General features: G+C 42.3%; 6 protein-coding genes and 1 long non-coding RNA gene across 16 annotated transcripts in view; 2 read left to right on the top strand and 5 right to left on the bottom strand.

Annotated features, from left to right (window-relative positions):
• The window catches only part of LOC118380884 (5-hydroxytryptamine receptor 4-like), a 53,542-nt gene extending 13,830 nt beyond the window's left edge, over positions 1 to 39,712 (top strand). The window contains exons 5-7 of the mRNA XM_052458174.1: positions 1,136 to 1,289; positions 1,997 to 2,574; positions 38,227 to 39,712. Coding sequence (XP_052314134.1) covers positions 1,136 to 1,289; positions 1,997 to 2,574; positions 38,227 to 38,335 — 841 coding nt within the window. The 3' untranslated portion in view covers positions 38,336 to 39,712. The remainder of the gene's footprint in view (positions 1 to 1,135; positions 1,290 to 1,996; positions 2,575 to 38,226) is intronic.
• Positions 39,713 to 39,998: 286 nt separating this feature from the next.
• LOC118382659 (protein regulator of cytokinesis 1-like) lies at positions 39,999 to 55,559 on the bottom strand. 4 transcript variants are annotated; one of them, XM_052458170.1, is made up of 14 exons: positions 55,393 to 55,559; positions 48,135 to 48,267; positions 47,917 to 48,039; positions 47,540 to 47,773; positions 47,188 to 47,358; positions 46,937 to 47,086; positions 45,979 to 46,129; positions 45,757 to 45,893; positions 45,445 to 45,540; positions 43,565 to 43,717; positions 43,136 to 43,231; positions 42,831 to 42,988; positions 42,326 to 42,439; positions 39,999 to 40,709 (listed from the first exon to the last, which is right to left on the bottom strand). In XM_052458170.1, exons 1-14 carry the CDS (start codon positions 55,407 to 55,409, stop codon positions 40,619 to 40,621), a joined length of 1,824 nt encoding a protein of 607 aa, XP_052314130.1. In that variant the 5' UTR covers positions 55,410 to 55,559; the 3' UTR covers positions 39,999 to 40,618. The 4 variants fall into 4 exon arrangements, with proteins under 4 accessions (XP_052314130.1, XP_052314132.1, XP_052314133.1 ...); XM_052458172.1 differs by having other exon boundaries at positions 42,831 to 42,932; XM_052458173.1 differs by having other exon boundaries at positions 42,831 to 42,929; positions 55,393 to 55,558.
• Positions 55,560 to 56,228: 669 nt separating this feature from the next.
• LOC118391452 (sulfate anion transporter 1-like) lies at positions 56,229 to 68,807 on the bottom strand. 2 transcript variants are annotated; one of them, XM_035782870.1, is made up of 3 exons: positions 68,711 to 68,807; positions 58,973 to 59,614; positions 56,229 to 58,482 (listed from the first exon to the last, which is right to left on the bottom strand). In XM_035782870.1, exons 2-3 carry the CDS (start codon positions 59,555 to 59,557, stop codon positions 56,920 to 56,922), a joined length of 2,148 nt encoding a protein of 715 aa, XP_035638763.1. In that variant the 5' UTR covers positions 59,558 to 59,614; positions 68,711 to 68,807; the 3' UTR covers positions 56,229 to 56,919. The 2 variants fall into 2 exon arrangements, with proteins under 2 accessions (XP_035638763.1, XP_035638762.1); XM_035782869.2 differs by lacking the exon at positions 68,711 to 68,807 and adding an exon at positions 61,235 to 61,463.
• A 15,644-nt stretch (positions 68,808 to 84,451) lies between these two features.
• Positions 84,452 to 86,839, bottom strand: LOC118391724 (purpurin). The gene is made up of 5 exons (XM_035783225.2): positions 86,745 to 86,839; positions 86,190 to 86,307; positions 85,776 to 85,912; positions 85,155 to 85,480; positions 84,452 to 84,948 (listed from the first exon to the last, which is right to left on the bottom strand). The coding sequence occupies exons 2-5, from the start codon at positions 86,304 to 86,306 to the stop codon at positions 84,938 to 84,940; spliced, it is 591 nt and encodes a 196-aa protein (XP_035639118.1). The 5' UTR covers position 86,307; positions 86,745 to 86,839; the 3' UTR covers positions 84,452 to 84,937.
• Positions 86,840 to 94,740: 7,901 nt separating this feature from the next.
• LOC118391449 (rod cGMP-specific 3',5'-cyclic phosphodiesterase subunit beta-like) lies at positions 94,741 to 119,652 on the top strand. Of its 2 annotated transcripts, XM_035782859.2 has the most exons (22): positions 94,745 to 95,445; positions 98,020 to 98,172; positions 99,304 to 99,393; positions 99,559 to 99,699; positions 105,272 to 105,346; positions 105,460 to 105,524; positions 105,642 to 105,708; positions 105,850 to 105,897; positions 106,011 to 106,160; positions 109,501 to 109,644; positions 109,753 to 109,818; positions 109,975 to 110,121; positions 110,341 to 110,448; positions 110,804 to 110,913; positions 111,108 to 111,195; positions 111,324 to 111,424; positions 115,979 to 116,086; positions 116,224 to 116,287; positions 116,417 to 116,491; positions 116,566 to 116,649; positions 116,862 to 116,985; positions 117,105 to 119,652. In XM_035782859.2, the coding sequence occupies exons 1-22, from the start codon at positions 94,975 to 94,977 to the stop codon at positions 117,128 to 117,130; spliced, it is 2,505 nt and encodes an 834-aa protein (XP_035638752.1). In that variant the 5' UTR covers positions 94,745 to 94,974; the 3' UTR covers positions 117,131 to 119,652. The 2 variants fall into 2 exon arrangements, with proteins under 2 accessions (XP_052314128.1, XP_035638752.1); XM_052458168.1 differs by lacking the exons at positions 115,979 to 116,086; positions 116,224 to 116,287; positions 116,417 to 116,491; ... (1 more) ...; positions 116,862 to 116,985; positions 117,105 to 119,652 and adding an exon at positions 111,791 to 111,901 and having other exon boundaries at positions 94,741 to 95,445.
• A 1,038-nt stretch (positions 119,653 to 120,690) lies between these two features.
• On the bottom strand, positions 120,691 to 122,898 carry LOC127906353 (uncharacterized). 2 transcript variants are annotated; one of them, XR_008060956.1, is made up of 4 exons: positions 122,546 to 122,898; positions 121,516 to 121,705; positions 121,068 to 121,122; positions 120,691 to 120,785 (listed from the first exon to the last, which is right to left on the bottom strand). It is a non-coding gene; the product is annotated as an uncharacterized LOC127906353 (long non-coding RNA). The 2 variants fall into 2 exon arrangements; XR_008060957.1 differs by lacking the exon at positions 122,546 to 122,898 and adding an exon at positions 121,982 to 122,523.
• A 3,254-nt stretch (positions 122,899 to 126,152) lies between these two features.
• Positions 126,153 to 139,839, bottom strand: LOC118391450 (FYN-binding protein 1-like). 4 transcript variants are annotated; one of them, XM_035782860.2, is made up of 17 exons: positions 139,623 to 139,829; positions 132,739 to 133,732; positions 130,604 to 130,730; positions 129,893 to 129,989; positions 129,741 to 129,784; positions 129,421 to 129,544; positions 129,118 to 129,280; positions 128,860 to 128,992; positions 128,676 to 128,695; positions 128,489 to 128,561; positions 127,603 to 127,643; positions 127,366 to 127,432; positions 127,145 to 127,232; positions 126,895 to 127,057; positions 126,756 to 126,789; positions 126,566 to 126,597; positions 126,153 to 126,386 (listed from the first exon to the last, which is right to left on the bottom strand). In XM_035782860.2, exons 1-17 carry the CDS (start codon positions 139,623 to 139,625, stop codon positions 126,364 to 126,366), a joined length of 2,226 nt encoding a protein of 741 aa, XP_035638753.1. In that variant the 5' UTR covers positions 139,626 to 139,829; the 3' UTR covers positions 126,153 to 126,363. The 4 variants fall into 4 exon arrangements, 3 of the variants coding, with proteins under 3 accessions (XP_035638753.1, XP_035638754.1, XP_035638756.1); XM_035782861.2 differs by having other exon boundaries at positions 132,739 to 133,729; positions 139,623 to 139,827; XM_035782863.2 differs by lacking the exon at positions 139,623 to 139,829 and adding an exon at positions 139,165 to 139,284 and having other exon boundaries at positions 132,739 to 133,729.
• Positions 139,840 to 144,179: the final 4,340 nt, after the last annotated feature.

Genomic DNA, 144,179 nt, shown 5'->3' with positions numbered 1-144,179 from the left:
GCTGTATTAGAATTAGCATGTGCCTTGGATGGCCCTCGAGCACCTCTTTGTCCTTTGTCCATAGCATATGGCAGCCTGTCATGGCTGACAGATGAGCAGCTATGTTGTCTTGTCCTGCACCATACAGTGAAAAGCCACTGCAGTGAGTCACCTGCTAGCTCAGCCCCTCACTCCAAACACAAATATGATTTCTGCTTCTCCACAGGACCAATCATTCTTTTAGCTTCCCTGGGTGGAAATATGAGACATGAGTCGTGACAAGAGGCCTGATTGGTCATTAGAATTATACTTATATTTTTTAAAGTAGCGTATGAAGTGATGAGTCACTGCTTGTGAATCCAGGTGAAAGCTATGATCCCTTATTGATGTCACTTATTAAATCCACTTCAATCAGCGTAGATGAAGGGGAGGAAACAGGTAAAAAATATATATTCATAAGCCTTGAGACAATTGAGACATGGATTGTGTATGTGTGCCATTCAGAGGGTGAATTGGCAAGACAAAAGATTTAAGTACCTTTGAACAGGATATGGTAGTAGGTGCAAGCCGCACCAGATTGAGTGTGTCAAGAACCGCAATGCTTTTCACACTCAACAGTTTCTCGTGTGTATCAAAAATGGTCCACCACCCAAAGGACATCCAGCAAACTTGACACAACTGTGGAAGTGTTGGAGTCAACATGGGCCAGCATCCCTGTGTAACACTTTCGACACCTTGTAGAGTCCATGCCCTGACGAATTGAGGCTGTTCTGAGGACAAAAGTGGGTGCAACTCAATATTTGGAAGGTGTTGCTAATATTTTGGACACTATTGTCCACAAATATCTACCTAATATGTACATACCAAAATATGTACTAAGGGCTAAAGCCACCATACATGGTGAATTCAATAGGATGTGATTGTTGTTTATTATTTGGTTATGCAAGTCATGAGATTATTTTAAAGAATACGGAATTAGGAATGAGTCATCACTGGCAATATTTTGAAATGTACATATTAGGTAGATATTTGTGGCCTGTAGATAGAATTCAGAAAAACACCATCAATAGATTATGTTTTTTTTACCTCAGTTGAATCTATGATGTTATGGATGTTGTTATAATGTTGTTATAATGTTGTTATATTCTATTGATAGGTACTACGCAATCTGCTGCCAACCGCTGGTGTACCGGAATAAAATGACGCCCTTGAGAGTGGCCCTGATGCTGGGAGGATGCTGGGTCATCCCCTCCTTCATCTCCTTCCTTCCCATCATGCAAAGTTGGCACACCATCGGCATAGAGGACATTGTAAGTCTATAAGCAGCTATGGTCTTCCTGTCTGTCTGATGGTTTTACTACAGGCAGTGGCTTGCTCTTTAGTCTTATTCATTACATCTAAATCCTTTTTATACTAAATACTAAATTTTGTTGATCCTTGAAAATGTGAACAGGACACATGTTAAGTGAAGGACACATGGTTAAACCAACAAGCATAACATATTTCAAATTCATGGGATGGGGATGTAGTAGTCAGTTCAAGCATCATGTTCTTTGGGGAGAGCAAACTTACGCAAGCCCTTTTCTAGTTCTAAAAACAGCACTATGACTCATTGTTTCACCTTTAACACCTGAAAAAACTTCCCTCTGTCAAATGGAGGCCTTCTCCATGCACTCAATACTCATAAGACTAAAGCTACTAATACCATTTACATAGACAGACATAAACACCAGGCATACAGCCTCGTGCTCTGAGACCTACTGTAAGTCAGTGCTGAGCACAATCCACAGCTACCAGTTTATGAACACAAATAATACCTGTTCGAAGTTTGTTATAAGAGAGTCAGGAAATGGGCATTAGGTAGTTAGTCGTTGCACTCTCTCTATTTATATACTTTTGGTTGAATGAGAAACATGTGTGTAACTATTGCAAATGTGGATACTACAGAATGTGCATGTCTCTTCCTGTATGTGGATCGGCTTGTTAATGGATTGTTCTCTCTGCACGCTGCCTTCAGATAGAGCAGAGGAAGTTTAGCGGCAACAGCAACGAGACCAACTGTGTATTCGTGGTGAACCGTCCGTATGCTCTCATCTGCTCCGCCGTGGCCTTCTACGTACCCCTGAGCCTCATGGTCCTGGCCTACCAGCGCATCTACGTCACTGCCATGGGCCACGTGCGGCAGATTGGCACGCTGCAGCGGGCAGGCTCCACCCCCTACTCGGCGCCCCCCCAGCACTACCTCAGCTCTGAGCAGCAGGGCTCTAGTCGCATGCGCATAGAGACCAAGGCTGCCAAGACCCTGGCTGTCATCATGGGCTGCTTCTGTCTCTGCTGGGCCCCCTTCTTCATCACCAACGTGGTGGACCCCTTCATCCACTACAGTGTGCCCTGGCAGATGTGGACCGCCTGGCTGTGGCTTGGCTATATTAACTCTGGCCTTAACCCCTTTCTCTACGCCTTCCTGAACCGGGCCTTCAGACGGGCCTTCCTCATGATACTGTGTTGTGGTGATGAGAGATACGTACGCCAGGGGAGCTTTGGCCCCACCAGACACTACTCTGGATCTGTCAACGGGACCTCCATCGCACTCAGGTAAGGAACTGATACTGGACCACCCACCCATGTCCTCCCTTTTATCAACTAGCCCTGAATTAAGATAATTCTCTCTCAGGTACAGGTGCATCATCTTCTCTCAGGTAGGTGGGTTATGCGGAGTCTCTGTTGTCTAATCTTACTTAAAATACATGTTTAAACATCTAAGATGAGTCATCGCCAAAAACGTTTGGAAAAATCTGGTTATTCTCCAACTCCCATCAGAGTAATCAAATAATTCATATTTAGATCAGATTTCAAGATGTTGAATATTAAATGTGTTGAATGTCTGTGTTATTTAAAAAAAAATCTTAGTTATCCATGGTTCAGCGCTGTTATTGTTGTTTTTATTGTCAGAAGCGGAGTGTAGCTGGTGTATGAAGTCAGGCGCAGGAGAGCAAAATGAGTGAGCAACGTACTTTACTCAAACAATAAAAGCACAAGGTAAACAAATCCACTTGACCAAAAACCAAAGGTAATAATTACGCACCGGTGAACACAGCAACCGTCAAAAACCAGCCATCATGAACCGAACTGAACATAGAAATAATCAGGCACAACAAACATGGGGGAAACAGAGGGTTAAGTACAAGAACATGTAATTGGATAATGAAAACCAGGTGTGTAGAAAATCAAGACAAAACCAATGGAAAATGAAAGATGGATCAGCGAAGGCAAGAAGACCGGTGACGTCGACCACCGAATGCCGCCCGTACAAGGAGAGGGACCGACCTCGGCGGAAGTCGTGACATTTATAGACAAACAGCCTCATCTTTTCCCCTCTTATTTCAGTACACATAACACATTTAGCTCTGCTCTGAATGAGGGAAGGAAGAAAACATTAGGAAAGCCTTGAAGCAGGTACATACAGTACCAGTCAAAAGTTTGGACACACCTACTCATTCAAGGGTTTTTCTTTATTTTTACTATTTCTACATTGTAGGAGAATAGTGAAGACATCAAAACTATGAAATAACACATGAAATCATGTAGTAACCCAAAAAGCGTTAAACAAATCGAAATAGATTTTAGTAGCCACCCTTTGCCTTGATGACATCTTTGCATACTCTTGGCATTCTCTCAACCAGCTTCACCTGGAATACTTTTCCAACAGGAGTTCCCACATATGCTGAGCACTTGTTGGCTGCTCATCCCAAACCATCTCAATTGGGTTGAGGTTGATTTTAAAAAAAGAAATTTGAACCTGTATTTTTATTTATTTATTTATTTAATTTATTATTTTTTATCTTTATTTAACTAGGCAAGTCGGTTAAGAACAAATTCTTATTTACTTATTTACTTTACTGTGCCTTGTTCAGGGGCAGAAAGACAGATTTATTTTACCTTGTTAGCTCAGGGATTCGATCCAGCAACCTTTCGGTTACTAGCCCAACGCTCTAACCACTAGGAGGTCAGGTCATCTGATGCAGCACTCCATCACTCCCCTTCTTGGTCAAAGAGCCCTTACACAGCCTGGAGGTGTGTTGGGTCATTGTCCGGTTGAAAAACAAATGACAGTCCCACTATACGTAAACCAGATGGGATGGCGTATTGTTGCAGAATGCAGTGGTAGCCATGCTGGTTGGGTGTGCCTTGAATTCTAAATAAATCACTGACAGTGTCACCAGCAAAGCACTCCCATACCATCACACCTCCCCCTCCATGCTTAACGGTGGGAACCACACATGTGGATATCATCCGTTTACCTACTCTGCGTCTCACAAAGACTCGTCAGTTAGAACCAAACATTTCAAATTTGGACTCATCAAACCAAAGGACAGATTTCCACCAGTCTAATGTTCATTGCTCGTGTTTCTTGGCCAAAGCAAGTCTCTTCTTATTATTGGTGTCCTTTAGTAGCGGCTTCTTTGCAGCAATTCAACCATGAAGTCCTGATTCACACAGTCTCCTTTGAACAGTTGATGTTGAGATGCGTCTGTTACTTGAACTCTGTGAAGCATTTATTTGGGCTGCAATTTCTGAGGCTGGTAACTCTAATGAACTTATCCTCTTCAGCAAAGGGTAACTCTGGGTCTTCCTTTCCTGTGGCGGTCCTCATGAGAGCCAGTTTCAGTGCTTGATGGTTTTTGCGACTGCAGTTGAAGAAACGTTCAAAGTTCTTGAAATTCTCCGGATTGACTGACCTTCATGTCTTTAAGTAATGATGGACTGTCGTTTCTTTTTGCTTTTTTGAGTTGCTCTTGACGTAATGTGGACTTGGTCTTTTTTAAATAGGGATATCTTCTGTATACCACCCCTGCCATGTCACAACACAACTGGCTTAAATGCATTAAGAAGGAAAGAAATTCCACAAATTAACTTTTAACAAGGCACACCTGATAATTGAAATGCATTCCAGGTGACTACCTCATGAATCTGGTTGAGAGAATACCAAGAGTGTGCAAAGCTGTCATCAAGGCAAAGGGTGGGTACTTTGAAGAATGTCAAATATAAAATATATTTTGATTTGTTTAATGCTTTTTTTTGCTAATACATGATTCCATATGTGTTATTTCATAGTTTTGATATATTCACTATTATTATACAATGTAGAAAATAGTAAAAATGAATACAAACCCTTTAATTAGTAGGTATGTCCAAACTTTTGACTGGTACTGTATACAATATGGTAAAGAATACACATGTTCATGTGGAAAAGCAGAGGACGTTATCTTCAAGTGAAGATAAGTGAAGGATGGGGCATCATTAGGGAGATTTAGATCTGCTCCTATACCCTGATTTTTCCATACTCAATTTGGTTGGGCTCATTGAACAGTGCTGTACTCTTCTGACAGAGTCAGAGGCTCATGGGTAAGGAAGGCACTTTACGCCCCTCAGCCCGGCGCCACAAGCAGCACGCATCTACATGAATTCAACAGTACTAGTTACACAGAGGGGGAAAAAGAAAATGGACCTGACTCTATCGTGGAATGTCAGAGATAGAGAGACAGAGAGTCAGAGACATAGGCAGAAACAGAGAGAGAGAGAGAGAGAGAGAGAGAGAGAGAGAGAGAGAGGGAGAGACAGCCAGAGAGACAGAGAGAGGGAGAGAGGGAGAGAGAGAGAGACAGAGAGAGAGAGAGAGAGAGAGAGAGAGAGAGAGGGAGAGACAGCCAGAGAGACAGAGAGAGGGAGAGGGAGAGAGAGAGAGACAGCCAGAGAGACAGAGAGAGGGAGAGGGAGAGAGAGAGAGACAGAGACAGAGAGCAGTTGCTGGTTTTACTTACAGGGTGTGATTTAGCCTCTTGTTATTGTTCCATTTTTTCGTGGGTTTTTCACATATAATGATTATGACTTTGTTTCCATGCAAAGTGTTACAAGTCTACCATCCATGTGTTTCTATTTTATTCAGTTGTGGAAAATAACATTTCATGTTTAGCTGGTAACTCTGCGGCTGTATTCACAGATGTAGAGGTTACTCCTCAGATTCATTTAGTAGGCAGAAAAACAAACAGTATTAATGTCTGTCTATTAAAAAGTGTCTGAGACACAAAGCAGATGTCTCTTTTTTCCGCTCAGAATCAAATTACTGCAACGAGAATAGAAGCTGTTGGAAAGTAATTCCGGATTTTGAGTAAGATACTTTTTCTTCCAGTATTAAAGTGGTCAGCGCTGTTAATTTGGATACAGTTCCACGTGCACTAGTGCAGCCATGTGATTTTTGTGACGTTTCTATATTCATTACACATCAATAATATAAATTTATTAGTCAAATGTTTTCAATCACAAGAGCTATTTCTGCTTGCAACTGTTTTGCTCCCTAGCAGTCATACAACGCATCAATGCTGACTATAGCCCTTACATTGGCTGCTAATCCTATGATTATTCAGGGCAGTGGGTTAGAGAGAGTACTATAGCCCTTACATTGGCTGCTAATCCTATGATTATTCAGGGCAGTGGGTTGGAGAGAGTACTATAGCCTTTACATTGGCTGCTAATCCCATGATTATTCAGGGCAGTGGGTTAGAGAGAGTACTATAGCCCTTACATTGGCTGCTAATCCTATGATTATTCAGGGCAGTGGGTTAGAGAGAGTACTATAGCCCTTACATTGGCTGCTAATCCCATGATTATTCAGGGCAGTGGGTTAGAGAGAGACTACTATAGCCCTTACATTGGCTGCTAATCCCATGATTATTCAGGGCAGCCCATGATTATTCAGGGCAGTGGGTTGGGTTCCCATGAGAGAGTACTATAGCCCTTACATTGGCTGCTAATCCCATGATTATTCAGGGCAGTGGGTTAGAGAGAGTACTATAGCCCTTACATTGGCTGCTAATCCCATGATTATTCAGGGCAGTGGGTTAGAGAGAGTACTATAGCCCTTACATTGGCTGCTAATCCCATGATTATTCAGGGCAGTGGGTTAGAGAGAGTACTATAGCCTTTACATTGGCTGCTAATCCCATGATTATTCAGGGCAGTGGGTTAGAGAGAGTACTACAGCCCTTACATTGGCTGCTAATCCCATGATTATTCAGGGCAGTGGGTTAGAGAGAGTACTATAGCCCTTACATTGGCTGCTAATCCCATGATTATTCAGGGAAGTGGGTTAGAGAGAGTACTATAGCCCTTACATTGGCTGCTAATCCCATGATTATTCAGGGAAGTGGGTTAGAGAGAGTACTATAGCCCTTACATTGGCTGCTAATCCCATGATTATTCAGGGAAGTGGGTTAGAGAGAGTACTATAGCCCTTACATTGGCTGCTAATCCCATGATTATTCAGGGAAGTGGGTTAGAGAGAGTACTATAGCCCTTACATTGGTTGCTAATCCCATGATTATTCAGGGCAGTGAGTTGGAGAGAGTACTATAGCCCTTACATTGGCTGCTAATCCCATGATTATTCAGGGCAGTGGGTTAGAGAGAGTACTATAGCCTTTACATTGGCTGCTAATCCCATGATTATTCAGGGCAGTGGGTTAGAGAGAGTACTACAGCCCTTACATTGGCTGCTAATCCCATGATTATTCAGGGAAGTGGGTTAGAGAGAGTACTACAGCCCTTACATTGGCTGCTAATCCCATGATTATTCAGGGCAGTGGGTTAGAGAGAGTACTATAGCCCTTACATTGGCTGCTAATCCCATGATTATTCAGGGAGGTGGGTTAGAGAGAGTACTATAGCCCTTACATTGGCTGCTAATCCCATGATTATTCAGGGCAGTGGGTTAGAGAGAGTACTATAGCCCTTACATTGGCTGCTAATCCCATGATTATTCAGGGCAGTGGGTTGGAGAGAGTACTATAGCCCTTACATTGGCTGCTAATCCCATGATTATTCAGGGCAGTGGGTTAGAGAGAGTACTATAGCCCTTACATTGGCTGCTAATCCCATGATTATTCAGGGCAGTGGGTTAGAGAGAGTACTATAGCCCTTACATTGGCTGCTAATCCCATGATTATTCAGGGAAGTGGGTTAGAGAGAGTACTATAGCCCTTACATTGGCTGCTAATCCCATGATTATTCAGGGAAGTGGGTTAGAGAGAGTACTATAGCCCTTACATTGGCTGCTAATCCCATGATTATTCAGGGCAGTGGGTTAGAGAGAGTACTATAGCCCTTACATTGGCTGCTAATCCCATGATTATTCAGGGCAGTGGGTTAGAGAGAGTACTATAGCCCTTACATTGGCTGCTAATCCCATGATTATTCAGGGCAGTGGGTTAGAGAGAGTACTATAGCCCTTACATTGGCTGCTAATCCCATGATTATTCAGGGCAGTGGGTTGGAGAGAGTACTATAGCCCTTACATTGGCTGCTAATCCCATGATTATTCAGGGCAGTGGGTTAGAGAGAGTACTATAGCCCTTACATTGGCTGCTAATCCCATGATTATTCAGGGAAGTGGGTTAGAGAGAGTACTATAGCCCTTACATTGGCTGCTAATCCCATGATTATTCAGGGCAGTGGGTTAGAGAGAGTACTATAGCCCTTACATTGGCTGCTAATCCCATGATTATTCAGGGCAGTGGGTTAGAGAGAGTACTATAGCCCTTACATTGGCTGCTAATCCCATGATTATTCAGGGAAGTGGGTTGGAGAGAGTACTATAGCCCTTACATTGGCTGCTAATCCTATGATTATTCAGGGCAGTGGGTTAGAGAGAGTACTATAGCCCTTACATTGGCTGCTAATCCCATGATTATTCAGGGAAATTGGTTAGAGAGAGTACTATAGCCCTTACATTGGCTGCTAATCCCATGATTATTCAGGGCAGTGGGTTAGAGAGAGTACTATAGCCCTTACATTGGCTGCTAATCCCATGATTATTCAGGGCAGTGGGTTAGAGAGAGTACTATAGCCCTTACATTGGCTGCTAATCCCATGATTATTCAGGGAAGTGGGTTATAGAGTACTATAGCCCATGATTATTCAGTGGGTTGGCTGCTAATCCCATGATTATTCAGGGCAGTGGGTTGGAGAGAGTACTATAGCCCTTACATTGGCTGCTAATCCCATGATTATTCAGGGAAGTGGGTTAGAGAGAGTACTATAGCCCTTACATTGGCTGCTAATCCCATGATTATTCAGGGCAGTGGGTTAGAGAGAGTACTATAGCCCTTACATTGGCTGCTAATCCCATGATTATTCAGGGAAGTGGGTTGGAGAGAGTACTATAGCCCTTACATTGGCTGCTAATCCCATGATTATTCAGGGCAGTGGGTTAGAGAGAGTACTATAGCCCTTACATTGGCTGCTAATCCCATGATTATTCAGGGCAGTGGGTTGGAGAGAGTACTATAGCCCTTACATTGGCTGCTAATCCCATGATTATTCAGGGCAGTGGGTTAGAGAGAGTACTATAGCCCTTACATTGGCTGCTAATCCCATGATTATTCAGGGCAGTGGGTTGGAGAGAGTACCATAGCCCTTACATTGGCTGCTAATCCCATGATTATTCAGGGCAGTGGGTTAGAGAGAGTACTATAGCCCTTACATTGGCTGCTAATCCCATGATTATTCAGGGCAGTGGGTTAGAGAGAGTACTATAGCCCTTACATTGGCTGCTAATCCCATGATTATTCAGGGAAGTGGGTTATAGAGAGTACTATAGCCCTTACATTGGCTGCTAATCCCATGATTATTCAGGGCAGTGGGTTGGAGAGTACTATACTATAGCCCATGATTATTAGATTGGCTGCTAATCCCATGATTATTCAGGGAAGTGGGTTAGAGAGAGTACTATAGCCCTTACATTGGCTGCTAATCCCATGATTATTCAGGGCAGTGGGTTAGAGAGAGTACTATAGCCCTTACATTGGCTGCTAATCCCATGATTATTCAGGGCAGTGGGTTAGAGAGAGTACTATAGCCCTTACATTGGCTGCTAATCCCATGATTATTCAGGGCAGTGGGTTAGAGAGAGTACTATAGCCCTTACATTGGCTGCTAATCCCATGATTATTCAGGGAAGTGGGTTAGAGAGAGTACTATAGCCCTTACATTGGCTGCTAATCCCATGATTATTCAGGGCAGTGGGTTAGAGAGAGTACTATAGCCCTTACATTGGCTGCTAATCCCATGATTATTCAGGGCAGTGGGTTAGAGAGAGTACTATAGCCCTTACATTGGCTGCTAATCCCATGATTATTCAGGGCAGTGGGTTGGAGAGAGTACTATAGCCCTTAGATTGGTTGCTAATCCCATGATTATTCAGGGAAGTGGGTTAGAGAGAGTACTATAGCCCTTACATTGGCTGCTAATCCCATGATTATTCAGGGCAGTGGGTTAGAGAGAGTACTATAGCCGTGCTGTTAGGTTATTGGTTCAAATGTTCACTCTTCACCATGTGACTGACTATAGTAAATCATAGATTTACTATACAAATCATAGATTTACTATACAGAGAAATTCACTGTCAGCTCTGTGTCTTTATCTAGCCTATCTGTATTATACTGTGGCAGGTCAAATGAGCACCTGGCTTGACTGGGGTTCGGGGGTTGAACTCAACGTCCCAGTCGTCCTTCCATGAGGTTGTAGGATGTTGAATAACACTTTGATAGTTAGGTTATAATGCTTACATAGGATGGTCAAATCCATTGTTTTCAGTGTTTTTTATGGATATCATTATAGACAAACATTTCCTTTTTTCAGCGACTTTAGCAGCTTTAGTCTGTGTTTTCATTATAAAGCTGCTTTCAGCATCAGAACAAAGTGTGGATTCATAGTGTGTGTTTAGTAATCTGAAGGAAAAAGGCATAAGCACATTACACGTCAAAAACCAAGCCTTGTGTAACAAGTGTAGTCATAATGCAGAGAGAGAATGGAGTTCCTGTGGCTGAAAAGCAGGTTTAGCCTTGGTTCACACAGACCATGCTCTCTGCTGCACTCAGCTCTCACCTTGCTTCACACATGAATAATCCTTGGTTCATTCAATGGTTTTATTCACATAGCAAGTAGTGAAGGACTCAAAAGTAGACGCCGATGCACAGAATCCTGGTTATTCATTTTCCCCCCTTCTAACCATGTCTCTGGTGTTCTATTCAGGTGAAGTGTGTCATCAGTCTTGTTCGAGCTGTTAGGTAAAATTGGTAAGAATGTTAATTATATTAACAGATATTGCATGTGCCTAGAAAGAGCTGGAATATCTTCCCTTCCAAGTACTTTGGACTTCTTATTTTTGCATGTTGTGAATGTTCTTAACTTTCACATAAACCCTAAGATTGTAATCCAGGAATGCCAAATGCAGAAACATGTCCCAATGGTGCTGATCTGCTGGCAGGGATGTACTGAGTTGTTGTTTTTTTCAGGGATATTTTAGAGGATTGTGTCAGGCTCTAGCAGCCACACACCCCTTCAGCCTCTCTTGCTGTGTTTACAGAGGCAGACCAATGCTAAACTTTGTACCACTAATTGGCATTTTGACCAATCACATTAGATCTTCTCACATCAGATCTTTTTCAGAGCTGACCTAATTGGTCTAAAGAACCATTAGTGAAAAAAAAAGTCTGAGAATGAGTGCATTTACTTTCCAAATGAGAGTTCAGGTAGGCCTCCGCGCTACTGCAAACAATGAAAAGTGGGAGGGGTGCTCGACAACAATGACCAAAATCCATCTAAGGGGCTTACCAAGAAAAACTTCCAAAAGGACTAATTTGAGGCAAAATGTTGTGTTAAATTGGAGCACTCATTTGCTCCATTTAATCCTTTGTTCAGGATGACTACAGGTGAATTACTCAACCTGACCAATGGATTAAAGTGAGAAAATAATTTTGAGCCTTTTTTGTTGAGTGCTCCAACTCTTTTCTGCCTTGAATGAATCATTTTGGGAAGTTTTTCTTGTTACGCCCCTTTCAATAATTTACAAATGTTTTGCTCTCAACCTTTATGGTCAATATGTATATACTATATATATCCTATACTATTCTACTGTATCTTATTCTGTGCCTTCTCGGACTTTGCTCGTCCATACATTTTCATATTCTTAATTCCATTCCTTTACTAGATTTATGTGTATTGGGTTTATGTTGTGTAATTGTTAGATATTACTGCACTGCCGGAGCTAGAAGCACAAGCATTTCGCTACACCCGCAATAACACCTGCTAAACAGATGTATGTGGCCAATAAAATTTGATTTGAAGATTCAGAGAGTACACATTTGTATACTGACCCTGATTTCCTCGTGGAATTCCCAGTCTAGCCATGTTCCATTGGTTGTATTGACTCGTCATCTTGCCACCAAAATAGTTCATACATAGGATGATGGGTGTCCTGGTGAAAAATGGCTACTGTACATCACTTAGATATAGACATTTCAGGTCAAACATACAGTTGAAGTCAGAAGTTTACATACACCTTAGCCAAATACATTTAAACTCAGTTTTTAACAATTCCTGACATTTAATCAGAGTAAAAATTCACTGTCTTAGGTCAGTTAGGATCACCACTTTATTTTAAGAATGTGAAATATCAGAATAATAGTAGAGAGAATTATTTATTTATTTCAGCTTTTATTTCTTTCATCACATTCCCAGTGGGTCAGAAGTTTACATACACTCAATTAGTATTTGGTAGCATTGCCTTTAAATTGTTTAACTTGGGTCAAACATTTCGGGTAGCCTTCCACAAGCTTCCCACAATAAGTTGGGTGAATTTTGGCCCATTTCTCCTGATAGAGCTGGTGTAACTGAGTCAGGTTTGTAGGCCTCCTTGAGCGCACATGCTTTTTCAGTTCTGCCCACAAAATTTCTATAGGATTGAGGTCAGGGCTTTGTGATGGCCACTCCAATTCCTTGACTTTGTTGTCCTTAAGCAATTTTGCCACAACTTTGCTTGCAAGTATGCTTGGGGTCATTGTCCACTTGGAAGACCAATTTGCGACCAAGCTTTAACTTCCTGACTGATGTCTTGAGATGTTCCTTCAATATATCCACATAATTTTCTTACCTCATGATGCCATCAATTTTGTGAAGTGCACTAGTCCCTCCTGCAGCAAAGCACCCCCACAACATAATGCTGCCACACCCATGCTTCACGGTTGGGATGGTGTTCTTTGACTTGCAAGCCTCCCCCTTTTCCTCCAAACATAACGATGGCCATTATGGCTAAACAGTTCTATTTTTGTTTCATCAGACCATAGGACGTTTCTCCAAAAAGTATGATTTTTGTCCCCATGTGCAGTTGCAAACCGTAGTCAGGCTTTTTTTAATGGTGGTTTCGGAGCAGTGGCTTCTTCCTTGCTGAGCGGCCTTTCAGGTTATATCGATATAGGACTCGTTTTACTGAGGTTGTAGATACTTTTGTACCTGTTTCCTCCAGCATCTTCACAAGGTCCTTTGCTGTTGTTCTGGGATTGATTTGCACTTTTCGCACCAAAGTACGTTCATCTCTAGGAGACAGAACGCATCTCCTTCCGGAGCGGTATGACGGCTGCGTGGTCCCATGGTGTTTATACTTGCGTACTATTGTTTGTACAGATGAACGTGGTACCTTCAGGCATTTGGATACTGCTCCCAAGGATGAACCAGACTTGTGTTGGTCTACAAATTGTTTTCTGAGATCTTGGCTGATTTCTTTTGATTTTCAAGCATGATGTCAAGCAAAGAGGCACTGAGTTTGAAGGTAGGCCTTGAAATACATCCACAGGTACACCTCCAATTGACTCAAATTATGTCAATTAGCCTATCGGAAGCTTCTAAAGCCATGACATCATCTTCTGGAATTTACAGAAATACACATCACAAATGTTGATGAAAATACAACTGTTATACATGGAATTAGAGATATACTTCTCCTTAATGCAACCGCTGTGTCAGATTTTTTTTTAAACGTTACGGAAAAAGCAAACCATGCAATAATCTGAGTACAGCGTTCGGACAACAAAGCAGCCAAAAAGATATCCGCCATATTGTGTAGTCAACATTAGTCAGAAATAGCATTATAAATATTCACTTACCTTTGATGATCTTCATCAGAATGCACTCCCAGGAATCGTAGTTCCACAATAAATTTTTTATTTGTTTGATAAAGTTCATCATTTATGTTCAAATAGCTTCTTTTGTTAGGGCGTTTGGTAAACAAATCCAAACGCGCGTTCAGGTCCAGCTGAACGTCGGACGAAAAGTTCAAAAAGTTATATTACAGGTCGTAGAAACTTGTCAAACTAAGGATAGAATCAATCTTTAGGATGTTTTTATCATAAATCTTCAATAATGTTCCAACCGGAGATTTCCATTGTCTGTAGAAAAGCAATGGAACGAGACCGCGCCTCACGAGCCTGTGGCACTCTGCCAGACACCTGGCTTTATCCCCTCTCATTCGCCCACACTTCACAGTAGAATCCTCAAACCAAGTTCTAAAGACTGTTGACATCTAGTGTAAGCCGTAGGAAGTGCAATATGACCCAATTTAAACTGGATATTGGAATGGCAAAGAGTTGAAAAACTACAAACCTCAGATTTCCCACTTCCTGGTTGGATTTTCTCAGGTTTTCACCTGCCATATGAGTTCTGTTATACTCACAGACATCATTCAAACAGTTTTAGAAACTTCAGAGTGTTTTCTATCCAATATGACTAATGATATGCATATATTAGCATCTGGGACAGAGTAGAAGGCAGTTTACTCTGGGCACCTTATCCAAGCTACTCAATACTGCCCCCTCTGTCACCAAGAAGTTAATGACTCCAACCTAAGTGTATATATACTTCCGACTTCAACTGTATTGCATCCATGCATTTATCTTGGATGCAGCATTGATGGCTCTAGTACGCTACTTCTGGCAAGAAGATGGAATCCTTTTACGGTAGTAGAGCATTGTGTTGGCTGTTAGTTATCTCAAGGCAGACTTGAATGAAATTAAATAAAATCCAATTTTATTAATCACGGACATAGTTTACAGCAGGTCCAAGGTGCAGTGAAATGCTTGCATGCTAGCTCCCTGAACATTGCGATACAATATTGATATCAATAATAATCCAAATGGAAAATAAAAGTAATAAGGAAGGAAGGTAGTATGCATAGTAATAAAACTATATGTACATAATAGGTTATACGATATAAATCATGAATGTGCTATGATCAAGTATAACTCTGTTACAAATGTAAAGTGGATTGTGTCTTGGTCGCACAGTTTAATAAAAATATATAATAGAACAGTAGCGTTGACTATGTGGGTGTGTGTGTGTTTTCCTACATTATCAGGAACCCAATGTCCTGACATTTCACGCAAATGTCCTGAAAAGGTAGGAAATTTGATAAAATGCTATTTTAAGCTTAAGGGTTAGGTTTAGGGTTTTGGGGTTAAGGTAAGGGTTAGGTTTAGGGATTTGGGTGTAAGGTTAGGGTTTAGGGAAAATAGGATTTTTAATGGTCAAACATATTTACATTCCAAAAAGTCCTGACATTTCACCAAAACAAAGCTGTTTGTGGTTGTATGTGTCTGTGCTTGTGTGTAAGGGTTGGATGTGTGGAGAGTCGGTGTAAACAGTCTCGGTGGTGCAGATAGTCTCGGTGGTGCAGATAGTCTTGGTGGTGCAGATAGTCTTGGTGGTGCAGGGCTGAGCAGTTATACAGCTAGGGTCTAGCTGTTCAACAGTCTGATAGCCTGATGTTAGACACTGTCTCAGTGCCTGTTGGTCCGAGACACGATCCTCCGATACCATTTGCCAGATGGTAACAGATTGAATATTCCATGGCTCGGGTGACTGAAGTCCTTGACGATCTCCCTGGGCTTCCTCAGACAAGAGAGCTCGCCCCCAGTAATGTATTGGGATGTCCGCACCACCATCTGTAGAACTTTGTGGTTGAGGCCAGTGCAGTTGCCATTCCAGGCGGTGATGCAGCCGGTCAAGCTCCTTCTCGATGGTGCACCTGTATAACTTCTTGAGGATCTGAGGGCACATGCCACATTTCTTCAGTCTGCTGAGGTTGAAGAGGCGCTATGGTGCCTTCTTCACCACAGTGTCGGTGTGATTGGTTCATGTCAGTTCCTCTGTGATGTCCACTGCAGCCCCGTCGATGCAGATGGGGGTGTGCTCCTCCCCCATTTCCTGGATTTCATGATCAGCTCCTTGGTTTTATTGAAGCTGAGGGAGGTGCTGTTCCCCAGGCACCCCTTTGCCAAGGCTCTAACCTCCTCCCTGTAGGCTGTCTTGTCACCGTCAGCAATAAGGCCCACCCCCGTCTTGTCGCTGGCAAACTTAATGATGGCGTTAGAGTCGTGCATGGCCACACAGTCGTGAGTGTACATGGAGTACAGGAGGGGGTTGAGCACACATCTCGTTGAGCACCGGGGGCCCTCATAGGAGGATCGCTGTTGTTTACCTCGAAGAAAGCGTAAAAGGCGTTTAGCTCGTCTGGAAGAGAGGCATCTGTATTTGCCACAGCTGGTTTTCCCTTTATAAAGGCGGTGATATTGCTTTATTGGTCTGTATGCAATGATGGGGAAGTGTGGTTATTGCATGTTGTAAAAGCCCAGGTAGCTACAGTATAGTTCTGGTAAAATGTTCAACTACATAGTGAGAGTTTAATGACCTTCAGCTCAAACAGCCCTGGGCCCGTATCCAAAAGCTTCTCAGAGTAGGAGTGCTGATCTAGGAGTCTAAGTCTAATAAATACTTGTAATATAGCCTACACCATCACAATAAATCCATTCTTTATTTTAGACAGGTCTTAAAGAAACATTATATGAAGAAAATGTGGTTTATTTCAGAAGAACAGAATTGCATACTCTGAGTTGTCCTTGTGTTTGGCAGTATGTCTGTTTGACAGTATGAATAATACAATTGAACATACCTGAATAAAATAGAAGGGGTATTTTCTCCAAATGTTTTGATGGAGTGCACACATGCGTCTATTCTGTGTTGGGAGGGTAACAAAGGAACAGGTACTTCTAAATGCTAAATTTAGAGTTATTTATGAAACTTTAGTTGTGATACAAATGTTGAGCTATATGTTTTAGATTTTTTTATATATTCTAAGGCTGCATGAAACTACTCTAACAATGATTTGAAAAAAGTTGCATGAAAGACATGAGATCTGCTTTTTTTGCGAAGGCTGTACACACTTCATCAGTCTCTCATTAATAATTTGACAAGGACTGGATAATGCCTACATTTTCCCGGCTGCATATTGGAACAACTGTCCACATTTACTTTTCGTCAGTGACCGGGAGGTCCGTGGGGCGACTGACAATTGGCCTAGCGTCGTCCGGGTGAGGGAGGGCTTGACCGGTAGGGATATCCTTGTCTCATCGCACACTAGTGACTCCTGTGGCGGGCCGGGCGCAGTGCACGCTAACCAAGGTTGCCAGGTGCAGGGTGTTTCCTCCGACACATTGGTGCAGCTGGCTTCCGGGTTGGATGCAGCGCTGTGTTAAGAAGCAGTACGGCTGGTTGGGTTGTGTATCGGAGGATGCATGACTTTCAACCTTCGTCTATCCCGAGCCCGTACGGGAGTTGTAGCGATGAGACAAGATTGTAGCTACTAAAACAATTGGATACCACGAAATTGGAGAAAAAAATTAAATATTTTTTTTCAAGAAAACCATTTTGCAAGTATGTTAGCACAACTGAAAACTATTGTGCTGTTTAAAGAAGCAATACAACTGGCCTTCTTTAGAATAGTTGAGAATCTGGAGCATCAACATTTGTGGGTTTGATTACAAGCTCAAAAATGTATTCTGAAATTCGTCAGTCTATTCTTGTTCTAAGAAATTAAGGCTATTCCATGTGTGAAATTGCCAAGAAACTGAAGATCTGGTACAACGCTGTGTGCTACACCCTTCACAGAACAGCGCAAACTGGCTCTAACCTGAATAGAAAGAGGAGTGGGAGGCCCTGGTGCACAACTGAGCAAGAGGACAAGTACATTAAAGTGTCTATTTTGAGAAACAGACGCCTCACAAGTCCTCAACTGGCAGCTTCGTTAAATAGTACCCGCAAAACACCAGTCTCAACGTCAACAGTGAAGAGGCGACAGACTCCGGGATTACTGGCCTACTAGGCAGAGTTCCTCTGTCCGGTGTCTTTGTTCTTTAGCCCATCTTAATATTTTATTTTTATTGGCCAGTCTGAGATATGGCTTTTTCTTTGCAACTCAGCCTTAAAGGCCAGCATCCCGGAGTCGCCTCTTCACTGTTGACTTTGAGACTGGTGTTTTGCAGATACTATTTTATAAAGCTGCATTTCGCTACACCCGCAATAACATCTGCTAAATGTAACCTTTATTTAACTAGGCAAGTTAGTTAAAAACAAATTCTTATTTACAATGACAACCTACCGGGGAAGAGTGGGTTAACTGCCTTGTTCAGGGGCAGAATGACAGATGTTTACCTTGTTAGCTGAGGGATTTGATCCAGCAACCTTTCGGTTACTGGCCCAGCGCTCTAACCAATAGGCTACCTGCCACATAAACATGTGTATATGTTCAATAACATTTTATTTTATTTGCTTTTGATATGGAATCAACTAAAAAAGTGTTAAACAAATCAAAATATATTTTATATTTGAGATTCTTCACTCTGCGGTCCAACTCATCCCAGTTCATCTCAATTGAGTTGAGGTCAGGTGATTATGGAGGCCAAGTCATCTGATGCAGCTCTCCATCACTCTCCTTCTTGGTCAAATAGCCCTTACACAGCCTTGAGGTGTATTGTGTCATTGTCCTGTTGAAAAACAAATGATAGTCCCACTAAGACCAAACCAGATGGGATGGCGTATTGCTGCAGAATGCTGTGGTAGCCATGCTGGTTAAGTGTGCCTTGAATTCTAAATAAATCACAGACATTGTCACCAGCAAAGCACCGTTACACTATCACACCTCCTCTTCCAAGATTCATTGTGGGATCCACACATGCAGACATCATCCATTCACCTACTCTGTGTCTCACAAAGACACGGCAGTTGGAACTAAAAACCTCAAATTTGGACTCATTAGACCAAAGAACAGTCTAATGTTCATTGCTTGTGTGTCTTGGCCCAATCAAGTATCCTCTTATTTTTGTTGTACTTTAGTAGTGGTTTCTTTGCAGCAATTAGACCATGAAGGCCTGATTCATGCAATCTCCTCTGATCAGTTGGTGTTGAGATGTGTCTGTTACTTGAACTCTGTGAAGCATTTATTTGGACAATTTCTGAGGCTGGTAACTCAAATGAACTTGTCCTCTCCAGCAGAGGTAAGTCTGGGTATTACTTTCCTATGGCGGGACACATTAGAGCCAGTTTCATCATAGCACTTGATGGTTTTGCGACTGCATTTGAAGAAACATTCAAAATTCATGAAATGTTCTGTATTGACTGACCTTGGCTACCACAGCATTCTGCAGCAATACGCCATCCCATCTGGTTTGTGTTTAGTGGGACTATCATTTGTTTTTCAACCGGAAAATGACCCAACACACCTCCAGGTTGTGTAAGGGCTATTTGACCAAGAAGGGGAGTGATGGAGTGCTGCATCAGACCTGGCCTCCTAGTAATTAGAGCGTTGGGCCAATGACTGAAAGGTTGCTGGATCCCTAACCTGATAAGGTAAAATAAATCTGTCGTTCTGCCCCTGAACAAGGCAGTTAACCCACTGTTCCCCGGTAAGCCGTCATTGCAAATATGAATTTGTTATTAACTGACTTGCCTAGTTAAATCACCCAACCTCAACCCAATTGAGATGGTTTGGGATGAGGTGGACCACAGACTGAAGGAAAAGTAGCAAACAAGTGCACAGCATATATGGGAACTCCTTCATGACTGTTGGAAAATCATTCCAGGTGAAGCTGGTTGAGAGAATGCCAAGCGTGCGCAAAGCTGTCATCAAGGCAAAGGGTGGCTACTTTGAAGAATCTCAAAGCTCAAATATATTTCGATTTGAACACTTTTTTGGTTACTACATGATTCCATGTGTTATTTCATAGTTTTGATGTCTTCACTATTATTCTGCAATGTAGAAAATAATCCAAATAAAGACAAACCCTTGAATGAAGAGGAAGAGGACTGGCCACCCCACATAGCCTGGTTCCTCTCTAGGTTTCTTCCTAGGATTTGGCTTTTCTAGGGAGTTTTTCCTAGCCACTGTGCTTCTACACCTGCATTGCTTGCTGTTTGGGGTCTTAGGCTGGGTTTCTGTACAGCACTTTGAGATATCAGCTGATGTACGAAGGGCTATATAAATACATTTGATTTGATTTTTATTTGATTTGATTTGATTTGAATGAGTAGGTGTGTCCAAACTTTTGACTGGTACTGTATACCAAATAATACATGTGTGAAATTTGTTTTATTTAGAATGGACCATTTTCATGATGTCTGAAACAGGTGAAAAAAATACATGTCATCTATGTACTTAAATAGAGAATGGGGTGTGCTTTTCCCGTGGTTCATTTTCATGCCAGCTAGGTGGCCTATACTCCTGTTGTAATGATAAGCAATGTGCTTAATATTAGGAAAGTTTAGAAATAAATATAAGTCCTTGCCTATAGAAAGCTAATGGGATCCTCCTATTTTTAATAGAGGCCATCACTCTGTTTTCTCACACATTTGCAATCTATAGAAATGTTGTGCAACATGAGCTCATGGGCTCTCATGAAGTGTTTGATTTGATTTTCGATTACATTTGCATTGATGTCAGAGTGATTAGATGGACAATAGAGTGCTGAGTACCAGGCAGTTTGCAAGTTTGGTAGGCTACTAATGACCATCAGCAACATCAGAGCTTGGAGAAGCCTTATTACCGTGACTAAATGGTCACGTGGAATTTGACTGCCGTCATGACTCGTGACCTCCGGTGTGGCAGTAATACGGCCACTGTAACAGTCCTAGTGGTCACCCTTTGGTTTTCTGTTTACTGTGTAGAAAGTCTGTGCTCTGTAGAAACTGATGTGTTGTAGTCTCTATTCATTCTGCCAATGTGAATCACCAACAGCTGTACTTTGTAGACCTGAACAGCTAAATATATTTTATTTTTATGGAAGTGGAATTAAGCTGCATGAAGAGAGTAGGTTGCCTCCTTGAACATTGTCCTGTTTTATTCCTATAGTGACTTGACATACAGTGTCTTCAGAAAGTATTCATATCCCTTGACTTATTCAACAAAATGTATTAAATATATTTTTTTCTTACCCAACTACACACAATAACCCCACAATGACACATGAAAATGAAAAACGATGAGACACCACAACACTACATAAAGATAGACCTAAGACAACAACACAGCATGGCATCAACACATGAAAACACAACATGGTAGCAACACAACATGGCAGCAGCACAACATGGTAGCAGCACAATGGTACAGCACATGGTACAAACATTATTGGGCACAGACAACAGCACAGAGGGCAAGAAGGTAGAGACAACAATACATTAAGTGAAGCAGCCACAATTGTCAGTAAGAGTGTCCATGATGTAGTCTTTGAATGAAGAGATTGAGATAAAACGGTCCAGTTTCAGTGTTTTTTGCAGCTTGTTCCAGTCACTAGCGAACTGAAAAGAGGAGTGACCCAGGGATGTGTGTGCTTTGGAGATCTTTAACATATTGTGACTGGCAGAATAGGTGGAGGATGAGGGCTGCAGTAGGTATCTCAGATAGGGGGAAGTGAGGCCTAAGAGGGTTTTATAAATAAGCATCAACCAGTGTGTCTTGTGACGGGTATACAGAGATGACCAGTTTACAAAGGAGTATAGAGTGCAATGATGTGTCCTATAAGGAGCATTGGTGGCAAATCTGATGGCCGAATGGTAAAGAACATCTAGCCGCTCGAGAGCACCCTTACCTGCCGATCTATAAATTACGTCTCCGTAGTCTAGTATGGGTAGGATGGTCATTTGAATAGTATTTGTATGAGGTAACTACCTCAAGCTCTAAGGATAGACAGGTTAAAACGTTCAGAGATAGGCTTTGCGATGATAGGGGCAGCAACCTTAAAAAAGAAAGGATCTAAACCATCTGACCCAGATGTTTTTTGGGGGTCAAGTTTAAGGAGTTCCTTTAGCACCTCAAACTCATTGACCGCCTGCAGTGGGAAACTTCCATTTCCATTTATTTTTAACACCCATAACATGATGCAGCCAACACTATGCTTGAAAATATGAAGAGTGATACTCCCTGGTCTTTATGGTTTATGGAATCTGTGTTTGAAATTCACTGCTCGACTGAGGGACCATACAGATAATTGTATGTGTGGGGTACAGAGATGAGGGAGTCATTCAAAAATAATGTTAAACACTATTATTGCACATGTAATTTATTATGTGACTTGTTAAGCCCATTTTACTCCTGAATTTAGTTTTGCCCTAACAAAGGGGTTGAATACTTATTGACTCAAGACATTTCAGTGACACAAAATCTCAATTTAATCCTGTGAGTCAACTGTCAACTGCACTGTTGGTAGTGAGATCAATGTTTTTGATTTACTGCTAGAATGAATCAAATCCTCTTTTTACTGAAATCACAGAAAATAATTGATGTGGATAATAATAGTGGATTGAGTGAGGCTGTGCTGTAGATTTGTCTCACAATTATTAGGCTTTCTATAAGTGTTTATCACCATGGTGACTATTTCCAAGAGAATAACCCTTGTGTGCCAATTTCTCCAGCTGCAGTAAGCATTTAGTAAAACCTAATTTCTAAGTAATTACCTAGAAGTATATCTCCATATTTGGTCAAACCAAGGAAAATGTTTTTCTCTAAAGCACCAAATCAAATCTCAGGTTGATGGCCAGCCCTGTCATTCTTTGGGCTACAGCGTCAGTCAATCATATTGATTAGCCATTGAAAACAATGCTTTCTTTATCAGGTTAGCCTCTTATGTCTGTCAAATACAGCATCCTGAAATATCTTGCTAATGTAGTTGTTTTAACATCCAGAAGAGCAGCTTTCCTAATTGTGGTAGATTTGTATTTCACGATCTCAGTAATCATCATCGTAACCTGTGTAACCTGGAAACGGTTGCGGAATGATTTCTGTTGTAAACTGTTATACTGTTTCCAGTGTAGATTTCAGGGAGTCTCTTCTTCAGATTGCATGACTAATTTGACAATAAATGACAATTTTACAATAAATAAATAATATCAGGTATTTTCAGAATGATACTAACAACCAAAGAGGTTGTTTCCCATCCTGATTGATTGTATAGTAACAGCAAAACATCTAACACATCATCTCAGGTGTATCGTCTGATGTCCGTGTACAAATCCAGCCGAGGTGTTGATTCTGCCAGATCTGTCCAAAACTATCATTTTGATGAGTCATTCCGGACCCAATTCAAGACAGTCATTTGGCAGGATCTGCGTTTGGAGGATTTTGCTTTTAAGCAATTGCCAGTATAAATATGCACTGTTCTATTCACACTGAGCTTTTCAGTGGTTTCTGTTAGCAGTGTACTTGGATTAGTGGCGTAGATGAAGCCTGGATTTGATCAGTCCGCAGTAACCTCTGGAGATTCAGCGGGGTTCAGTACAAATGCTGGAATTGGTTACATACTGTATCACCGCTTGGCTTTGATTCAATTGGATTAAGAGATTATTAAAGGTTTATTTACATTGGTTAGCCTTGATATGACAATTCCAAATCAACGTGTTGGCTTTGACAGTTGTTGATACAGCATTGCTAATTGGTTTTGTGATTTTTTTTAAGGCAAGCTCTCCTCCACATTATGCAGCAAAACAATTAAATTAACTTTGGACAAACATTCCATATAACAACGATGAAATGCATTCTATAAATTATACACCTTCACACTCACATGCCTAAAGAATTCTCAATGAACTTGCAAACAATAAAATGTATTATGCAAAGAGTGCCATTTTGTGTTTGTTCAATAACAACCACCCTAAGCACTGGTTGTATAAGCAAGCATATTCATGATGTTACATGACAGGCCTGAGTGATCACCTGTAGAAGACAGTAATGGATAAGAAAGACAGAGAGAAGTCACTAGTCATTCACTGTGTCTTACACGAAACATTGTCTTACTCTATAGGCTAGCAGTAATGTGCTTATTAATACATGGGCTGAGATGGCCCAATGACACTGGTGGTAAATCATGTTTTACTATGATGCTTGCGGCTAGATATATAGTCAGGGGAAAAGTTCTTCATAAAGGAAAACCACAATAAATCAGCCTAGACAAATCTTTATGTCTCTGAAACTGATAATAAAAAGCCACAGATTCTGATATCAGAAAATACATTTAAGAAAAAGTAGAATTTCAGGAATGATTGTTTTTAACTTTGATGAAATGAGAGATCAAAGATACAGTGCATTCGGCAAGTATTCAGACCCCTTCACTTTTTCCACATTTTGTTACGTTACTGTAACGATCTGAGTGTAGTGGGTGAGGAGTCAGGCGCAGGAAGCAGAGAGTTCAGGTGAGTGCTATTTTAATGTACAGAGAAACGGCGAACATAAGCCAACCCTCACGAAAACACAGTGCGTAAAGAACAAACAAATGCCCCAAACAGGGGGACTTAAACTGTCCAGGGAAAACCCACAAAATGGGAAAACACAAAACCCATAGACGTGTACACCAAACAGACGGTCACAATAATTAATCCCGCACAAGGATCCAGGCGGGCCGGCTGACTAATAAAGCCTTACTACTAACTACCTAACTCAAAACAGGTGCATTCAATAAACACATAAGGAGGGGGAGGAAATAATCAGTGGCAGCTAGTAGGCCGGCGACGACGAGCGCCTTTAAACAGGTCAACATACACAAGGCTGTGGGGCCAGACGGATTACCAGGACGTGTGCTCCGGGCATGTGCTGACCAACTGTGCCCAAGAACACAAAGGCAACCTGCCTAAATGACTACAGACCCGTAGCATGCACATCCGTAGTTATGAAGTGCTTTGAAAGGTTGGTAATGTCTCACATCAACACCATTATCCCAGAAACCCTAGACCTACTCAAATTTTCATACCGCCCAAACAGATCCACAGACCATGCAATCTCTATTGCACTCCACACTGCCCTTTCCCACCTGGACAAAAGGAACACTTATGTGAAATGCTATTCATTGACTACAGCTCAGCGTTCAACACCATAGTACCCTCAAAGCTCATCACTAAGCTAAGGATCCTGGGACTGAACACCTCCCTCTGCAACTGGATCCTGGAATTCCTGACAGGCTGTCCCCAGGGGGTGAGTGAAGGTAGCAACACATCTGCCACACTGATCCTCAACACTGGACCTCCACAGGGGTGCGTGTTCAGCTGCATGGCCAGGCACGACTCCAACACCATTATTACGTTTGCAGACAACACAACAGGAGTGCCAAGTCTAGGACAAAAAGGCTTCTCAACAGTTTTTACCCCCAAGCCATAAGACTCCTGAACAGGTAATCAAATGGCTACTCAGACTATTTGCATGTGCCCCCCTCCCCAACCCACCTTTTTACGCTGCTGCTGCTCTCTGTTTATCATGTATGCATAGTCACTTTAACTATACATTCATGTACATACTACCTCAATTGGGCCGACCAACCAGTGCTCCCGCACATTGGCTAATCTGCATTGTGGCCCGCCACCAACCACCTGCCACCCCCTCTTTTACGCTACTGCTACTATCTGTTCATCATACACTGCTCAAAAAAATTAAGGGAACACTTAAACAACACAATGTAACTCCAAGTCAATCACACATCTGTGAAATCAAACTGTCCACTTAGGAAGCAACACTGATTGACAATACATTTCACATGTTGTTGTGCAAATGGAATAGACAACAGGTGGAAATTATAGGCAATTAGCAAGACACCCCCATTAAAGGAGTGGTTCTGCAGATGGTGACCACAGACCACTTCTCAGTTCCTATGCTTCCTGGCTGATGTTTTGGTCACTTTTGAATGCTGGCGGTGCTTTCACTCTAGTGGTAACATGAGACGGAGTCTACAACCCACACAAGTGGCTCAGGTAGTGCAGCTCATCCAGGATGGCACATCAATGCGAACTGTGGCAAGAAGGTTTGCTGTGTCTGTCAGCGTAGTGTCCAGAGCATGGAGGTGCTACCAGGAGACAGGCCAGTACATCAGGAGACGTGGAGGAGGCCGTAGGAGGGCAACAACCCAGCAGCAGGACCGCTACCTCTGCCTTTGTGCAAGGAGGAGCAGGAGGAGCACTGCCAGAGCCCAGCAAAAGGACCTCCAGCAGGCCACAAATGTGCATGTGTCTGCTCAAACGGTCAGAAACAGACTCCATGAGGGTGGTATGAGGGCCCGACGTCCACAGGTGGGGGTTGTGCAGGACGTTTTTCATTTGCCAGAGAACACCAAGATTGGCAAATTCGCCACTGGCGCGCTGTGCTCTTCACAGATGAAAGCAGGTTCACACTGAGCACATGTGACAGACGTGACAGTCTGGAGACGCTGTGGAGAACGTTCTGCTGCCTGCAACATCCTCCAGCATGACCGGTTTGGCGGTGGGTCAGTCATGGTGTGGGGTGGCATTTCTTTGGGGGGCTGCACAGCCCTCCATGTGTTCGCCAGAGGTAGCCTGACTGCCATTAGGTACCGAGATGAGATCCTCAGACCCCTTGTGAGACCATATGCTGGTGCGGTTGGCCCTGGGTTCCTCCTAATGCAAGACAATGCTAGACCTCATGTGGCTGGAGTGTGTCAGCAGTTCCCGCAAGAGGAAGGCATTGATGCTATGGACTGGCCCGCCCGTTCCCCAGACCTGAATCCAATTGAGCACATCTGGGACATCATGGCTCCATCCACCACAGACTGTCCAGGAGTTGGCGGATGCTTTAGTCCAGGTATGGGAGGAGATCCCTCAGGAGACCATCCACCACCTCATCAGGAGCATGCCCAGGTGTTGTAGGGAGGTCATACAGGCACGTGGAGGCCACACACACTACTGAGCCTCATTTTGACTTGCTTTAAGGACATTACATCAAAGTTGGATCCGCCTGTAGTGTGGTTTTCCACTTTAATTTTAAGTGTCACTCCAAATCCAGACCTCCATGGGTTGATAAATTTGATTTCCATTGATAATTTTTGTGTGATTTTGTCAGCACAGTCAACTATGTAAATAAAAAAGTATTTAATAAGAATATTTAATTCATTCAGATCTAGGATGTGTTATTTTAGTGTTCCCTTTATTTTTTTTAGCAGTGTATATGCATAGTCACTTTAACCATATCTACATGTACATACTACCTCAATCAGCCTGACCAACCGGCGTCTGTATGTAGCCTCGCTACTGTTATAGCCTCGCTACTGTATATAGCCTCACTTTTACTATTGTTTTATTTCTTTACTTACCTATTGTTCACCTAACACCTTTTTTGCACTATTGGTTAAAAGCCTGTAAGTAAGCATTTCACTGTAAGGTCTACCTACACCTGTTGTATTCGGCGCACGTGACAAATAAACTTTTATTTTATTTTATTTTATTTGAAGTCCGTTCTCTGGCTCGGCCACTTAAGGGAATTCAGAGACTTGTCTCGAAGCCACTCCTATGTCATCTTGGCTGTGTGCTTTGGGTCATTGTCCTGATGGAAGGTGAACCTTCACCCCAGTCTGAGGTCCTGAGCACTCTGGAGCAGGTTTTTATCAAGGATCTCTCTATACTTTGTTCTGTTCATCTTCCCCTCAATCCTGACTTGTCTCCCAGTCCCTGCAGCTGAAAAACATGGATGGTCCCAGGTTTCCTCCAGATGTGACGTTCTGTCAGAGTGACCATCGGGTTCTTGATCACCTCCCTGACCAAAGCCCTTCTCCCCCCGATTGCTTAGTTTGGCTGGCAGTCAGCTTTAGGAAGAATCTTGGTAGTTCCAAACTTCTTCCATTTAAGAATGATGATGTTCTTTGGGACCTTCAATGCTGCAGAAATGTTTTGGTCCCCTTCCCCAGATCTGTGCCTTGACACAATTCTGTCTCGGAGCACTACAGACAGTTCCTTCATCCTCATGGTTTGGTTTTTGTTCTAACATGCACTGTCAACTATGAGGTCTTATATAGACAGGTGTGTGCCTTTCCAAATCATGTCCAATCAATTGAATTTACTACAGGTGGACTCCAATCAAGTTGTAGAAACATCTCAAGGATGATCAATGGAAACAGGATGCACCTGTGCTCAATTTGGAGTCTCATAGCAAAGGGTCTGAATACTTATGTAAATAAGATATTTTCAAAAATGTCTAAAAAACTGTTTTCGCTTTGTCCTCATGGGGTACTCTGTGTAGTTTGCTGAGGATTTTTTTATTGCATCCATTTTAGAATAAGGCTGTAACGTAACAAAATGTGGAAAAAGTCAAGGGGTCTGAATACTTTCCTAAGGCACAGGATGATCAAAAGAAGGCAAGTTTTTATGAAATCGTTTTCATTTTCTTCAAAGAAAACAAACTTACAGAGCAAGACAGTTTTTTAAAACTTGGAAAAACAAGCTAGGTCCAGGCTGTTTCAATTGTGGGAATCTACTCTCAGTTGACAGTTTATTAGGCACACCCATATGGTACAGAGTCGGACCCCTTTGTATCCAGAACAGACTGAATTTTTTGGGGAATGTAAGCATTGCTCAATTGTTATCAAGGGACCTTACATGTGCCAGGAAAACATTCTCCACACCATTACACCACCCCCACCAGCCTGTACCATTGACACCAGGCAAATCCTGATTCTGCCATCAGCATGACGCAACAGGAACCGGGATTCGTCGGACCAGGCAATGTATTTCCATTTCCATATTATCCAGTGTTGGTTATCGCGTGCCCATTGGAGACGCTTCTTCTTGTTTTTAGCTGATAGGAGTGGGACCCAGTGCGGTCATCTGCTGCAATAACCTATTCGTGAAAGGGACCAACGAGGTGTGGGTTCTGAGGTGCCGTTCTGCACACCACTATTGTACTGTGCCATTATTTGCCTGCTTGTGGCATGCCTGTTAGCCTATACGATTCTTGCCATTCTCCTTTGACCTCTCATCAACTAGCTGTTTTCACCCTCAGGACTGCTGCTGACTGGATGGTTTTTGTTTTGTCACACCACTCTTAATAAACTCTAGACGTGTGAAAAGATCAGGAGGCCAGCTGTTTCTGAGATACCGACGATCATATCACCCTCAAAGTCACTTAGGTCACTAGTTTTTCCCATTATAACGTTCAATCGAACAGTAACTGAATGTCTCAATGCTTGTCTACCTGCTGTAGGGCGGCAGGTAGCCTAGTGGCCAAAAGGTTGCTGGATTGAATCCCCGAGCTGACAAGGTCAAATCTGTCGTTCTGCCACTGAACAAGGCAGTTAACCCACTGTTCCCCGGTAGGTCGTCATTGTAAATAAGAATTTGTTCGTAACCGACTTGCCCAGTTAAATAAATAAAAATATATAGCAAGCCATGGCCACGTGACTCACTAGTAGCGAACCATTTTCGTGAACAGGGTTGTGTACCTAGTAAACTGGCCGCAGAGTGTATTTTGGTACAGTGTACTGAGTGTATTATTGGAGACTGGATTTTAATATAGCTCATAAATAAAGCAGGACCTCAACTGATGCGGATGTCTGATTCTATCTCTTCCTGCCTCGTCTTGTGGTCCTTGCACTGCCAGGGTTGTGGGTTTGATTCCCGGGACCATCCATATGTAAAATGCATGCACACATGATTGTAAGTCACGTCTGCTAAATGGCACATATTATTACTATTATTATTATGTCTTGATGTAATAGTGAAAGACTGTGGAAAAATGGGGGGGAAATGACTTCATGACCTGGGGGCAACTGATCTGTTCCAGTTTAATAACAAAGCTTCCAGTACTTTCTTTGACGTCAACAAGTTGTAATACACATAGTTCACCATGTTATATTGTATTACAAATGTACTGTGAATTTCACGATTATATTATGTTATATAAATTGTTTACTACTTCTCACAATATCATGCAAATATGGTTGATTCAAACCAAATAAACATGGTTGAGTCAAACCATATAATTTAATATAATTTTAACTGTACTAAACTCACAACTCAGCCCCTCTAGGTTCTGCAGACTTTAGTCAAACCAGGTGTTTGTTTACTGCACAGAATAGATTTATGATGGACTCAACGGAAGATTTTATGAGCACTACATGTTCATGTGTAATTAATATGCATGTTTTGAAACTTGAACAGTAATGTTCATTTGACTTTTTCAGATAAAACAGTTAAAACAGGTTTGATGGTTGTTTATTTTACCAGAGCTTGTTTGATGCTTGACAGATCCCTTCAGTGATCTAAGATGTGGAGATTTGGCTACCTGCTGAGATAGCAGGGCTCAGATAGCAGGGCTGAGATAGCAGGGTTGAGATAGCAGGGCTCAGATAGCAGGGCTGAGATAGCAGGGTTGAGATAGCAGGGCTGAGATAGCAGGGCTGAGATAGCAGGGTTGAGATAGCAGGGCTCAGATAGCAGGGTTGAGATAGCAGGGCTGAGATAGCAGGGCTCAGATAGCAGGGCTGAGATAGCAGGGCTCAGATAGCAGGGCTGAGATAGCAGGGCTGAGATAGCAGGGTTGAGATAGCAGGGCTCAGATAGCAGGGCTCAGATAGCAGGGCTCAGATAGCAGGGTTGAGATAGCAGGGCTGAGATAGCAGGGCTCAGATAGCAGGGCTCAGATAGCAGGGCTCAGATAGCAGGGCTCAGATAGCAGGGTTGAGATAGCAGGGCTGAGATAGCAGGGCTCAGATAGCAGGGCTGAGATAGCAGGGCTGAGATAGCAGGGTTGAGATAGCAGGGCTCAGATAGCAGGGCTCAGATAGCAGGGTTGAGATAGCAGGGCTCAGATAGCAGGGCTCAGATAGCAAGGCTCAGATAGCAGGGCTCAGATAGCAGGGTTGAGATAGCAGGGCTGAGATAGCAGGGCTCAGATAGCAGGGCTGAGATAGCAGGGCTGAGATAGCAGGGTTGAGATAGCAGGGCTCAGATAGCAGGGCTGAGATAGCAGGGTTGAGATAGCAGGGCTCAGATAGCAGGGCTCAGATAGCAGGGCTCAGATAGCAGGGCTCAGATAGCAGGGCTGAGATAGCAGGGCTCAGATAGCAGGGCTCAGATAGCAGGACTCAGATAGCAGGGCTCAGATAGCAGGGTTGAGATAACAGGGTTGAGATAGCAGGGCTGAGATAGCAGGGCTGAGATAGCAGGGTTGAGATAGCAGGGCTCAGATAGCAGGGTTGAGATAGCAAGGCTCAGATAGCAGGGCTCAGATAGCAGGGTTGAGATAGCAGGGTTGAGATAGCAGGGCTCAGATAGCAGGGCTCAGATAGCAGGGCTCAGATAGCAGGACTCAGATAGCAGGGCTCAGATAGCAGGGTTGAGATAACAGGGTTGAGATAACAGGACTCAGATAGCAGGGCTCATATAGCAGGGTTCAGATAGCAGGGTTGAGATAACAGGACTCAGATAGCAGGGCTCAGATAGCAGGGCTCAGATAGCAGGGCTGAGATAGCAAGGCTCAGATAGCAGGGCTCAGATAGAAGGGCTCAGATAGCAGGGTCTCTCACACACAGCCCCTTTCACTCCTGTCCTACCCTGACCATACTGGTGGTCATCTGGTTATGATCAAAGGTTTGAGTTTAGGACCACAGGATTTGATAATTTAACAGTGTGTCTCAGCCTCAATCCAATAAACCCCATACAAACTGAAACTAGTAACGTCCACATACCAGGATTGGGGAATTTAACAGTGTGTCTCAGCCTCAATCCAATAAACCCCATACAAACTGAAACTAGTAACGTCCACATACCAGGGATCAGAGGAGCTGATCCGGATGGCAATTTCAGTTGTCGTCAGTGACTGCAAATGGATTTACGCAGTGCAAGATGAATGGATGAATAGGTATAAAAAATATAAGATGTTTTCATCTATTATATAGATGTTTTCAAATATCAGAATAGTATATTATAGACCCACTATACCGGTGGCATAATACCTTGGATAATGGTCAAGTGATCTGAAAGTCAGTGTTTTAATTTCCTTTGGGGAATGTACTGCTGTTCTGCCCTCTTCAATAGAAATACATGTTATTTTTAGTCTGGGAATAAACAGTTGTAAAATGTACCATGACTACATTTGAACAAATACTGCACCATAGATGGGATTTGGTTGTAATTCATTTGAGACTGACTGGGACTTAGGGATTTGATAGAGCTGCAAAAATGCAATTTATTTGTTTTCAGGGGCAGAACAAATTCTTCGTAACATGTTTTGGCAGTAAGAAATTCAGGGTAGTCAGGTACCCAAGGGACTCAAGCCATTTTCTGTTTTCTGACCCTGTGAAATAAGGTTGAAGTGTCTGAGAGATATACTGTCGATCAGGAGGTGGGATTTAAAAATTCAGCGGAGGGATTCACAGATTTCTTTTGTTGGAACGATTTGTTTGTCAAAAGACATTTCAGAAAAAGGGCAGGTATTTGAAAATATATAGGTCCATTCTAATTTCTACATACTTTCTATCTAGTTGAAGACATTCAAGAGTGGCCTGGAGTGATTTTTATTTTATTCTTACTCAAACCTCCAGCGGGCCAGATTGAATGGGCTCACGGGCCGGAACTGGCCCACCCCTGTTGTAGCTCTATTTCTACATTCCTTGATGTCATGTCAGAAGAAAATCACATCATTATTAAGCTAATCAACATGCAATCCCCATGGCTCCTGGTGTCTGCCAGGGCAAGGTCTGAGGTCCTGTATTTTGGTTTCATTTCCACCCAGAGTCCTCCAGGATTCAGAGTTTATAGTTTAAGACGAATCACATATGTTGATAAAAAAGAACCATGTGTACCAGCGCCCGAGGAATTAAGACTAAATTAAACAGAAACAACCTTCCCCTGGAGACGTTCAACTGGTCTCCCTTCGTCTCTGTTGATGACAGTGCATTCAGAAAGTATTCAGACCCCTTCCCTTTTCCACATTTTGTTATGTTAAAGCCTTATTCTAAAATGTATTAAATTACCTTTTTCTTTAATCAACAGACAATACCCCATAACGACAAAGCGAAAACAGGTTTTTCAAAACTTTATAAATGTATTTCCGTAATTATTCAGACCCTTTGCTAAGAGACTCAAAATTGAGCTCAGGTGCATACTGTTTCCATTGATCATCCTTGAGATGTTTCTACAACTTGATTGGAGCCTAGCTGTGGTACATTCAATTGATTGGACATGATTTGGAAAGGCACACACCTGTCTATATCAGGTCCCACAGTTGACAGTGCATGTCAGAGTAAAAGACAGGATTGTGTCGAGGCTCTGATCTGTAGAAGGATACCAACAAATGTCATCAGCACTGAAGCTACCCAGGAACACAGTTTAGAACCACCAAGACTCATCCTAGAGCTGGCTGCTCAGACAAACTGAGCAATCGGGGAAGAAGGGCCTTGGTCAGGGAGGTGGCCAAGAACCTGATGGTCACTCTGACAGAGCTCCAGAGATCCTCTGTGGAGATTGGAGAAGGACAACCTTCCAGAAGGACAACCATCTCTGCAGCACTACACCAATCAGGCCTTTATGGTCATGGCCTGATGGAAGCCATTCCTCAGTAAAAGGCACATGACAGCCTGCTCGGAGTTTGCCAAAATGCACCTAAAGACACTCAGACCATGAGAAACAAGATTCTCTGGTTTGATGAAACCAAGATTGAACTCTTTGGCCTGAATGCCAAGCATCAAGTCTGGAAGAAAACTGACACCATACCTACAGTGAAGGATGGTGGTGGCAGCACCATGCTGTGGGGATGTTATTCAGCGGCAGGGACTGGGAGACTAGTCGGGATCGAGGGAAAGATGAACGGATCAATGTAGAGGGAGATCCTTGATGAAAACCTGCTCCAGAGATCTCAGGACCTCAGACTGGGGCGAAGGTTCACCTTCCAACAGGACAACGACCCAAAGCACACAGCCAAGACAACATGGGAGTGGCTTCGGGACAAGTCTCTGAATGTTCTTGAGGTGCCCAGCCAGAGTACGGACTTGAACCCGATCAAACATGTCTGGAGAGACCTAAAAATTGTGCAGCGACGCTCCCCATCCAAACTGACAGAGCTGGAGAGGATCTGCAGAAAATGTGATTTACTCCCCAAATACAGGTGTACCAAGCTTGTAGTGTCATACCCAAGAAGACTCAAAGCTATAATTGCTGCCAAAAGTGCTTCAACAAAGTACTGAGCAAAGGGTCAGAAAACTTATGTAAATGTGATATTTCCATTTTCTTTTGCTTTTTCATTATGGGGTATTGTGTGTAGATTGATGAGAGAAAAAAAACTCTTTCATTCATTTTAGAATAAGGCTGTAACGTAACAAAATGTGAAAAAAGTCAAGGGGTCTGAATGCTTTCCGAATGCACTGTATACAGTTGAAGTCAGAGGTTTACATACACCTTGGCCAAATACATTTAAACTCAGTTTTTCACAATTCCTGACATTTAATCCTAGTAAAAATTCCATGTTTTAGGTCAGTTAGGATCACCACTTTATTTTAAGAATGTGAAATGTCAGAACAACAGTAGAGAGAATGATTTATTTATTTCAGCTTTTATTTGTTTCATCACATTCCCAGTGGGTCAGAAGTTTACATACACTCAATTAGTATTTGGTAGCATTGCCTTTAAATTGTTTAACTTAGGTCAAATGTTTCGGGTAGCCTTCCACAAGCTTCCCACAATAAGTTGGGTGAATTTTGGCCCATTCCTCCTGACAGAGCTGGTGTAACTGAGTCAGGTTTGTAGGCCTCCTTGAGCGGACATGCTTTTTCAGTTCTGCCCACACATTTTCTATAGGATTGAGGTCAGGGCTTTGGACAGAGGAACTCTGCCTAGAAGGTCACCATCCCAGAGTCGACTCTCCACTGTTGACGTTGAGACTGGTGTTTTGCCAGTTGAGGACTTGGGAGACGTCTGTTTCTCAAACTAGACACTCTAATGTACTTGTCCTCTTGCTCAGTTGTGCGACAGATTTTTTATGGAATATCTACATAGGCCAGAGGCCCATTAGAGGCCCATTATCAGCAACCATCACTCCTGTATTCCAATGGCACGTTGTTAGCTAATCCAAGTTTATCATTTTAAAAGGCACTCTAATGTGCTTGTCCTCCCACTCCTCTTTCTATTCTGGTTAGAGCCCGTTTGCGCTGTTCTGTGAAGGGAGTAGTACACAGCGTTGTGAGATCTTCAGTTTCTTGGCAATTTCTCGCATGGAATAGCCTTAATTTCTCAGAACAAGAATAGACTGACGAGTTTCAGAAGAAAGCTCTTTGTTCCTGGCCATTTTGAGCCTGTAATCGAACCCACAAATGCTGATTCTCCAGACACTCAGCTAGTCTAAAGAAGGCCAGTTTTATTGCTTCTTTAATCAGCACAACCGTTTTCAGCTGTGCTAACATAATTGCAAAAGGGTTTGCTAATGATCAATTAGCCTTTTAAAATGATACAGTTGGATTAGCTAAACACAAAGTGCCATTGGAACACAGGTGTGATGGTTGCTGATAATGGACCTCTGTACACCCATGTACAGTAGATACTCCATAAAAGAAATCTGCCGTTTCTACAATAGTCATTGACAACATTAACAATGTTGACACCGTATTTCTGATCAATTTTTACTTTAATGGACAAAACAATGTGCACGGATATTTCTAAGTGACCCCAAGATTTTGAACGGTAGTTTACATAGACTTGAAATCACTAGCCACTTTAATAATGGAACGCTAATCACATTAATAATGTTACATATTTTTGCTTTACTCATCTCATATGTATATACTGTATTCTATTCTACTGTATTTAGTTTATGCCACTCCGACATTGCTCATCCTAATATTTATATGTTCTTTATAATTCCATTCTTTTACGTTTAGGTTGTGTGTATTGTTGTGAATTGTTACATATTACTGCATTGTTGGAGCTAGAAAAACAAGCATTTCACCACACCTGCAATAACATCTGCTAAACATGTGTATGTGACAAATAAAATTTGTTTTAATTTTTATTTGATGAGGGTTTGATTATTTGATATACAAAAAAAAATATTGCCATGAAATGGAGCATAAAAAACGGCAGAAGGGGTTGTGTTCCCTCTTCACTTGCCTAAATATTGTATTAAGTGACAACGATCTAAGCTAATAAACCAAATCGGCTTTCTCATGCTCACTACACATTCTCTTTCGAGGAGTTGTATAGAGTTGGAGAGCTGTTGGAAAGTTTAGGCCAAATTGGACATGCATTGAATGGTATCTATATAGTTATAGTGCTTCTTTTGATACAGTATGTCTATGTTGAGTGCTTGACCTCATGTGGGTTTATTTTGGCACTTGTTCTTTCAAAACAGTACATCCTGGCTGGAGGTCACTCTGTTTTCAAAAATGTGGACAACACATTTTGTTCTTGTAATGAAGTTTGCACTACAGCCAAAGATATCAGTTGGATCTACTGCTTAGTGTAAGAGATAGGGTGACATCTCTGCCAAAGCATTCATATGATGCGAAATACAGTTCAAGGTTCAGGGTTCACGATGTGGAGCACAGTTTTTATACATCCCATTGTGGTCAAACGTGGGAATGTCCATTATGGAGATCTATTTTAGTTCTTTAACCATAAACATCTTAAGCTAAATCACATGGCATGTAGGTGAAATGAACCATATAAGGGTGGTGCACTAGAAATGTATCATCAGCATTCAAAATGTCTAATTCCCACAAAATGCCTTCGGTTCTCAGTGGATAGCACAACTGTCTGATTCCATGGATGCAGCCCTCAGGTTTGAGCTGGCACTAGTCTAGAGTGCATAACATTAATAATCTAGAAATAACATTGAACATGTCTTGTGTATTTTGTCAATCAGGAACGCATGTTATGAGGTACCTTTGTCGACCCTGCAGGAAGTGCTGAAACATAACTGCAGTGAACAAGTCCAGTGCCCCAGGATGCCATAGGTACAGAGTGATTCTGTTACTGTGTGTGGTGTGATGCCACATTGTGCCATCGTGATTCATTCCATTTAAGTGGCATCATTACACTGACAAAATACCCGGCATAGAATAGGCACTGTAGCATTATATATAGCTGTGCATTATGGCAGCTTTAATGGCCGTTTAGCAGTGTAAATATGAACAAAGGCAATTGCAGTAGGCTATTTATAAACCATTTGTCATTCCTGACAGAAAATGTATGTTTGAAACATCCGTGTAGGAGTGATAATATGTCCAAGTTTGATGGATGTCCTGGTGACATTTTCATGTTGTCAAGTTGATCATGACAATGCCTGATATGACATTCTGTACAGGCTTAGACAAATAGCATCTGACATTGTTCATATGGGTATGATAAGTACTTGTTTGATAAATAGAGATTGAGAGCTCTATTTTGACAGTAAACAGTCTTCTATGAGAACAGAGTGCATTTGGAGGTTGATTTGATTGAATTTAGACCATTTTAAATACATACATAAGGGCGCTCCAGCCAGTGACGCCTCCACAAACAATTTAAGAAAATCATTAATGATAACACAAAGCTTAAAAGCTTATTTTCATTGTGCTCCTTTTGGAGGGGAAGGGGGATGCAACAAGGTTTGGCAGCAATAGTAGTGACAAGACAAAGACAGACAAAACTATGGACAGGTACATCTTGTCTCACATGGAGGAACATTGTAATTAAGAATTCATGTCTTGAGGCGTGAGAGATGCGTCTATTCTACGGTTAGCGTAGCTGGTTGTGTAACACTGTCTGGTATTTGCCCTGCCTGCTAGGAGCCTTCATTTGTCAAGAACTGTCTTTTTTCAGATTCACTTTCCATTGGATATCATCTTTTACTTGGACCCTCATCAGCTCATAACTCTTTAAAAAAATATTTGTTTGAATTATTTGACCCTTTTTACTCTCCAATTTCTTGGTATCCAATTGGTAGTTAGTCTTGTCTCATCGCTGCAACTCCCGTACAGAGACTCGGGAGAGGCGAAGGTCGAGAGCCGTGCGTCCTCCAAAACACAACCCGCACTGTTTCTTGACACAATGCCCACTTAACCCGGAAGCCAGCCACACCAATGTGTTGGAGGAAACCCCGTACACCTGGCGACCGTGTCAGCATGCATGCGCCCGGCCCAGGAGTTGTTAGAGCGCGATGGGACAAGGACATCCCTACCGGCCAAACCCTCCCCTAACCCAGACGACACTGGGCCAATTGTGCACCGCCCCATGGGTCTCCCGGTCGTGGCCGGCTGAGCTCATAACTAACTAAATTCTTTTCATTTCCCCCTTCTAGACTATCCTTCCTTCCCAACGGAAGCTACAGTGACAACAGCAGGAGGATTTTATCCAATGAGCTGGAATCTCAGGACTCCATGGGTGGACTGTCTATAGCCCAGAGATAATGACCTAAACCTGCTTATGTCTTACACAAGTTCAACAAGTGAAATACAGTATGTATTAATGGGGACGTATGGTCACCACAATGAGATTCTGGTCTGAAGGACTACAGTCTGATAGTGATGAAGTCAATCATTTGATTATTGAATTACCAGATCATGGTTTATGAATTTACTGCGTAAAAGCACTGTCCAGTCAGTTTTTTTTCCCCAGATGAAGACAATCAGACAATGAAGATGCATGAAGAGATCAAAAGCCAGTTAGTGTCTGTGGAATGACTTGAGTATTACGCAAAGATGATTGTTGGTGATTAATATTCTACGGGTCCCTATGAAGTTAAAAGCTATTGTTGGCTCACCAGTTTTGTCAGTGTTTCCCCTATATGCATTTTACAAGGGTCGCACCACCGCTGCTAAATCTTGGCCTCCAGTGAAAAACAATTATATATTTCCGGGATGATAAAACATTTAAAATCTAAACTTCAACAACTAGAACCATATATAAAGGAATGTAGAAAAGATAATGGAGCAATATATATATATATATATATATATATATATACACACACTTTTTATTTTATTTTAAATAAGATCATATTTGAGGAACAAACAACCACCACAATACAAACTAGTCAGGGAGAATCTGAAATTCCAAAAATGTCATAGCATGGGACCCCCTTTAATTTAGTTGTTTGAGCTACTCAGCATAAGAACAATTGTAGGAAACTAGCTTTAAAACTAAAATTCTCTCTGCCCTATGGCAAAACATGTAGAATTGTCAAGAGGGCTTCTAAAACCGCTCCATTGGCCATGCCTACCAACCCCTGCTTACTTGCCACCCCTGCTGAATAAATACCTGGGGGAAACACTGGATGAAAGAGTCATTCCTGGTAGTGACCCGTGTATGTTAAAAACTGTATTTAATTATGTCAATCAACTTAGCATTTACTATTTATATTCAGTTTTGACTCTGACAACAACTATTTCATGTACATTTTAATCTGAAGAGAACTGATGGTATAAAATAGACATGACTAAATTGTATTTATTTTGGCTTCAGAAAATAAGGAGCAATGTCTTGTTACTATGTGACAACTTTAGTCAGATTTCTTTTGCATTGTTGGATATTATTTGTGATAAATAAATGTGTAACTTCACAATTTTATGTGCCAAGAACTCAGCAACTAACAAAATTGCTTTTGAATTGCTGTCTAATCTAGCCTTATACTTCTGATCATGTAGGCCAGAAAAATTGATGGAGACCGCTGAATAGCAAACAGCTGTAATTGTGTAATACTGGGTTGCCTTGAAAGCATTTAATACATATTTGACCATTATGCTGTTATTTCATTGAGGCAATTACACAGCAAAAATACTCTTCTCCCTTTTCATAAATGACTAACTTGATTATCCATGACAATTACATGGTTGCTACAATCCCACTCATCGGTCGAGGTTAGAGGAGTGTTTGACCTCAAGGTCAACGATACAATCCAGGATTGATGGCGCAGAAGAGGAATTCATATTCTCTATAACCACTCAAGTTTACAGGGCCTGGTTCAATTGAAGGACTTTGGCTCTAATCGAACACTCCCCCATATGATTAAAGCCAAGCTCTTGTTTCATGTGTATTATGATATACCGTAGATTAAAAAATAAACTCAAAAGATGTCATTGAAATATATTTATTAATTAAGTCAAAAAATATTAAATAAAAACAGGCACATGTTGACAAGACAACGCACATGTCAAGACAAAACACATTGTCAATACCGTATGTGCGATAAGAAAAGTATTTTCAAGAGCGCAATATTTACATACAGAAAGAGCTGCATGTTGTTCTGCTAGAAGGTCTGTATCTAAACAGGATACTTCCTCCGGTGGAGCCTGGCCATTTATAAACAAGTCAAATATCAAAAGTATTGCATGTAACATCTAAGGGGCTCTACCGTATCAAACTTGTGATTCACTTCCCTGGACTGCACAGTATTAATAACTGGAAAACATGGCTTTATGATGTTTCATCCACACCTGACACAGAGTCCCTTTAGACCTATTCACTTCCATACAGGGTGTCCAAAAATAAGCATTTACAAAAAGGCAAAATTGGTCACATTTCAAAGTAACAGCAACACAAACTACAAAAAATGATTTACATCAAGATAACAAAGACTTGCATTACCTGAAATGCTCACTGACCATTACAAACACCGGCCATATATACACACACGAGAGGAGTGCCAAGTGGACACAACACCCTGTGCGGGGTGAATTGTCCACACACACATCTTAAAACGTGGGGACCATCATGAGAAAATCAGAAAAGGTCCTTTGCTGTCGAATTGAAAACGGCATCATTTGTCTTTTTGGACAGGTCACCCTGGGGGGAATGAAAAGACACATATTTTAGTAACTGATATACCCCTCCACCCCCATAAAAAAAAGCAATCTAGAAGAGTAAGCAGAATGCGAAAAAAAAAAAACATTCTGTCAATCTTTGCTTTAAATTCATGTGTCTGGTATGGATTATTGAAGTAAACATTGAAAGTTGAGGTGGCAGCATATAAGGCTGGTCTTACAGTGAAGTTAACTGGTCGATAAAGCCTTATGCTCCTATTATTATTTTTTATTCATCTTGTGCTGCTGGCGGTAGGTGCACTTGATTCAGAAGCCCTGCCCGCCAGATAATCAAAGTACTCCCATTTTGAACCATTTCATTTGTCTGAAGGAACAAACTGCCTACCCGGCAGACCTGAGAGAGCTAAATCAAGTGCACTGGCCTATTGAATAGCTCAAATCACCATGCCTACAGCTTCAACACCCAAACTACACGAGATCTAATCACTTTAAAACCCATGACCAGAGAGACTTAAAGAACACAGCAAAGAGCTGCTGCTTTCATACTTCAGTTTTTAATTCACCACTGTCAACACTGTTTTTATTCAAAACTTTTACAAAACATAAAAATGCGCTTCACCCTACTTCTACTCCCGCTACAACCAGAACTGTAGCTGCAATGAATGAGTAGCCAAAAGTATCGACAGCCCTGCGTTATAATTATAAGCAGCTCGTCGTGCCTATTTTAATATGGAGGTCATGAATTTGTACTCCATTACTCTAATGTACTTGTCCTCTTGCTCAGTTGTGCACCAGGGCCTCCCACTCCTTTCTATTCTGGTTAGAGCCAGTTTGTGCTGTTCTGTGAAGGGAGTAGTACACAGCGTTGTACCAGATCTTCAGTTTCTTGGCAATTTCTCACATGGAATAGCCTTCATTTCTCAGAACAAGAATAGACAGTTTCAGAAGAAAGTGCTTGGTTTCTGGCCATTTTGAGCCTGTAATTGAACCCACAAATGCTGAGGCTCCAGATACTCAACTAGTCTAAAGAAGGCCAGTTTTATTGCTTCTTTAAAAATCAGAACAGTTTTCAGCTGTGCTAACAATTGCAAAAGGGTTTTCTAATGATCAATTAGTCTTAAAAAAATAATACACTTGGATTAGCTAACAACAGGAGTGGAACACAGGAGTGATGGTTGCTGATAATGGGCCTCTGTACTCCTATGTAGATATTCCATTTTTTAAATTTTTATTTAAATCAGCCGTTTCCAGCTACAATAGTCATTTACAACATTAACAATGTCTACACTGTATTTCTGATCAATTTGATGTTATTTTAAATGGACAAAAAAAAAAGTGTTCCCAAACGTTTGAATGGCAGTGTATGGTCTGACAAGAACAAGATTGGCAGTATGCTGTGGTAATATATTAGGCATACAGCACAAACTTCACAAAGCCTCGGTTCATGTCATGCTTTTAATCAATTCTGTGAGGTAGATCTCGACTTGCTTTTTGACTGCGAAAGTGTTCTTGACTGAGAAAAGGTTGGTGACCGCTGAGTTGGAGTATAGTTTAAAAGGCTGGTCTTACAGTCAGAGTATAGTTTAAAAGGCTGGTCTTACAGTGAAGTCAGAGTATAGTTTAAAAGGCTGGTCTTACAGTGAAGTCAGAGTAGCTGATGTCAACAGGGTTTTTCTCCTCTGTACCGTTGTACTCCTGCAGGGGTGTTCTCTGACTACTGCTGCTGTTGCTTCTCTCAAGGGACTTGGTTTTCTGCTTAGCCAATGAATGGACAAACAAACAGCACATCAGTCAACAAACTGAGCATGCAACACACTTCCTTCCCAGCAGTCTCTGCTAATCCATTTGAAGTATTCAATTTCTGCATCTCTTTACCAGAATGATTGACCTTGGAAAGAGTTTAGATTCTAAAGACAAGTTTTGATTTTGCTGTCAATATTCTTTCACAAGCTAAGTTGACTGTGGCCGAATGGCTTACCGCTTGAATAAGAACAATTCTATAACAGCATCACCTAGTGGTTGTTTTATTAGTTGTCCAGCAATATAAAAGGAAGATGTTGAACATTCAATTTGGATATACGTGTGCAAGCACAAGAACCAATGATGGGCCACAGTTTGGAGTGAGTGCTGTGTGTGTGTGTACCTGCATCTGAGAGAGAGGAGGCTTGTTGCTAGGCACACTGATGAAGGTGCTGGATGAGTTGCAGCTGTAGGAGCGCACCATGATAGGCTGTGTAGGAGTCTGCTGAAAGGACAGTCATGGTGGTCAAGGTCAATTGGCCCAGCGTCGTCTGGGTTTGGCTGGTGTAGGCAGTCATTGATAATAAGAAAGTTAAGAACAGACTTGCCTAGTTAAATAAATAAAAAAGTTACCACAATAGTAAAGTGGCCAGTTGGTTTTGGAGGAGAGTGAACTAGCCCTATGTGGACCACTTCTAGTTACTGTACCTTCCTGATCTTGTTGGGGGTGAGGGTGTTCATCCCGCCATGGGCCCTCTTTGTGGGAGTTTTGAAGAGAGTTGTCATTTCCCCCTTCTTTGATGTCTGCAACACAGAGACAAACAAAGCCTCAGTCACAGACCAGTCAATAACAAACAGACCATTCTGTTGGAGACAGAATGGTCAAATCCCTGTTTCCCACCACTCAACAGTTACACATGCTGACCACCATATGGTGTACAAGTCTATTTCAATCCAAGTTCAGCACAGTACGTTTTAGAATTGGCCTTTTGCACATGGGAACAGGGAGATCAGGTTTGTTGATAGTTTTTAAAGACAAATAGCAAACCCCCACCCGAAGCCTCTATGGACCAGTATTGGGCTGACTGGGGAACACTGCTGGGTCAATGTGAGAGCATTATGAGGGGCTGGACTTACAGTGGCACGTTCACTCTTCTCCTTGCCCCTCAGCTGTTTGTGCTCCTCCCATTGGGTGGAGATGTAGGTCATGACTCTTTGGCCCTGGACCAGGAAGGCAGTACCCTGGTCCTTCTCCCAGCTCTCAACACCAGTCCTCAGCTCTTCCTCCAACTAGTCACATCACATAACAGGGAGGATCAACATCACTTTTCCTTTGTCAAAATCCTTTATATATATATATATATATATATATATACACACACACACACATTTAAACTGTATACATCATTGGCATTTTACATAATGTCACAACCTCACTGACACCATCATACAGTGGGGCAGCAGCATACAGTGGGGCAGCAGCATACAGTGGGGCAGCAGCATACAGTGGGGCAGTAGCATACAGTGGGGCAGTAGCATACAGTGGGGCAGCAGCATACAGTGGGGCAGTAGCATACAGTGGGGCAGCAGCATACAGTGGGGCAGCAGCATACAGTGGGGCAGTAGCATACAGTGGGGCAGCAGCATACAGTGGGGCAGCAGCATACAGTGGGGCAGCAGCATACAGTGGGGCAGTAGCATACAGTGGGGCAGTAGCATACAGTGGGGCAGCAGCATACAGTGGGGCAGCAGCATACAGTGGGGCAGCAGCATACAGTGGGGCAGCAGCATACAGTGGGGCAGCAGCATACAGTGGGGCAGCAGCATACAGTGGGGCAGCAGCATACAGTGGGGCAGCAGCATACAGTGGGGCAGCAGCATACAGTGGGGCAGCAGCATACAGTGGGGCGAGATTTGACATTGAATAAAGGAGGCGGTGATCTTTTGATTACCATCAACCATTGCTGCCACTTTTCAGACATTACATTTTAAATGTACAGTATATTTCACAAAATATATACACTGAACAAAAATATGAATGCAACATGTAAAGTGTTGGTCCCATGTTTAATGAGCTGAAATAAAAGATCCCAGAAACTTTCCACACACAAAAAGCTTATTTCTCTCAAATTATGAACAAATGAGTTTACATCCCTGTTAGGGAGCATTTCTCCTTCGCCAAGCTATTCCATCCACTTGACAGGTGAGGCATATCAAGAAGCTGATTAAACAGCATGATCATTACCACAGGTGCACATTGTGCTGGGGACAATAAAAGTTTCCCGACTACAAGAATCTTTTAGAGAATTTGGCAGTACGTCCAACCAGCCTCAACCGCAGACGTGTGGGCGAGCGGTTTTCTGATGTCAATGTTGTGAACAGAGTGCCCCATGGTGGCAGTGGGGTTATGGTATGGGCAGGCATAAGCTTCAGAGAATGAACACAATTGCATTTTATTGATGGCAATTTGAATGCAGTGATACCGTGACAAGAACTGAGGCCCGTTGTGGTGCCATTCATTCACCACTTCATGTCCAGCATGATAATGCACGGCTCAATATCGCAAGGATCTGTACACAATTCCTGGAAGCTGAAAATGTCCCAGTTCTTCCATTCTCAGACATGTGTAACGGATGTGAAACGGCTAGCTTAGTTAGCGGTGTGCGCTAAATAGCGTTTCAATCGGTTACGTCACTTGCTCTGAGACCTTGAAGTAGTAGTTCCCCTTGCTCTGAAAGGGCCGCAGCTTTTGTGGAGCGATGGGTAACGATGCTTTGTGGGTGACTGTTGTTGATGTGTGCAGAGAGTCCCTGGTTCGCGCCCGGGTATGGGCGAGGGGACGGTTTAAAATTATACTGTTACACATGTCACCCATTGAGCATGATTGCGATGCTCTAGACCAACATGTACAACAGCCCTACTTTAAAAACAAAGAATATATACATTTTTTTTCTCTCCCTCCAACTGCCAAATAAAGTTATTAGAGGGACATGTTGAGGAGTCAAATCCAGCCTTACCTTTGGCAACATCTTCTGAACTTTGACCTTCTCTTTGGCCTCTTTGAGAAGGGCTCCTCCTCTGTTGGAGAAGCGGTTTGGATCATTGGCCTTTTTCTGCAAAGAGGTTTGAAAATTAAATATCTTTCTATGTCAAGTGGAACAAAAACAATTCTGCACCACACTGAACATGTATCAGAAACAAGAGCAGCTGGTATCTACTGTGGATATGTTTGATTGAAAACCATTACATGCATCAAGTGGTACACAATTAAAAATACATATTTGCAATTTATTTCACAAACATAGCTTGACCGCAAATTCCAGCATTACCTCAAAGTCCTGGAAGAGGGCCCAGTACTTCTCCCATTTCTGCAGAACCTCCAGTAAGGGTTTAGCCTGATCATAGTAATTCTTCACCTTCAATAGCTCAGCATCATGCAGTGCCAACAATTCCTCTGTGAAGTCATCTAGGGAAAGACGGATCAGTTCGATCAGTATGTATGCATTTTGCGCATGAGTGAGAGGAAGTATTTCCATTATTGTTCTACCTACCGTCACAGATGTGGGCGTTGAAGGGTTCACGGTGCTCAGTGCCCTGGTTGCACTTGTCCCAGAGAGCCACTAGTTCCTGTCGGACCTTGTCAATCACATCCTCCAACATGGCTTTCTGCAGGACTGTCAGACGATCAACCTCCCCCTGCCACTGGAAGGGCAACAAGGTCAGGTTCAGTAGGAGTAAAAATAAATCTCTGAAACAGCAACATGAGGAGGTACCATCTGAACTCGTTCCTTAATAAATACTAATTTACATTTTCCGTATGCCCTAATGCAGTGTTTTTCAACTCCAGTCCTCAAGTACCTCCAACAGCACATGTTTTTGTTGTAGCCCCAGACAAACTCACCTGATTCAACTCATTGAGGGCTTGATCATTAGTTGACAAGTTGAATCAGGTGTGCTTGTCTGGGACTACAACAAAAATGTGTACTGTTGAAGGTACTGGAGTTAGGAAACACTGCCCTAATGATACAGGACTGTCAAACACTGATGTTCTAGCACCATTGTAAAGGTATTCTCTGTTACCTTGTTAGTCAATTCTGGGGAAACTTAATAGTTATGGTGCCATGTTTACTGTTTTGCAGTGGTATGCCAGTGAAGCTTTATCCAACACAGTGGTGTATGGTATGCCAGTGAAGCTTTATCCAACACAGTGGTGTATGGTATGCCAGTGAAGCTTTGTCCAACACAGTGGTGTATGGTATGCCGGTGAAGCTTTGTCCAACACAGTGGTGTATGGTATGCCGGTGAAGCTTTGTCCAACACAGTGGTGTATGGTATGCCGGTGAAGCTTTGTCCAACACAGTGGTGTATGGTATGCCGGTGAAGCTTTGTCCAACACAGTGGTGTATGGTATGCCGGTGAAGCTTTGTCCAACACAGTGGTGTATGGTATGCCGGTGAAGCTTTGTCCAACACAGTGGTGAAGGGAGATGTATGAAGAGGGAGTTCCAACCTGTGCGATTTGGTCAGAAAGTGTACCCTGCACACTCTCCTGGAACGCAGTGCGATCTAGCTCCAGCGCTTCCAGACGATTCCACAGGCTTATAGCTCGTTCTTTCAGCTCAGCCAGAGTATTCATCAGGGATTCCTTCTTGACCTTCATCTAAACAAAAATATACTAATATAATTGGTCAAAAGTCCTAGAACCAAAACAACAAATCTTTGAGTAATCATTAGTAAGTTTTATCAAATTATTTTCAGTACCTGGGACAACAGCAGTTGGAGGGCTTTGATGTTTTCATGCGTGAGCAGGAATATCTCCTCGCCATGACACACCGACTCTTTCTCCAGACTGGTTTCTGGTTTCTGACCCATGTCCTCCATGAGCTTCCTGATGTCCTCACGCAGCCCCGAGAACACCTTTGCACGGCTCTTCTACAGAACGGGGGAAGGGAGGGACAAGAGACGAGATGCTTCCAACAAAAGACAAACATCACAAGACTACAAAAGAGACTTAAAAAATAAGAAATGAATAATAGTGTTCTTAGTAATACTTGAGTCAGGTATTCATAACATTCACACTAAAGTCTTGCCATCCTGGCAGCTGTTGCAATACCTTTTCTTCACTGAGGGTCTTGAGGTGCTCCCGGAACTCCTGCAACTGTGTGCGTGAGGGTATGCTGCCTGTGGGAACATAATAGGGAGTGACGCACAGCTCCAAGCACAGTTCCTTATCCTGCTGCTGCAGTCCGTGTAACTCCTTCAAACGATCCCCCTTCTCCTTGGTCAGAACCTCCACACGCAGACGCAGGTTCTTCTCGATCTGGAGGACTGTCAGGCCCTCCTCCAACTGACAGGTGGACAAGATGGAGACAGGAGGTTAGCACAATGGAAGGTAAAGAGTCAAGGGGTGGAACCAGCTAAACTATTGAGACACAGAACCTTTAAAGACCAACCTTTACTGTTGTTAAGCCTGAAGAAATAACCACTTACTTTGTATGGATCCATTGACATTTCCAGACACAAGGTATCCAACTGTTTTTCAAAAGTGATGATATTGGTTCGGATGCGGTGCTTCAAAGCTTCCTCCTCAGTGATCATGTCATTCAAAAGGCCCTTTAGATTAGGAATGTCAAGTCAGTCTGTTAATTAGTTACTTGACAAGGCTTCCGTTTCAGTTCATCTACATTTCCTGTTTTCTGAAGCCTCACCTCAATGTGTTTCTTCACAGTCTCCATCCGCTCTACCCTCTGCTCCTCCATGATGCCCATGCTGTCCCAGATGTCCACCAGCTTGGCCATGGCATGGTTTATACCCGTCACTAGAGAGAAAGCCAGGGCTTCACTGCAGAGATGAGTGACATGACCATTACATTTGGTAACTTCAGCTGGCTAAGTAGCAAACACATTGCCTAACAAATCTGAATAGGATACCAATTATTGGTATACAGTTTGAAACCAAGCACTGCAAAAACAATATTTCTTTAGGGGGTAGATCGGCTTTAATATTGCAGATTGACAGAATCTATGTAATTGTCTGCATTTCCAATGACTTTAAGTAAATCAAATATGAAAAAAATTGATACATAGTACCAGTCAAAAGATGACACACCTACTCATTCAAGGGTTTTTCTTTATTTTTAATATTTTCTACAATAGAAACATTTCACTGTAGAACTGCTCAACACGCCTCGGCTAACAATTTAGTTCCACCTCCCACACACGCAGTGACATCACCTGGTTTAAATGCTATTTCTAGAGAAAATGTCTTTCATTATCACTATATGCACAGGTTTACCCCCACTGTATTCACATCCTACTATACCTTTGTCTGTACATTATGCCTTGAATATATTCTACCGTGCCCAGAAATCTGCTCCTTTTACTCTCTGTTCTGAACGTACTAGGCGTCCAGTTCTGTTAGCCTTTAGCCGTACCCTTATCAGACTCCTCCTCTGTTCCTCTGGTGATGCAGAGGTTAATCCAGAGGCCCTGCAGTGTCTACCTCCACTCCCATCCCCCAGGCTCTCTCATTTGTTGACTTCTGCAACAGTAAAAGCCTTGGTTTCATGCATGTTAACATTAGAAGCCTCCTCCCCAAGTTTATTTTATTCACTGCCCTAGCACACTCCACCAATCCGGATGTCCTAGCCGTGTCTGAATCCTGGCTTAGGAAGAAATTTCCTTTCCTAACTATAACATTTTCCGACAAGATAGAACTGCCAAAGGGGGCGATGTTGCAATTTACTGCAAAGAAAACCTGCAGAGTTCTGTCTTACTATCCAGGTCTGTACCCCCAAAAATTGAGCTTCTACTTCTAAAAATGAACCTTTCCAGAAACAAGTCTCTCACCGTTGCTGCTTGCTATAGACCACCCTCTGCCCCCAGCAGTGCCCTCGACACCATATGTGATTTGATTGCCCCCCCAATCTATCTTCTGAGCTCGTGACCCAAACTGGGACATGCTTAACACCCCGGCCATCCTAAAATCTAAGCTTGATGCTTGATGCCCTCAATCTCACACAACTTATCAATAAACCTACCAGATCCCCAAATCCGTAAACACGGGCACCCTCATAGATATCATCCTAACTAACTCACCCTCCAAATACACCTCTGCTGTTATCAACCAAGATCTCAGCAATCACTGCCTCATTGCCTGCATCCGTAATGGGTCTGCGAGCAAACGACCACCCCTCATCACTGTCAAACGCTCCCTAAAACACTTCTGCGAGCAGGCCTTTCTAATCGAGCTGGCCGGAGTATCCTGGAACGCCATTGACCTCATCCAGACAGAGAATGCCTGGTTATTCTTTAAAAGTTCCTTCCTCACCATCTTAAATAGGCATGCCCCATTCAAAAAAAAATTAGAACCAGGAATAGATATAGCCCTTGGTTCACTCCAGACCTGCACAAAAACATCCTGTGGCGTTCTGCATTAGCATCGAATAGCCCCCGTGATATGCAACTTTTCAGGGAAGTTAGGAACCAATATACACAGGCAGTTAGGAAAGCTAAGGCTAGCTATTTTAAACAGAAATTTGTATCCTGCAGTACAAACTCAAAAAAGTTCTGGGACACTAAAGTCCATGGAGAATAAGAGCACCTCATCCCAGCTACCCACTGCTCTGAGGCTAGGAAACACTGTTACAACCGACAAATCCACTATAATTGAGAATTTCAATAAGCATTTCTCTACGGCTGGCCATGCTTTCCACCTGGCTACCCCTACCCTGGTCAACAGCCCGGCACCCTCCACAGCAACCCACCCAAGCCCCCACCATTTCTCCTTCACCCATATCCAGATAGCTGATGTTCTGAAAGTGCGGCAAAATCTGGACCCTACAAATCAGCCGGGCTAGACAATCTGGACCCTCTTTCTTAAATTATCTGCCTAAATTGTTGCAATCCCTATTACTAGCCTGTTCAACCTCTCTTCGTATCGTCTGAGATTCCCAAAGATTGGAAATCTGCCGCGGTCATCCCTCTCTTCAAAGGGGGAGACACTCTAGACCCAAACTGCTACATACCTATATCTATCCTACATCTAAGGTCTTCGAAAGCCAAGTTAACAAACAGATTACTGACCATTTTGAGTCACATTGCATAGCGGAGAAGGTACAATCTGGTCATGGGTGCACCTCAGCCACGCTCAAGGTCCTTAACGATATCATAAGAGACATTACTGTGCAGCTGTATTCATCGACCTGGCCAAGGCTTTCGACTGTCAATCACCACATTCTTATTGGCAGACTCAACAGCCTTGGTTTCTCAAATGATTGCCTCGCCTGGTTCACCAACTACTTCTCTGATAGACAGTGTGTCAAAATCGGAAGGCCTGTTGTCCGGACCTCTGGCAGTCTATGGGGGTGCCACATGGTTCAATTCTCGGGCCGACTCTTCTCTGTACACATCAATGATGTCGCTCTTGCTGCTGGTGATTCTCTATTCCACCTCTACGCAGACGACACCATTCTGTATACTTCTGGCCCTTCTTTGGACACTGTTAACTAACCTCCAGACGAGCTTCAATGCCATACAACTCGCCTTCCATGGCCTCCAACTGCTCTTAAACGCAAGTAAAACTAAATGCATGCTATTCAACCGATCACTGCCCGCACCTGCCCGCCCATCCAGCATCACTACTCTGGATGGCTCTGACTTAGAATACGTGGATAACTACAAATACCTAGGTGTCTGGCTAGACTGTAAACTCTCCTTCAAAATTCACATTAAGCATCTCCAATCAAAAATTAAATCTAGAATCGGCTTCCTATTTCGCAACAAAGCTTCCTTCACTCATGCTGCCAAACATACCCTCGTAACACTGACCATCCTACCCTTCCTTGACTTCGGCGATGTCATCTATAAAATAGCCTTCAACACGCTACTCAGCAAACTGGATGTAGTCTATCACAGTGCCATCCGTTTTGTCACCAAAGCCCCATATACTACCCACCACTGCGACCTGTAGGCTCTCGTTGGCTGGCCCTCGCTTCATACTCGTCACCAAACCCACTGGCTACAGGTTATCTACAAGTCTCTGCTAAGCCCCGCCCTATCTCAGCTCGCTGGTCACCATAGCAGCACACGCTCCAGCAGGTATATCTCACTGGTCACCCCCAAAGCCAATTTCTCCTTTGGTCGCCTTTCCTTCCAGTTCTCTCCTGCCACTGACTGGAACAAACTGCAAAAATCACTGAAGCTGGAGATTCCCATCTCCCTCACTAGCTTTAAGAACCAGCTGTCAGAGCAACTCACAGATCACTGCACCTGTTCATAGCCCATCAGTATACAGCCCATCTATTTTGCTCCTTTTGCACCACAGTATCTCTACTTGCACATCTACCACTCCAGTGTTTGCCATATTGTAATTATTTCGCCACCATGGCCTACTTATTGCCTTACCTCCCTAATCTTACCTCATTTGCACTCACTGTATATAGACTTTGTTTTATTTTTCCCCCCACTGTATTATTGACTGTATGTTTTGTTCATTCCATGTGTAACTCTGTATGTGTCGAACTGCTATGCTTTATCTTTGCCAGGTCGCAGTTGCAAATGAGAACTTGTTCTGAACTAGCTTACCTGGTTAAATAAATACAAAAAAAATAGAAAAAAGTCAAACAAATCAATATATATTTCATTATTCAAAGTAGCCACCCTTTGCCTTGACAGCTTTGCATACTCTTGGCATTCTCTCAACCAGCTACAACTGGAATGCTTTTCCAACAGTCTTGAAGGAGTTCCCACATATGCTGAGCACTTGTTGGCTGCTTTTCCATCACTCTGAGGTCCAACTTATCCCAAACCATCACAATTGGGTTGAGGTCTGGTGATTGTGGAGGCCAGATCATCTGATGCATCACTTTCCTTCTTGGTCAAATAGCCCTTACATAACCTGGAGGTGTGTTGGGTCATTGTCCTGTTTAAAAACAAATGATATGTCCCTCTAAGCGCAAACCAGATGGGATAGCGTATCACTGCAGAATGCTGTGGTAGGCATGCTGGTTAAGTTTTATTTTGATGTTTGGACGAAAAACTTACCCAAATGAAACTGCCTATTTCTCAGGCCCAGAATATACATATAATTGTCAGATTAGGATAGAAAACGCTAAAGTTTCCAAAACTGTCAAAATATTGTCAGTGAGATTAACAGAACTGATATTGCAGGCGAAAACCTAAGGAAAATCCAACCAGGAAGTGCTGTTTTTCCAGAAACCTCTGTTCCATTGCATGCCTTCCTTCCATTTAAAGAGATATCAACCAGATTCCTTTCTCTATGGCTTAAACATGGTGTGAACAGTCTTTACACAGTTTCAGGCTTATTCTGAAAAATGAGCGAGAAGGATCACATCGTGTCATTGGATGACTGGGTGCCAGCAGAGTTTTGCATGCGCAACAGCTTGGAGCAGACATTTTCTCGCTCTCTCCTATTGAAAAAGCTACGGTCCTGTTGAAATATTATTGATTATTTATTGTAAAAACAACCTGAGGATTTATTCTAAAAAACATTTGACATGTTTCTACGAACTTCACGGATACTATTTGGAATTTTCATCTGCCCCGTCGTGACCGCTCGAGCTTGTGGATTTCTGAACAAACGCACCAACCGAATGGAGGTATTTTGGATATAAAATTAATCTTTATGGAACAAAAGGAACATTTGTGTAACTGGGAGTCTCGTGAGTGCAAACATCCGAAGATCAAAGGTAAGCGATTCATTTTATGGCTTCTCTGACTTTCGTGACCAATCTACTTTGCTGCTAGCTGTTTAATGTTTTGTCTGCTGAGAGATGTCCTAACAAACGCTTGGATAGCTTTCGCTGTTAAAGCTTTTTTGAAATCTGACACGCCAGGTGGATTAACAAACTAAGCTGTGTTCTGCTATATTGCACTTGTTATTTCATGAAAATTAAATCCTTTTCGTAATTTAATTTGAATTTGGCGCTCTGCAATTCAGCGGATGTTGACGCACCCTTCTTGGGTGCGCCAAGAAGTTAATTAGAGCAGTAAAAATACATGTCAAGACCGTGGTGTACGGGCTGATATACCACGGCTGTCAGCCAATCAGCATTCAGGGCTCAAACTACCCAGTTTATAATTTACAACAGTTATTGTTTTGTTTGTTTTTAATCCCATACTTCAGCCCCATTCGCAAACACATTACTTAATCAATTGAATATGATACCAATTATTGGTATACAGTCAAACCAAGCACTGCAAAAACTTGGAAAGTTTCCTTACAAGCCAGAATCTTGTATAAAATTACATTTGCACTTACTCTACTGGTTGTCTGTGCGGTTGGTCCTTCAACTGGTCAAAATGTGAGACAAAATATCCACAGAAGTGTTGTCTTCCTGAATTATTAGAGCGCCGGTACTGGCGTTGTTATATCTGTCACATGCTTACACCATGTAAACACCTTCAAGACTTTTGTTGTATCCTATCCATGTACTTCTGTCTTGTGCACGTGTCTTAGCCGATGACCAAACAAGTATTGACTGCCACACAGAGACCCACATTTTGATGTCTGTTTAATACTATTTTCCTGTGGATATTTTGTCTCAAACACATCAGACTATTCTGATTGAAATGGCAATGTGTGGAAATCATACAATTAAAATTAACTAAAACTTCCGTTTAAGAACCCAACCGCTTTTACGTCAACAGACTTGGCTTAATGAATACACCCGGGCAAAAGTTGTTTGCATCGGGTGAAGAGTGATTGCATTCGTTGGCAAAGTTCACTCAAAACGAAAGTGAGGTAGATTAAGGATGTGGAGTAATGAGTACGATTCTGTGTTCACATGCAAAAGTGATTGCTTTTGATAAACGCTCTGCCTTTCCAATGAAATATAGTATGAACATTTGAATATATACTTTATGGAAAGGAGATGTTGTATGTTTCTTAACAATGGATCATGTTGCCGAACGGTGCAGATTGGGTTTTCACCGGGTTGTCACTAGTTAGCACAGCCAAAATGGGCTAAATCGTAAAAATACATGAAAACAAAAAATTGCTTTCCTTTCTGGTCTTAAGGTTAGGCACAAGGTTAGCAGTGTGGTTAAAAGCAGATACATTTTAGAAATAGGCAGGGTTTAGCCATAATTATGACTTTGTGGATGTGGCATTGAGATAGAGGCCTCGTCATTGTATCGGTGCCATTATATTTAGTGTCTGTGACAGCATGGGTAGCGCCATCACAGATAGTAAAATGAGCCAGATAGTTGATCGGAAGTATACATGTGAAGCATCTCATTGGTGTTTCTCTCACTGCCAAATATGGTGATGACAGTCTAATGAAAATGTGTGATGATTTAACGATAAAGCGCGTTGAAGACTCCTCTTGCCCCACGGGTCTATTTATTGCTCCAATTCTGTTGCAAAATGTTCCTTAGTTTCGTTTGCTTCCGTTTTATGAGAGACCTGCATTTGTCCAAAAACGAGTTTAGTTCTGTTTGGTTATTAAACTGAACGTGTTCTGTAATGAATACTCCCGAGCTAGAAAACAACGTGTGTTTAACTACTGGTGCGTTCAAGACACCTGGGAACACTTAAAATGACGGTCAAATCATGACGTCTGATCTTCAGGTCGGGAAGTTAAGAGTTCTAGAAATAGGCCCGAGTTCTTGAGTGAGATGACCATTAAACGATTTTTTTCCGCCAGCCGGGTTCCCAATTGTCTTGAACTCACAAATCCGATATATACGAGTTACCAGTTGTTTTGAACGCGGAATAACTTAATTTAGCTAACCTACTATAGTCATTGTCAGAATAAGAGTAGTCTAGTATGAGACGTTCCCCCACCCCAGCATTGGCTTTTTGCATGGTGGTAGCTACTTCTAATTTAATTCACACATTGCTGCATCAAACTTAACTAGAGATACTCCTAAGTATAGCTAACGTTAACTCCTTACTAATCTGGTTAATTATGGCCACTTTAGCTAGCAAACCAAGTCAACTTACCTCCTCCGGCTTGACATAACGTTAGCTGCTATTGACGAATATAAATGTTTTACATTAAATGAAAAAGACGTGTGGCTGGCTGGTTTGAATTGTCATTATAGCAGCGACGAAGCAATGGTGCTATTCACTACTGACACTCCCCTTTTCTCGTTTTGGTCAGAGAGGCTCTCTGCCTCCGTCAAGTGGATAGTAAGCTACATTACATTTTCACTTTAGTACTGAACGTTGTCAGTCAAAATACTGTAGCCAGCTATTGCGGATTAGATGGACACGTTAGACAGTGCATTCAATACATTTTCAATAAACAGTTAGATCAAATTGCAATGAATGTCTGTAATAGTCTGGACATATGTTTGAACCTGTAATAGGAAAAGTCACCGTAATACATGCCACTTGGGGGCACCCAATCAGTCTAAGGGTCTAAGGTACTGCATCTCAGTGCGAGAGGCAGCACTACAGCCCCTGGTTCGATTCCAGGCTGTATCACAACCGGCCGTGATTGGGAGTCCCATAGGGCGGGGCACAATTTGCCCAGCGTCGTCCGGGTTAGAGTTTGGCCGGGGTAGGCCGTTATTGTAAATAAGAATTTGTTCCTAACTGACGACTAGTTAAATAAATGCTAAATAAACATTTTAAAAATGTCATACCGATGGAACAAATGATGAAATGATCAAACAAAGTAGTAGGCCTAAGCTGTATATGGCTGAGCACAGACGAAGTGTTGTCCAATGCTCCATGTTTGCTAGTTAATAATTGACACACTGCGTGCTGAAAATGGCATTCATTATAACTTCACAGTTTCAAAATCATTAGTCATTTAAATTACACAATGTATTGTAATAGTTTATTAAACCATGGATTTCCAGATACTGTATAAATATACAAAATTATTGTTCCTTTTGGTAACTCAAATGTACAGATTTTAAGAAATATTAAATGGGAATTTAATTAATTTTTGAGATTCCAAACTTCAAAAGTTAATCTGAAAAGTCAACTAATATTGTACATCTTGAGGTAACATATTGGATTACTAACCATAGGTTGTGTTTTAGAAAATAAATTGTGAAGTCGAAATGTACTATGTTACGGTGAATCTGTCCTGGCCAAACTCAAAATGTAACATAAAATATATTGATACTCCCTTGATTATTAATTGGATGGTCAATCATAAATCCCCTATAAAACATCCAGCGCATTAACAGTATCACTGACACATGGTCATCACTGTACAAAAGCTTGCTTGTCTTATAATTCAAGTATAACATTAAGGGAATATTTTGTTGTTGAAAAGTTCAATAGGTTCCTATACTGTTAACTATTTGGTCGCATTCCACTGATTCCGCTCCAGACATTACCACGAGTCTGTCCTCCCCAATGAAGGTGCCTCCAACCTTTCTGTGCGTCACCAATGGATGTAGATCAGGGTTCTCCAACTCTGTTCCTAGAGAGCTAGCCTCCTGTAGGTTTTTACTCCAACCCCAGTTTTAACTAACTTGACTCAGTTTATCAACTAACAACTGTGCTAGATTAGGGTTGGATCGAAAACCTACAGGACGGTAGCTCTCGAGAAACAGGGTTGGAGAGTTCTGATGTAGAAGCTGCCCTGTCATTGGCAAATCGAACTGCAGCATGTACAGTGTAAAATGACAAGTTTTCCATGTCTTTGTCAGCCTTCCCAAAGAAAGAGCCTTGACTGAGAGAATCTATGACCGTGGTGTTGCAGCTCGCTAGCAGCACCGTGACACCCACCTCCTTATAGTCTTTAAGGATCCCTTTGAAGGTTTGCATTCCTGTTGAGTCTATGAAGGGCATGGCAGAGCAGTCTAGGATGATCGTATGTAAGTCAAATTCTCTGGAACCCAGCCCTACCTTTACCTCTCCATTAGTCTTGTCGGCTCTCCCAGCCTCCTTCGCTGCCAGTGTTTCCCCTTTTTTCTCTGCTTTCCTCCTCCTGGTCATCTCCAGGAAGGGTGCCAAGCCCACGGCTTTGTACAGGGACTTCAGGAAGAAGTCATTGTTTGCATAGTACAGCGGGGCCTGGAAACGGAATATCTTTACTTTAGGGAGAGACATGAGGTTTTCATACTCCTCCATATCCTCGTAGTGGGCAGTGTCATGGATCTGTCCCAGCAGAGAAACCTTGGGCTTCTGGGTCTGGACGATGATACAGAGCATAGAGAAAACTACCCCAACCACCAGCCCCATCTCCACACTGATCAGAGCTGAGGCACTCATCGTCACCATCCAGACAACTGCGTCCATCTTACTGATGCGCCACTTACTGGGCACGTCTCTGAATTTACGGAGCGCACCCCTCAGGCTGACGATGATGATACAGGCCAGGACGCACTTCTGGAGGGAGTAAAAGAGGGGGGCAAAGAAGAGTAGGACCAGGAGAACGACGAAGGCACTCACAATGCTGGAGACCTGAGTCTGGCAGCCCGTGGAGTCTTTCACCATAGTCTTAGCCAGGGCAGCGCTGGTGGTAAAACAGTGGAAGAAAGAAGGGATGATGTTACAGAAAGCAATGGCCATCATCTCCTGGTTGGGGCGAACGGTGTAGCCGTTCTTCTTGGCAAACATCTCCGAGAGGGAAACCGTGAAGGCAAAGCTGATCACAGCCAGTGGGATGGCGTCGAAGGCCACCCTGGGCATCAACCCAAAACTGGGCACCTTAGGGGGGATGAAGCCTGTGGGGATAGCCCCAGAGACATTGGAGTCATACCGTCTATGAAAGTCTCCAAAGTGGGACGCCAGTGTGGCGATCGCCACCACCACCAGCTCTGTGGGCAGGGGGATCTTAAGACGGTCCTTGAAGCGCTCTTGGAGCTCCTTCCCCGCCACCAGGACGGAGATGCAGATGGCACTGGTGATCAGGTCACAGTAGTTGGTATTCTGGATGTTGCTTAAGATGTTGATCCAGGTGACCACCACTGTTCCATAGCCCTGGTGGCGAGGGATCTTGAGCCCCAGGAGGTACTTGGCTTGGACGGTGAGGATGGTGAACGAGGCGCCAGTGGCGAAGCCGTCCAGCATGGGGGCAGAGAGATAGACGGAGACAAAGCCCAGTCTAAACACAGCCATCAATACCTGGAAGGAGACAACCATTTTTATCAGATAGTTCATTTAATCTATTTTGAAGGTCAATAAATTCAGCACAGTCATCTTTGATGTACAGATGTAGGATCTTCATTTGATCACTCGTTTACTGGCGAAAACTTTCCTGTACAGCAGGAAATTCAAACTTGTACCGTATTCAAGGCTTAAAAAGGCTTCTAAAGTTCATAATTTCCACTTAAAAATGTCAGACGTGATTTGCCCTAATGATAAATGTATCAACACCTACAATAAATTCCCATGAATTATAATCTACATAATTTCCTGTTGCTGCAGGATTTATTTTCTGCTGTAGAAATATGGTTCATATTAAGATCCTACATCTGTAGGGGATCTACAATGTTTATGACATCAGTGTTTAATTAAGTAAAATAATTTCAGGAGTAATTGTTACATCTTTTTCACAAAATCTTCAAAGCAGTTTTGAGAGTGATGAATCAGAGTGGTTGAGTTGAAAATGTACCTGGTAAATCCCAACCAAAAATGTCATGGCTGCTGCGATACTGATGGCATAACATTCTTTCCCACATTCCATGCCGAAGGCCCCCATGGTCAGGTTGACGGCTGAGCTGTCTGACTCAACTGTCACATTCAAGATTCCATCTGCTTTGGTGTCATCCAAATCGAACCCTGCCATATACACCTCTCTGTCCACCACTTGGCCCACCATAAGGCTCATCAGACTGAATATGCCCACAGACACGTGCCTGGAGGTCCCCATGAAGAAGTAGATGATGTTGGCGAAGAAGGAAGTGTAGAGGCCATAGATGGGGTCTACTCCTGCCAGCAGACAGTAGGCGATGGCCTGAGGGACCAGGATGATGCCTATGACGAGGCCCGACATTAGATCACCCCAGATATACTCTTTCAGCTTGTACCTGGGCAGCCAGAGCACCACAGGGAATAATCCAGTCAGGGTTGTCTTGACCCTGGGCATGGAGCAGGACAGGCTACGGCTCAGCTTGGTCTTCAGGATGGCCATGGGCTCTTTCCGCTTCCTGACCCTCCTCTCCAGGTGGGGAACTTCTGTGACCTTGGCTTCCTCCATGGCCTCTGGAAGGGGTAGGTTGTGGTGGTGGTCTTGGTGTGGCGCTTAACCGTGCTCCTGGAATGAATCAGACAGAGAACCTTCACTCATCATGATACTCTTTGATTATTAGATAGTGTTTCCTCCCTGAAAGAAAACAATGATTAAACACAGCAACTTCCAAGCTAGCATTGGAATTCAAGGGGTGTTACATCACTCACATAGTCTGCTAGTTAAACTTTGATGGGTAGTGTAGATCGATGAAATTGTGATTTAGTGAAAATAGCTTCACGGTATGGATAACATGAATAGATTGAAAAGCAATAAACATGTCATTATATATGAGAGATAAGTTAGACTATTCTCATAGAGCCTGCTGTTGATGTGCTCCCACATCCAGTTCAATATTGCACAGCTATGTTCAGCACAGTGGCAATGGAAAAACTTACCCAAGGACCATATCTGTCAACCCATCTCAGATTGCCCCTCAATCCAAAGACAAACACAGACAATGTATTGACAGTCCATATACAGTGCCATGAATAAATATTTTTCCACTTTCTGATTTTCTGGACTTTGACAAGGCCGTTCCAAAACGTTAAATGTGTTGCTTTTCAGACATTCTGATGTAGTCTAGCTTGTGTGTTTTGTATCAATGTCTTGCAGCATGACCCAGCTGCGCTTTAGTTTCAGCCCACTGACGGATGGCATGACATTGTCCTTTAGAATTCTCTGATACAGAGCAGAATTCATGGTTCCTTCAATGGTGGCAAGTCGTCCAGGTCCTGAGGCAGCAAAGCATCCCCAAATTAAATAAATTAAATACGTATCAAAATGTTGTGTTTGTTGTTCATTCAGGTTCCCTTTATCTAATATTAGTCGGTTTTTTTAAAAGATGACAACGTTCAGTGTAAAAATATGCAAAAATAGAGAAAATCTGAAAGGGGAAAATACATTTTCACGGCACTATATGTATTTTTGCATTTGCTTATTTTAATGTGTGATTATATTACTTTGTATCCTGCTGATTAGCTTGTGTATGTAAAGTGACTGGGTGTCTTGAAAAGGGTTCAAAATAAAATATGTTATTATAATAATAATGATTATCATATAAAACCCCAATATATCTTAAATGGGACCTAACCGGAAAGTATCAAAGCATGCCTCTAATGATATCAGTGAAAAAAACAAAAAATGACTCCATTTCCCGCTGTGGACAGTCTGAACATCCCTAGATTGAGATGAATGGGTAATACAGACATTCACCATAGAGCCGTTCATGTCTCATCATGTCTTCAGAAGCACTAAACGATGCAGTATATGATAACTAGGATGATAATCCCTTACAGTAGCACAGAAGATCAAGTCATCATTGTGTCTCATCCTAACCTCATTACAACTGTCTAATGGGCTTTGATTCCTGCTTTTACTCTGTGTTGCCAAAGTCAACACCCACCCCCCATGTACAGCAATAACTGCACTAAGGGGACTCAAATAGTAAGAGATATTTAAGGTAAAAAATCTCATTGGTAGACACTCCAGATTTGAACACTATTTTTAACACTCTCTCCTCTAAATGATATTTTATACCTGTATTAAAACATCTAAATGCATGATATGGCATGCATACTGTAGGTTACAAAGTTAGGCTACTTGTTCTTTTAGCAACGTTCAGGCTGAGGTAAAACAATAACTCACCCACACTGTGTTCTGCCAACCCAAAGAGGAATGCAAACTGGGTGTCTTAGTTTTATAGTCAGGTACATGTATCTTCAGGTATACCTGAAAATAATCACCGCTATCTGTACTGTCCCTCACACTTAAAGCCAACGTGTCACACGCTCGCTCGCTCTCTCTCTCTCTACTTTTGTCTCCCCCGTCTCCACTGTCTCTCTGGCAGTGTCATACATGCACCTCGCTCACTTCCCCCTGAGGAGACTGACAAACCGGTTTCTGTGGCAAATTTATGTTGGATGAGAATGAAGATAAGGGCAACCCTTTGCCTTACACTGATCATTATCATGGGGAGGGGGGCACTGTCTCATTGAGTCAAGATCAGGGCAATAGGGTAACATAAGTCAATCGTTTACTGGCTGGTGTGGCTTATCTTCTACAGTGTTACTATTCAGACTTAACCTGAGATCTGGTTGTCCAACTGAAATTGAAGAAGGGTCACAAATTGCAAAAGCCAAACTGTTCACATAGTTCCAGTTGATACCATAGCCTGGTATGGATGCCTTACCACAGATTGGGGCTTCATTCACTATTGCCTGGACACCAGGTTACCGATCCCTGCTCTCAGTTTATCAATGTATTGCATTCATTTACATAATATATGTGACAAATATGGAAATGAAAAAACAAATGCACATGCTTTTCAGAACCAGACTTTTTTAATTAGACAGAATGTCCTGTTTCCAGAAGCTACCAAGTCAGTTGCTGAATGCCTTCAACTGAAATGTGTCTTCCGCATTTAACCCAACCACACTGAATCAGAAAGGTGCGCTTACTTAGTAAGGCCTGTATTCACGTACATTATTTTTTACTTCTGCTTTGCATATTAGTCATCATTGATGGACTACTAAAATATGTGTTGTGTTTCTGGTTTCTAGCTATGTCAAAGACTTAGTGCAGTCAAAATTCAGTTGTTCCTTTGTTTTGTATCATATTGTACAACAGCTGAGGAAACTAATGCTGTAAAAGTGTGAACAAATTTGATCAGTGTTATTTCCTGACAGTTGCTGGTTGAAAATTAAATCTACAAAGGACCTTCTAATCAGCAGGTTTGCATGGGCGGGAGTTTCTGCTTGCCTGGTGACATCACCAGGGGGTAAATTGGTTAATAGACCAAAAACAAAGAGAGTTCCGAACCTCTTTGCCAATAACAGCTAGTTTTCAGTTTTCCCCTCCCAACTCAGACTACTCCCAGACAGTCCTAGCAAAATCCTTTATTGCGGAATATATTTTTAGCAAAAAGCTATTTTTGTCTATGTTGTTTGTTTACATTTGTTATTATTACATACAACACATACTGTATAACACAACACAAAAAACTCAATGAAACAGGCACTATAGAAAACATTCAAATGTGTCTGGTTTATGTTTGATTTTGTAATGTCTAATGGGATGTAGCTAGATATTTCAGTCCTCTAGTTTGTTATTGAGGGCGGATATGAGGATTTCCAATTGATGGCTAAATTTTTTTCTCTCCAGCAATTCGATATCTGTGACCAATGGTTCCCCCCAAATTCTTCCTTTAGATCTGATTCCCGTTTTTTCCTTTTAGGTTCTGAACCACCAGGTAGAGTTTCAAACAACCCTTGAAAAACTTGGCAATCAACTTTTTTGGCGTAGCAGCCTCTTTCAGTATTTTTTCTATGGAAGATGCCTTAGGTTCATCCAGATTCCGTTGAAGCAAGTTAATACTTGTTTATTTAAGAGGTGTTGACAAGCAGAATGTACCGAGCTGTCTGTTTAAAATACTTGCACACAGCTCGGACACCCATGCATACCCCACAAGACATGCCACCAGAGGTCTCTTCACAGTCCACAAGTCCAGAATGGACTATGGGAGGCGCACAGTACTACATAGAGCCATGACTACATGGAACTCTATTCCACGTAGAATCAGATTTAAAAAACTGGTAAAAATACACCTTATGGAACAATGGAGACAGTGAAGTAACACACACAAAGGTACAGACACATGCATATGCACACATTGTGATATTGTTGTATGGTGGTATCAAACATTTTGTATTATAGATACACTACCGGTCAAACATTTTAGAACACCTACTCATTCAAGTATTTCGTTTTTTAAAAACTATTTTCTACATTGTATAATAATAGTGAAGACATCAAAACTATGAAATAACACATATGGAATCATATAGTAACCAAAAAAGTGTTAAACAAATCAAAATATATTTGAGATTTGAGATTCTTCAAATAGCCACCCTTTGCCTTGATGACAGCTTTGCACACTCTTGACAGTCTCTCAACCAGCTTCACCTGGAATGCTTTTCCAACAGTCTTGAAGGAGTTCCCAGATATGCTGGGCACTTGTTGGCTGCTTTTCCTTCACTCTGCGGTCCAACATAAAAAAAATGTATTTCCCCTTTATTTAACCAGGTAGGCCAGTTGAGAAAAAGTTCTCATTTACAACTGCGACCTGGCCAAGATAAAGCAAAGCAGTGCGACATAAACAACACAGATTTATATATGGGATAAACAAACATACAGTCAATAACACAATAGAAAAATATGTATACTGTGTGTGCAAATGAAGTAAGGAGGTAAGGCAATAAATAGGCCAATAGTGGCAAAGTAATTACAATTTAGCAATCTACACTGGAGTGATTTATGTGCTGATGAGGATGTGCAAGTAGAAATACTGGTGTGCAAAAGAGCAGAAAAACAAAAACAAATATGGGGATGAGGTAGCTAGTTGGTTGGATGGGCTATTTACAAATGGGCTGTGTACAGCTGCAGCGATCGGTAAGCTGCTCTGACAGCTGGCATTTAAAGTTAGTGAGGGAGATATAGGTCTCCAACTTCATTGATTTTTGCAATTCGTTCCAGTCATTGGCAGCAAATAACTGGAAGGAAAGGCGGCCAAAGGGGGTGTTGGCTTTGGGGATGACAAGTGAAATATACCTACTGGAGCGTTTACTACGGGTGGGTGCTGCTATTGTAACCAGTGAGCTGTGATAAGGTGGAGCCTTACCTAGCAAAGACTTGTAGATGACCTGGAGCCAGTGGGTTTGGCGACGAATATGACTGAATCCAATTCGCTGAGTAGAGTGTTGGAGGCTATTTTGTAAATGACATCGCCGAAGTCAAGGATCGGTAGGACGGTCAGTTTTACGAGGGTATGTTTGGCAGCACGAGTGAAGGAGGCTTAGTTGCGAAAAAGGAAGTCAATTCTAGATTTAACTTTGGATTGGAGATGCTTAATGTGAGTCTGGAAGGAGAGTTTACAGTCTAGCCAGACACCTAGGTATTTATAGTTGTCCACATATTCTAAGTCAGAACCGTCCAGAGTAGTGATGCTAGTCGGGCGGGTGGGTGTGGGCAGAGATCGGGTGAAGAGCATGCATTTTGTTTTACTAGCATTTAAGAGCAGTTGGAGGCCACGGAAGGAGTGTTGTATGGCGTTGAAGCTTGTTTGGAAGTTTGTTAAAACAGTGTCCAAAGAAGGGCCAGATGTATACAGAATGGGGTCATCTGCATAGAGGTGGATAAAACAATCACCCGGCAGCAAGAGCGACATCATTGATATATACAGAGAAAAGAGTCAGCCCGAGAATTGAACCCTGTGGCACCCCCATAGAGACTGCCAGGGGTCCGGACAACAGGCCCTCTGATTTAACACTCTGAACTCTATCTGGGAACTAGTTAGTTAAGCAGGCGAGGCAGTCATTAGAGAAACTAAGACTGTTGAGTCTGCCGATAAGAATACTGTGATTGACAGTGTCAAGCCTTGGCTAGGTCGAAGAAGGCGGCTGCACAGTACTGTCTTTTATTGATGGCGGATATGATATTGTTTCGGACCCTGAGCGTGGCTGAGGTGCACCTGTGACCAGCTCGGGAACCAGATTGCATAGCGGAGACGGTATGGTGGGATTCGAACTGATCTTTGTTTGATTTGAACGGATTGATCTTTGTTAACTTGGCTTTCAAAGACTTTAGAAAGGCAGGGCAGGATGGATATAGGTCTGTAACAGTTTGGGTCTAGAGTGTCTCCCCCTTTGAAGAGGGGCATGACCACGGCCACTTTCCAATCTTTAGGAATCTCAGACGATACGAAAGAGAGGTTGAACAGACTAGTAATAGGGGTTGCAACAATGGCAGCAGATACTTTTAGGAAGAGAGGGTCCAGATTGTCTAGCCCAGCTGATATGTAGGGATCCAGATGTTTCAGCTCTTTCAGGACATCAGCTGTCTGGATATGGGTGATGGAGAAGCGGGGGGGGATAACCAGGTGGAAAGCATGGCCAGCTGTAGAGGAATGCTTCTTGAAATTCTCGATTATCGTGGATTTATCAGTGGTGACAGTGTTTCCTAGTCTAAGTGCAGTGGGAGGCTGGGAGGAGGTACTCTTATTCTCCATGGACTTTACGGTGTCAGGGTGTTTTTGTGCTGGTCAAGGGCAGTCAAGTCTGGAGTGAACCAAGGGTTATATCTGTTCTTAATTCATTTTTTTTATGAAAGGGGCATGCTTATTTAAGATGGTGAGGAAAGCACTTTTAAAGAAGAACCAGGCATCCTCTACTGACGGGATGAGGTCAATATCCTTCCACGATACCCGGGCCAGGTCGATTAAAAGGGGCTGCTCGCAGAAGTGTTTTAGGGAGCGTTTGACGGTAATGAGGGGTGGTTGTTTGACCGCGGACCCATAACCGATGCAGGCAATGAGGCAGTGATCACTGAGATCCTGGTTGAAAACAGCAGAGGTGAATTTAGAGGGCAAGTTAGTCAGGATGATATCTATGAGGGTGCCCATGTTTACGGATTTGGGGTTGTACCTGGTAGGTTCCTTGATAATTTGTGTGAGATTGAGGGCATCTAGCTTAGATTGTAGGACGGCCGGGGTGTTAAGCATATCCCAATTTAGGTCACCTAGCAGTACGAACATCTGACGATGGATGGGGGGCTATCAATTCACATATGGTGTCCAGGGTACAGCTGGGAACTGAGGGGGATCTATAACAAGCGACAACAGTAAGGGACTTATTTCTAGAGAGATGGATCTTTAAAAGTAGAAGCTCAAATTGTTTGGGCATAGACCTGGATAGTATGACAGAACTCTGCAGGCTATCTATACAGTAGATTGTAATTCCACCCCCTTCAGCAGTTCTGTCTTGACGGAAAATGTTGTAATTTGGGATGGAAATGTTCTATTTTTTGGTTTCCTTCCTAAGCCTCATCCCAAACCATCTCAGTTTGGTTGAGGTCGGGGGATTGTGGAGGCCAGGTCATCTGATGCAGCACTCCAACACTCTCCTTCTTGGTAAAATAGCCCTTACACAGCCTGGAGGTGTTTCTCTTGTTGAGAAACAAATGATAGTCCCTCTAAGCCCAAACCAGATGGGATGGCGTATCGCTGCAGGATGCTGTGGTAGCCATGCTGGTAAAGTGGACCTTGAATTCTAAATAAATCACCAACAGTGTCACTAGAAAAGCACCAACAAACCATAACACCTCCTCCTCCATGCTTTACGGTGGTAAATACACATGCGGAGATCATCCGTTCACACACAAAAACACACAAATCTCCAATATAGACTCCAGACCAAAGGACAAATTTCCACCGGTCTAATGTCCATTGCTTGTGTTTCTTGGCCAAAGCAAGTATCTTCTTCTTATTGGTGTCCTTTAGTTGTGGCTTCTTTGCAGCAATTCAACCATGAAGTCCTGATTCACACAGTCTCCTCTGAACAGTTGATGTTGAGACGCGTCTGTTACTTGAACTCTGTGAAGCATTTATTTGGGCTGTGAATTCTGAGGCTGGTAACTCTAATGAACTTATCCTCTGCAGCAGAGGTAACTCTGGGTCTTCCATTCCTGTGGCGGTCCTCATGAGAGCCAGTCATCATAGCGCTGATGGTTTTTGCGACTGCACTTGAAGAAACTTTCAAAGTTCTTGAAATGTTACGTATTGACTGACCTTTATGTCTTAAAGTAATGATGGAATGTTGTTTCTCTTTGCTTATTTGAGCTGTTCTTGCCATAATGTGGACTTGGTCTTTTACTTAATAAGGCTGTCTTCTGTATACCACCCCACCTTGTCACAACACAACTGATTGGCTTTATTGCATTAAGAAGGGGAAAAAATCCACAAATGAACTTTTAACAAGGCACACCTGTTAATTGAAATGCATTCCAGGTGACGACCTCATGAAGATGGTTGAGAGAATGCCAAGATTGTGTCATCAAGGTAAAGTGTGGCTATTTGAAGAATCTCAAATATATATATTTTTTTGATTTGTTGAACACTTTTTTTGGTTACTACATGTTTCCATATGTTATTTCATAGTTTTGATGTCTTCACTATTATTCTACAAGGTTGAAAATAGTCAAAATAAAGAAAAACCCTTGAGTGAGTAGGTGTGTCTAAACTTTTGACCGGTATGTAGTAGTGTAAGGATGTTTATATGATGTACTGTTTCATCTTTTGTTTTATATATAATGTAAGTGTTTTAATATGTTTGGACCCCAGGAAGAATGGGAATCCCTAATAAGTACAAATATAAATACAAATAAGATTTCTGAGTTGTAAGAACGTAAAGAAATCGGCCTTGGACAATCCAAATCTTTCTTGTAATTGAATGAATGACAATAGAGATCCTTCATAGGACACATGTTCAAAATGAATGATGCCACTTTGGAACCAGGACTTAAGGGTGTTATCATTAAATGCTGGAGGGAAGGTAGGGTTATTCCAAATAGGGGTGCTTGGTGATATTGGTTCTTTCTACCTCATGAATTTATGTACATTTTCACAAATATAAATGGAATTGAGAGTCATTGGATTGTCTGTTTTTTCCTTCAGTGCCTTGGTCCCGTAGTAGTAACAATTGCTTTGTGTGGCTGTGTTTCATAGTGAATGGCACTAATGTTGGTGGGCTGAAGAAGTGGCATTCAACAGACCCCTCTCCAACAGAGTAACGGGCTTCAGTAGAGTAATGGTACTAAATTACTGTAATCTGTAAAGGGAGGGGTCGCTCATTGTTGTTTAAGTGTAACAATGTGCAACACAATACAGTTCATCATCAGTTTATATACAATGCATTCCAGACTGAATATACCTCTTGAAGAACCTGTATCTGTGAAAAACATGCAGAGAGGAATACACCATGCTGCTGAAACATTTACCTTTCAAGTTAATATTGAAATGAGGACGTTATTATAAAACACATAAATAAATAAGGCAATACCTTGTTTTGTAAATGTGTAAGTATGTACTGTAGAAGGCGCACTATACGTAACAGATCTGAGAGGATTAAAGCTCTGTCTCTGCAAATACATCAGAGTCGGGGTGTTCTCTGATGTACTATTCATTCTCAGTCTAGACATGTATCTGTTTTAGCTACAAAGCCCCTCTGCAGGGGTCCATCTGTGGCTGCACAGAGACAGAGCCAACATTGTGAACAAGGAAAGGAGACTCACCCTGACATAAGGAATGTGAAGGCTTGTGAGAGGACACAGTAGCCATGCCTCCTCTTCTGAGATCTTCACTGTGCGCACACCCACAGGCCTGATTCCGTACAACCGGATGGAGCAAAGCATGATGGGAATAGCAGCCTCATTCTCATCCAGGCACCACTCATCTAATCCTCCAATCACAGAGCGAGAGAGGAGGGGACAGGGGATGGGTTGTGTGGGATGGGTTGTTACCATGGAGACAGAGGCATCCATTCACTGATGGGACTGAGAGTCTGTGTGAGGGGGTGGAGGGAATGAACAGTCTCTCTCGAAGTAACAGAATGATCATGAACTGTGTTGTACGTGTTATATAGCTTGCCAAATATATAATGCTTTCTCTAGGACATTGTCACATCACTAGCACTGTTACTTTGTAAAATGTGTCACTGTCAAGTGCTTTATTATCTCCCCGGGTAGCCTACCTCAGCAACAATATGTAGGTGTTCTATTCTATTGTTGGGTTCTTTTTGCAGTACTGGCTATACAGAGAGGATTTTTGTTATGCCAGTTCATTCTTACATACATGGAACATCTTGTGTAAGTAAGGTTGCAAAATTCTGGGCTTTTAATAAATTCCCTGGTTTTCCAGAAATCCTGGTTGAAGGTTAACGGATTTCCTGCTTATTCCCTGCTGATTCCGGCAATCATACAGCCGGTATTTTGGCAAAAGTTTTTGAACGTACCCAGAATTTTTGCAACCCCAGGTGTGAGAGTAATTAAAGGTCCTTTACACATTAACTTCCTTTGAAGAGAGTAAACTGTTTTTTGTATCAACATGTAAATGTTTGAATAGGATTAGTTAGCGAGCTTGGAAAAGTGACCTATTGGTAACCATCTCATCCATCTGAACATCCAGGTTTACAGCAGATACACTTTTGACCTTGAGATCCACTCTAACTAATACCCCTTACATACCAAGATGTTTAGCCACAAACTTTACCATGCCGCCAACTTTTCGCTGCCTTTTCTATATATCTGAAAGATATTGCCGGTAAACAAAGCCTGTAGTCTACTTTTATTTCCAGCAACGAAGGTAGTCATGAATGCGATAGAATTCTGCCTATGGCTTAGAATGAGTAGAATCAGAGCTTAGCTTGAGCAGCAATGTTGAACATTCCCCCTTTGATCCTGACAAGACGGATGGTTTCAAAATAATAAGAGCAATATGTAGTTGCAAAACATACTTTGGCTTGCTTAAAATTACATTTTCTAAAAGGCAATTTGTGTCATGAAAAAGTAAGCTTTGTTTCCAGATCAAAGTTCCCCAGTCATTGTTGTCTAGTTATTGTTGTTGTAAAGTCCTTTGGGTTATATTGTAACCATAGAATAATGTGTTTTTACATCTAGGTCTGGCTATAATGCTGAGTCACACTAAGTTCACTATAAAGTCCATACGTTTTTTGTTTCTTAATCGGTCACCAATTACTTTCTGTTTTTGTCTTTTTAGGACGGGGGGCGAACAGTTGTTGAGGGAAAAATAATGCATACCATACAGATTTGAGGTACCATAAAGATACAAATAAATCCCTAATCATTGCATAATCATCACTCTTCCTCATGCGTGTGGTAGCACTAATGATGGTGGATAAATAAGATAGTTTACTCGGGCTGTTTACCATAGAAAAAATGATCTGTGTAAGTGGGCGTTCCCTCTAGTGTGTCAGCATGCTCTCCTCATGAGCTCACGGTTCCTACAGAATATCTGGCATGCTCAAGCGAGGAAGGGAACAGCTTGCTCTGGGCAACTGTGTGCCCGCAGATTATCCATTATATTGACCAGATACTCAAGTGGCCGCTTGAACAATTATTCAAAAATGGAAGGCGATGGGAGGAGGCAAGATCAGGTGGGTCATTCTAGCGTGTGTGAACAACAGGCACTACTCCTGTATGAAGTGTTTTTTCTTAAAGTTTCTGGGACTTATATCAGTACACTCGTAACAACCTAAGCATCAAGAAAAGTATAATAAATCAAATAAGCGATCAGAAAAAATGTGGGTTAAGGTTGAGTGTCTTGCTTTTTCTTTTGTCTCTGTTAGGCCAAATTAAAAATACCATGTGCCACTAGAGGGAACAATCTCCTATCTTGAGTTCTCACCATGCCACAATCACCACTGTTGAATAGTACAGAAAGGAAGTTAGAAAAGGCAAAGGAAACTGCATGGCAATGAAACCAGCCTGTTCTCATAGACTAGACATAACATAGTAAATGTAAATCGAGGACACTCAAATTAATATGACACATACATTTCATATAGTATGTTTTCATTTGTGAATGTTCATCATACATCTTGTATGATATGTTACAAATTACAATAACATACAAATATGTTATACATTTCAGGTTAATAGGCAGTTGGTCGGGGTGGATGGTAGCGTGTTAACGTGAATGTCTAAGCAAACCCAAAGTTTGCGTGATAAAATGTCATCACAGACAACATTACAATTTTAGCTAATTAGCAATTTTGCAACTACTTAGCATGATAGCTAACCCTCTAACCCCAACCTTAACCCTTTGACCTAACTCCTAACCCTAACCTTAACCTTAACCCTGACCTTAACCCTAGCCCTAACCTTAATGCTTAACCCTAACTCCTAGCCTAGCTAACATTAGACACATAGCTACACATTTGCTGCATATCATATGTTTTGCAAATTCGTAACACATCATACAAATCATAACAATTTGAGTGTGCCAGATTTACATTTACTGTGTTACATCTACCCCTGAGTCCAGGTTGATGCAACAGGTATTTGTGAATGTTTACTTTATCTATTCATTCTCATGAAATAACTACAGTATTTCTCAGTGGGTGATCATGGTTTAAATATAGCTTTTTATACAATGGGTGGGTCTAATCCTGAATGCTGATAGGTGAAAAGCACATTCCAGCTGGTGTCTATTCCACAAGTTACATCCGGCTAAATCTATGATGTTAAAATGCATATTTACTCTGTTCCATCTGACTGCGTTATCCACTGTCTCATCAGTGGCACAGCGGTCTAAGGCACTGCATCTCAGTGCTTGAGGTGTCACTACAGACACCCTGGTTCAAATCCAGGCTGTATCAGAACGGGCTGTGATTGGTAGTCCCATCGGGCGGTGCACAATTGGCCCAGTGTCGTCCAGCTTTGGCCGGTGTAGGCTGCCATTGTAAATAATAATTTGTTCTTAACTGACTTGCCTAGTTAAATAAAGGTACAATTAAAAAATCAGCCCAGGCAGGGAAGTTAAGAACTTGTCAATGCCATGATTACTGTATATATGTGATAACCTTTGTATGCTTGCAATGACTGAAAAGTACTGGGTAAATGGAGATGTACTGCTTTAGTTCTCAGGCTGAGAATGGTCTGAACCTGCTGATTGTCACCCAGGCTCAAGGCCGAGATAGCAGAGTGAGAAACCACAGTCTAGACATGTTTTACTCATCTTAGATACTTTGTATCCAAAGTTAAGGTATGATTGAGGGTAGGTTGTTCACACCACTAGTATAAGGAGCTTTGTCTCCTGTTTCGCCACACAGATCTTTACTATAGACTACTGAGGTATTCTGTATGTGAATCTCTGTCTGCAATTGCATTTTATTACTAAGGGGTTTTATACCAAGGTTCTGTGTCTGTCTATCTGGAAGACTGATTGTTGAAGGAAACTTACATCACCCCATGCAAAGGACCACCCAACAGGAGAAAACAGTTCCTGAATAACTAGCTTGATAAGCCTATTGCAACTCAGCTATTCTGTTAATACACAAAGTCACATTTTGTGTGGGCCATATTCACATGGGGACTTTCCGGGTAAAGGCTTTGAAGGCTCACACAAAGAATTACATATTAGAACTAACTTGATAATTTAATAGGATATCTGTGGTCTCATGATTCAGGAGTTGAGGCCGTTGAGCTGGTGTGAGAGAGAACTGACTTACAGAACTGTCCTAGACTGGACCTAGTCTGGACCTAGCTGGACCTAGTGTGGACCTTGTCTGGACCTAGTGTGGACCTAGTCTGGACCTGTCTGGACCTAGTGTGGACCTAGTCTGGACCTAGCTGGACCTAGTGTGGACCTAGCTGGACCTATTCTGGACCTAGTCTGGACCTAGCTGGACCCAGTCTGGACCTAGACGGGACCTAGTCTGGACCTAGCTGGACCTAGTGTGGACCTAGTGTGGACCTAGCTGGACCTTGTCTGGACCTAGTCTGAATCTAGTCTGGTCCTAGCTGGACCTAGTGTGGACCTAGTTAGACCTAGTCTGAACCTAGCTGTACCTAGTGTGGACAGAGCTGGACCTAGTGTAGACCTAGCTGTACCTAGTGTGGACCTAGTCTGGACCTAGCATTACCCAGTGTGGACCTAACTGGACCTGGACCAGTGGAGTCTCTGTCTGCCAGTATTCACAGTTCACAGACTACAGGAGAACAACTGAGCAGGTAAATCCACTTATATTATTAACTATGGCTCTTACAAAGAGGTTCTGTGAGGAGAAGCTTTAATTAGCAATCTGGCGTCTAAGGGACTGGTGAGTGGGACCATCTGGACCAGTGGAATACAAAACAACAACACAATAGACTCAAAACAAACTAGCTACACTGTTATTAAAAAGGCCAGCTCTTTGAAACTACTTAGCATGTTAGCTTATCCTTACCTTAACCCTTTAACCTAACTCCTAATCCTAACAATAACCCTAAACTTAAATCTTTAACCTAACACTTAACCCTAAAGTTAACCCTTTAACATAATTCCTAACCTTAACCATAACCATAACCATAACCTTAACCTCTAACCCTAAGCCCTAGCCTTGCTAAACATTACGTTTAACCACCTCGCCACCGAGCTACAAATTGTAGTTTGTTACATATCATACATTTTTCAAATTCAAAACATATTGTAAGAAATTGCCGTTAGTGACATATTGCGCTAATTGAAATTCATATCATATGAATTGTAATTCGTAAGATATCATACAAGATTTATGATGGACAGTCACAAGTGAATACATACCATATGAAATGTAACATATCACACTATTTTGAGTGTCTCGGATTTAAATGTATTATGTTACATCTACCCCTGAGTCCAGTTTTATGCAACAGGTGTTTGTGAATGTTTACTATATCTATATACAGTGTCTTCAGAAAGTATTCATATCCCTTGACTTATTCCACATTTTGTTGTGTTACAGCATGTATTCAAAATTGATCAAATATTTTTTTCCACCCATCTACACAAAATAGCCCATAATAACTGTAAAAATATATTTTTTGAAAAGTTTACTGAAAAATAAATACAGAAATGTATCATGTACATAAGTAGTTACCGCTGAGTCAATACATTTTAAAATCACATTTGGCAGCAATTACAGCTGAAAGTCTTTCTGGGTACGTCTCTAATAGCTTTGCACACTTGTCCTGGTTTGTACAATATTCACACATTATTATTTTAAAAATTCTTGAAGCTCTGTCAAGTTGGTTGCTGATCATTGCTAGACAGCCATTTTCAAGCCGTGCCGTAGATTTGAAAGCTGATTAAGTCAAAACTGTACCTTGGCCACTCAGGAACATTCAATTTCATCTTGGTAAGCAACTCCAGTGTATATATTGGCCTTGTGTTTTAGGTTATTGTCCTGCTGAAAGGTGAATTTGTCTCCCAGTGTCTGTTGGAAAGCAGACTGAACCAGGATTTCCTCTTGGAGTTTGCCAGTGCTTGACGCTATTCTGTTTCTTTTGATCATAAAAAACATAGTCCTTGCCGATGACAAACACACCCATAACATGACGCAGCCACCACCATGCTTGGATATGAAGAGTGGTACTCAGTGACGTGTTGCGTTGGATTTGTCCCAAACATAACACTTTGTATTTAGGACATAAAGTGCCTACGGAAATATTCAGACCCCTTGACTTTTTCCACATTTTGTTACGCTGCAGCCTTATTCTAAAATTGATTTAAAAAATAAATAAATCAGCAACACAGAATACCCCATAATAACAAAGCAAAAACAGGTTATTAGAAATTTTTGCAAATGTATTAAAGATAAAAAAATATATAAATACATTATTTACGTAAGTATTCTGACCCTTTGCTATGAGACTCAAAATTGAGTTCAGGTGCATCCTGTTTCCAATGATCACCCTTGAAATGTTTCTGCAACTTAAGTTCCTTCGGCATACACATCATGGACAAACTGAAATGGTCCACCCACACAGACAGTGTGGTCAAGAAGGCGCAATAGCGCCTCTTCAACCTCAGGAGGCTGAAGAAATGTGGCTTGTCACCTAAAACCCTCACAACAGACACACAATTGAGAGCATCCTGTCGAGCTGTGTCACCGCCTGGTACGGCAATTGCACTGCCCTCAACCGCAAGGCTCTCCAGAGGGTGGTGCGGTCTGCATAATGCATCACCGGGGGGCAAACTACCTGCCCTCCAGGACACACCTACAGTACCCGATGTCACAGGAAGGCCAAAAAGATCATCAAGCACAACAACCACCTGAGCCACTGCCTGTTCACCCCGCTACCATCCAGAAGATGAGGTCAGTACAAGTGCATCAAAGCTGGGACCGAGAGACTGAAAAACTGCTTCTATCTCAAGGTCATCAGACTGTTAAATAAATTTATAAATCTTCTCCAGGATCGGTGGGTCCCCTGCGGGATGGTTGAGCTAATCTAGGTTAATGAGATTAGCATGAGGTTGTAAGTAACAACAAAATTTCCCAGGACATAGGCATATCTGATATTGGCAGAAAGCTTAAATTCTTGTTAATCTAACTGCACTGTCCTATTTACAGTAGCTATTATAGTGAAATAATACCATGCTATTGTTTGAGGAGAGTACACTGTTTTGAACATGAAAAGTTATTAATAAACAGATTAGGCACATTTGGGCAGTCTCGATTCAAAGTTCTGAATATAAATGCAATGGTTTTTTGGATCAGTCTAAAACGTTGCACATACACAGCTGCCACCTAGTGCACAAAATCCAAATAGCACCTGGGCTGGAATAGTACAGTATAGCCTTTCTCTTGCATTTCAAAGACGGTACAATTCTTTTTATTTATTATTTTACCAGATCTAATGTGTTATATTCTCCTACACTCCTTTCACCTTTCCACAAACTTCAAAGTGTTTCTTTTCAAATGGTATCAATAAACTACATAGCCTTGCTTCAGGGCCTGACCTATAGGCAGTTAGATTTGGGAATTCCATTTTAGGCAAGAATTGAAAAAAAAAGGGTCCGATCCTTAACTAATTTTAATGCCAACATAGAACATAGACCCATATATATTATTTATTTATTATATATTAGACTAAAATCATTAGCCACTTTAATAAATGGATCTCTAGTTACTTTTATAAAAAGCCACTTTAATAATGTTTACATAAAGTTGATCTCTGAAGTTTTCAAGTTTACAATTCCTGACATTTAAAAAGTAAAAAGTCCCTGTCTTAGGTCAGTTAGGATCACCAGTTTATTTTAAGAATGTGAAATATCAGAATAATAGTAGAGAGAATGATTTTTTTCAGTGTTTATTCCCAGTGGGTCAGAAGTTTATATACACACAATTGGTATTTGGTAGCATTGCCTTTAAATTGTTTACATTGGTTGCAAACATTTCAGGTAGCCTTCCACAAGCTTCCCACAATAAGTTGGTTGAATTTTGGCCCATTCCTCCTGACAGAGCTGGTGTAACTGAGTCAGGTCTGTAGGCTTCCTTGAGCACACATGCTTTATCAGTTCTGCTCACACATTTTCTATAGGTCTGAGGTCAGGGCTTTGTGATGGCCACTCCAATATCTTGACTTTGTTGTCCTTAGGCCATTTTGCCACAACTTTGGAAGTATACTTGTGGTCATTGTCCATTTGGAGGACCCATTTGCGACCAAGCTTTAACTTCCTGACTGATGTCTTGAGATGTTGCTTCAATATATCCATATAATTTTCCTTCCCCATGACGCCATCTATTTTGTGAAGTGCACCAGTCCCTGCTGCAGCAAAGCACCACCACAACATGATGATGCCACCCCCATGCTTCACGGTTGGGATGGTGTTCATCGGCTGGCAAGCCTCCTCCTTTTCCTCCAAACATAACAATGGTCATTATGGCCAAGCAGTCCCATTTTTCTTTCATCACACCAGAGGACATTTCTCCAAAAAGTACGATCTTTGTCCCCATGTGCAGTTGCAAACCGTAGTCTGGCGTTTTTATGGCGGTTTTGAGGTAGTGGCTTCTTCCTTGCTGAGCGGCCTTTCAGGTTATGTCGATATAGGACTCGTTTTTACTGTGGATATAGATACTTTTTTACCTGTTTCCTCCAGCATCTTCACAAGGTCGTTTGCTGTTGTTCTGGGATTGATTTTCACTTTTTGCACCGAAGTACGTTCATCTCTAGGAGACAGAACGCGTCTCCTTCCTGAGCGGTATGATGGCTGCGTGATCCCATGGTGTTTATACTTGCATACTATTGTTTGTACAGATGAACGTGGTACCTCCAGGCATTTGAAAATTCAAGGATGAACCAGACTTGAGGAGGTCTCCAATTTTTCTTTTGATTTTACCATGATGTCAAGCAAAGAGGCACTGAGTTTGAAGGTAGGCCTTGAAATACATCCACAGGTACACCTCCAATTGACTCAAATTATGTCAATTAGCCTATCAGAAGCTTCTAAAGCAATGACATAATTTTGGGGAATTCTCCAAGCTGTTTAAAGACACGGTCAACTTAGTGTATGTAATCTTCTGACCCACTGGAATTGTGATACAGTGAATTATAAGTGAAATAATCTGTCTGTAAACAATTGTTGGAAAAATGACTTGTGTCATGCACAACGTATATGTCCTAACCGACTTGCCAAAACTATAGTTTGATTAAAAATACATTTGTGGAGTAGTTGAATAACGAGTTTTAATGACTCCAACCGAAGTATATGTAAACTTCCGACTTCAACTGTACGTCCACACACACATAACATATGCACACATGCATACTGACTACACACACGCACTTTCACATGCGCTGCTACTACTGTCTATGATCTATTCTGTTGCCTAGTGACTTTACCCCTTTTTAAAATTGTTTTTATTTCATGTTTATTTAACCCCTACGTGTGTGTACATAGCTACCTCAATTACCTTGAACCCTGCACACTGTCTCGGTACTCCTTGTATACTGTATAGCCACTCTATTTTTACTCGTTATTGTTATTCACTGTGTATTTATTCCTTGTGTCACTGTTTCTATTATTACACTGAACAGCTGAAGGAAGAATGTGTTGGTCCCATGTTTCATATTCAACCTAATATTAGGTAGGTGTACCACTGTTTGGTGTACTCAGTGTATTATTCATGTCCAGATAGAATTGGGTGAATTTGCTGAACTAAAACTATATTGCGAACAAAAATATAAACGCAACATGTAAAGTGTTGGTCCCATGTTTCATAAGTTGAAATAAAAGATCACAGACTTTTGCCATAAGCACAAAAACTTATTTCTCAAAAAATTGAAAAATTACTTGTGTCATGCTCAAAGTAGATGTCCTAACCGACTTGCCAAAACTATAGTTTGTTAACAAAACATTTGTGGAGTGGTTGAAAAACTAGTTTTAATGACTCCATCCTAAGTGTATGTAAACTTCTGACGTCAACTGTATCTTACGTAACTCATCTCATATGTGTATACTGTGTTTTATACCATCTACTGCATCTTGCCTATGCTGCTCGGCCATTGCTCATCTATGTATTTTTATGTACATATTCTTATTCCATCCCTTTACATTTGTGTGTATTAGGTAGTTGTTGTGCAATTATTAGATTGCTTCTTAGACATTACTGCACTGTTGGAACTAGAAACACAAGCATTTCGCTACACTCGCATTAACATCTGCTAACCATGTGTATGTGAACAGTACAATTTGATTTGATTTAGCATGACACCTCCACCCCTGAAAAGACTGGAATGCCACCACAGGCCTCCTACATTGCCTGGAAATGGCCATATGTTCAATGGGGTTTGCGATCATACACCTTCCACCCCATATGTAACATGGTTATATTGTTGATTCCCCTTGTCACTTTATTGTTAAGCCAATGGGTTTTTGGTTTTATTTTTGCCTTCACCTACTCAACATGGCAGCTTATTGGCTGGTTTGCGTAGCTTTCTTACAAGTGAGGATGTTTCAGTTAAAATCATCACAGTGACCTACCTCCACCTGCTTTTTTCAATTTTTACTAACAACATGCCACTGACTTGACTGAAATGATTGCAACACTCATCAAAGAGCTGCAGTTAGTTTCAGATGGATGTACACAGAGAGCTAATATTAATAATATGCATGTCAATCTCTCCTGGCTGAAAGTGGAGGAGAGATTGATTTCATCACTATTTTGAAATCTGTGAATGTATTGTAATGTTTTACATTTGTATAAACTGCCTTAATTTTGCTGGACTCCAGGAAGAGTAGCTCTTGCGTTGGCAGCAGCTAATGGTGATCAATTTCTGGAAGCTTGCTTCAGATCTCGGGTATTTTATGTATACCAGGAATCTAGTTTCTTATGGCAAATGTTTTTTTGTTTTTAGGGGTGCGACTGCATCTAGGATATTGCGCTAGGTAAAATTGAGTTCCTCAGTTAGGTGGTTAACTGATTTTTGTACTCTGAGACTTTTGATTTAACCAAGGATCATCAAAAGCCGTGCTATAAATTCTCGGATAACCCAAAGATTCCTAGATGCCCTTTCAGACTCCCTCTACCTACCCCAAAATCAGTTAACCACCTAACTGAGGAACTCAATTTAAACTTGCACAATACCCTAGATGCAGTCGCACCCTGAACAACAAATAACATTTGTCATAAGAAACTCGCTCCCTGGTATACAGAAAATACCTGAGCTCTGAAGCAAGCTTCCAGAAAATTGTAACAGAAATGGCGCCACACCAAACTGGAAGTCTTCTGACTAGCTTGGAAAGACAGTACTGTGCAGTTTCGAAGAGCCCTCACTGCTGCTCGATCATCCTATTTTTCCAACTTAATTGAGGAAAATAAGAACAATCCAAAATGTATTTTTGATACTGTCGCAAAGCTAACTAAAAAGCAGCATTCCCCAAGAGAGGATGGCTTTCACTTCAGCAGTGATACATTCATGAACTTCTTTGAAGGAAAGATCATGATCATTAGAAAGCAAATTACGGACTCCTCTTTAAATCTGCCGATTCCTCCAAAGCTCAGTTGTCCTGAGTCTGCACAACTCTGCCAGGACCTAGGATCAAGGGAGACACTCAAGTGTTTTAGTACTATATCTCTTGACACAATGTTGAAAATAATCATGGCCTCTAAACCTTCAAGCTGCATACTGGACCCTATTCCAACTAAACTGCTGAAAGAGATGCTTCCTTGCTTGGCCATCCTATGCTGAACATAATAAACGGCTCTCTACATCTCCGGATGTGTACCAAACTCACTAAAAGTGGCAGTAATAAAGCCTCTCGTGTAAAAGCCAAACCATGGCCCAGAAAATATAAAAAACTAGCGGCCTATATCGAATCTCCCATTCCTCTCAATTTTTGGGGAAAAAGCTGCTGCGCAGTATCTCACTGCCTTCCTGAAGACAAACAATGTATACGAAACGCTTCAGTCTGGTTTTAGACACCATCATAGCACTGAGACTGCACTTGTGAAGGTGGTAAATTAACTTTTAATGGCGTCAGACCGAGGCTCTGCATCTGTCCTCATGCTCCTAGACCTTAGTGCTGCTTTTGATACCATTGATCACCACATTCTTTTGGAGAGATTGAAAACCCAAATTGGTCTACACGGACAAGTTCTGGCCTGGTTTAGATATTTTCTGTCGATGTTTTGTCCTCTGACAAATCAACTGTAAATTTCGGTGTTCCTCAAGGTTCCGTTTTAGGACCACTATTGTTTTCACTATATATCTTACCTCTTGGTGATGTCATTCGGAAACATAATGTTAACTTTCACTGCTATGCGGATGACAAATAGCTGTACATTTCGATGAAACATGGTGAAGCCCCAAAATTGCCCTCCCTGGAAGCCTGTGTTTCAGACTTAACAAAGTGGATGTCTGCAAATTTTCAACTTCTAAACTTGGACAAAACAGAGATGATTGTTCTAGGACCCAAGAAACAAAGAGATCTTCTGTTGAATCTGACAATTGATATTGATAGTTGTACAGTTGTCTCAAATAAAACTGTGAAGGACCTCGGCGTTACTCTGAACCCTGATCTCTCTTTTGACGAACATATCAAGACTGTTTCAAGGACAGCTTTTTTCCATCTACGTAACATTGCATGAGTCAGAAACTTTCTGTCCAAAAATGATGCAGAAAAATGTATCCATGCTTTTGTCACTTCTAGGTTAGACTACTGCAATGCTCTACTTTTCGGCTACCCGGATAAAGCACTAAATAAACTTCAGTTAGTGCTAAACACAACTGATAGAATCTTGACTAGAACCAAAAAATGTGATCATATTACTCCAGTGCTAGCCTCTCTACACTTGCTTCCTGTTAAGGCAAGGGCTGATTTCAAGGTTTTACTGCTAACCTACAAAGCATTACATGGGCGTGCACCTACCTATCTTTCTGATTTGGTCCTGCCGTAAATACCTACACGAACGCTACGGTCACAAGACGCAGGCCTCCTAACTACCCCTAGAATTTCTAAGCAAACAGCTGGAGGCAGGGCTTTCTCCTATAGAGCTCCATTTTTATGGAATGGTCTGCCTACCCATGTGAGAGACGCAGACTCGGTCTCAACCTTTAAGTCTTCATTGAAGACTCATCTCTTCAGTAGGTCCTATGATTAAGTGTAGTCTGGCCCAGGAGTGTGTGAACGGAAAGGCACTGGAGCAACGAACCATGCTTGCTGTCTCTGCCTGGCCGGTTCCCCTCTTTCCACTGGGATTCTCTGCCTCTAACCCTATTACAGGGGCTGAGTCACTGGCTTACTGATGCTCTTCCATGCCGTCCCAAGGAGGGTTGCGTCACTTGAGTGGGTTGAGTCATTGACGTGATCTTCCTGTCTGGGTTGGCACCCCCCCCTTGGGTTGTGCCATGGTAGAGATCTTTGTGGGCTATACTCGGCCTGTGGTTGAAGAAATCCCTCTAGTGGTGTGGGGCTGTGCTTTGGCAAAGTGGGTGGGGTTATATCCTACCTGTTTGTTCAAGTCCGGGGGTATCGTTGGATGGGGCCACAGTGTCTCCTGACCCCTCCTTTCTCAGCCTCCAGTATTTATGCTTCAGTAGTTTGTGTCGGGGGGCTAGGGTCAGTCTGTTATATCTGGAGTATTTCTCCTGTCTAATCCAGTGTCCTGTGTGAATTTAAGTATGCTCTTTTTAATTTTCTCTTTCTTTCTCTTTCTCTCTTTCTTTCTCTCTCTCGGAGGACCTGAGCCTTAGGACCATGTCTCAGGACTACCTGGCCTGATGACTCCTTGCTGTCCCCAGTCCACCTGGCCGTGCTGCTGCTCCAGTTTCAACTGTTCTGCCTGCGGCTATGGAACCCTGACCTTTTCACCGGATGTGCTACCTGTCCCAGACCTGCTGTTTTCAACTCTCTAGAGACAGCAGGAGTGGCAGAGATACTCTGAATGATCGGCTATGAAATGCCAACTGACATTTACTCCTGAGGTGCTGAGTTGTTGCACCCTCGACAACCACTGTGATTATTATTATTTGACCCTGCTGGTCATCTATGAACATTTGAACATCTTGGCCACCCGGCACAGCCAGAAGAGGACTGGCCACCCCTCATAGCCTGGTTACTCTCTATGTTTCTTCCTAGGTTCAGCCCTTTCTAGCATTGCTTGCTGTTTGGGGTTTTAGGCTGGGTTTCTGTACAGTACTTTGAAATATCCGCTGATGTAAGAAGGGCTTTATAAATACATTTGATATGATCCATAACAAATACAAATACCTCCATCTCTACCTCCTCCTCCATCTCTACCCCCCACCTCCACCTCTATCTCTACCTTCACCTCCACCTCTATCTCCACCTCCTCCTCCACCTTCATCTCTACCTCCACCCCAACCTCCACCTCTATCTCCACCTCCACCTCTATGTCCACCTCCACCTCTATCTCCCCTCCACCTCTATGTCCACCTCTGTCTCTACCTCTCCCCAGTGGCGCAGTGGTCTAAGACACTGCATCTCAGTGCAAGAGGTGTCACTGCAGTACCTGATTTGAATCCAGGCTGCATCACATCCTGCCGTGATTGGGAATCTGAAAGGGTGGCGCACAATTGGCCCAGCGTCATCCAGGGTAGGCCGTCATTGTAAATAATAATTTATTCTTAACTGACTTGATTAGTTCAATAAAAAATACCTCTACTCCCACCTCAAACTCTACCTCTCTCTGTCAAGTTTGCTTCCGTTGTTCACCAAACATAGGAGTACTCACCTGTGGTCTTTTTATCCATACCAAAGGTCTGATTGTAAAGTGAACATTTATGCAATCACTGTTTGCACATGTGAAGAGAGAAAGTGATCAATTGATAATTCAGCTTATCTTGTTGAACAGTGTTGCTTTTCATTTGCACACAATATATTTTAGTTGTGAAGGTTGTGCCAAAGGTAGAGAATTGTGTGTTGTGTTTTGCCAAATGTTGGTTGAGGTAGGAAAATGATGTGGATATATTGAAGAAACATCTCAAGACATCAGTCAGGAAGGTAAAGCTTGGTCGTAAATGGGTCCTCCAAATGGACAATGACCCCAAGCATACTTCCAAAGTTGTGGCAAAATGGCTTAAGGACAACAAAGTCAAGGTATTGGAGTGGCCATCACAAAGCCCTGACCTCAATCCTATAGAAAATGTGTGGGCAGAACTGAAAAAATGTGTGCGAGCAAGGAGGCCTACAGACCTGACTCAGTTACACCAGCTCTGTCAGGAGGAATGGGCCAATATTAACTGAACTTATTGTGGGAAGCTTGTGGAAGGCTACCCGAAATGTTTGACCCAAGTTAAACAATTTAAAGGCAATGCTACCAAATACTAATTGAGTGTATGTAAACTTCTGAACCACTGGGAATGTGATGAAAGAAATAAAATCTGAAATAAATCATTCTCTCTACTATGATTCTGATGTTTCACATTCTGAAAATAAAGTGGTGATCCTAACTGACCTAAGACAGGGAACTTTTCTTGGAATTAAATGTCAGGAATTGTGAAAAACTGAGTTTAAATGTACTTGGCTAAGGTGTATGTAAACTTCTTACTTCAACTGTATCCACCTCACTCTCAGAGAAAATAAATAGTACTGCTAGGTTTTGCGCTGTCGAATAGGGGGGTAGGTAGGTGTGCCCCTGTTTGGTATACTCAGTGTAGTATTCATGTCCAGATAGATTTGGTTGAATTTGCTGGACTAAAAATATAATAACTAAAAACTAAAAGTGATAATGCGCAAGGATTTGTACACAATTCCTGAATGCTGAAAATGTCTGATCTTTGTTTTAAAGGATCTGTGGCTAAAAGATGCGTATCTGTATTCCCAGTGATGTGAAAAACATAGATTAACTGTGAACTCAGTAAAATCTTTGAAATTGTTGAGTGTTGCGTTTATATTTTTGTTCAGGGTAACTTTGAGGCTTGTTGTGGTGCTTTGTCTCAGTGTTGGTCTCAATGTACCTCTTTATAAACTGGGTGGTTTGCACCTTTAATGCTGATTGCTGAAAGCCATAGCATATCAGACCAGATACCAAGGGTATGACAAAGCATTTATTTTTACTGCTCTAATTACATTGGCAACCAGTTCATAATAGCAAAAAGGCTGCTCGGGGGTTTGTGATGTATGGCCATTTACCATGGCTAAGGTCTGTATCAAGGCATTCCGCATTGCGTCGTGTATTAGAACAGCCCTTAGCCATGGTATATTGGCCATATACCACACACACTCAGGCCTTTTTGCTTAAATGCAGTCTTGATCAAACATGGATGCAACTCAGAGATTTGTTGAAAAAAAAGAAGATACATTTTAACACACGCACTTGACTTGACAGAACACACCAACCTAATTGAGCAACCCTTCCCTTGAGACAATGGGTGGCTGAGGTGGGCTTCTTCCCTCCCGCCTAGCAACACGGTCTATTCATTTCTACAGCGCTGTTATGGATGCATCCATCGGCCCTGGAGGCCTCTTCTCATGCCAGCATGTTTAAGGAATTGAGCACAGGGTGTGCTACCAACTTAGCAAGCTCCTGTAGATGAAAGAGAAAAATAAGTTAGGTTAGGGAGCATGAATAAGTTATCTTCCTAAGGTTGTGAATAGTTTTTTATTGTATTTTAACTACAACTCTAAGCTACCGCTCATCTTTCATTCATTAATCAGGATGCTCTGGATAAATGCTCTCATTGCAATTATCCAGATGGGATCTCATTTTTTTCCATGCTGTGTCCAACTCACCGGACTGCAGGACAGGCTCGAACTGGCCAGCCATGCAGATCTCCTCTTGTTTCCCACGGACAATGCGCTGGATGGCTGGGGGTAGGCCACGTGGGTTACGGGAGAAGATCAGGGAGTAACCATCCTCGCAGCTTCCATCCTCCTTCAGTGTACGGCAGGCGTAGGTGATGGCATAGTTGTCATAGTCGGTGTCAATCACCCAGTAGTTGTCACCTCCACTGGACAGGTAGCTGGCCAGCCCCTGGTAGTTCATAAACATCTTGCCGGGGGTGGTGGGGTTAGGCACACTGTACTGGGCAGCCATGTCAGCACACACAACCCAGAACCTGTCATCACAACAACACACACTATTCAGCACACAATCCAGAACAAATTCAAACTCATATTAGCTCTCGCAAAACAGAACCGGAGGTCAAATACAAACGCAACATTATTGCGATCCATAACACACACTGTAAACTGTTGTCTATATTTCCTGTCCACAAAATCTTGTTGTCTAACAGACAAATTGTTTAGATTAATGTTCGGATATCAAACCACATTCTTCTGTACAATTAGACAATTAGTTTAGACTCTATGCTTTATATGCTAGTTTTTCCAAGTTGATATAGACCTACTCACCCGAAGAGAGTGACACGTCCCTTGGAGAAGGCTGTCATAGTGCCGTCATCATCGATGGTGTACTCAGCGGAGATGTTGTCCTGGAGGAATAGTCCCTCTGGGTCCTTCTTCTGAAGGGCATACCACTTCCCTGCATACTGCCACAGAGAGAAACAGAACAAAATCAGAAAGGTGAGAAATGCTCACACATACCGTAGACAGTGATGGAGATGAGGGTGGAAATCCAGAGCACTAAATGTATATATGGAGACGTAAGACTTCATCAGTAGATCATTGTAATAATCTCATATTCATTTACGTTAAACATTCTCGTACAGCCATGTTTATCCAATCATGTTTAGAACTGACATCATTTGCTTGTTTTTGTCTGTCTAGGGATGTGACCCATAATGTATGTACTGTAGCAAAGCTCACCCTCTTCGGTTCAAAGTCCTCCTTGACTGTGAAGCTGTCGACCACGCAGGAGGCAGACCAGGTGTGTTCCACGCAGGCCATCAGGACCATGAGGAGAGTCAGCTTTGAGGATCCCATGCTGCACAGCAGAGAGAGAGAGAGCGAGAGAGAGCGAGAGAGAGAGAGAGAGAGAGAGAGAGAGAGAGAGAGAGAGAGAGAGAGAGAGAGAGACAATGGGGATGAACTGACCACACTAGACAAAATATACACTAGATCAGGAGAGAGAGCCTCAAATGAAGTTAGTAAACACACTAGTAGTTGTAGTAAAAAGACAAAAAAAAATCTTTAGGAACGATGGTCATTCTGTTATATGTTCATAGGGTCCTGAGGTAAAAATGAGCTGTCCAATCACATATTTTGCATGCACATATATACAAAAGCACAACTCATTCTTAGCTAACTAGTATCTTCCAAAATAAATTCATACTGTATTCAGGAACAATATTTACGTTTTCAGTAAGATAATCAAGTTATATTATATCCACGGCTCCTCTTTACCATGTGGCTGGACCTTACCTTTCTTTGTAAAGATGAGCAGCAAGTAGAACTCAGTGATCTCTGTTTTGTGGTTGTCCGTTAGGTTGTGGAGTCTCTTGTGTTTGGGGTCCTTTATATACACGAACACAGACAAGCTTAATTATTATTTTCACTTCTTGTAAGTAAATAAGGTGATTAAATCGCGGGTTAATCCGGTTGGTGAAATTCCGACTATAATCTGGCTTCACCTCTGAACCCACTCATGCCTCGCGTAAAAACAATTAGGGCTTTATGTAACTGTGAAGAAACACACACACAAACACACACATACTTACAATGGGAAAATGTATTCTACAAACACAGAGGACCAGCAAGATTAGAGAAATCAGAGCCAGGAGTAATGAGCATTAGTTGTTGTGTTCCAGAACATAAATCATTACTATGCTGATGGAATACTAGTGTCGTTCCACAAAATAAGTGTATTTTGCATCATCCTTGATATTTTAAGTAGACATTTTGCACCAAATAGAATTTTAAAAGCTGTTATATTAATTTAAGTTCTCTTTAATATAGACCAAACAGAGAATACAATAAATCAGTGCCAAAATTCAGCGTATTGACATGTTCATTTCTGAGACTTACAGAAAGATTTTAACCCACCTAACCCAGGTTTAAGATTTCACTCTGATTGTAAAGCCCTAGTTGTTTTGTTGCTTTGACAAAGTTATTTCTGAAGATTATTATTATTTATTTCATGTGATTAGTGATTCATTTTGAAGTAAAAAACAACATGTCCTTCATTTTAAAGTCAACCCCGCACTCTAGAAAAAAAGGTGCTATCGGCTGTCCCCATAGGAGAACCATTTGAAGAACCCTTGTTGGTTCAAGGTAGAACACTTTTGGTTCCAAGTAGAATTGTTTTGGGTTCCATGGAGAATCCTATCCACAGAGGGTTCTACACAGAACCCAAAATGGTCCTACATGGAAACAAAAGGGTTTTATCTCGAACCAAAAAGGGTTTCCCTATGGGGAATGCCAAAGTGTGTGATAGGTGAACTTAAATCTCATTTTTACATTTTAGTCAATTAGTAGACACTCTTATCCAGAGCAACTTGCAGTAATGAGGTCATACATTTTTGTTCTGGTCCCCAGTGGAAATCAAACCCAGAACCCTGGCATTGCAAGTGCCATGCTCTTACCAACTGAGCCACACGGGATTACTCTCATTTTAAAATGTTAAAACCATATTCCTTTTTTTATTATTATTCAAAAGAATCATTGAACATCTAGTAATCAAATCATAGTTTAAAGCATGTGAGCTGGTTCTATGCCTTTTGGCAATTTTCTGGTGTTTTGTGGTGAAAAACTGACCGGGTTGAGCATAACAAGTCAAGCCTGTTACCCATAAAAAGACAGGCAAAAAAAGAAGGGAAAAAAAGCATTTTATTTTGTGAGGCTTCCATTCCTGCTGTCACAATGGGATTTATGGCTAATTGAAAATGAAATGGTCAACCCTGTAACTTTATTTCGCACTTAACAGGCACTTACATGTATTTTATTTAACTTCTTGAGATGTGCTTTTTATGTGACAGAATGTATATATCAAAAATATTAAAAAATCACCCACTGCCAGCAGCACTGCTCAGTTGTAGACCTTGACAATAGTTTGGAGATCCTGAAGTATGATAAAACAGCCAGCTGGCTAAAAGTCACAATATTGTAGTCTCATCCATCAGCTGAATCTCTCTGTCAAGCTATTGCTATCTGGTAGCAATTAGCCTGGGGACAAGGTGTGCTGTGTGAGCTAGTGTTTTTATAGATAGGCTTTGTTTGACTCTGATCCATGTATATGTGATGTACATAACTGGCATGGCTTTAAGGTTATGTTTGTAACGTAACACTTGTGTTCTATGGAGACTCAGTGTATGAACTCAGCTGGAAACAACATGATACAATAAACACTAACGCTTCTGTTGTGTCACATACACATGAACGCACTCACACACACACACAAAAACTCTCTCTCTCTCACACACACACACACACACACACACACACACACACACACACACACACACACACACACACACACACACACACACACACACACACACACACACACACACACACACACACACACACACACACACACACACACACACACACACACAATTTCCATTTTGAGCCTGCAGGGTGAGGCTGAAATGTCCTAGATTGCTCTCTTCATCTGGGGAGATTCACCCTGATCAGGTGACTTTAATAATATTGTGTAACAAGTGCCATGTGAGATGACCTCACCAGGATCTTAGTATAGTTGCATGATCGTAGTTATTTCAGAAGACCTTTTTTTTTACATGACAGGCCTATTTTTATCACAAGCATGTACTGTGTCAATGGAGTCTATTTTCTGCTGAGGCTTTTTGTCACCCACCTGCACTGGTGTAAAGTACTTCAGTAAAAATACCTTAAAGTACAACTTAAGTCGTTTTCTGGAGTAGCTGTACTTTACTATTTTTGACAACTTCCTTTTACTTCACTACATTCCTAAAGAAAATCATGTACTTTTCACTCCATATATTTCCCCGGAGAACAACCCTGGTCATCCCTATTGACTCTATTGACTGATCTGGCAGACTCACTAGACACAAACACTTTGTTGGAGCGTGCCCCACGCTATCTGTAAAAATTATGAAAATAGTGTCGTCTGGTTTTCTTAATATAAGGAATGTGAAATTATTAATACTTTTACTTTTGATAATTAAATACATTTAAAACCAAATACTTTTAGACTTTTACTTGGTGACTTTCACTTTTACTTGAGTCATTTTCGATGAAGGTATCTCTACTTTTTCTCAAGTATTACAATTAGGTACTTTTCCCACCACTGTCCACCTGTTACCAGTATAAGAGTGTAATCCCAGTACCTGGAGCCTCCTGCCAGGAGCTGTCTGGAGTTCTCTGGGGACATTTTGTTCTGAGGAGTGGACACAGAGGATGATGGCAAAGGGCATGAATGATTGGCTAACGGGCTCTGCAGAGGAGTGGCACCACCACTCATTCAATCTTCATTAATTTAACTAAAGGCACTTCCAGTAGTTAGAGCATTGTGTACTGTAATCTTTCTCAACACTACTTTGAGGCATTACACCCAGTGTTATTGTCTATTTCTGGGATAGCTCTTTGGGCATTAGTAGTTCTTTAGTTGTTATGTAGTTCTTTCGTTGTTCTGTAGTTCTTTAGTAGTTATGCAGTTCTTTAGTTGTTCGGAAGTTATTTAGTTGTTCTGTAGTTCTTTAGTTGGTCTGTAGTTTGGTAGTTCTTTAGATGTTATACAGTTGTTTAGTAGTTATGTTGTTCTTTAGTAGTTATGCAGCTCTTTAGTTGTTCTGTAGTTCTTTAGTTGGTCTGTAGTTTACATTTACATTTAAGTCATTTAGCAGACGCTCTTATCCAGAGCGACTTACAAATTGGTGCAAACACCTATGACAACCAGTGGAACAGCCACTTGCATCTAAATCTTGTTGGGGAGAAGGGGGGTGAGAAGGATTACTTACCCTTACTTACCCTATCCTAGGTATTCCTTGAAGAGGTGGGGTTTCAGGTGTCTCCGGAAGGTGGTGATTGACTCCGCTGTCCTGGCGTCGTGAGGGAGTTTGTTCCACCATTGGGGGCCAGAGCAGCGAACAGTTTTGACTGGGCTGAGCGGGAACTGTACTTCCTCAGTGGTAGGGAGGCGAGCAGGCCAGAGGTGGATGAACGCAGTGCCCTTGTTTGGGTGTAGGGCCTGATCAGGGCCTGGAGGTACTGAGGTGCCGTTCCCCTCACAGCTCCGTAGGCGAGCACCATGGTCTTGTAGCGGATGCAAGCTTCAACTGGAAGCCAGTGGAGAGAGAGGAGGAGCGGGGTGACGTGAGAGAACTTGGGAAGGTTGAACACCAGACGGGCTGCGGCGTTCTGGATGAGTTGTAGGGGTTTAATGGCACAGGCAGGGAGCCCAGCCAACAGCGAGTTGCAGTAGTCAAGACGGGAGATGACAAGTGCCTGGATTAGGACCTGCGCCGCTTCCTGTGTGAGGCAAGGTCGTACTCTGCGGATGTTGTAGAGCATGAACCTACAGGAACGGGACACCGCCTTGATGTTAGTTGAGAACGTCAGGGTGTTGTCCAGGATCACGCCAAGGTTCTTAGCGCTCTGGGAGGAGGACACAATGGAGTTGTCAACCGTGATGGCGAGATCATGGAACGGGCAGTCCTTCCCCGGGAGGAAGAGGAGCTCCGTCTTGCTGAGGTTCAGCTTGAGGTGGTGATCCGTCATCCACACTGATATGTCTGCCAGACATGCAGAGATGCGATTCGCCACCTGGTCATCAGAAGGGGGAAAGGAGAAGATTAATTGTGTGTCGTCTGCATAGCAATGATAGGAGAGACCATGTGAGGTTATGACAGAGCCAAGTGACTTGGTGTATAGCGAGAATAAGAGAGGGCCTAGAACAGAGCCCTGGGGGACACCAGTGGTGAGAGCGCGTGGTGAGGAGACAGATTCTCGCCACGCCACCTGGTAGGAGCGACCTGTCAGGTAGGACGCAATCCAAGCGTGGGCCGCGCCGGAGATGCCCAACTCGGAGAGGGTGGAGAGGAGGATCTGATGGTTCACAGTATCGAAGGCAGCCGATAGGTCTAGAAGGATGAGAGCAGAGGAGAGAGAGTTAGCTTTAGCAGTGCGGAGCGCCTCCGTGATACAGAGAAGAGCAGTCTCAGTTGAATGACTAGTCTTGAAACCTGACTGATTTGGATCAAGAAGGTCATTCTGAGAGAGATAGCGGTAGAGCTGGCCAAGGACGGCACGCTCAAGAGTTTTGGAGAGAAAAGAGAGAAGGGATACTGGTCTGTAGTTGTTGACATCGGAGGGATCGAGTGTAGGTTTTTTCAGAAGGGGTGCAACTCTCGCTCTCTTGAAGACGGGAGGGACGTAGCCAGCGGTCAGGGATGAGTTGATGAGCGAGGTGAGGTAAGGGAGAAGGTCTCCGGAAATGGTCTGGAGAAGAGAGGAGGGGATAGGGTCAAGCGGGCAGGTTGTTGGGCGGCCGGCCGTCACAAGACGCGAGATTTCATCTGGAGAGAGAGGGGAGAAAGAGGTCAGAGCATAGGGTAGGGCAGTGTGAGCAGAACCAGCGGTGTCGTTTGACTTAGCAAACGAGGATCGGATGTCATCGACCTTCTTTTCAAAATGGTTGACGAAGTCATCTGCAGAGAGGGAGGAGGGGGGAGGATTCAGGAGGGAGGAGAAGGTGGCAAAGAGCTTCCTAGGGTTAGAGGCAGATGCTTGGAATTTAGAATGGTAGAAAGTGGCTTTAGCAGCAGAGACAGAGGAGGAAAATGTAGAGAGGAGGGAGTGAAAGGATGCCAGGTCCGCAGGGAGGCGAGTTTTCCTCCATTTCCGCTCGGCTGCCCGGAGCCCTGTTTGGTAGTTCTTTAGATGTTCTGTAGTTCTTTAGTTGGTCTGTGTTCTTTAGTTGGTCTGTAGTTTGGTAGTTCTTTAGATGTTCTGTAGTTATTTAGTTGTTCTGTAGTTCTTTAGTTGGTCTGTAGTTTGGTAGTTCTTTAGATGTTGTTCAGTTGTTCTGTAGTTCTTTAGTTGGTCTGTAGTTTGGTAGTTCTTTAGATGTTACACAGTTGTTTAGTAGTCATGCAGTTCTTTAGTTGGTCTGTATTTATTTAGTTATTCTGTAGTTCTTTAGTTGGTCTGTAGTTTGGTAGTTCTTTAGATGTTATTGTCAGGATTTGGCCAGGGTTGTTCCGGTTTTTGGTCACTAGATGCCCCCATTGTGCCTTTTGACCTTTTGTTTTCCCTTGATCCCCATTATTATTTGCACCTGTGCCTCGTTTCCCCTGATTGTATTTAAACCCTTTGTTTTACTCAGTTCTTTGCTCTGTGTTTGTATGTTAGTACCCAGCCCTAGTACTCTGTGAACTCTTGTTGATCCTGGTGGACGCTCTTGTGGAATTCTGTTTTTTGTTCTTGTTTGTTTGTTTTTGAGTATCTTTTGAGGCTTTTTGTGCTATACCTTCCACCTTGTGGATTTACCTTTTTTGTCTTGGAGGATTACCTTTGTTCTTGTGGAATTCCTTTTGAGGTTGTGGAGTTACATGTTTTCCTGAAGAACTTCACTTTTTACTTCATTAAATACACCGTCTCAAGTACTGCTGTGTCTGCCTCATCTTCTGGGTTCTGCTGACTATTCGTGGCTCAGTTGGTTTAGTGACTGTTTCTCACTCCGGAGACCCGGGTTCGTAACCGGGTCCTGACAGTTATACAGTTGTTTAGTTGTTCTGTAGTTCTTTAGTTGGTCTGTAGTTTGGTAGTTCTGTAGATGTTATACAGTTGTTTAGTTGTTCTGTAGTTCTTTAGTTGGTCTGTAGTTTGGTAGTTCTTTAGATGTTATACAGTTGTTTAGTTGGTCTGTAGTTTGGTAGTTCTTTAGATGTTCTTTAGTTGTTCTTTAGTTGGTCTGTAGTTTGGTAGGTCTTTAGATGTTATACAGTTGTTTAGTAGTTATGCAGTTCTTTAGTTGTTCTGTAGTTATTTAGTTGTTCTTTAGTTGGTCTGTAGTTTGGTAGTTCTTTAGATGTTATACAGTTGTTTAGTTGTTCTGTAGTTCTTTAGCTGTTCTGTAGTTCTTTGAAAAGCCACGTACTGTGCTTGCAAACTCCAAGCTGATGCCTGTACAATACTTATGCTTGTAACACCACACTTGATCTTAGACCTCAGGGAAGATTGCTGGCACATGGATGTCTATTGACAATATCATGTGATATTGTACTGCATTCGACAATGCACAGCTTTTTCTGTACAGGCGTTCAATGTTGGTATTTTGGTTACCAGGTTACTGTAATCATTTAGACCAGTGGAAAGTATGTCTCGGCGTGTTGTTTTTTATTCATTCAACCTTTGGGATAGAGGCTGAGAGGGAGCATACATTTGCTGACTATATCTGGCATATCAAATTAATTGAACTAACATTGAAGAATTATAGTGCCAATAGATAACAGAAGGAGTATGACAAACAAGCAACAGTTCTAATATGTACTGGTTAAACAAAATCTCTTGAATACAATTATTTTGATGGCTTGAATCTTAATGGCATGGTCAGCCTCAGTAGCAATGATTAACAGTACAAGCACAATTAGCTTGGTCCTTAGTATGAGCCGGCTGCCATCTTGTGTTGTAACACTGTATCTCTAGGTTCAAATGTGGCCCATGCACCAGGGACCACAAAGGGGCAACAGTTCATTGGTGACGAACAGGTAATATAGAGGCCTGTAATGGTTGGATTAATATTACATCTAGTATCCTTGGATGTGTACATGTGTTAAATCCCTCATCTCCATCTGTAGAGAGTATCTCAGATGAATATAATGCCTTGGGATCAACAGTTCCTCTGCTGTCAGGTCTGTCAGTTCCCCTTCCTGCATGCATACAGTATGTAATGACTGACCCCATTAGTTTCAGAGGTTTATACTGTAATTGTGATTAAAGAACTGTTGAATCAATTTTATATTTATTATAAAATAATAGTAGTTATATCCAACATAATACTGAGTAACAAAGATTACAGACCAAATGATTTCATACACACTCATAAGCAAACGCCCGTAAGCATATACCCTCATAAACGAGGACAGACACGTGCAGGTTCATATGGACGAAACATATGACTATGACACACCTCCCTCGCCAGCCTCATCTCACTCACAGGTAGCAAATCTGATAGTATGAATCTATTCATGTGGAGATTATCCAGCTGACCTTTTGTATAAGATGGTTAAGGAACCTTAATATAGCAGGGGTGGAAAGATTATTGCCATTTTATCATCAGGCTTGTCTTATTATCTCATAGACCCCCATACATCTCAATGATAGGACTGGACTGGGATGGCCTCCTTCATAGTGATCACCTGATCAGTTTTACATGAGCAGATCCTGGTTCACCTTCAACACTATTAAGAGAAAAGCTTGCTGATGACAGTGGGATTGGACTCAGCCCTCCCTCCCCTGTCATTGCAGGTGTATCCTCTGTTCACAGCAGGACCTAACTAATGTGCCTAACCTGCCTGCCCTCTTTATTCAGGGTGTTTTGGGATAACATGGAGTGAATGTGTCTACTTTTTTATTTGCCAGTAATCAATAGATAATTGGTTTTGTAGTATTTTTAGGGAGCGTTGGTTTGAATACTGGAACTGGGGTAGAACCAGTACATCCCTAACCCAAGATGAGTGCGACAAAGGAAGATGTTGAAAAGTTCCTGGATGGAAACCCGGCTTTCGCCCAGGGCTACTTCAACAAGAAGCTCACACCAGGGGCCCTCTCTGTGATGGCGGGGATCCCGGAGTCCAAGGTGGATTTTGGGATGTTACAGGAGCTGAGCCAGATAGAGGAAGGCCAGATCCTTTTCGACCTGATCAAAGAAATGCAGGAGAACGTGAACATGGAGAAAGTGGTGTTCAAGATCCTGAAGAGGATCGTCGCCCTGATCCAAGCTGACCGCTGCAGCCTGTTCATGTACCGGGAGAGGAACGGCATCGCGGAGCTAGCCACGCGTCTTTTCAACATCACCACAGAGTCAGAGCTGGATGACTGTGTGGTTCACCCTGACCACGAGATAGTCTTCCCCCTGGACCTTGGGGTGGTGGGAAATGTGGCCCAGACCAAGAAACACATCAATTTGAAAGATGCCAATGAGGTATGAGTCAGATTGTTGAAATTAAACATAAACATATGCTGTGGTAGTGATTGGGACAGACAGACAGTGTCCCAGAGGTTAGGACATAAACATTGTGGTAGTGATTGGGACAGATAGACAGTGTCCCAGAGGTTAGGACATTAACGTTGTGGTAGTGATGGGGACAGACAGACAGTGTCCCAGAGGTTAGGACATAAACGTTGTGGTAGTGATGGGGACAGATAGACAGTGTCCCAGAGGTTAGGACATAAACGTTGTGGTAGTGATGGGGACAGACAGTGTCCCAGAGGTTAGGACATAAACATTGTGGTAGTGATTGGGACAGATAGACAGTGTCCCAGAGGTTAGGACATAAATGTTGTGGTAGTGATGGGGACAGACAGACAGTGTCCTAGAGGTTAGGACATAAACGTTGTGGTAGTGATTGGGACAGATAGACAGTGTCCCAGAGGTTAGGACATAAACGTTGTGGTAGTGATTGGGACAGATAGACAGTGTCCCAGAGGTTAGGACATAAACGTTGTGGTAGTGATGGGGACAGACAGACAGTGTCCCAGAGGTTAGGACATAAATGTTGTGGTAGTGATTGGGACAGACAGACAGTGTCCCAGAGGTTAGGACATAAACGTTGTGGTAGTGATGGGGACAGACAGACAGTGTCCCAGAGGTTAGGACATAAACGTTGTGGTAGTGGTTGGGACAGACAGACAATGACCTAGAGGTTAGGACATAAACGTTGTGGTAGTGATTGGGACAGACAGACAGACAGTGTCCCAGAGGTTAGGACATAAACGTTGTGGTAGTGATTGGGACAGACAGACAGTGTCCCAGAGGTTAGGACATAAACGTTGTGGTAGTGATGGGGATAGACAGACAGACAGTGTCCCAGAGGTTAGGACATAAACGTTGTGGTAGTGATGGGGACAGACAGACAGACAGTGTCCCAGAGGTTAGGACATAAACGTTGTGGTAGTGATGGGGATAGACAGACAGACAGTGTCCCAGAGGTTAGGACATAAACGGTGTGGTAGTGATGGGGACAGACAGACAGACAGACAGACAGACAGACAGTGTCCCAGAGGTTAGGACATAAACGTTGTGGTAGTGATGGGGATAGACAGACAGACAGTGTCCCAGAGGTTAGGACATAAACGTTGTGGTAGTGACTGGGACAGACAGACAGTGTCCCAGAGGTTAGGACATAAACGTTGTGGTAGTGACTGGGACAGACAGACAGTGTCCCAGAGGTTAGGACATAAACGTTGTGGTAGTGACTGGGACAGACAGACAGTGTCCCAGAGGTTAGGACATAAACGTTGTGGTAGTGACTGGGACAGACAGACAGTGTCCCAGAGGTTAGGACATAAACGTTGTGGTAGTGATGGGGACAGACAGACAGTGTCCCAGAGGTTAGGACATAAACGTTGTGGTAGTGACTGGGACAGACAGTGTCCCAGAGGTTAGGACATAAACGTTGTGGTAGTGATGGGGACAGACAGACAGTGTCCCAGAGGTTAGGACATAAACGTTGTGGTAGTGATTGGGACAGACAGACAGTGTCCTAGAGGTTAGGACATAAACGTTGTGGTAGTCATGGGGACAGACAGACAGTGTCCCAGAGGTTAGGACATAAACGTTGTGGTAGTGATGGGGACAGACAGACAGTGTCCTAGAGGTTAGGACATAAACGTTGTGGTAGTGATGGGGACAGACAGACAGTGTCCCAGAGGTTGGGAAATAAACGTTGTGGTAGTGATTGGGACAGACAGACAATATCCTAGAGAATAGGAGCCAGCGGTAGTGATGGGGACAGACATTGTCCCAGAGGTTAGGACATAAATGTTGTGGTAGTGATGAATACAGACAGACAGTGTCCCAGAGTCTAGGAGCCAGTGGCTTCAGTGTGATTGTGTCAATAACCTTATTCAGGGGCCTTGTCACACACTCCCACATGATAATATATTTTAGCTGTACCTACTGCCACAAATAACAAACACATACAAAATAGATAGATGCATCAAGTTCATATTCAGCCAGACAAACAAGTGAATAGTTATTTATTCCGTGACTATTTTAACATACACATCTTTTTCACATTCTTGTTAAAACATAGTGCCACATAAAGTAGTACGGCAACTATACTGTTCTGTGGGGAGCTTCTAAATGTATATCTGGAGACAATATAAATCCTCTCGACAGACATAATCCAGTTATTATATATCCCATTACCCCCTGCTGTATCTGGGATTATGGCACCTGTCTTGGGGCGTTTACATTGGGGTCAGCATGAAGCTATTTATACATTTATACATTTATATTTCACATTGCCCAAATTTACATTCACTCTTGATATTGAAGTGTATTTCTTAACAGAATAGCTACATATATCCCTTTTATACAAGGTCTTTTATCTTGAATTTGCCAGAGGTTAACATGTATTAATCTGTGGTCTATAATGATATGTAAACTGAAAAAGGCTCCACACCAAGCCTATGTATTGACTTATAGACCCATCTTAACACATCCATGTGTGATCTCTGATGTCAGTGATTTGTTTGGTTTTCTGCCATACAGAGCAGTCACTTCAGCTCGTTTGTTGATGACCTGACAGAGTACAAAACCAGGAACATATTAGCCTCGCCTATCATGAACGGAGAGGATGTGGTGGCTGTGATCATGGCCCTGAACAAGACCACTGGACCCCACTTCACCACTGAGGATGAGGATGTGAGTACTGAGGATTAAGTGAGTCTCTGAGAATATGATCCACACATCTCTATGTGTCAGCAGGGAAATCCCACACAGTCACAATGGAAATACTATGATGAGGTCATTACTGGTCACCATAGCAGCACCCACCCGTAGCACACGCTCCAGCAGGTATATTTCACTGGTCACCCCCAAAGCCTAATCGTCCTTTGGCAGCCTTTCCTTACAGTTCTCTGCTGCCAATGATTGGAACAAATTGCAAGAATCACTGAAGATGGAGAGTCATATCTCCCTCACTAACTTTAAGCATCAGCAGTCGGAGCAGCTCACAGATCACTACACCTGTACATAGCCCATCTGTAAATAACCCATCCAACTACCTCATCCCCATATTGTTATTTATTTATTATTATTTTTTGCTCCTTTGCACCCCAGTATCTGCACACTCCAGTGTTAAATTGCTAAACTGTAATAACTTCACCACTACGGCCTACTTATTATCTTACCTCCCTAATCTTACCTCATTTGCACACACTGTATATAGATTTTTTTATATTGTGTCACTGACTGTACGTTTGTTTATTCCATATGTAACTCTGTGTTGTTGTTTATGTCGCACTGCTTTGCTTTATCTTGGCCAGGTCGCGGTTGTAAATGAGAACTTGTTCTCAACTGGCCTACCTGGTTAAATAAAGGTGAAATAAAATTTTCAAAAATAAATTACATGACGTTAGAGCCTGAATTAGTTGGGGATGGGAGGCAGGTAGCCTAGCGGTTAAGAGAGTTGGGCCAGTAACCGAAAGGTTGCTCAAGTGAAGGCACTTAACTCTAATTGCTCCTGTAAATTGCTCTGGATAGGAGCATCTGCTAAATTACTAAAAAGGTAATCAAGAGGCCTTCCCCAATCCCAAAGTTTGTTCACTGAAAGTATATGCAGCATACAAACACTGAATGCTGTTGTAGAACACAAACATGTCCAACAAGGAACGCGTACAAACTGTATTGCCTTTATGAAGAGGATGGTCACATTTACACCTGTTTCCACATAGAGTACATGCGTTCATTCTTCTTGCCTTCCCTCTACCACCTTAATTACACATCAATGTATGTCACTCACTCTAAGAATAATTCACATTTTCTGTCTCCCAGCTTTTTCTGAAGTATCTCAGAATAGCCTCTTTGAACCTGAAGATTTACCAGCTGAACTACCTGTACAACTGTGAGACTCGAAAAGGACAGGTGAGTCTGCTGTCTGCACTGATATTCAGAGGAAGGAATAGTTGTCAATGACAATATGGTGCAAACACAAAAAAGGCTCTTATTTAGCTTTCACACATTTATGGATATAGCAACCAACTGATTTTGAACTAATCCTTTGTGGTTGTTCATTTCTGTCGGGTAAAGGTCCTGTTGTGGTCCGCCAACAAGGTGTTTGAGGAGCTGACAGACATTGAGAGACAGTTCCATAAAGCCCTGTATACAGTGCGGGCATACCTGAACTGTGACAGGTACTCTGTGGGCCTACTGGATATGACAAAGGAGAAGGTGATGCTCTGTCTGCATGTATCCGGGTCATTCTTCAATTGCGGTGACATTTCGGCATGGCATTTTGGGAAAAAATGACTTCATTTGTCTAAAATGTGTTTTGTTTAAATGTAGTTGGGCACATCTTCCTATTCTAAATCAACTAATATGGCAGTTGAAATACTTTAATTTGTATCATTTGTATCATTATGATAACATTCTGCCACCAGTAGGAGCAGCAACACCGTTGACGGTAACACAATGACACACTTTAAATTAAGATTTACTTAAATGGTCACAGATGCTCAAATCGAAGGTCAATAACCCCTTAAAAATAATTTATTAAAGTGATATAATTAATCATGTTGTGCACAACGTAATTTCCCTGCATTTAAATTGAGTAACACCAATTACACTTTTGATTTAGACACACCAAATGTTCAATGGAATCCTCAAGCCTTATGACATACTAAAAGGGTGTGATTGTAACGGGTGTCGTCGTCGGATGAGGAGGAATCAGACAAAGCGCAGGGTGGTGAGTGTTCATGACTTTTATTGAACCTGAACACTTAAACAAAAATAACAAAGAGAATACACAAAACCGAAACGGCCCTGTCATGTGAAGAACACTAAACAGAAAACAACTACCCACAAAACATAGGAGGAAAAAAGCTACCTATGATAGTCAGCTGTCCCTGATTGAGAACCATACCCGGCCAAAACAAAGAAATACAAAACATAGAAAAAGAACATAGAATGCCCACCCCAAATCACACCCTGACCAAACCAAAATAGAGACATAAAAAGCTCTCTAAGTGTCACGCCCTGGTCAAAATATTTTGTGTTTATCTTCATGTATTGGGTCAGGCCAGGGTGTAGCATGGGGTTTTTGTATTGTGGTGTGTTTTGTCTTGGGGTTTTGGTGTGTATGTATTGGGATTGTAGCTAGTGGGGTGATCTAGCAAAGTCTATGGCTGTCTGGAGTGGTTCTCAATCAGAGGCAGGTGTTTATCGTTGTCTCTGATTGGGAACCATATTTAGGCAGCCGTATTCTTTGAGTTTGTCATGGGTGATTGTCCTTAGTGTCCTTGTTCCTGTCTGTGTTAGTTTTCACTAGTATAGGCTGTTTCGGTTTTCGTTACGTTCTTTGTTTTGTAGTGTTTGTGTTTTAGATTCGTGTTACGTTTTTTGTTCATTAAACATGAATCGCAATCTACACGCTGCAGTTTGGTCCGACTCTCCTTCACCACACCTAGAAAACCGTTACAGAATCACCCACCGTAAACGGACCAAGCAGCGGGTCAACAGGCAGAAGCAGCCCAAAGAGGAGATGCGAAATAAGGATTTCTGGACATGGGAGGAAATCCTCGACAGGAGAGGACCCTGGGCTAAACCAGGGGAGTGTAGCCGCCCAAAGGTGGAACAGGTGGAGGCAGCGAGGAGAGCAGAGTCAGCCGGAGAGAGGAGCCGGCGATATGAGGGAACACGGTTGGCAAGGAAGCCTGAGAGTCAGCCCCACAAATGTCTTGGGGGGCTCAGGGAGAGTGTGGCGGAGTCAGGAGTCAGACCTGAGCCAACTCTCCCTGTTTATCGTGAGGAGCCAAGGAGGAGACCAGAACCAGAGCCGGTGTTGGAGGTGAGCGAAGCAGAGACCGTGAAGGAGTTAATGGGGAAATTGGAGGAGAGAGAAATGAGGGAGTTGCTGTGTTGGTGCTTTTTGCATGGAATTCGCCAGACGGAACGTGTCGGATTTTATGGCACCTGGGTCAGCGCTCCATACTCGTCCTGAGGTGCGTGTTAGTCGGCTGGTGAAGTTGGTGCCAGCCTCATGCATCAGGCCTCCTATGCACATCCCTAGCCTTGCACGTCCTGTGCCAACACTGCTCTCAAGATCTCCAGTACGCCTTCACGGTCTCGCCCATCCTGTGCCACCTCCACACACCAGCCCTCCGGTAGCAGCTCCCCGCACCAGGCTTCCTGTGCGTGTCCTCGGCCCAGTACCACCAGTGCCAGCACCACGCATCAGGCCTAGAGTGCGCCTCGCTTCTCCTGCGCTGCCGGAGCCTCCCGCCTGTTCAGCGCTATCAGAGCCTTTCTCCTCTCCTGCGCTACCGGAGTCTCCCGCCTGTTCAGCGCAGCTAGAGCCTTCTTCCTCTACAGCGCTGCTGGAGTCTCCTGTCTGTTCAGCGCCGCCAGAGCTGTCAGCCCACATGGAGCAGCCAGAGAAGTCAGTCTGCATGGAGCAGCCAGAGCTGTCAGTCTGCATGGAGCAGCCAGAGATGTCAGTCTGCATGGAGCAGCCAGAGCTGTCAGTCTGCATGGAGCAGCCAGAGATGTCAGTCTGCATGAAGCAGCCAGAGCTGTCAGTCTGCATGGAGCAGCCAGAGCTGTCAGTCTGCATGGAGCAGCCAGAGATGTCAGTCTGCATGGAGCAGCCAGAGCTGTCAGTCTGCATGAAGCAGCCAAAGCTGTCAGTCTGCAAGGAGCTGTCAGTCTGCAAGGAGCTGTCAGTCTGCAAGGAGCTGCCAGTCTGCAAGGAGCTGCCAGTCTGCAAGGAGCTGCCAGTCTGCAAGGAGCTGCCAGTCTACAAGGAGCTGTCAGTCTGCAAGGAGCTGTCAGTCTGTAAGGAGCCGCCAGAGCTGTCAGCCCACATGGAGCAGCCAGAGATGTCAGTCTGCATGAAGTAGCCAGAGCTGTCAGTCTGCATGAAGCAGCCAGAGATGTCAGTCTGCAAGGAGCTGCCAGTCTGCAAGGAGCTGTCAGTCTGCAAGGAGCTGCCAGTCTGCAAGGAGCTGCCAGTCTGCAAGGAGCTGCCAGTCTGCAAGGAGCTGTCAGTCTGCAAGGAGCTGTCAGTCTGTAAGGAGCTGTCAGTCTGCAAGGAGCTGCCAGTCTGTAAGAAGCCGCCAGAGCTGTCAGCCCACATGGAGCAGCCAGAGAGGTCAGTCTGCATGGATCAGCCAGAGATGTCAGTCTGCATGAAGCAGCCAGAGCTATCAGTCTGCATGGATCAGCCAGAGATGTCAGTCTGCATGGAGCAGCCAGAGCTATCAGTCTGCATGGATCAGCCAGAGATGTCAGTCTGCATGGAGCAGCCAGAGTTGTCAGTCTGCATGAAGCAGCCAGAGCTGTCAGTCTGCAAGGAGCTGTCAGTCTGCAAGGAGCTGTCAGTCTGCAAGGAGCTGCCAGTCTGTAAGAAGCGGCCAGAGCTGTCAGCCCACATGAGCTGTCAGCCCAGAGCCGCCAGTCAGCGTGGAGCAGCCAGAGCCGCCAGTCAGCGTGGAGCAGCCAGAGCCGACAGTCAGCATGGAGCAGCCAGATCTTTCAGTCTGCCCAGCGCCACCAGTGCCGCCAGTCTGCCCAGCGCCGCCAGTCTGCCCAGCACCGCTAGTCTGCCCAGCGCCGCCAGTATGCCCAGCGCCGCCAGTCTGCCCAGCGCCACCAGCATCGCCAGTCTGCCCAGCGCCGCCCGCGCCGCCAGTCTGCTCTGCGCCGCCAGCGCTGCCAGTCTGCCCTGCGCCGCCAGTCTGCCCAGCGCCGCCAGTGCCCCCAGTCTGCCCAGCGCCGCCAGTGCCCCCAGTCTGCCCAGCGCCGCCAGTGCCCCCAGTCTGCCCAGCGCCGCCAGTCTGCCCAACGCCGCCAGTGCCGCCAGTCTGCCCAGCGCCGCCAGTGCCCCCCGTCTGCCCAGCGCCGCCAGTCTGCCCAGCGCCGCCAGTGCCCCCAGTCTGCCCAGTGCCGCCAGTCTGCCCAGTGCCGCCAGTACCGCCAGTCTGCCCAGCGCCGCCAGGATCTGCCAGTCGGCCAGGATCTGCCAGTCGGCCAGGATCTGCCAGTCGGCCAGGATCCGCCAGTCTGCCAGGATCCGCCAGAACTGCCAGTCAGCCAGGATCTGCCAGTCAGCCAGGATCCGCCAGTCAGCCAGGATCCGCCAGTCAGCCAGGATCCGCCAGTCAGCCAGAATCTTCCAGATCTGCCAGTCAACCAGAATCTTCCAGATCTGCCAGTCAACCAGAATCTTCCAGATCTGCCAGAACTGCCAGTCGGCCAGGACCCGCCAGTCAGCCAGAATCCGCCAGATCCGCCAGTCAGCCAGGATCTGCTGAGACCACCAGCCAGCCAGGATCTGATAGATCTATCTACCTGCCTGAGCTTCCTCTCACTCCTGAGCTTCCTCTCACTCCTGAGCTTCCTCTCACTCCTGAGCTTTCTCTCACTCCCGAGCTTTTTCTCAGTCCCGAGCTGCCTTTGTCCCGACCTGTCCTTCAGTCCCGATCTGCTCCTCAGTCCAGTGGGGTTCTGGGTGAGGACTACTAGGCCATGGTTGGCGGCGAGGGTGGACTATCCAGGGACGCAAGGAGAGGGGACTAAGACATTAACTGAGTGCGGTCCACGTCCCGCGCCGGAGCCGTCACCATGGACAGACGCCCACCCGGACCCTCCCTATTGTTTTGAGGTGCGTTCGGGAGTCCGCACCTTGGGGGTTCTGTCACGCCCTGGTCGAAGTATTTTGTGTTTATCTTCATGTATTGGGTCAGGCCAGGGTGTGGCATGGGGTTTTTGTATTGTGGTGTGTTTTGTCTTGGGGTTTTGGGGTGTATGTATTAGGATTGTAGCTAGTGGGGTGATCTAGCAAAGTCTATGGCTGTCTGGAGTGGTTCTCAATCAGAGGCAGGTGTTTATCGTTGTCTCTGATTGGGAACCATATTTAGGCAGCCATATTCTTTGAGTTTGTCGTGGGTGATTGTCCTTAGTGTCCTTGTTCCTGTCTGTGTTAGTTTTCACTAGTATAGGCTGTTTCGGTTTTCGTTACGTTCTTTGTTTTGTAGTGTTTGTGTTTTAGATTCGTGTTACGTTTTTTGTTCATTAAACATGGATCGCAATCTACACGCTGCAGTTTGGTCCGACTCTCCTTCACCACACCTAGAAAACCGTTACACTAAGGCCAGGGTGTGACAGTGATAAGCAAATAATTTTCTTAAATATAGACTCCTCCCCCGATAACAGTTTGCCATTGGAGGGAATGCTCAATGCAATGAGTGATTTTCAAGGCAGTAACACCAATGAAATAAAACTTAGGGACACATATTGTATTTGTAAACATTTTAAAATAAAGGTATTATAGCCTTCGTTTTTATTGGTCTATACAATACATGGAATACTTTTGATTACTTTCTTGCATTAAAAATAATAGATAGATATCTCCAAATCCCAAAACATGTCACTACAACTCTGCTCATCACAACTGGGACCAGTCCATTTGCTTGCCCCAAGTACTTTAATACATAAACATAAGGTTTTGCAGTATAAAGTACTTGCATTATGTTTTATCATTGATAATCAGTAAAATATAAACAAAAATACCTATGATATCTAACTATTTGTCATGTTGAAGTGTTTTTTCATGGTTGCAAAGGTGAGGGACGTAAATGCCACCGCAATTCAAGAATGACCAAGACATTTAGTCATCATAAAGAAGTTATTATGGGTCCTCTGGTAATACTGTAGCCTACATGACATATCTCATATGGCACTATACAGTATATTATGAATATGCTGTGTGTGACAATCCATCTGTGTCATTGCTTTGTTGCTATAGGAGTTCTTTGACATCTGGCCAGTGTTGATGGGAGATCAGCCCCCCTACGCTGGACCTGTAACTCCGGATGGCAGAGTAAGTGTTCATATCTATCTACTTATTACCACGTGAACAGCTCTTTACCGTTTTGCCTTTGTTCTGCAAATTCTCATTTGTGATTTTTTTGGGGGGGTTATCTGTGATTGCAGGAAGTCATATTCTACAAAGTCATTGATTATATTTTGCATGGAAAAGAGGATATCAAAGTTATCGCGTATGTTTCTCTCACCTTTCTCTGAACATTTGTGTATAGTTGAAGTAGTTACAACCCTGTATGATACTGTATAGAGGGATAATCAATGTGTGTTGTCTGACTGTCTCCTGTCAACAGGACTCCCACTCTAGAACACTGGGTGTTGTGTACTGGATTGCCCACATATGTGGCCGAAACTGGTCTTGTAAGTTCCCCCTTTTAACTAGCATTCCAGTAGTGTTTGAAATGCTTTCAGAATTTGGAATTGACTTAAAATGCGAGAACATTCAAATTGCCACGATTTGCATGTGTTGTTGATGCTGTACTGTTTATTATTAATATCTAGATATGTAACATCATGAATCCCACAACAGAGGAGATGTTCAAGTTTCAGGTACATTTTGCTTAATTATATAATCAGGTATCCTTATATGTAGTTTTGGCAAAAAGTTTAGCAACTTGCCTAATTCTTGTTGAGCATTTACTTTGTGTCTTCCCATGATGCAGTCAGAGCCCTTGGATGACAGTGGTTGGACCATAAAGAATGTGCTGTCCATGCCAATTGTCAACATGATGGAAGAGATTGTGGGCGTGGCTACATTCTACAACAGGAAAGATGGGAAGCCATTCGACCAGCAGGATGAGGAGCTAATGGAGGTACGTTACTATACTACAGCACTCAGTTGATTTCTCAACTCCTTCTGTCTTCACAGAGAAGTGGTCAAGTAAAGTGACATGAGAAAGCCTTCTTCTGCTCCTGCTTTGTGTAGACCACATTGACTTTAGTGAACTTACTCAAAATGATATTGTGACTGTCTCTCCCAATGTTTCAAATAAAATTAAATCAAAGTTTATTGGTCGCGTACACAGATTTGCAGATGTTATCGCAGGTGCAGCAAAAGGCTTGTGTTTCTAGCTCCAACAGTTCAGTAATACTTAGCAATAAAAAGAACAATACAATACACACATAATCCAGAAATATATTTTAATGAAGAGATATTAGAATGAGCAATGTCAGAGACCAGAATATATATATATATATATATATATATATATAGTTACTTCGGAAAGTATTTAGTGAGTACTCCCTTAACTTTTTCATTATTTTGTTATTCAAAAATGGATGAAATAAAACAATACTGGTCCTAAATCGAAGCCTTGAGGAACACCGAAATGTACAGTTGATTTGTCAGAGGACAAACCATCCACAGAGACAAACTGTTATCTTTCCGACAGATAAGATCTAAACCAGGTCAGAACTTGTCCGTGTAGACCAATTTGGGTTTCCAATCTCTCCAAAAGAATGTGGTGTGTTAGATGTATTGAAAGCAGCACTAAGATCTAGTAGCACGAGGACAGATGCAGAGCCTCGGTCTGACGCCATTAAAAGGTAACCACTACCTTCACAAGTGCAGTCTCAGTGCTATGATGGGGTCTATAAAACCAGACGGAAGCGTTTCGCATACATTGTTTGTCTTCAGGAAGGCAGTGAGTTGCTGTACAAGAGCTTTTTCTAAAATGTCAGCGTGCACTGCGCCCAGCCTGCCACAGGAGTCACTAGTGAGCGATGGGACAAGGACATCCCTGCCAGCCAAACCCTCCCGTAACCCAGACAACGCTGGGCCAATTGCCACCCCATGGGTCTCCCGGACGCTGCCGGCTGTGACAGAGCTTGGAATTGACCTCAGAATCTCTAGTGGCACAGCTAGCATTGCGATGCAGTGCCTTAGACCAGGGCTCCATCATTCTTAAATGGAAGAACTTTGGAACCACCAAGACTCTTCCTAGAGCTGGCCGCCAAACTGAGCAATCGGGGGAGAATGGATTTGGTCAGGGAGCTGACCAAGAACCCGATGGTCACTTTGACAGAGCTCTAGAATTCCTTTGTGGAGATGGGAGGACCTTCCAAAAGGACAACCATCTCTGCAGCACTCCACCAATCAGGCCTTTATGGTAGAGTGGCCAGACAGAAGCCACTCTTCAGTAAAAGGCACATGACAGCCTGCTTGGAGTTTGCCAAAAGGCACCAAAAGACTCTCAGACCATGAGAAACAAGATTGTCCGGTCTGATGAAACCAATATTGAACTCTTTGCCCTGAATGTCAAGCGCCATATCTGGAGGAAACCTGGCACCATCCATACAGTGAAGCATGGTGGTGGTGGCAGCATCATGCTGTGGGGATTTTTTCAGCAGCAGGGACAGGGAGACTAGTCAGGATCGAGGCAAAGATGAACGGAGCAAGTACGGTGAGATCCTTGATGAAATACCGGTCTCAACGTCAACAGTGAAGAGGCGACTCCGGGATGCTGGCCTTCTAAGCAGAGTTCCAAAGAAAAAGCCATATCTCAGACTGTCAAATAAAAAGAAAAGATTAAGATGGGCAAAAGAACACAGACACTGGACAGAGGAACTCTGCCTGGAAGGTTAGAATCACAGAGTCGCCTCTTCACTGTTGACGTTGAGACTGGTGTTTTGCGGGTACTATTTAATGAAGCTGCCAGTTGAGGACTTGTGAGGCAACTGTTTCTCAAACTAGACACTAATGTACTTGTCCTCTTGCTCAGTTGTGTACCGGGGCCTCCCACTCCTCTTTCTATTCCGGTTAGAGACAGTTTACACAATTTCTCGCATGGAATAGCCTTCATTTCTCAGAACAAGAATAGACTAACGAGTTACAGAAGAAAAGCCTTTGTTTCTGGCCATTTTGAGCCTGTAATCAAACCCACAAATACTGATGCTCCAGATACTCAACCAGTCTAGAAGGACAGTGTTATTGCTTCTTTAATCAAAACAACATTTTTTCAGCTGTGCTAATATAATTGCAAAAGGGTTTTCTAATGATCAATTACCCTTTTAAAATGATAAAGATGGATTAGCTAACATAACGTGCCATTGGAACACAGGAGTGATGGATGCTGATAATGGGCCTCTGCACGACTATGTAGACATTCCATCCAATGTCTACACTGTATTTCTGATCAATTTGATGTTAATTTGAAGGACAAAAAAAATTGCTTTTTTTTCAAAAACAATTTCATTTCTAAGTGACCCCAAACTTTTGAACGGTAGCGTGTATATATATATATATATGGGTAAAATGGGTAAAACAGTATGTAAATATTAACAAAGTTCTCAGTGTAAATTGGACAGCAGTCTCAAAGGTTAAAGGTAGAGTACTGGGTGGTAGCCGGCTAGAACATCGATTAAAGTTCAGGGCAGAGTGAATTCCAATAATTGATATTTTATTTGTATTATTTGCATGGCCTGGAGATAGAAGCTGTTTCTCAGTCTCAGCTTTGTTGCACCTGTACTGTCTCCACCTTCTAGATGGTAGCGGGGTGAACAAGCCATGGCTTGGGTGGCTGAGGTCCTTGATGATATTCTTAGCGTTCCTGTGACACCGGGTGCTGTTGATATCCTGCAGGGTAGGCAGTGATGTGTTGGGCAGATTGCAGCACCCTCTGGAGAGCCTTGCGGTTGTGGGAAGTGAAATTGCCATACCAGGCAGGTAGTACAGGCCGACAATGTTCTCAGTGGTGCATCTGTAGAAGTTTGTAAGGGTCTTAGGGGCCAAGCAACATTTTGTCAACCTCCTGAGGTTAAAGAGGCACTGTCGCACCATCTTCTCCTTGTTGTCTGTGTGAAGGGACCCTTTCAAGTTGTCAGTATTGTTCACGCTGAGGAACTTTTGCTTTTGACCCTCTGCACTACGGCGCCGTCGATGTGGATGGGGGTGTGCTCGCTTTGCTGTCTCTTGTAGTCCACGATCAGCTCCTTCATTTTGTTGACTTGGAGTGAGTCATGGGTGAACATGGAGTACAGGAGGGTGCTGAGCACGCTCCCCTATGGGGCCCCTGTATTGAGGACCAGTGTGGCGGAGGTGTTGTTGCCCACCTTCCCCACTTCATCAGGACTTTCAAGTCTTCACCAAGTTTTACCATGTTGGCTACTGAATAAACCTACTCTGAATGACATTGTTTCTGTCTGTCTCCCCAGGCTATGACTAACTTCCTGGGCTGGTCCCACCTCAACACAGACACTAATGACAGGATGAAAATGATGGAGAACCGGAAAGACATAGCCCAGGACATGGTTCTCTACCACGTCAAGTGCCGTGATGACGAAATACAGACAATCCTGGTGAAGACTTGCTCGAAAAGATATTGTACACACCAAAGATCTAACCCCCTTTATACGAGAAGTATTGTTTTAATGTTTGGAAACTCATTGTTTTTTCATATATGTTAGAAAACCAGGCAGTATTTCAACAGAGAGCCCTGTGACTGTGAAGAGGATGAGTTTCTGCAGATTCTGGTATTACCACGTTATATTTGTAGAATAACAGTTTGGTCATCCTCTGGTTCCAGATTAACTGGAACAGTAGGCCTGCATTTGAAACCTCTACATTCATATGGCCATATGTTTAGTTTGCTGTTAATAATGCCATAATAATCATGCATTATAATACAGAAAAAAGAGCTACCCGGCCCCAAGAAGTTTGAGATCTACGAATTCGGGTTCTCTGACTTTGACTGCACAGAGCTGGAGCTGGTGATGTGTGGGATCCAGATGTACTATGAGGTCGGAGTGGTCAAGAAGTTCCAGGTTCCACAGGAGGTAACGTTACTGTACAATCATGATCTGTACTGCAACAACTTTCAATGCTGGGGAAGTGTCAATTTGAGCAAATACTCTGAAAATACTGTATATATGAACATGTAGGTATGCTGTTTGTCATTAGTTAATTTATTGCTCTCCCATAATATCTGTTTATGTTCTAATTCTCTACTTCAAAATCCCATGAAAATCATCAAGCATCTTTATTTATTTCAACAGGTTCTGGTGCGTTTCCTGTTCTCTATCAGCAAAGGCTACAGGAAAATCACCTATCACAACTGGCGCCACGGTTTCAATGTTGGGCAGACTATGTTCACACTGTTGACGGTAGGAGTGCTGAAGCCTCAGTAGTAATGTACTTTATTTTGTCTCACAGAAAATAAAAGGCATATTTTCTTACAGATATCCTAATTTTACTAGATTCTCACATTAGGAAGATAATCCTGCAGCAACATGGGTTGATATGCTTTTTGTTAGGATAAATCAAGTCTGACATTTCAAAGTGGGTATTATGAACTTTAGAAGCCTGTTTAAACCTCAAATATACTACAATTGGCATTTTCTGCTGCACAGCAATATTCTCTGCGACAACAATTTATATTTGCCCAAACACTTAACTGAAAGACATAATTAAAAGACATCTCCAATTCTGAATGTCAAACTGCTGTTTTTTTGTGTCAAGACAGGGAACCTGAAAAGGTACTACACAGATCTGGAGGTGATGGCCATGATCACATCTGCTTTTCTCCATGATATCGACCACAGGGGGACAAACAACCTCTACCAGGTGAAGTGAGTACTCCTGAGAATCTCTGCTCTCTGAGAGTTGGTACAACCAGCCCTTCATATATCTCTAGGTCTCTTATTTTACTATCTCTCTCAATGCAACTGTAAATGTAGAGAAGCACTTGAATTAGCTTTGTGTGATGAATGGCTTATGATGAGCTCCCTGTACAGTGAGTGGTCTGGTCCCTCCTCATCGACAGATCTGGTAACCCACTAGCCAAGCTTCACGGCTCGTCTGTCCTGGAGAGGCATCATCTAGAATTTAGCAAGTTCCTTCTGGCAGACGAGGTACGTAAGGCTTTTGAATCTCAACTACTGCAGTAGCATCTTTGATGTCAATTATTCATTTATTGGTACTCTTTACTTCCATGTTGATCACATGACGCTTTCGTCTAACTCCTCCTCCCTCCCACCAGTCCTTGAATATCTACCAGAACCTCAACAGAAGACAGAACGAGCATGCCATCCACCTCCTGGACATTGCCATCATTGCAACAGACTTGCAACTCTATTTCAAGTGAGTAATGGCATTTTATTTGTCACATGCTTCGTAAACCACAGGTGTAGACTAGTGAAATGCTTACTTATGGCTCTTTTTCCAACAATGCAGAGTTAAAGATAAAAACACACTGAACAAAAAAATACACTAAACATGAAACAATTTCAAAGATTTTACTGAGTTACAATTCATATAAGGAAATCAGCCCTAATCTATGGATTTCACAAGACTGGGAATACAGATATGCATCTGTTGGTCACAGATACCTTAAAAAAGGTAGGGACGTGGATCAGACCACTATTCTCCTCATGCATCTCCTTCGCATAGAAATGATCAGGCTGCTGATTGTGGCTTGTGGAATGTTGTCCCAATCCTCTTCAATAGCTGTGCGAAGTTGCTGGATGTTGGCGGGAACTGGAACACACTGTAGTACACGTCATTCCAGAGCATCCCAAACATGCTCAATGGGTGACATGTCTGGTGAGTATGCAGGCCATGGAAGAACTGTAACATTTTCAGCTGCCAGGAATTGTGTACAGATCCTTGCGACATGGGGCTGTGCATTATCATGCTGAAACATGAGGTGATGGCGGTGGATGAATGACACGATAAAATGCAATTGTGTTTGTTGTCCGTAGCTTATGCCTGCTCATACCATAACTCCACCGCCACCATGGGGCACTCTGTTCACAACCTTGACATCAGCAAACCGCTCGTCCACACGACACCATACACGCTGTCATCGGCCCGGTAGTTGAAACCCCGGGATTCATCTGTTAAGAGCACATTTCTCCAGCGTGCCAGTGGCCGTAGAAGGTGAGCATTTTCCGACGCCTAACTGCAGTCAGGTCAAGACCCTGGTGAGGACAATGAGCATGCAGATGAGCTTCCCCGAGATGGTTTCTGACAGTTTGTGCAGAAATTCTTTGGTTGTGCAAACCCACAGTTTCATCAGCTGTCCGGGTGGCTGGTCTCAGACAATCCCGCAGGTGAAGAAGCCGGATGTGGAGGTCCTGGGTTGGTGTGGTCACACATGGTCTGCGGTTGTGAGGCCAGCTATACATACTGCCAAATTCTCTAAAATGACATTGGAGGCGACTTATGGTAGAGAAATGAACAGTCAATTTTCTGGCAACACCTTGGGTGGACATTCCTGTAGTAGGCATGCCAACTGCACGCTCCTTCAAAACTTGAGACATATTTGGCATTGTGTTGTGTGACAAAACTGCACATTTTAGAGTGGCCTTTTACGGTCCCCAGCACAAGGTGCACACATATTCTTTAATCAGCTTCTTGATATGCCACACCTGTCAGGTGGATGGATTATCTAGGCAAAGGAGAAATGCTCACTAACAGGGATGTAAACAAATTTGTTAAGCATTTTAAGAGAAATAAGCTTTTTTTGTGCTTATGGCAAATGTCTGTGATCTTTTATTTCAACTTATGAAACATGGGACCAACACTTTACATGTTTCGTTTATATTTTTGATCAGTATATATTTTTAGTCCAGCAAATTCACCCAATTCTATCTGGACATGAATAATACACTGAGTACACCAAACAGTGGTACACCTACCTAATATTAGGTTGAATATGAAACATGGGACCAACACATTCTTCCTTCAGCTGTTCAGTGTAATAATAGAAACAGTGACACAAGGAATAAATACACAGTGAATAACAATAACGAGTAAAAATAGAGTGGCTATACAGTATACAAGGAGTACCGAGACAGTGTGCAGGGTTCAAGGTAATTGAGGTAGCTATGTACACACACGTAGGGGTTAAATAAACATGAAATAAAAACCATTTTAAAAAGGGGTAAAGTCACGAGGCAACAGAATAGATCATAGACAGTAGTAGCAGCGCATTTGATGAGTGTGAAAGTGTGTGTGTGTAGTCAGTATGCATGTGTGCATGTGTTATGTGTGTGTGGACGTACAGTTGAAGTCGAAAGTTTACATATACTTAGGTTGGAGTCATTAAAACTCGTTATTCAACCACTCCACAAATGTATTTTTAATCAAACTATAGTTTTGGCAAGTCGATTAGGACATCTACTTTGTGCATGACACAAGTCATTTTTCCAGCAATTGTTTACAGACAGATTATTTCACATATAATTCACTGTATCACAATTCCAGTGGGTCAGAAGTTTACATACACTAAGTTGACTGTCTTTAAACAGCTTGGAGAATTCCCCAAAATTATGTCATTGCTTTAGAAGCTTCTGATAGGCTAATTGACATCATTTGAGTCAATTGGAGGTGTACCTGTGAATGTATTTCAAGGCCTACGTTCAAACTCAGTGCCTCTTTGCTTTACATCATTGGAAATCAAAAGAAATCATCCAAGACCTCAGAAAAACAATTGTAGACCTCCACAAGTCTGGGTCATCCTTGGGAGCATCCGTCATAGCAGTCATACCGCTCAGGAAGGAGACGCGTTCTGTCTCCTAGAGATTAACGTACTTTGGGGCGAAAATTGTAATTCAATCCTAGAACAGCAGCAAACGACCTTGTGAAGATGCTGGAGGAAACCGGTACAAAAGTATCTATATCACAGTAAAACAAGTCCTATATCGACATAACCTGAAAGGCCGCTCAGCAAGGAAGAAGCCACTGCTCTTAAACCGCCATAAAAAAGCCACACTACGGTTTGCAACTGCACATGGGGACAACGATTGTACTTTTTGGAGAAATGTCCTCTGGTCTGATGAAACAAAAATAGAACTGTTTGGCCATAATGACCATTGTTATGTTTGGAGGAAAAAGGGGGAGGCTTGCAAACCGAAAAAGACCATCCCAACCGTGAAACACGGGTGTGGCAGCATCATGTTGTGGAGGTGCTTTGCTGTAGGAGGGTCTGGTGCACTTCACAAAATAGATGGCATCATGAGGTAGGAAAATTATGTGGATATATTGAAGCTACATCTCAAGACATCAGTCAGGAAGTTAAAGCTTGGTTGCAAATGGGTCCTCCAAATGGACAATGACCCCAAGCATACTTCCAAAGTTGTGGTAAAAAGACTTAAGGACAACAAAGTCAAGGTATTGGAGTGGCCATCACAAATCCTTGACCTAAATCCTATAGAAAATTTGTGGGCAGCACTGAAGAAGCGTGTGCGAGCAGGGAGACCTACAAACCTGACTCAGTTACACCAGCTCTGTCAGGAGGAATGGGCCAAAATTCACCAAACTTATTGTGGGAAGCTTGTGGAAGGCTACCCAAAACGTTTGACACAAGTTAAACTATTTAAAGGGAATGCTACCAAATATTAATTGAGTGGCCACTTCTGACTCACTGGGAATGTGATGAAAGAAATAAAAGCTGAAATAAATAATTATCTCTACTAATTCTCTCTACTCTCTCTACTATTCTGACATTTCACATTCTGAAAATAAAATGGTGATCCTAACTGACCTAAGACAAGGAATTTTTACTCTGATTAAATGTCAGCAATTGTTTAAATATATTTGGCTAAGGTGTATAAACTTCTGACTTCAACATGTAATTTTGTGTACTGTATGTGTGTGTTGGGGTCCAGTGTGTTTGCTGAGGTTGCAGGAGCGTTAATGCCCAAATGGGAACTACAAATGTGGCTCATGCGCACAGTGTAGTAGCACTATAAAAACATATTTCTTCATACATTCATATACAGCTTGAAAGATCCCTGTTAGGGGTATCATCTCATGCAAGACCGAGGGAGTAATCTCATCACCTGTTCATGTGGAAAAGCCCACGTAAGACAAACGAAAAGACAATTAAAACAACGCATAGCTGAACACCGCAGCTCAATCAGGTGTAAGAACATTGATTATCCAGTAGCAGCTAACCCTCCCTCAAATACACAGGTATTGAGCATGTTGCTCTACCAAGGAGAGGAGGTAACATTGAGATCCTACTACTACAAAGGGAGGCTTACTGGATATCCTATCTAATAACATTGACCCCTAGTTGCCTGAATATTGACTTTGATCTCAGGCCCTTCTTATGAATGTATTTTTCCTTTATGAACAAGTTTTATAAATTGATATATTATTTCTACAGCTTATTAGTGTACAACTAATATGTTCCCCCTGTTGATGATGCTCATTACACATTAAGGTTGAACCAAAAGATTACATGTAACAAACATGAAATTATGTGAAATTGAATGAAACAATAATGTATGTTGATGCTAATATGATGTACAATATTCCATGATGTTTCTATATGATAGCAATAGTGTAATATATTTAATATTCCATATAATATTTTTTAACAGTTTAACTAATTCATTTGAATTAACTTAATCATTATGAAACACCCCTCACTATTGCCATTGGTTGCACTAATTGCACTGTTTGTCTACATAACCTGGTTCAAATCTTAGGAAGAATGTATTGTTGTTAATGTGGACTCTTTCTCTGCATATTGAAGCACTGTTAATCCAAATGTTTGCATTTCACAGCTTTAGCTGCAACGATCATGCCTACTTAGCCCTGTAAAGTTGTGAAAAACAAGATTTCACATTGCACAGTTTACAACTTTAACAGAATGTATAAATCTGTTTTTTCCAATGTCACAAGGAAGCGAACAATGTTCCAGAAGATTGTTGACCTATCAAAGACCTACGAAGATGAGAAGAAGTGGGTGGACTGGATGTCCCTGGAGACGACCAGGAAAGAGATTGTCTTGTGAGTGCAGTTCATGGTAGGGGGAGGATTGTAGTGATAGTGGGATATTTAGGATTATAACATGCACATTGGATCGTATCTTATTAGCACTTCTACTTTTCTCTTTTCTCTGATACCTCCAATAATTCTCCTCAAAGGGCCATGATGATGACAGCATGTGACCTGTCAGCCATCACTAAACCATGGGAGGTGCAAAGCAAGGTGAGGAGATCCTCAGATTATAGCCTGATTATATACCTTGAAGACATTTTAGCAGAAGTTTTGTGTTTCTGTAAATCAATAAAGATGTCCAACATAGTGAAATACTTGGGACTGTCTGGCTTCATCCAGGTGGCACTGTTTGAAGCAGATGAGTTCTGGGAGCAGGGTGACTTGGAAAGGGAAGTTCTTGAAAAACAACCCATTGTGAGTATATTCATTGTGTGTGTGTGTGTGTGTGTGTGTGTGTATAATCACGTTTTTCTCTCTCCTTCCTCCAGACTATGATGGACAGAAACTGCGCTGGCCAACTCCCCAAGCTGCAGTGTGGTTTCATTGACTTTGTCTGCACATTCATCTACAAGGTACAGTATGTACTACCACTTTTTCAGACTAGCTACATCTCTCAGTTTCACATCTATTGCTAAGCACAAAGTAAACCATGAATCATACCTTCTATTGGATGTATAGAATAACCAAATGCACAACTGTCATTCAAACAAGTATTATTTAGTTAGCTGGCTTGACTGTCAGAAATAGAGCTCGCTAGTTTATGTTTAGTTTATTTTTCCATCAGGAATTCTCCCGCTTCCATCCGGCCATCCAGCCAATGTATGATGGCCTCCTAAACAACAGGAAGGAGTGGAAGGCCAAGCAGGAAGAGTACGAGGCCAAGCAGGCCATCCTGGAAGCCCAGTCAGGTCAGAGTGGAGGATATATTGCATTATTGCTCTGTAGTTTAGAGAGTATTTTGTCTGCAGTAAAAGTAACACAGATGATCCTTAACACGTACTTTATTTTCTATTCTTGTAATGTACAGGGTCCAAGACGTGCTCAGTGTGCTAGAGCCCGTTTTGGAGGTAGATCACTCCAGGATACATCACAGCCACACAGTCTTGCTGCCGGCCGGGGCAGGGCCAGCCTCACCTCAGAGCAGCTGTGGAGAGACAGCCTGCACTCACAGCATCAGAGCCTTGGAGAAGAGCCAGAGGGACTATTTAGCAGCCACGCAGAAAAGCCGTTGGACCTGCAGGTTACAGACCCATGTTGGCACATTATGGACACAACAGTCAAGTTTCTTCCTTCAGTTGAAGGGTAGTTGTCATTAGTTGCATTGGCAGATCCACATTTTAGAAGTTACCCCGGTCAATATGTTTCACGACCTTCGGAGGAATCCTGCAAGTAGACGTGTGGAGAGTATGCGTCTTATGTACACTAAGTTCCTGAAGGTCTTTATCAACCAATTGAAGGAACAAGAAATCACTAAATTCTGAAATATTTGTTTCTAAACATGTGGAATGTCCTATGAATATAACATTAATATGCATTGCTTCTCATTTGACCTTTTTCATACAGAATACCGTAAAATAATTTTTAACAGTATTCTGTATTTTTTAAAACATTTATTTTACCTTTATTTAACTAGGCAAGTCAGTTAGGAACAAATTCTTATTTTCAATGACCGCCTAGGAACAGTGGGTTAACTGCCTTAATCAGAGGCAGTTATTATACAAAACCTTGGTGGATTCATCAAGAATCCAATATTACATCAACAGTGTAATTACAGTGACTTATGTTGTTCTTCATACCTTCCAGTCAGTCATCATTTACATGAGAGAATGTGTTTACCCTAATGGTAATCAAAAGTAGATTATGCAGTAGTTAGGTTAGCGTCCTGATACGCCATGGTGGCAGCTAGACGAGCGGTTAGATCGTTGGGCCAGTAACCGAAAGGTCGCTAGTTCGAACTCCTGAGCCGACAAGGTGAAAAATCTGTCTGTGCCCTTGAGCAAGGCACTTAACCCTAACTGCTCCAGGGTCACCATTGATAATGGCAAACTCTGGCCATGACCCCATTCTCTGATGGGGTTGGGATATGCAAAAAAAACACATTTCTAATTCACACTTGTACATGTGTGAAATAGGACAGAAAAAGCACCCACAGTATTTATGTTTTATGATTTCACTCCATTACAGGGTAATGTTACCCCTTGTTGTGGGTTGCTATGTGATCGTTTTGCTGTCAACTAATTGTTACTGTATTGTCCCGAGCTGTTTAAGTACAGCAAGATAAATATTATAGAAAGTCTGAAGTCAAGACAGTCGAGATTCTCTGTGTGTACATTTAAAATGTATTGTACTGAGATAGGAGAGAAAGGAGTTGACATTTTCAGGAAGGTCTGTTCCAGTCCCTGGCTATCGACACTGAACTAGAAATGCTTCATTTTGAAAAAAATGAATATTTAACTGTTCACTGTCTATTTTAGAATATTTGAAGACATACTTTTAAGGTAAAAACAAGATACAATATGTCTCAAATGATGTGTGTGTATGATCTATAACAATATGGATGGATTTCCAAATGGTCCACTGAGGATAATGGTCAAAGTCCCAAACCCTCTGTAGTTATTGAAGCCAGTGGCCTTGATTCTGATACGAGCCGACTCAGTGGATCCATTGAATCTCCTAGTACTCGTTATGAACAAAGAATAATCATGTTCTTATAGCAGCCCCACTCTCTATGGGGTATCTATGCTTTGATAGATGTAATCATTTGTAAATATATTTAAATTATAGTATATTTTTTCAGATGATTAATAGGTAATACATAGATTCTCTATGAACGTCAGTGCAACATTGCTCTTTGCCGACATTAAATTAAATATCAAGTACCCATTTATTAGAAGCAGCAATTATTTTTGCATAACCATACCATTAAAAATTGCAACTAACATTTTATTCCCCAATTTGCTGTTACAAATATTTGCATGTAAACATGACCAGAATTCTGAAGCTCTGTATCTACAATAACAAAAATAAAGTAAATTTATTTTTAAAGGATGCATTTTGTCTAATGGTATCTTGTTAGTTTTATATAACAGGAAAACTCATTTGTAAAATATACTATTGTTTGTATGCATATGGCCAGAGGTTGGGTCAAAGTATCGAAGTTACCCCTGGCCCAGCAGCATACAGATAGAAGTGCATGTCAAATATTCATGAATATAATCACAAATTGGCCAGGTAGATGACTATTCTGTGGTAAACCCATACACTTACACATCACATAATTTATCTGTCCCAAAATGGCATCTGCATTTCAGCACTAGAGTCCTCAATTGATCTCCATGGTTGAACCTAGGCAGAAGAGTGTGTGGCAGTAGTGTTGACTCAGCACTTTCCTAGATTGGCCTATGACCTGAATCCTGGGATTTATGCTAAACTGGGCCTGGATTACAACCTAGTCCTTCCTCCTAACATTGAAGGGCAGGGTGACAGTCCCAGACATACAGTATACACCTGGGAACCAGACAGTAAGCTTTACTATTTATTCCTATCCATTTAGTCAGTAGAATACACAAAGGTATAGACAAATGTTTTCTGATTTGAGATTAAAATTATACAAAATGTTAGAGTAAATTTGTGAAACATTTGGGTAAAAGAAATTCGACATCTGGTTGAAGTTGGATGTCAAAACACATTTTGGATGTGTTTTGAGAGTACTGGAAGTTTGTATTATACTAATAATTGTAAGCACATTAACATCTAAACAGATATACCAGAGAAGAATTCTGTAATACATTCAAATAATTATGTTTATCATGCATGTATTCTTCTTCTAACATGACAGAGTAGATCCATAAGTTCATTTCAGGATGGTGTCTTCAGAGGCTGTGGGGGAGAAAAGAAAAAACATGCTTCACACTCCATGCTCAAATCAAACATTTCTTCACTTACATCTTCACAGCATCCTCTAGCTGATGGTATCATTGAGTTCTTATGCTGAGATAACAGTTGATCTCAGCAGCTGTATAGGCATAGCAGGAGATTTTTCAAATAACCTTTTCTTGGCAACCCTTTCTTCGTTCTCGATTAGGAGAGGCACCGTTGCCTTATACACTTCTGTGTCCAGTTGCAGGTGGTACTCCAAAAACCAGAGAATATTTTAGAAAAACATGAAATCTACTTTTGCACCACGTGAAGAGGTTCCTCATCATCATCGAAGCTACCACACATCTCGCATTTTCCAGCATCTTTGCAGGAACTAGTCATTTCTATGCGACGTCGCCAAGTGTAAAGGTAGATGACAGTGCGTCTCAGTGTGACCAAAACAAAGACTTGCACACTGTTAAAATAAAGGTCCAATACATTTAAAAAAATCTCACTTGATTAATATTGTTCTGAATATTCTGTTTTTTTGGAGTACCACCTGTAACTGGACACACAAGTTTATTACTCGCCTAATCGAGGACAAAGAAAGTATCGCAAAGAAAAGGTTGGTCGAAAAATGTGCTATGCCTATACAGCTGCCTGAGATCAACAGTTATCCCAGCATGATAAGACCTGTATGATACCATCAGCTATTCATCTCCCCTAACATTCTGATGGGTTTACTATTTACCTTCCGCAAGTGCTTTGGCTATTTTTTCCTGTTCCTCTCGTATCTTCTTCTCTGCTTCCTCAACACGCCTCTCTTCCTCAGCTCTTGGCTTCAGATAGTCTAACGGAAATGCAGAGATGACATTCAGTAACATTGCAATTATGAACATTCAAAATACCCTCGGGTGACATTAACACAATATTATATATTGTAGGGAGGCAGGCAGCCTAGCGGTTAAGAGTGTTGGGCCAGTAAATATAAGGTCACTGGATTGAATCCCCGAGCAGACTAGGTGAAAAATCTGTTGATGTGCCCTTGAGCAAGGCACTTAACCCTAATTGCTTGTTTGTTGCTCTGGATAAGAGCTTATGCTAAATAAAATAAAAACGTAATTTTACTTACCATATCTCTGTTTGCCATAGAACATGCCAATGAGCAAGAATGACCACCTTGCCGTCTGAAATAAAGGAAAATTGAGTTGATTTAACGTTACCCAGTTTAAAATTATTGACCTCTGTCTAAACTGGTTGACTTTCAATCGTCTTTTGGCATAATAATTCGTTAAAGGGCGCGTTGGTAAATTTGCTTTGGTTATCTACCCCGATTTCAGAGCACTCTCGTCTGAGCGTGACCAAGCGCAAAATAATATGAATTTGCAAATGCTCAACACCCTTTGTCACCCACACCAGACACGATCAGAACACACAGGTTGAAATATCAAAACAAACTCTGAACCAATTATATTCATTTGGGGACAGGTCAAAACGCATTAAACATTTATGGCAATTTAGCTAGCTTGCTGTTGCTAGATAATTTGTCATGGGATATAAACGTTGGGTTGTTATTTTACCTGAAATGTACAAGGTCCTCTACTCCAACAATTAATCCACAGATAAAACGGTAAATTCCTTCAGGCTTCTTTTTCTTCTTTGGACTTTAAATGGCGGTTGGCAACCACCTTTACGGTGCATTACCATAAAGATGAACCGAATGTGGACCTCAGTTCAGCTTTCAATCACTCACGTGGGTAGTATATACGCCTAAAAACCAATGAGGAGATGGGAGCGCTTGAGCATCACAAAAATAACCAAGTTCTATTTTAGCGGCTGGCCACACATAAACTTAATTATGCACGAGCAGTGTGGGTGCAATGATTGAATAACATGTATGTGTAAATAGATTTTGCAATGCTCGCGTATGCGGTGTGGTCAGCATGTTACAGTCACCAACGCTCTGGATAACATAAAAACAGCAGAGTAAAATGGTCAGTGAAGTGTTCTCTCGTGTGTCTGGATGTAAGCGAATCAGCAAGTTACCCAATCAGCAAGCTACCCAACGTTAGCCAGTTAGCTTGGGTGCTTGACTGGCAAAGCGTCCAGTGTGCGCTCTGAACTCTCCGAGAGCGAAACTCTGAATTTACAAACGGACAATGCTCTACATTTACGAACACCCATATTGAATTTACGAACACACCCAAAGTTAGTCTAACACGCTAGCAAGACTAACGTTTCCTCTTAGATGATTTGGAACGCCCCCAGTTAGCCATGCAAGTCTATAAATTAGCCCGTTGTTATCAATAATTATTACAAGTCAATTAACTAAATTACTATAAACATTGATTTTGGGTTGGCCGGATTATTTAGTTACGTTTGGCTAGTTTTATGGCAGGCATATCGTTAGTCAACGTTAGCTAGCTAGCTGGCTAACCCTCATTGGATTTAACCAGTCAATGTCATATGAAAGTTCACGTTAGTAAGCTTTCTAACGGCCCAGACATCTGCTTTTAACATTTAACATAACAACAGCATGTTGTATTCATCATATGATTTCAATGGAGTTAGTTATACAACACAATTTAATAAAAATAAATATAGACTTACCTTGATGACAGGCGACACTACAACTGGAGGTACCATATTGCTGTTGTAAATTTGAGGAAATGCGCATGCCAGGGAGGAGTGTTGATAGCAGATCAAGTCGATTATTCGGAACAGTAATTCTTACTTTTATGTATTTGTTATTATGTGATTCAACGTTATTTCTATAGCATGGGCTTTATATACAATCAATACTTTTGTTCTCTCGCGCTTTCAACCAGACAGGTTAGGGCTATGTCATACAATGTAATGTGGTCATGGACTAGTAATGGGAAGTTCGGCTCATTTTACCGACTCGGATCTTTACGATTCATTCAGTCAAAGAAACGAATATTTCGACTCATTTCGTTCATTTGAGACAGTAATGCCCATAGCTACGGAACATACAGAGCACGCTGGACCCTCTACTGGCGAACAGAACTCGTGATTCTACAAGTCTCTCGTTCACCATAAGTGGCTTATTGGAGCTGTCATTTTTGACTGTGACTTGTAAACGTGTGCTCTAAATAATGTACATTGGTTAATTTCTAGGCATACAAATACGATTATTTCTTGATAGACCTATATTTGAAACCAGGTCTAGTTGTGGCCTCAAATGGACTAGATTGTGAATGATTTGGCGGAATGCATTGTTACTGACGCGACACATGGGACTACTAGAACTTCGAGAGCTGGTGTAAACCAAACTATAAGCACTGTGTCGTTCGCGAACTGCAGACCCCCAAATTATGAATGTTCTAGTTGTTGAGCAGAGGCTGTGTATGTTTTGTTTATACAAAGCTGTGACCATAACATTAAATAATCAATTAATTGCATTCATTCTTGCACCATGCAAACAATTCTCAGTTCTAAACATGTATTTTTCTTCTCTATACTCATGATTGCACATATACCAGACAATTATTTTAGTTGGTGGTTGGGGTACATCTCTGGAGGCACTGAGCTGGAGGAGCATTTATTTATCCTGCTGTAGGCCTCATTCTTATAGAGTTCCACAGTATGAGTCATAATACCCATAAAACCTGACTTTCAAACAAGGAAATTGCTCTGACCAGGTTGCTGACTGCAGGTTGTCCGCATGAGGTTCCTTGATTGGTGAAGCGTGTCGAGTTGATCCATAGTTCGGGGAATAGGAAATGGCGGCGAGTAGTGCGGGCTAAATGGAGAAAAAGTTGGTGAAGCAACAGCTGTGTTGGAATACGAACAATATGGGTATCAGTTCTGATTGTATGGAATGGGAGGATGAGGGTCAAGGACCAGAATGGTCGGTAGTGGAACGACAGGAAGAAGAGAGATAATGATACAGAAAGCAGTGGAGCGTCTAGTAAAGAAAGCATAAAGAGGGCCAAGGTTTGAATCAAGAGTAGTGATGTGTTGGAGTGGAAAGTGGTGATAGTGTTTGATGAGACCACAGGGCCCCACTTACACCCTATCCGACTAACTAATGCTTTAGAGAAAGAGGTAGGTGAAATGAAATTAGCTTGGTTAATTGGAAATGGCAGATTGTTAGTATTGTGTGGTATCCAGGCTCACCAAGAGAAGATTTAGAAAATGGAAAAGCTTAATGGGAAGAAGATTAAAAGCCATGTCCCTGTGGTCTCAATATCTATGTCCACAGATGATATTAAAATGTGAATGGAGGCAGACTTATTGAGGCCAAAAAGTTGATCAGTAGGAAATAGGGTCAAAGAAGTGAAAGCTTATCAGTGATGCTGAGGTTTGAGAAAGTCTTGCTGAGAAAAGTACAGATAGGATTCCTTAGTGTCAATGTCAGAGAATTTGTCCCATATGCACTGCAGTGTTTTAAATGCCAAAGAAAGGGACATGTAGCTGCTCAGTGTAAAGGAAAGAAAATATGTGCCAAGTGTGGAGGGGCACATGATTATGGTGAATGTGGAAGCAATGTGATGGTTAAGTGCTGTAATTGTGAGGGAGAACACAGTGCAGCATTTGGTGGATGTTAGCTACAGAGAGAGGCTCATAGATATAAGATCAGTCATGATGTATCATATGCAGAGGCCTTAAAACAGGTTGGTGGAACTACAGTGCAGACTGATGGAGCTTACATGGATGTACCTGTAGTAAGTGGACCTACTGTCTGGTCTGGTGCTTCTGCTGGTCCTGGCATGGTTTGGAGGCCTGTTCAGAAATCTTGTGCTCATGAATGTGCAGTGTCAAAGGACACTTTGATAATGAATGAAGTTGACTTCATAGCTGTTATTGATAAGGTTATCAATACGACTCAGGTTGTGGAAAGCAGAAATGCCAGGTTGAAGGTTGTTGTGGAGACAGCATATGTTACAAATGGTTGTTGACATACTGAACAATCCTAAGGGTGGAGTGTTTCAGTATGATACAGATCAAGAATAGTGGGGTTGAGGGGGGTTGCTAGAAGTTAGTAGGGATTTAATTTGGTTTTGAATTGTATTTTCATGGTAGTACAGATTTGGGCAGATCATGATTGATCGTGCATTCCAGCACAGTAGGTGGCGGCATGCACTTAAACGATTGTTTCCGTACGGCCATGATATCATAGAAGAAGAAGGTGCAATTTAAGTGTTTATAAAATCTCATATGGGAAAAACGAATGGAGGAAAACAAATTGGAACCATTTCCTCCATTCGTTTTTCCCATATGGGATTTTATAAACACTTAGGCTTGTAGGCTTACCCTGGCGTGATGTTTTGATAACCATGTCAATCTCTCAATATTTTCACCTGTATTTACCCCCCAAAATGAAATGCTAAGTAGATGTTCATGTAGCTATTATAAAGAACTACAAATGCCATTATGATCTGGACGAGACTGCCGACTCGAGACAAAGGTAAGAATCTCTGGATGATCTATCTAATGTTAGCTAAATGTAGTAATAAATAAATAGGCTACATTTCTTTGAATTGACAATTCTGTGAACTGTCTTGTGCAGGTTTTAAATTGAATCAATACCTGTTAGCAAAGGTGTCAGTTAAAGATGACGTGCAAGAGGGTTTTGTAGTCTTGCATGATGCCTACTTTGATGTTAATGATCATTTTTGAATCTGAGTAAATGGAGCCAAATATATTGATGAAAGTCACCTTGTTAGAGATTTACATGGTTATCAAAATGTCACACCCTTATTTTAAGTGTTTCTACAATTCCCTATGGGAAAAATTACTGGTGGAGAAGCGATAGGAACCATTTCTCTGTTTGACTGCTGGGTATCATGACGCCTCCACTGTGGGCCTCTATTATTATCTCTGTGGTAGGATACAGTGGTAGGATACATTGCTGCCAGCACAAGCAGGTCTAGCAAAGAACTAAAATGAACAAGTCACTCAGTCAAACTAATTATGATTCTCGAGTCAGTAAAAAGAGTAGTTAAAAAAGAACAAATCGTTTGCGAACTGCACATCACTAATGGACTCTTACTTTCAGTAGGTCTACAATATGACATAACTCACCTGTCAGGTGAGAACCAGCCAACCATATGACAACTGATCAGACATGCTATATTTGGCATCAAATTGTTAATATTTTTTTTGATAAATCTATCATCATCATTGCACCTTTGTTTTCAATCAGAATTGTAATATCTCTTGTTGAATACAGAATATAAGCATTGAAATACACTTTCAATATAAAAACGTAACATTGTATGTCATTTATGCCTATTCAATGCAAAGTCACAGTTATTCGTAAAGGGAGGAAGTGTCTGTGGACTGTGTTGTTCTTGAATGAAAATCACTTCACCTCAAAAAAATCACAGTAAATTAGATAAGGGTTTTTGATATAAACAAGAAACCCCCAAAATACAAATATCACATCACTTTGTAGACAGTGTTCAGTCGTTGTCATAGATGCAACCTGCAAAGAAATGACAGCTATTACTAGAGATGACTGACATTTGAAAAATAATTCTCAGACAAGAAAAACACATCAGCACCATATTGCAAGAATAAAATTGATAGCGTTGATCGCTTGATCTTCTGATTTATTATGATATTCATTATTAAATGCCATTGCATGTCAGGTCTGAAACATACCATCACTAATGTCATCATAGATATCAGCATCTCTGTAAAAGCAAAACAGATGATTGGTATCAAATTCTGGGTATTTCATATCCAAGCATTTTTCTCTGCAGTTTAGTAAACTGTTAATTACATACTATACAGTATATTATGTGTATTTATAGATGTGATTTTGTATTATCTGTTTTTGTGTTGTACTTACTCTACTACAATATGGCTGGTCAAGACGTAGCCGACTGAAGGAGAGAGAGATGGGGAGAGATCATTGAAGTTAGTTCCCTTGCAGATTTGTTTTATTGCAGAACGCCTATGTATCACACTGAGGATTCATTGTTACTCACACTTGCCCTCCTCGTTTCTGCAGATGAGTTTGTTGTCTACAGGCTTAACGATGACATCCAGAGTCTCCCCAGGTCTCAACAACAGATCTTTACTGCTCCACTTCTTATTGGCCAAGGTGGAAACGATGGTCACCTGATAGAGTACCTGGATTTTCCCATCATACTATAGGAATGAGAGGTCAGGTTTGAGGGTCGAATGAATGTACAAGAAATGTACAATTATAAACTTAAATTGTGATAGCCAAATTACCTTGAACTTCTTTCTGAATTCCTTCTCTTCCTTTTCAAGTTTCTTTAGCTTTTTAGGATCTTTGTCCTCAGCCTTACCCTTGGTTTTACTTAGTGGGAGATTGAAGAGAGAAAAACGGGACATTATCAAAATGCTTCCCAGTGGATGATAAGGACATTCTTATGTAATTACAGCGACTTTGTTTAAACACGGGTAAAAAAAAATACCCTCTCTGTCATTACCTGCTAATAGGTGGAGGCAGATGGAAGTTAGTGGTGTCAACATCATCATAAATATCTGAATCACTGACTTCAGAAGATTATTTTTAGAACAACAAAAGATACAGAGAAATAACATCAAGAACACATTGAAACGGAAGGGAAGTTAACAGTACTTTCAAAATTCTATTCTTCAGTTGTTGTAATGCCACCGACACAGAACACACATAGTCACTCTGCATATTAATCATATTAAGTTACCAGTATTTCCTGTCTGGTCAAACTGGGAAGGTGGGGATACTCTGAAAATGACAAAAACAGAATTAAAATATTAGTCCATGTTATGTCTGGTGCAAGTTGATTTTATTGTTGTGGGTTCATTGTAAGCAAAAGGACACAAATCAATACAGAGAATCTAGCAATAATAAAACAAAAACAGGTCAACAAATCACAACCAATGGAACTATGATTAGAGTTTAGTTATTTTTTTCACACCTGTACATAGAACATTGTAAGTGAGTGCATCTACAGTAGATTTATAGACAGAAATGGGGAAGGTTGTTCATTCATTAAAGGATGTAAAATAAGTATTTATTTAATGATTTACAGTGTTTGACTTGGGCAGGAGCTCACCAGAGTACCGTTACCCCAAACTTTCTACTGCTTGAGCTCCTGTTCCTCTTATAGAATATTAGCTCAATTGTATTGTGGAGCTCCTGCACCTAAATATTAATGGTACCGGGACCCAACATGAGTACTAGCACCTATTTCAGTCCAAGTCAAGCACTGATGATGTAAGTATGATTTCATTAAATTATTCAGTAGTGAGGTAATGAATCGCTTCAGTCCCTCCTGATTGGTGCTTTGATATTTGGGGTTATCGGGATAGGAGGTAATTACAGTGTATTTCCTGATCCATCTTATGGTATTACTCAATTTTGCTGCCTGGGCTTTTCCTCCACTGGTCGAAGCCCTTAATAAACATCCAAGAGCGAGGTTTAGGAGGGGATCTGGAGTCTGAGGGGCTAGGGCTGCACATACATACTTATTCACATACTTACACAGACACATGCATAGAAAACATACACTCACAGATGAATGCACACCAATGAATCTACACCATCATAGTGCAAAAAGATATTCTCACCTGACGTCGAAGCTTGAATCGTCAAGATCATCATATATGTCACTATCCTCATCAGGAGGGGAAGGAAGAACCACTAGGAATGACCAAGATAAAAATGTAATCTAGATTTAACTAAAGTAATTTGTGACCACATTGCCATATTGTGTTGTTCAGTTTCAATATTACGTTTTGGTCATTTGAAACTTACTTCCTGCACTTTTAATCCCACTGGAATGAGGAGGACATCATTCCATTGGGTCACATAATTACACAATCAAAAGACGGAAAGAAATTCATGCAGTGCATTACAATAATAAGATATTCATGTCTTTCCAATGGTTATTTGTCTCAAATGTTTTTTACAGTGTCAGCAGGATCGAGAGCCATTTTACCTGCTGGGGTCATTCTGAAAGGCCACATCATCGTATACCTCCGGTTCGTGCTCCATATGACTGGATATAGACACACCCTGACGCTTCAGGATGTCAAAGTCAATCTCAACAGACTCAGTCTTCACATAGCCATCTGCAAATATACAGAGCACATGTTAGTCTTGCACATGAAGAACAGTCAAAAGGATGTGAGGGAGAAAAGTAACCTGGAATAGGAGCGAGGAGGAGAAGGAGGAGGAGGAGACGGCTGTCACTTACAGGAGCCGTCCTGTGACCTCCCTAGCCAGCGTCCTTCTGGGTTGTCCAAAACACGCATGATGTCAATAGACTCTCCCTGCTTCAGCCCCAGGTCCGTCTTACTCCCTTTACTGTCCACTCTGGCCTGGACCCTGTGGATGACCTTCAGTAGTGGACCAGTCAACTGCCACAAAAGGAAACATAAATACATGATAGAAGATGGAGAGTAAACACATTCACTTCATAAATAGTATACTGGATGGACTCTACAATACAGCAAGATCGAGGGGAACTACCGAACAACAGGCTTTTGCAAACACTTACTTTGAATTTATTTTTGGCCTCTTGTTCTTTCCTCTCACGTTCTTTCTGTTCTTTCCTTTCCACCTGTCGCTTTTTCTCCTCCCTCTCTCTCATCTTCTCCTGCTCCTTTGATTCCACTGCCCCCCTGATTATAAATAAGTGTCAGTGGTGTTAATGCTCACTAGAAGGCAGTGTTTATATAAAACTATAGACTTGTCTCAGACATCTCATCAGCTTTTGGGCGTTATAGAGTCCTCTGTCTATGTCTAAAACCGGTTTCCAATTTCACAGATTGGTACAATAGAAAAAGTTGAATAGAACTTGCAGGGAATCTTTCTCACCATCTTTTGTCAAGATCTTCATACATTTCATCACTTTCACTGTCCTGTTGGATGAAAAAGATGCAGTCAGAATACTGTAGGCCTGTATGGTGGTATTTCATCAAATACATAGGCCTAAATTGGACAAATGAGGAATTAGGAAAAAAATTCACCTTAGTCATTTGACTAGGATGTCCTCCAGAGGGAGGGGGTGGAGGATTGTTCATTAACCCCACATCATCATAGTTCTCATCTGGGTCAGGTTGGATTCTGGAAGCAGAGACACAAAGTCAGTCAACTGGCCAAAATGACCCACCACATCACAATGGAAATAAGGTCAGTGGACAAGTATGCCACTGGGCATAGACGTCAGTTCAACGTCGATTCCATGTTGATTCATTGTAATTTCATTGAAATGATGTGGAAACAACATTGATTCAACCACTGTGTGCCAAGTGGGATTCTAATTTGAAAGTTACTGAAGGAAATAATGAACATTAGGATCTAAACAAAAAAACTGGGATTTGTGAAAGGGAAGGTGTGCTGTTTCTATGCTCTGAAGCAATTGCAGTGTCTGTCTACAGGCTTTTTGCAGTGTCTGTCTACAGTGCACTTTAATTATGTATGTACTTCACAGGAGGTTGGTGACAACTTAATTGGGGAGGACGGGCTCATGGTAAGGGCTGGTGTGGAATGGTATCAAATACATCAAACATGGCTTCCATAGGTTTGATTCCATTCCATTAGCTCTGTTCTGGCCATTACTATGAGCCGTCCACCCCTCAGCAGCCTCCTGCGATGTACTTCAATGCCAGTAGTGGTATTTTCTAATATCGTCCGGTTTTCATATGACTCCACTCTGATTATCAGAGTCCGGTACTCACATGGCTTCTGGTGGTCGCGGGGGCAGGCTAGGGGCCATGGGGTGAGAGGGCAGGGATGGGGCCATATGGTTACTGGGGTGAGAGGCAGGGTTTGGGGGAACAGATCCCTTCTTTAACCCAGCAGGACCTTCAAGGGAGACAATACAGGCCTTTAGATGACCTCCTCACGCATACATTGAAGAAGGAAATTGCATGAACATGTTTATTTTCAAATCAGCTGTATATAGTGATTGAATATTTTGCTACACCCACAATAACATCTGCTAAACATGTGTATGCAGTGGCTGATTTAGGCATAGGTGACATGGGCAGCCACCCAGGGCGGAATGGTGACATTTGCGCGATTGGTTTTCTATCGATCATATATCATGTCACCGTGTGGGACTTTTTGGTCAATTAACCTTGCCGGAGTGGGCGCACTGATACTAGTTTGTGAGCTAGGCAGGCTACTGCCTGGGAAGGTCTCCCACTCACAAGTACGAGATGGGGAGGGGGGTGGGGGTAGGTTTACCTCAGGTCTCCCCACTGGAAGCCTGAGCTAGGGGGAGCGGAGGAATCTATCAAATTGCGCACCTCTAACTTTGTACAGTACTAATGCAATTAGTAAAATCAGTCACACTACAAAATGCTACCAAATAAACCACAATTCATTCATAATACTGTGAATATATAGTTTCACCGACAAATTGATGCATTTCTTTCTGGTTTGTGTGAAATCGTTAAGAATAATATAAAACCAGTCTGCACACCACCAAGGTGAATTAGTTTAGTCTTGACTCTTGGTTGACAGTGTTGGGGGATGGTAATGTATTGATGCTCGAGTGCCAAATCAACACAAATTTGTTTCAATTGGTCTTTGTTACTTATTTTGGATATTTATCTATTTTGGATATTTATTTTTGTATATGTTTTTACATTGATATCGTTTTAAATGTTCTCAATATTTATTTGTGTTGTTTCAAATGTCTGAATAAATATTGCAGTTAGTGCAGAATGGTGCTTTTTTGGGGGGGGGGGGCATCCATCCATTCGCCCAGGGATCTATGCAAGCTAGAAACGCTACTGTCTGTATGTGACAAATAAAATGTAATTTTATTTGAATAAAGCATCAGTCCTGCTTCTTCTGTGGATGTTATTCTGTAGTTGAAAGGGAGAATAGCAGAGTTTGAGATGACCCTTGTACTCTTGGATACCTGGTTACTGAATATGTTGATTTTCAACCTGCATGTAGGCAACAATCATTACTCAAATCGATAAATAGTGTCTGTAACAGCTTTGGCCTACATTCTCACCAGGGGGAGTGTGGAATTCACATTGGATTCTTCTCTCTGCTGACTAACAGCAATGCATGCAAACCATGCTGAAATCTGTCTTTAGTCAAAACCATATCCCCATGTGGATCCAAACCAGAAACCTTTCACTTGAATATGTGCCAGTTTAAAGACGAACTTCCCAGTTAGGGTGTAAACATCAGCTGTAGAAAGGAGGAAGAAAAAAGAGAAACTAGAGGGAACTTATTTAGGGGAAGCATTCATTTCTGCATCTTTGGTTTTACATTTTGACATTAAATTACAGCACAGCTGTGTGTTTAACTTCACTTATTCTTTATGTAACAGGGCTTATATAAAGCAACGCACTGTGCTGTAAAGCAAATTCAACAGCTCTAATCTGTCTCTCAGTTGTCAGATTTGGTCTTGTGGTTTGTGATGAAGACCTATGATGCAGTTGAGTGTGTGAGTGAGTGTGTACTCTACGGTGTGCATGCATGTGCGTGTGTGCGTATGCGTGTGTGCATGCAAGTTGCCTGCCTGTGTGTGTGTGTGTGTGTGTGTGTGTGTGTGTGTGTGTGTGCGCGTGTGTACATGCAAGTTGCCTGCCTGCGTGTGTGTGTGCGCGTGTGTGTACATGCAAGTTGCCTTCCTGCGTGTGTGTGTGTGTCTGCGTGTCCTCTACTACCCGTCTCTGGGGGTTCTGATCAGTGGAGCATACAACCACATAAACCCCTCTGGTCTGGATGCAAGACGGAAAGTCTGAACAACTGCAGCATGTTTAGAAAACCACAGCAGAAGCATCTTCACTATTGATGGATTTGGCAGTATGTAACTTATTAGTTACGTTTGAGATAGAACACTTACCATCGGTCCTAGCCTCTGTGCCCTTCTTGAACTTATCCAAGGTCACCCTAGGAGGCCGGTTGGGTTTGGCTGGCGCAGTCCCTATTGCCAGGAAATTGGGCATGGGGTTCAATTGGGGGGGGGACGGGCTACTGTTGCTCACCCCCACGACTGGGGGGGTGGGACCCAGGGGCTTCTTAATGAAGCTGGGTTTCTTACTGGCTGTAGGTATAGGAAGACAAGAGTCGCTGGAAGTGAGGGGAAGTTTGGTTATTTCCTTTACCCCATTCTCAGATAGGGTATCTCCTCTATTGAACACGTTCTGTGTAGTCCTGAAGTTGGAGGGTTTGAGGATAGAAGCTGCTCCCAGTGGTTTGGTTGTAGAATCCACTGCTCCATCCACACTATCCTCTGTCTGTAGACTCATCTTTGCAATGGAGATGATGTTTTTTTTGGAAGGGGATATTTTGGGTGGGATGGAGTTCGAGGTACCCCCACTATCGTCAGGTTTGGGGCTGCTGTCTTTGACCCAGGAGGGTTTGGCCACACCCAGGGGAGGTTTGGGAAAGGAAGACTTGATGTCAGACGAGGTCAAGCTCAGAGAGGGCTTCTGGAGAGGGAGTTTGGGCAAAGGGCTTTTGACCTCAGCATCCTGGGATATCTCTGGGCCAGGTGGTTTGAGTTTAAAGGGGTACTGTTTGACAAAGGAGGGTTTGCTGTCCTCTTGGGCGTTTCCAAACTTACTAGGGATCACTTTGATTTTGGGAAAGTCCCTGACTTCTGGAGCGTTCTTGGTGGAGATGGTGCTCTTGAGGAAGTTGGGTTTGGGCGTGGTGGAGGCTGCGCTGCCTGAAAGGCTGGTCTCCAGGGCAGGTTTCTTAGGCTGGATGTGGGGTCCTGAGGACAGGGTGGGGTGCACTGTAGCTTTTGGATGTTCTGAGGAGATACCCTCTGTAGCATTTCCCCCCGTGTTGAAGCGAGCCATGATGGCCTTCACATCAGACTTGTTGTCCTGCTGGCAGGAAACAGAGAAAGACTACTGAGGAGGAAGTGTGCTTAATGTATACACTCTCAGGAGTTTCCCTTAATAAATATGAATTTGAGGAAGACGGAAACATTTAATGTCATTCACATCAATATTGCATTATTGATTCATTAACCACCATTGAAAATGTCTCTACTATACAAACACAGACACATTTAACGAGGGAGCTAGAGAGGGAGAAAAATGGAGAGAAAGGGGTGGGACCCAGGGGGGAGAAAGCTGGAGGTTGTAACAATTGTTCAATAACTGACATTTAGAAATTACTCCAACTTCCACACGTACAGCTACTCATTCCAAACCAATCACAACATCTAAGAGAAAGGTTGCTCTATGATTTTACAGCTCAGATTGATGAAACTCAAAGGACGGACTCTAAAAAGGATTCTAAGCCTTACGACCGAACCCTGAGTAAACTATACTGTGTTTGCACCATGTTGGTCTTTTTAGCCACTTCAATCTCACTGAAGTAAGCCAACAATGATTCACTTACCTCTTCGTGTCTTGAGGTACTAAGAGCACTTAGACCCTCAGGACCCAGTGTGTGACAGATCACACAGGAAATGCAACAAAGTCATGGTGCTAAACAGGAAGTGGACACATCAGTGTTTTGTGCTCACATTACTTGATTAACCCATGCTTTGCTTTGTTTTTCATAGTCAATATAGGAGGTCTAACGATAATGGTTCTGCTACTTACTATTTGACAAAAACAATATATTGAATGGCTGGTTGTTAAAAATATAATTACGATGACCTAAGAAGGCCCAAATAACCAGATTACCACTCTATGGTGAAAGAGTTCTTTAACTTCTGTGTCCGACTACATTGTTGTTGTAGCTGTAGTCTCTTGTTAATCCTGTATTTCCATGCTCAAGATGCAAATGACAAAAAATCAGTTTATTTGTGTTCTGTCTGTGTGAGGTTTTGAACATGCATCTGTTATAAGCTGCTCTAGTGATAGCTGCAGTAAAAGACTACTATATGCTCCATGTTGTTGACAATAAGGGATAAGTGGTGGATGGCTTTCCTCTTGTAGCACCACACCTCACGTTAATGAGGTTTGTTTGAATTGAGATAGAGCAACCTATCATGAGGAAGTGCTGATAAGTCCGGAGGACAGACATTCCTATTGCACAAGGCTGACGGCCCCCTGGCCAGGGAGGAACACGCTGTGCTGTTGTTGAACTTGGACAGACAATTGAGACAGCTAGGAGGCCAGAAGTGTCCATAAGAAGTGGCATCAACTAATCAATTAATGAAACATGTTAACACTTGTTTCACAATGTATTGTAAATTGTATCATGTCATATAAAGAGCAACAACTTGTAACACAGCCACAGAGGGAGATTACTTATTAGGTATCTGAATATCATTCCCACTGGTTCTGCTTAAAGCAGTCAATGCACGTGACATGTTCAATCATTAGCTAAACACTTTTTATTAGCTAAACACCTTTTGCCTCATTGGTGAGCATGCATGACTATTGCTCAACTCCGTAGTTTCCCCCCAGAAACGACACGGAATCCACTTCAGCTGGAATCCACTTACAGTGGCAAGAAAACATATTACATTTACATTACATTTAAGTCATTTAGCAGACGCTCTTACCCAGAGCGACTTACAAATTGGTGCATTCACCTTATGACATCCAGTGGAACAGCCACTTTAAAATAGTGCATCTAAATCTTTTAAGGGGGGTGAGAAGGATTACTTTATCCTATCCTAGGTATTTCTTAAAGAGGTGGGGTTTCAGGTGTCTCCGGAAGGTGGTGATTGACTCCTCTGTCCTGGCGTCGTGAGGGAGTTTGTTCCACCATTGGGGAGCCAGAGCAGCGAACAGTTTTGACTGGGCTGAGCGGGAACTGTACTTCCTCAGTGGTAGGGAGGCGAGCAGGCCAGAGGTGGATGAACGCAGTGCCCTTGTTTGGGTGTAGGGCCTGATCAGAGCCTGGAGGTACTGAGGTGCCGTTCCCCTCACAGCTCCGTAGGCAAGCACCATGGTCTTGTAGCGGATGCGAGCTTCAACTGGAAGCCAGTGGAGAGAGCGGAGGAGCGGGGTGACGTGAGAGAACTTAGGATGGTTGAACACCAGACGGGCTGCGGCGTTCTGGATGAGTTGTAGGGGTTTAATGGCACAGGCAGGGAGCCCAGCCAACAGCGAGTTGCAGTAATCCAGACGGGAGATGACAAGTGCCTGGATTAGGACCTGCGCCGCTTCCTGTGTGAGGCAGGGTCGTACTCTGCGGATGTTGTAGAGCATGAACCTACAGGAACGGGCCACCGCCTTATGTGAACATATGTGAACCCTTTGGAATTATCTGGATTTCTGGATAAATTGTGTAGTGGAAATATCCTGTATTTATCAAATCATGAGACCCAAACCACCACACAAGTCAGAGTTATCATAAAGTCCATCTTTAATTATTATGAGCTCCATCACAACCCTGTGACTCTCAGATCAATTCAGTGTCTATAAATGAATTCTCTGAGAGTCCTTACACATTGCAACTGAGATCCTTTATAGCAAAGACACACATAGCCAGACAGCATTGGCTATAAATTATCGTTCAGCTTTGTCTCCTAAACTATGTTCTTATCTCGCTCTTGGTACCACTCAGGACCAAAAACAAAACCTTATCCACTAGCATATATTAAACACACCCCTCCTGGACAAGATCTCAGAGACACAGTGACTGGCACACAGACATTGTGGAGCTAAGAGATAATTGGTTCCCCCTCAATCATCCCTTCACATGGTTTAAAAGATATGTTTACATATGAAGACAAGCTTGACCTCTTCCCTCTCTGCGGCCCAAGTAACTGAACCCAGGACAGAGAAAGGATAACTGCAAATGGCCACCACTATATTACAACAAGATACATTCTAAATGAGAAGTAACTGACAAGCATATAATGAAAATAAAACATCTTATCTATGTTACCCAACTATTCTGATTCATCCCCAACAATTGGTCATCAAATTTGATCTGCTCCTCATCTAAGTCACAACAATAGACAAAAATGTTGTGCTTAAACTAATAACACACATTATTGTATTTTTCTTGTCTATATTGAATACATCATTTAAGCATTCACAGTGTAGGTTGGAAGAAATATGTCAAACCCTAGGCTAATGACTTCTCCAAAAGCTAATTGGAGCCAGGAGTCAGCTAACCTGGAGGTTCAATCAATGAGACGAGATTGGAGATGTTGGTTAGAGCTGCCTTGCCCTATAAAAAACTCACAAGATTTGAGTTTACTATTCACAAGAAGCATTGCCTGATGTGAACCATGCCTTGAGCAAAAGAGATCTCAGAAGACCTAAGAATGGTTGACTTGCATAAAGCTGGAAAAGGTTACAAAAGTATCTCTAAAAGCCTTGATATTCATCAGTCCACAGTAAGACAAATTGTCTATAAATGGAGAAAGTTCAGCACTGTTGCTATTCTCCCTATGAGTGGCTGTCCTGCGAAGATGACTGCAAGAGTAGAGTGCAGAATGCTCAATGAGGTTAAGAAGAATCCTAGTGTCAGCTAAAGACTTACAGAATATTTGGAACATGCTAACATCTCTGTTGACAAGTCTACGATATGTAAAACATGGGAGGACACCACGGAAGAAGCCACTGCTGTCCAAAGAAAACATTTCTGCACGTCTGAAGTTCCCAAAAGTGCACCTGGATGTTCTGTGGACAGATGAAACTACAGTTGAGTTGTTTGGAAGGAACACACAACACAGTGTGGAGAAAAAAAGGCTCAGTACACCAACACCAAAACCAAAACATCATCCCAACTGTAAAGTATGGAGGAGGGAGCATCAGGGTTTGGGGCTGCTTTGCTGCCTCAGGGCCTGGACAACTTGCTATCATTGATGGAAAAATGAATTCCCAAGTTTATTAAGGACATTTTGCAGGAGAATGTTAGGCTTATCTGTCCGCCAATTGACGCTCAACAGAAGTTGGGTGACGCAACAGGACAACGACCCAAAACGCAGAAGTAAATCAACAACAAAATGGCTTCAACAGAAGAAAATACGCCTTCTGGAGTGGCCCAGTCCTGACCTCAACCCTATTTGAGATGCTGTGGCATGACCTCACGAGAGCAGTTCACACCAGACATCCCAAGAATATTGCTGAACTGAAACAGTTTTGTAAAGGGGAATGGTCCAAAATTCCTCCTGACCGTTGTGCAGGTCTGATCCGCAACAGAAAACATTTGGTTGAGGTTATTGTTGCCAAAGGAGGGGCAACCAGTTATTAAATCCAAAGGTTCACATACTTTCCCCACCCTGTACTGTGAATGTTTACACGGTGTGTTCAATAAAGACATGAAAACCTATAATTGTTTGTTATTAGTTTAAGCAGACTGTGTTTGTCTATTGTTGTGACCAAGATGAAGATCACATTTTATGACCATTTTATGCAGAAATCCAGGTATTTCCAAAAGGTTCACATACTTTTTCTTGCCACTAACTAGTTCATGTCCCTTACAAATGTAGCCATTTGGAAGCTAATCATTATTAAACAAAGATCTAAAGGGGAATGTGTCTGTTATGGATGTGCTAAAGACTGTGTGACAATGCTATTTCATGTTTATGACTTTACAGACACAGTGGGTTTCACTTGTCTAACGGCTACTGTATGTGTCACAAAGACATTAAAGAATGTCCTTTCAGCATCCTTCTGTCTATAGTCACCTCACCAGAGTGTGCTGCATGTCTAGCAGGAGTAAATTACAGCCAATAACAGAGTTTCTACAGCAACACATGGACTTTTTTGATACATGAGATGAGTTGGCTGTGAGTTGGCTGTGAGCTGGGAATTATTTTGATATGACATGGCCTTGAGCAAAAAAAAAGTAGGCTGTTGTAATTAAGATTACTTAGTATTAATGATTTTTCCAACAATATAACTAACCTCCTGACACGCTAAGGAGAGGTCAGTGTCTTAGATGTTGTTCTTATAGCTCAATAAAGGATAACATGTATTGAGTAAAAGCAAAGAGGAACCAAAGGTTTCAAGTTGAAAAGGCTGTATTACACAATCCAGACTGCCACAACCCTGTTAAGCAAAACTGCTTTGAACAAGTACTTCTATAATGCAGAGGTTAAGAGCTACTCTAATAAGAAAAAACAAAAAGACATCAACAAACTTTTCTAATCTCCGTCTCATAGCGCTTTCATAAAACTTCCAAGAAAAATGTGCAAAGAAAACAGGGCACCGTATAACAAAGAACATTAAAATAGAATAGTATATATTTACAAAACTCCTGCTCCTACCTGCCACTACACTACGTTGTACAACAAGGACGGTAAACAAACAGTAAAGCTTTCCCAACTGAAATGTTCTGCCCTGTTACATGTATATCCTACTACCATTCACTTCTTATGTATAAACCCACTGACCTGTATATACTTGCATTCTCATGTTTCTTTAACTCTCATTGCAGTTCTTGTGTGTTTTTTAGTCAGACTTTTTAACATTTTATCTATGTTATCTAAGTTATGATTATCATTGCACTGTTGGAAAGATCTCTCAAGGTTAGAATATTACTGTACCACAGGAGGATGTTGGCACCTTAATTGTGGAGAATGGGCTCATGGTAATGACTAGAGTGGAATAAGTGGCATGGTATCAAATACAGCAAACACATGGTTTCCAGGTGTTTGATGACATTCCATTTGCTCCATTCCGGCCATTATTATGAGCCGTTCTCCCCTCAGCAGCCTCATGTTTACTGTACTGTTTTACACCTGTTGTATCCTGTGCACGTGGCAAATAAACTTTAAAACTTGAAACATGAAGCTAGTTATACAGTAGCTAATAAAGATACAGTACCATTTACTGTACGTCTGGTACTCACCATAGTGGGAACAGTCAGCGCCCAGAGAATCTATCAAGTCTGTACGTGGGCTGGTGGTCCTTGGGTAGGGAGAGTCTTTGTTTGTGCATGTGAATTAGTTCCTCTGTGTGTGTGTGTGTGTGTGTGTGTGTGTGTGTGTGTGTGTGTGTGTGTGTGTGTGTGTGTGTGTGTGTGTGTGTGTGTGTGTGTGTGTGTGTGTGTGTGTGTGTGTGTGTGTGTGTGTGTGTGTGTGTGTGTGTGTGTGTGTAAGCAATTGTGACCTCAGTGTGTGTGCTTTTAACAACTTCCCCTCTCTGCAGAGGGACTCCTATTGAGTCATAAGTACGGCAGCCTTATCACTTTCTATTCATCTGCTTTATTTGCCTATTCCAAGCAGCCCCACTGCTGTTTCCATCTCCACTGAACCACCAGTGTCACATGTCTACTGTAATGTTTGTCATGTGAAATACGGCCTCTCTCCTCCTCTGGACTACCAGTCAAAAGTTTTAGAACAGCTACTAATTCAAGGGTTTTTCTTTATTTTTACTATTTTCTACATTGTAGAATAATAGTGAAGACATCAAAACTATGAAAAAACACATATGGAATCATGTAGTAACCAAAAAAGTGTTAAATCAAAATATATTTTATATTTGAGATTCTTCAAAGTAGCCATCTGAAGGATTAGTGGAATCTGTGTGGGTAGCTGGACAGGTAGGATGACTGACAGTGAGGTGTTAAATCAAAGTGTCAGGTGACAGAGGAATGGATGAGACTGAGGCAGGAATTCCTTTAACCATAAAGTGGTATATTTACTGAGTAGTCTGTGCTGCATCACTAATGAAACAAATAACATGTATCCGTTCAAATTCCTCATCCCAAAGATTATATCATAACAATCATTCATGATTAACATAATTAGGGAAGTCAACAATCCAGTTCATTAATAAGTCAATAGTAATCATCCGTAAGTAATTTAGGCTCGTAACTATTTATCATAAATCATGAAAGAATACAAACAGTGAATGGTTATTCAATCTATAATCCCCATTAGTTTGGTATCAAAGTCGATCAGTTAGCAAACAATGACGTTTCTCATTTCACCCTTTCAATTGTCTTCATGTGTACATATATGTCACGTTCTGACCTTTATTTCCTGTGTTTTGTATTTAGTTAGTATGGTCAGGGCGTGAGTTGGGTGGGCAGTCTATGTTTGTTTTTCTATGATTTGGGTATTTCTATGTTTCGGCCTAGTATGGTTCTCAATCAGAGGCAGGTGTCATTAGTTGTCTCTGATTGAGAATCATACTTAGGTAGCCTGGGTTTCACTGTGTGTTTGTGGGTGATTGTTCCTGTCTCTGTCTTTGCACCAGATAGGACTGTTTTGAGTTTTCACATTTCTTGTTTTTTGTAGTCAGTTGTTCATGTGTACCTTAACGTATTAAAAAGAACCATGGACAATTACCACGCCGCGTATTGGTCCTCTGATCCGTTTCGCCTCTCCTCTTCGGAAGAAGAAGAAATTCATTACAAGGATGATCTTTTAGCTGTTCTGGGCTGTTGGCCTGGTGTCTGGAGTTAAGCTTTTGGCCATTCGTACAGAGGGGATAGTATCTGTTTCACTAGCCTCACTCCGCGGACTTGGCTCAAAGGAGAGATGTTCTGTAATGATCTTACAGAGCGGGGATGACGTTTTTTTTCGGGTGGCAGGACCTCTGAATGTTTAGAGACTCCAAAACCACAGGTGGTTGTCTCGACATATTGACTGCCCGTATTTCCTTTTGATTTCCTACAACATCATTGGTCGCAGCTTTGGGGAGTGTCTGATATAAATGTATGAACCTGGGTGGGAGGCCGTTTGTATATGCACTGATTACAAATAACATATGTTTTAAACTGTAGGAGGTTGTCTAGAAAATATATATTCTGCCGAGGTGTTTGACTTTTTAGCCCCCCACGTCCTTGGGGATGAGATAAATACGTATTTGAAAGGCTTGTGTGGTAAATGAATCGAAAGTGCCCATTTGAAGAGTCGCACAAACACAACCCCACACACTTTTTGATTGAGGGTAGCCAGATATCTTGACAGAAAGAGAGAGAGCCTTGAGTGCAAATGCCATGGCATTGTTGAACACACACCCCCACCCCCTTTTGTTTTGAAACACACACACCTACACTCGCACGCAGATGCCCTCACACAGACATCTTTTCCGAAATTACTTTTCTCAGAGACATGCATGATGATAGATCTAAAAGACAGAGCCCCTTCGTTAAAGGCGAGATACCTCTTTAAAACCATTTATTTAATTCATTATATTTAGTACATACAGTGTAAAACATGTTATAATTAATTTAACATTTTTACTATTAATTTATTACAGATAAAGGGGCCGGTTAGCCCTGACCCCCATCCGTCTCCAATTCACCCACATCAAGACATGCTCTCTTGCTCTCAGGATATCCCACACACTCTCCGTCAAGGCTCCGTAAGTTTTCACTCCAGGGATAGATCAAACGTCTGGCATGTAGATCCTGGGTATGTTTTAAGGATAGACGCGGCCAGCGCCGTAATTGTTCACGATTTTGGAAAAGACTGTCCAGCTTATTCATCGGGGTTATGTATATAGGGTAATCAATCCATTTAAAGCTAAACACTGGCATAAAAAAGTGTACATCCTTGCAGGCTTTGGAAAATACATATGAATTGACAGACTTCGTCGCATTTGTACTATCAAATTGTTCACATGCTAAAATTGTCACTTTAGAGTCGGGGCTATACGCTATTGAAGCGATTCTTAGGGCCTTCAAATCACTGCGCCCGCACACAAGTTCTTCCATTGCATATCCTTGCAGGGTTGTACCGCTCAGGGCCTGTTCAATTTGACAGAGCGCTAGCCTTATCTTAAGCCATTCTCTCATCCGCAGCGCAGGAGAAAAACTCCCGGGTTTTGCCTGATAAAGGTGTTTGGGGCCGCTGTCTGTGAATATCTTAACCGTAGAATTCTCAGGTTGGAATATGTAAGACATATGTCCATCACTCGTATCCAAAACTAATTTAAAACATTCAGGGGCCTCACACAAAACGTCCTCAATGCTTTTATCATTGGGTTCGTGACAAGAGATGCATAGCACCCCGAGAATTGGCCTAGGAGACATACTTTTCTGTTTAATGTTCTGGGTTTTATTTAAAAAAATCTTGTTTAGTGTTCTGGGGCCGCATGTGTTGTTCTGGGCCTTATTTATAATGCGTCTGCCACAACCCCCAAAGGTATAGATGCAATATAGATATAAATTAACACACCCTCTAACACGTGACAACAGGAACAGGATGTCCTGGCCGGATACCGATATTTGGGTATGTACACGTCATCCGGACATAGGGTCATAAATCGGTCTACTTTATTCTCTCTATAGTCTACCGGATGGATTCTACAATACAACTAGATCTAGGGGAACTACTGAACAGCAGGCTTTTGGGAACACTTATTTTGAATTACCTTTTGGTCTATTTTGTCTCATATTCTTTTTGTTCTGTCTTTCCCACCTCCTATCGCTTTGTCTCCTCCCTCTCTCTCTTCTTCTCTTGCTCCTTTGATTCCACTGCCCCCCTGATAATAAATAAGTGTCAGTGGTGTTAATGCTCACTAGAGGGCAGTGTTTATATAAAACTATAGACTTGTCTCAGACATCTCATCAGCTTTTGGGCGCTATAGAGTCGCTATAGAGTCCTCTGTCTCTATGTCTAAAGCCTGTTGCACATTTCACAGATTGGTACAATAGAAAAAGTTGAATAGAACTTGGAGGGAATCTTTCTCACCATCTTTCATCAAGATCTTCATACATTTCATCACTTTCACTGTCCTATTGGATGAAAAAGATGCAGTCAGAATACTGGAGGGGCTGGAGGGCTGTTCATTAACCCCATATAATCTGTTACGTTCCCCAGTTTCTGTGTTGTGTTTTTTTTTTGTATGTGTGTGTGTGTTTCAGGATGGCTTCCTGAAATTCCCCCAAGCAGCTGATTGGTCAGCCCTTTTTGCTAATTGGAGCTGACCCCGCCCCCTCGTCAGTGGATACAGCTGTATCCCATTACAGACTCCTTCTATATAAGCGAGTGTTCTGTTGCTACAGAGAGCTGAGGTTTATGTCCTGTATTTTGGTTAGTGAGAGTGAGAGTGAGAGTGAGAGTGAGAGTGAGAGTGAGAGTGAGAGTGAGAGTGAAATGTTATTGTTAAATACTTTGTAGCCGCTGCTATTAAGGTATGTGTGTTTTTGATTATTGAAATCGTAAGGTAGGAGAGGGTAGGTTAGGTAAGTAGTGGGCAGGCAGGTAAGGTAGGAGAGGGTAGGTTAGGTAAGTAGTGGGCAGGCAGGTAAGGTAGGAGAGGGTAGGTTAGGTAAGTAGTGGGCAGGCAGGTAAGGTAGGAGAGGGTAGGTTAGGTAAGTAGTGGGCAGGCAGGTAAGGTAGGAGAGGGTAGGTTAGGTAAGTAGTGGGCAGGCAGGTAAGGTAGAAGAGGGTAGGTTAGGTAAGTAGTGGGCAGGCAGGTAAGGTAGGAGAGGGTAGGTTAGGTAAGTAGT

The sequence above is a fragment of the Oncorhynchus keta genome, chromosome 12, assembly GCF_023373465.1.
Source record: "Oncorhynchus keta strain PuntledgeMale-10-30-2019 chromosome 12, Oket_V2, whole genome shotgun sequence".
Taxonomy (NCBI): Eukaryota; Metazoa; Chordata; class Actinopteri; order Salmoniformes; family Salmonidae; genus Oncorhynchus; species Oncorhynchus keta.
Note: the sequence above shows the minus strand (reverse complement) of the source record. Positions and strands in the feature narration are given on the sequence as shown.

Coding starts and splice junctions, on each gene's coding strand:
- LOC118391450 (XM_035782860.2), bottom strand. Junction 128,993..129,117: donor GAGGTCACAGGACGGCTCCT/GTAAGTGACAGC, acceptor GTATATTTGCAG/ATGGCTATGTGAAGACTGAG. Junction 126,598..126,755: donor ACCAGCCATATTGTAGTAGA/GTAAGTACAACA, acceptor TTGCTTTTACAG/AGATGCTGATATCTATGATG.
- LOC118391724 (XM_035783225.2), bottom strand. CDS start 86,306: ATGGGATCCTCAAAGCTGACTCTCCTCATGGTCCTGATGGCCTGCGTG. Junction 85,913..86,189: donor AGGACTTTGAACCGAAGAGG/GTGAGCTTTGCT, acceptor TCTCTGTGGCAG/TATGCAGGGAAGTGGTATGC. Junction 85,481..85,775: donor GGACGTGTCACTCTCTTCGG/GTGAGTAGGTCT, acceptor TTGTGATGACAG/GTTCTGGGTTGTGTGTGCTG.
- LOC118391449 (XM_035782859.2), top strand. CDS start 94,975: ATGAGTGCGACAAAGGAAGATGTTGAAAAGTTCCTGGATGGAAACCCG. Junction 105,709..105,849: donor ATGTGGCCGAAACTGGTCTT/GTAAGTTCCCCC, acceptor ATTAATATCTAG/ATATGTAACATCATGAATCC. Junction 111,425..115,978: donor GACTTGCAACTCTATTTCAA/GTGAGTAATGGC, acceptor CAATGTCACAAG/GAAGCGAACAATGTTCCAGA.
- LOC118391452 (XM_035782870.1), bottom strand. CDS start 59,557: ATGGAGGAAGCCAAGGTCACAGAAGTTCCCCACCTGGAGAGGAGGGTC. Junction 58,483..58,972: donor TTTTGGTTGGGATTTACCAG/GTACATTTTCAA, acceptor GTCTCCTTCCAG/GTATTGATGGCTGTGTTTAG.
- LOC118382659 (XM_052458170.1), bottom strand. Junction 48,040..48,134: donor CTGTGAAGAAACACATTGAG/GTGAGGCTTCAG, acceptor CCTAATCTAAAG/GGCCTTTTGAATGACATGAT. Junction 43,232..43,564: donor AGAAGAGTGAACGTGCCACT/GTAAGTCCAGCC, acceptor TCTGTGTTGCAG/ACATCAAAGAAGGGGGAAAT.